This window comes from Coloeus monedula, assembly GCF_965178545.1.
Source record: "Coloeus monedula genome assembly, chromosome: 14".
In the NCBI taxonomy this organism is placed as follows: domain Eukaryota; kingdom Metazoa; phylum Chordata; class Aves; order Passeriformes; family Corvidae; genus Coloeus; species Coloeus monedula.
The window spans coordinates 10,365,497-10,509,173 of NC_138794.1; the positions used below are offsets into that span (position 1 = coordinate 10,365,497).

The window sequence follows — 143,677 nt, forward strand, 5'->3', positions numbered from 1 at the left end:
AGGTCCCAATTTACAGAATCCCAGCCATGAAGACGGCACTGGAAACGGTAGGAAACAATCTTTTGTTCATAAGGAAATTCTAATTCAAGTCAGATTTCCACTGATCGGTCAGATAACTCTTAAACAATTCTTTTTTTCTTTTTTTTTTTGTTTGAAGGCAAATACTGATCACAGTTTTGTTCAAAACCAAAAACACAACAACAAAAAAACCCAAGGGCCTTGTTCTTCTCAAAACGAGCGCTTTGTAAGAAAACAACGATGATTTCTAAAATATATCCTGTGTGGTCTTTTAAAAGTGAATTATCAAAAAACATTTTCCCAAAAATAAATTAGATAATTAAAAAAAAGTCTTTTCCAGCATAGCTGGACATTAGGCTGTCCTCACTGAGCCATTAGTATTGCTGCTTTTCCCAAAATTTGGGTCGTTTTTTTCAAACCATATTTCAGCCAGCTGTTGTGTGGACCCATAAGTTGAAGCTTTGGACCCCAAGCACATTTTATATTGTTTTGGATCAAGATTAGGGTCACAAAAAACAGGGTGATGCACATGGACTACTCCAATTTCTTGGCTTCGGAAAGTTTTTAAGCCAGCTTGAATGACTTTGTTAAATAGATCTACATCTTCAAGGCCCCAACCTTGGATGGAGACATCAAAGCCACCTGCTCGAAGAAGGTCACCTTTGTAAATACAGGTGATACCAAAGCCATAGTTCCTCCAGAAACCTGTTTTCTGAGTGAAGGCAAAATGATTGTCACTAGGAACCTTTCCACTATAAACAATCTTTGGATCATACTGGCTAAAAATGATGGGAAAATATACTTGCTGACCCAAAACTGTATTGGCTCTACACCGCTGGAGGAATTCTGTGGTAAACACTAAGTCAACATCACAGAAGAAAAGTAAAGACTCATTCTGGAACTGAGAAGATCCAACTTCCAGAGCCAGTGCCCTCGAGAACTCCCCCGACACCGGCAGAACCTGCATGTCCGCCTTGGGGTATTTGGAGCGGTAATCTCTCATCAGCTCGATTTGCTTCGCTTTGTCAGGGTTGGAGTTGGAATTGAAAAGCAGGACAACCAGCTTGACGTTCTGGTTTGGAATGAGGCACGTCTTTTCAAAATTCCCCATGAACCTTGCAAACATGTCAAAACGTCCGGAGAGAGGGATCAGGATGTTGATCTTCTTGTCTTTGAGCTCCTTCCTTTCTGCTTTGGACTTGCTGAGTTGGAAGGGGACAAACATCTTCAGCGAGTTGGAGAGGAAGGACAAGGACCCAGAATCCTGGTTGATTTTGCTGGCCAGCTCTTTGGCATCCATTTCTTCATGCTCCATGAACTGGATCTTGCTGAAGGTCTGCTGCAGGTACGCGTGCCTTCGCACAGGGACCGTCATCTTCTTCCCCTTGTGCTTCTTGTAGAGAAGCAGCAGGTCCAGCACATACTCTGCTCCGTACATGGGGTTCACCCTGCGGTATCCATACTGTATTTCCTTGAAATCAATGATCCTCCCCCGGGTCTTGGCGTTGGCGTTGATCATTTCCATGACCTGCATAACGATGTCATCCAACGCTTCGCGCTGCGACGAATCCATTCCTCTCCGAGGCGGTTGCCCGTCGGCGCCCGAATACAAATATTTTCCTGTAAGAAACTCCCACTCCAGTATCTCTTCACGGTGGCGAGGCTGGAACCGCATAAAGGAGGGCGGCATCCCCAGCTGCAGGTCCTCCTTGTGGATTTCGGTGTTGCTGTACTTGCTCATGAGCACAATCTCACGGTGCAGCTGCACGGTGCGGTGGCGCAGCTCCGCGATCTTGCGGCTCAGCATGTAGCTGTGCAGCCTGTACTGGTATGGGGGGTTCTTGTTGGGGTGCAGTGTTATGGCTCGGTGTATTTTGCTGTTCCTCAGGTCTCGGATGTAGCCTTTTTTGTTCTTCTCGTAATTCTCGTAGAACAGCTGCTGCATCTAGAAGAGAGAGAGAGAGAGAGGGAGGAGAAGTCAGAGTCTCGGCAGTGCTGACCCTGTGAAAGTTTGCCCACGCAACCCCGCTGGGAGAGAATTCCCCCTTGCTCACAGAAGGCTTTCTGAATAAGCTGTTCTTGGGTTTAGACACAGGTTGTAGCAATACCAGCTGCTATTCAAGGAAATTAAGAGGATTATTCATTGTAAACTGGTGAAAGAAACATCTATCATGGATTTGGGATTACTACAGCCCATTCTAGAGATATCACCAGCAGCCAAACAATTCAGCAGTAAGTCGATTGTAAGCTCATTTCTTCACAACAACACACCATCACCAGGAAAATAACACCGTGAAGTGTTCACTACAAAACTCTTACTATTCATCTGTTTCCCATTGTTTTAATATTAATAATAAAGAACAATAAAAAGGGATGCCATGTACATACTAAGCAAATCTGACAACACCTTTTCCATTATACCCAAATACCATTTAGGCTTTAAAAATCCAGATTTAGGCATTAAAAATGCAAGTTGCTGAATGTTTTGACCAAGATGCCAAATATGTTACCTCAAGTGCTGCAATGCAAAGCTACAGCTGTCATTTTAAAATGTCAATGGACAGTAAAGTGCACCTGAGATTCCTAGAGTTCCAGAAGTCAGGTAATACAGGATGCATATGTACACCAGAATAAAAACATCCTTAACATGGCATTTGCTATTTCAAAACAAGACGATAGTGAGCTGAGATTAGATTCACAAGTCTCAGGAAAGCAGACAAACCAGAAAGATAATGTGGAAAATAAACTGATAAAAAAACCTTGGGGCCAAAGGTATATACCAGCTTAGATAATGGAACTTTAGAAAGACCATGGGCAGATTCTATGTCACAGCACAAACGTCATCAACCTGCCAAAGCTGACACAGCACCTTCATTCAATATGGGATCCAATCCCTGTTACTGGCAGTGGAATCTGCCACAGGTAACACAGTCAATAAAGCTTGTGTAAAAGGGGCTGTACAGATCAGCAAAGAGCCAAACCCAAAAAAGAACCAGGGAGAATGTCTCAAATATGATAGCAATTAAACAGAGCACTAAAAGGAAAATCACCAGCACAGAAACCTTCCCTTTACCAGCTGCTCAGAGCCAGCACAAGTCCTGTTTTATTAGGCCTTCGGTTGCATTCTTCCCATTATTGTGGACAGACACTGAATCTTAGGGATAAACTTACACCTGGATTTAATTGCTGCTATCTTAACGAGCTGACTGTGTGCATGCTGAAACCTGACATTCGGCGTATCGCTGCCGACAGCACGGAGCAAGCTGAGCTTACTGGGAGCATGGATTTTAATCTGAGTAAATGTAAATCACTGCAAAGGAGGGAGGGAGGAATTTCAGCTGGACTGAGAAAGGAAGGACATTTATTTCGTGGGTCACCACCAGTCCCCCGCCCCCTCTCCTTCAAGTTCACCTTCTTCCCACTCTCCCCAAGTGATCCCTGCTGCGTGCACGCTGTCTGGGAGCAATCCAGGCCAGAGGATGGATGGATCCGTGCAGCAATGCAGCCAAAGGAGAACATCTTGGCCATGGCCCCTTGGCAGGCCTCAGATGAGCTGCCTGTCGAGATGTATAATATCCCTTTAGAAGTCATGCAAGATTTAAAAGAGTGCTACGGGCAGAGGTTAGCTGGTCTAATCCCACGTCCAGCAGAGTTATCCAAACTGAATGAACCTCAAGCTTTCCCAAGAAACACATTTTTTCCAGTCACCCAAAAGACTGTTCTTCATTTGTATCCCTGTATTGTTTCCTCTACTAATAACACTTTATTTTTTTGGTCACTTTGAACCTCACTGTTGCTGTGAAGGGCTCTAGGAGACCTCAAATCACACCCACTTAGGGTCAGTCCTGTGAGCACAGTCTATTACAGTGGAGAACTCACAAGGGAAGAACAGGATCAGTCCAACACTGCAGGACCCACTTATTTTACTGACCACACTGATCTATTCTCTAACACTATGTATATCTGGAACTAGAAGTATTAAATGCATATGATAACCAATTTCACTGACATTTTAACTACAACTCCAGGCAGAGGCTTTTCCAGAAGTACTGTGACATTAGATAAAAATTCTTAAATCACATCAGTAGGCTGCTGCTATTTAAAGGAAACCTGACAATAGGATTTAATTTCAAGTCTTGTTTTGAATTTATAAGAACAAAATCAAGACCATGCAGCCTGAATGCATTTACTCTAAAATTGCTACCTAGGGCATTCTGAAGAGGAAACCATGAGAAGCAGAAAGGCTTTCAGATTACACAACAAAGTTTTAATAGAATACCGATGGGTAGGAAAATGTTATGAAACTTCCCAATGGAAGTAAAGATAGGAACCCCTAGCAAATGGCACAAATTAAAATTAAGAAGCATATTTTAAAGCTCTGGCTTGCCACTCTGGAGCAACCTCTTAGGGTAGACTTCTAGTAGTCCTTCTTGCCCCTCCCCAAAACTAGCTTGCTTCAAAAACTGAACTGAATATATAACGTATCTCAGCAAGACTTTACTGGGGCTTCAACACAAAGCAATTTACAACTGAAACATCTAGTAACAGCCACTTTGCTCCAGCCAAAAAGGTGACAACTGCCCGAGCCCTGCACTCCAGCCAACCCTGCAGTGCAGCTAATGAGAAGCACCACAGTAGCCAGGCTTTTATATAATCCTATTTTTCAGAAGAATGCCTTGCAAGGCTGGCACGTTCAATGTTTTTCCTATGAAGTCTCCCCCTCTCCTACTCCAGCATCCCCCTTGTCCCCTTGCATTCAGCAGGCTGCAGCAGGCACGGGGTGTGCCAGGATCCTGCAGCTCTGATCCCTCTCTGGGTGCCAAGGTACACCTCACACCAGCAGCAAACACAAAAAAGGGTACTGGAAGGGGTTAATTAATTCCCTACAGAGAGTACAAGGAGTTACAAACTATTTTTTCACAACTACACCAAGCGCTGTACATGAAGTCCAAGTGGCCAGTGGCCAATGGAGCAATTTAACCCTTCCTGGGCCAAGGTGCTGGCAGACACTTGACCCAGTCCCACAGAAGAGCTGCAAGGCCCAAGAGCTTTCCCCTAGAAACCAGCCCCACATCGATTGTGTTTGCTCACCCACATCTACAAACTTGATGGAACTGAGCAGTTCCCTCCATGCTGTTTGACAGCTCCACCAACATTCATTTGCTCAAATTGTTAAGGGTTCCCAGCACTGGGTTCAATCACTAATAAGGGCAATACCCAACTATCACAAATCACTGCTAACATTAATTTCTTACCATATTTGGGTCCAAAACACTATACTAAATATTACCAGTTAGCACACACTGGCTTTCGACTCCATGCGATACCAAAAAGCCATAAGGAAGACACAAAATCATAAGTAACTCTTGTGTACACCATCAATAGGAGGGGGGAAGAAGGCCATAGAGAAGGGAATACTGTGATTTATTTGCTCCTCCCAGTCACTAAACACAAACGTGGGGAGCGACACAAGCCCAGGACATGCACGTCTCCCACAGACATTACGTGCAAACTTCCCCATGCCCGTTACCAGAGTCTTGAGAACTGAACTCTTGTGAACTCTTCTTCTAGTGAAACAGGTTTCTCTATGATTCTTTTTTTTTAAAAAAGAACCTTTCATGGATATTAATTTTGCAATGATTATATTCTAAGCATGCTTTATTCTAGTGCAGAGCACTGAGAGCGTAGGGATACAAAGAAGAGCTACTCTTTATTGACCACTATTTACTCTAGACCTGTTGAAGCCTTAAAAACCCTAATGTTCCCCAAACCATTAGAGACTGAATGTTTAAACTGTGGTACAGCTGTTGTGGGCACTGCTGGCTCATGTCCAAAAGACCAACTGAAAGGAGAGAGTGTTATGTTCCTAGTTTTAAATGAAGAAGTCTTTTGCAGGCCAAAAAAAAGTGTACTGGAGAAAATGGACTTTAAAAATAAGACCAGTTTATGCAGAAGCTGGCCCGCAGCCATGGATTAGCCCCCAAGGGCTTTCTCTCACAGCTCCAGATTGTGCTACCAGAGCCCAGAAAACGCAGCACCACAAGTCTCATGAAAAGCAATTGTGGATAAGACACGCTGCATGGCAGGTTTCAAAATGCCCAAGATGGGCTTTAAATACAAAGCCCAGCTAATTAAAAGCCCAAATGATGGTTAATGTCACCTAGCTCTGAGCACTGCCATTGGGAGGAGATGAGGATGTGGGTCACAGTGTGGAGCTGTTCTCCTGTGGGAGCAACTCAGGTGCTGGGACAACCCCAGCCTGCCCCTCAGCTCTGCAGCCAAATCCAGACAGGATGCTCATGTCCATCTCCTCCTTGCTCCTCCTTCCAGAGATGTGCCAGAGCTGGTGCAAGGAAGGAGGCAGCTCCTGTTGGCTGGTTGAAGTGAAATGAAACACTTTCTGCACCCACATCCCAAGGAACTGCACTAAATAATTGTAGCTGCACTAGCACAATTTTGCCACTTTGCACTGATTAACCACAACAGATAACCAGTTGTCTGGCTTTTACATCACCAGTATAGCTCACCTGATGAAGAATTTTGCCAAGGGAAAGGAGCAGTGGAGCTTTGTTTACTGCTGACTTCCCTCCGCTAGAGGGAAAGACTGCAGGGGCCTCCTGGATACAACTCTATTCAGGTTTCTTTCTGTTTAAATCCTGATGCTTTATATCCCACAGCTAAACATTGACATGACTGAAGCCACTCCTTCAGACAGAGTTATTATGGTGGAAACAAACACAGGGAAGTAATGGATAAACACTCATTTCCAGTGAACTTGGCCACTCGTTCACGGCTTTAACCTCCCCAGTTGCCACTACAGGAAAGGATGCAGGAAACACCACTCGGCGCTGGGAGATCAGACTTCCCTCTCAGCTGACAAGTGAAGCCCTGAGCTCTGGAGCACGATTAAATGATGTGATTCTTCAGACAAGTTACTTCTCACACAAATTTCATCATGTACTGCTGGTTCACGTTTGCTTTGTTTCATAAAGAGAGGCAAGAAAATCATCCTGAGCAGCCAGTACTCAAAATTTCCATGGCAGACTGGTGGGGAAGCAGAGGCAGATCCAGCTGTGACCTCTGGGTGCAGTAAGGCATGCTCTGAAGCAAGAAGTTTATTTTGTACAACACAAATGCCTCTTCTTATATGATCCTAAGTGAAACAGTGCTGGTCTCACTCAAGAGCCTCGCAGTGCCTTCTGCACCGCTCTCCTCTCCAAAAGTATTCCAGAAAGGAAGCCAAGTACTAAGGCAAGTCTCAAGCACAGCAAACTCAAGGTCATTGAATTCCCAAGGAATCTGTGAATTAGGAGAGTTACTGCTGGAGTTCAAGCTTTTGTGAAACATACCAAGTAGCTTTTAATTAAACAACTGTTTTTCTCCCAATCCTTTCTTGTTTAAGCAAGTAGAAGAGCTTAAAAATAACTTATTCATTTACAGTTTCTCAAACCAAGTAGCCTTTAAAGTATTTCCAGCTTGGCAAAGGAAAGAAGAAAACCTGCAAAAATGAATGGGTCTTCAAAACTGGCATCGTGTACCTCACCTCTGACCCTGAGCTTGACGATCTCATTACCCAAAACCTACATGTGGGAGCAGTCCAAGGCACTTGGGAACTGAGATCCTCCAGCTAGGAAGCGGAGAACTTCCCTCCTCCTGGCCCTGCATTAAGCTGAGCTTCATCTTCCTGGTCTAAATAAGGATATAGAAACCAGATAAAACAGAACGTGCCAGTTTAGGATATTTAGAGTTAACTGTGCAAACCTTAGGAGAGCTGGATGTGATTGCAAGGTTTTCATCCAAAGGGTTCTGATTCGACAGAAACAAAAACAAAATACCACTAAACATTAACAAATATTCTATGCTACAGCTATTAAAGAAGCAGAACATCGTAGGTGCAAATGACTAATTGGTATTGGGATTGCCTGAGAAAGTGTAATCAAAAGTTGCTTCTAGCATAATTTCCAAATTACAAGTCCTGGTGCAAATTGCTGCTCTGCACAAGGCTCGCCCTTGCTCATGGTAAGGCTCTGACCCATGGGGCAAATGATTCAGCTCTCCCTCTCCAGCCTCTGTCCCAGATCCAAACAAAACCAGGGATACAGTGACTTGCTGCTGATTGCTCATTTAAAGGCCACACTGAGGGATGATGCCAAATTACTTGCACACCAAATCTACTGTGTCTCAGGATTTCTTTTCCTTGTTGTCAGCTCCACACTTCTACTCCACAGTGCAGGCAGAGCACAAGAAAACTTGTTTTTCATTATGAATTTCAACAGGCCCATGAAAGACAGAGCTGCATCCTTCGAAGTCTGTATCTGCTCTTTCTCATGTGAAGTGTTAAGATTCCAGAGGAGCAGCACATGACCCTTGGAGAGGAGTTTCTTGGAGATGATGAGCAGAAAGCTTCTGAAACCCTGGCCAATAATTTTTGGATGCTAAAAACAGAGTTAGAGGGATGCAGTTTCCTCTGAACACAGACTACAGAAGAGAAGACCTCTTCTGGACTGCTGTGTGATTTTCCACCATGTGTTTTCAAGAAGCAGTAATGTAATCATTTAGAAATACTTCTGTTCATGGAATTCAAAGATTCCTATTTGGGAGCTACTTTCTACATCCAGTGGTTTTGTAGCAGTTGCGAGCCATGATGGATGATGAGCCTTTTTGGTCCACTTGGCAAGGCTACCAAAAGCTGCTTCTTACAGGGGGGTGAAGAAACCCTCTGCTTGGAGAAATTTCAGCTGCAGCCCAGGTATCTACCCATCTCAGCATCAGTCCAACATCAGAAATCCAAGCTGGAGCAGTGCAGCCTCTCTGCCAGACTGGACGGGGATAGCAGTGATCCTGCATCACACACCACCCCAGGTCCCCAGATCTGTGCCAACACCAGATTCTGCAAGAAGCCTGGGGGAAGCACTGGCTCCAGTGGGTCTGTCTGCAGGATCCCTCCCTGTCAGTCTTGCCCCCATGTGCCCACCAGCACAGCTTTCTGTTGCTGCAGAATGTTTCAGGAACCTCCACCCCTGAGTAGGCAGACAGAGCCCTACACGGAGACAATGTCACAGTAACAGCACTGAAGGACAGGGCTGAGGCAGTCACATCAGCACAAAGCTCTGCATCTCTCTTGAGCCTTCACAGGAGATTACTGTGAATTTATTATGCAAAGATTCAGCCTCACAATAGTGACTGCTGCAGTTCTTCCCTGCATGTAAAAAGGTGGGGGTGTATTTTAAAAAACAGTTCATTTGCAAGACATTCATCACTTCCAGCTTAAGCAGAACCATTTTGGATGAGGAGGGCCACAGCCCCTTTTTCACAGCAACAGACTATGCTTGCTGTTTCTGATCCCTTGAGAAGATTTGTGTCAGGAACACATACACCTTTTGGAAAGGGGCAAGAAGGGAGCTGGGAATGCTGAATTAAATCCCCAAGACAAGGCCAACTGCGCAACTGCCTGTCTTAAAGCTGCAGCCCATCAGACCTGCAATGCCAGAACAGCCTTGAAGTGAGACATCATCTTCCATAACTGCATTTATAAATCCATCTGCGTTATGCTTTCCTAACAAGTGATGGTAAAATCACCTCTCTGCCAGCCACATCAGTATCAGCTGATGAAAACTGACAGAAAACTGGAAATACGTAACATTTCTAACTCCTCTGCTGGTGAACCCTCCTCCCAGGTGCCAAAACAGCCACTCTGTGGGTGCTGCTGCATTGTGCCTCTGCCAGAAGAGCAGCTGGAAGAAAGGATGTTGTTATGAAGGCACTCTTGAAACTGTAGCCCCTTCCAAATTGCTGATGGCCTGTCCCTAGGAGGTGGCAGCTGCACACCACTTCATGCTGCTGGGGTTATCTGAAACACAGAACCAGCCAGCACTCAAGTAACACTCTGAGAGGGCTCATTCTGTCCACTTGGTCCCGCTGGATCAACGCAGCTCCGCTTGCGTTTCACCGGCGTCGCCTGGTTTGCAACAGCACAAAGGAAAAGATGATGATGAATCACTGTGTTAACTGCATGGCACAGCCATCTCTCTTCCAGGCTTGGATTTCTGTGAGTGTTCCAACATGGTGCTCTCTAGCTGCTTTTTCCAGGGTCATGCTGAGATATCCGTGGTTGGCCGCTGCTGAAGTCTGGTCTGCTGCAAGTGGGGCGGGAGCTGGCAGCACGAGGCAGTACTGGGTTTCCTGCTCAGGTCTGTGGTCAGCAGTAATCACCGTCACAGAAATCACAGAATATTCTGCGTTGGAAGGGACCCAAAGGGATCACTGAGTCCAACTCTTAAGTGAATGGCCCATACTGCGAAAAAACCCATGACCCTGGTGTTCAACCAACTGAGCTCATCTCAGTACATCCCTCCATGGCATCCAGCAATGAAGCAGGAACTCACTCAAATTAACCTGGATTCAAAAGAACATCTCCTTTTACTCCTGTTGGTAGAAAAAAAGCTATGGAGTTCCTTACAGACCCCCACAGAACCGGTGCCCAGTACAGACACAACATTTGTGACGCAGGCAGAGGATTTCACTCCTCTTTCACCCGCCTGAGAGCTCAGAGCAGTTCTTCATCTCCAATCTGTTTTTTCAGCCAGAGCCACCATTTCTGGAGCTGGTTTTAAGACTGACTACAAGGGCCTGGACTCAATCACCAGCTTGTTTCACATGGGGAGCAGCACAGGGTGACGGCTTCCAGGGCTTACCAAAGCTGCACAGCATTGTTCTCAAGTGTCTGTATGAAACGTGTGCACTTTTTTTTTTTTTTTTGCACAAAGAATTGTTTAGCAATTGCTCAGAGGAGGGGAGGGAAATAAAGTCACAAACCCTTGTTTTATGTGGAGAAGCCACATATTTCAGTCAGCCCACGAGGATCCACAGCTGAGCCCTGGCCCGCGGATAGCAGAGCTTTAGAAGGTTGTGATGGTAACGAGCACTGTGCGGTAAAGCTGCTGCTGCAGACAGAATTTCCACAGTGACATGATGATTGCACAAGAGTTTCTCTAGTGCTTGTACCATTACCACGCACGACTTAAAGCCTTCCTGCTCTTCTGTTCTGAGTTTAAAAACAAAATCTGCCTTTTGTCTCATCACTGGAAAACATATGTACATCATCCAGCGTAGACATGGCACTGCCAAAACCATTCCATGACAGGGTCTCTGCCATCTAAAGTAAGTGCAGTACAAGTAGCTTGGTTATAAAAAATACAGCTCTTTGATCAATAGGGGATCAGCAGACGAGGTCTGCCCATTCAGGCGGCTGATAAATCTCCCAAGAATTTGCCTTTCATGCCCTGTAACCCAAAAGCGCCATAAATTGTGAATTAATAGCTCTAACTACAAAGATTACCTATTTTTATTGCTTGCTTTGCTGAAGCACAAGGGATAATATATTTAAAATAAGTCACTTTTTAGGGGAAAGCAATGATTTACTAATTACTCATCTGGATAGGGTTGGCAGGGTGGGTGCAGATTCAACACCCTGGAAAGAAAAATGGTGAAAGAAGGGAAAAGGGGTGAAAGAAGGGAAAAGGGATGAAAGAAGGGAGAAGCACTGCTGCACATGCACAGATCTGGGACCAACCCGTTCCTCTGCAGTTTCACATATGCTCAGAAGTAGAAGAAAGGCAACATCTTTCTAGGCAGCCACAGTTTTATTGTCTTCCTGTCAGTGGAACAACTTTCTCATTATTAAAACGAGCTGTCAGGCAGACTGGCATTTCCCTCCTTGCCGTGTCCAAGTTAGCCCGTTCGTTCAAATATGGTTAAAAATTTCACATAGTGTTGCTGGCTAACTGTATATGGTCTGAGGTTTTCTGGAAGTTTGCTGTCTGGCACAGCCTGGACAAGGAACAAGCAGCGTTACTCTGCAGAGCACTGTAACCAAGTGCCTCTTGCATTACACACGGTCTGTCAGAGCCAGGGGTTCACCTCCACGTGGGTGTTTAAGCCTCGCTGATGTTCACCATCCATCATCCAGCTCTGACAAAAAGAATATTCAACTGCTCCTTTTGTAATGCTCTAAATTAAAACAGGAGATGTGGATGCCGATAAATGCAATTATGCTGAATGTAAATGCCTAAGAAATGGAAAGGAAAAGAAACACTGTCTCAAATACTCCCCAGCTTGGGGAGGGATTTGCTACTCACACAACACAAGTGAACTCTCTTTTGAATATTAGCCACACATACAAAGAGTTTTTGGGACCCTTTCTAGGGTTTTCTTTGCTTCCAATCTGGAGGACACTCTTCTGCTGGCTGCAACCAAGCTGCCACAGGTGCAGTTTTGGCAGAGCAGACCTGCCTCCAAAACCTGTGCCCATTGCCTGCAGCCACCATGGCTTGGTCCCTTCATCCCTCCAGCTGCCAGCCTGCAGCCTACAAACCTCAGCTTGCACCCAGCTGGTGTTTCCCTTCCCTCTCCCTTGGCCACTGCAGCCTTTCCAGATTTGGAAACCAGGCAGCTTGGAGGAATTTATCATTTTCATTAGTGACTTTCCCATACTCCACTGACATTTTTCCACTCATCTGAGAGATAGGGGCAATAGGAGATCATCTGGGTGGGTTCGCCTGTTGGGTCAAGGTCCCACTGCTTCAGGAAACCTCATGTGTGCTTGCTCAACAGAGAAAGGCAGAGAGGGAGGAAAAGCCATGGCTGAGAATGTAGAAGGAGCTTCAGCCAACAGATGGAGAAGGCCAGTGGAGTTTGCAGCTTCCTTCAGCAGACAGCAATGCCTTGTCTTCTTATGACCCATTTTTAGCTGCTGATCCAGGACATTTCAGGGATTTGACTCATGAATAGCAAATGACTTGTGCTGGGTTTGCCAAAAAGCCTTCTCCTTGCTGCAGGAAGCCTGGGCTGCTTTGAAGTAGCTCCTGAACCAGGACAATTTACAGCCTGACAGCTTAAAGCTGCATTGAAATGGGCCCTGGTGTCCTCAGGGTGTTATAAATTGCCGCGGTTCAGAGGCAGGCAGGCCTGGGAGGGCAGGGTGCATGGATGGGGACTGTGTTCTTCTGCTGTCCCACAAAGGCATGGCCACGAGGGAGCCAGAGCCCTTCAATGGGGCTTTCAGAGGGACACACAGGACTACTTTCTGCTGCCCTTTCCTCAGCACTCTTCTGAGATATACTTGTATCATCTGAACTGCAGGTTGTTCCCGAGTTCAGTGCGGTTTTGCGCTGAGCTAATCCGGGCTCTGACGTGCACCCGATGAGCAAATAGGTGCTCCCAGCTCCCAGCCTACAGCAGGCTTGGAAACCTCTATCGAGAGCAAGTGTTGGGGAACAGGATCAGCTGGTGGCACAGGGATCCACTGCTGACTCAGCCCTGGGGGCTGCACCTTGTGCCAGAAGGCAAAGTGGGCACTGACACACTATTTGAATCTTAAAATAGCAGCACTGTTCAACACAGCTCATCTGGCAGGGCCCAGAGGCACCCCCACAGCTCTGGGTGGGAGGACAGCTCTCACTCTGCTCAAGGACATCTGTCAGGGATGTCTTTGATAGCCACAACCCGATTTGGGATGCCCAATCCAGCAGTACTTTTCTCTAAAGCCTACAGAAAGAGCTTTGCATGTACCCCAGGATTCTCACCCTCGTTTCATGGCTGTTTTGCCCATCCCCGTTTGGGGTTTTCCCATCCCAGAGCCAGGGAATGTCATGTAGGCTGTGGGACCGTGTTCTTCATCAAGCCCTGCCTTTGCCTCGTCTTGATGTGAATGCCAAAGTCAAATATAATCCACCCACCCAAAACAGATGTTAGAAACCTGTCTGTCTCTCTTCAGCTGTCCTCTGAGGTCTGGCCTCCTGTCAAATGCCCGAGGCGAGAGTTTTCTTTTTTATTTTTAAGGCAATGATAATATGTTCAAAGGCTCTTTCTTCTGTTTGGAGAGAGCAAATATACACCTGGTCCAGAAGTGCTTCAATACACACCAGCAACTAACAAATCTCTGTCTCTGAGAGAAGTTTGACTTCTTGACTTTCAAAATAGTTGTTTTCTCCTTTCACATAAATTTTAACAGCTAATTCAGTAGTGCCACAGGAACAGAGGTGACAAATCTGTTCAGTGTGCCACCTTTTTATTCAGCAAACTGTAAAAAGAACTTTTGTTTTCCCCTCTGGAACGGCATTTGTTTCTACAAATCTTTAAGCCAGAAGAATACGGAGATGATCTCCTGAGCAATTGTTTTCCATGGAAACAGTGCATCGTTGGATATTTCCCACAGATAAAAAAGGAGAGGAGCAAAGACAGAGGGAGAGTAGAAGGGAGAAGGCACAAGGACAGATCAGACCAGAAGAGGCAAGTTTGCAGCACCGTTGTGCTGTCTCATAGTGCTTCTTAAGCAAGAACCTCCTTTTGGGTACTTTATGTCCTAAAAAAACCTCAGCACGTAACAGGAGTCTGTGTTGCGCAAAGATGAGAGATGGAAAGCATTATGCTAACCTTAAAATGTAGCTCAGGGGCCTGGTGCATCACAGACTGTTCAGTATTAGCATTATTCAGAAAAGCACCAAAAAATGCATTGCAGGATATTGAAGAAATCTATATCCGGATATTAAAACTAGTATTGAGCAAACTGTGAGGAGTGACTATGACAATATGGTCAGACCACAAGCTTAACAAAGCCTAGGAAATAAAGCACCGTGACTAATCTGAAGCACATTAAAAGAAATCACATACAAACCCCACTAAATCCATCAACTCCCAATGACACTTCTTCGCCTCCCTTCAGAAGGGGCGAGGACACAAACACATGTGATTTACACAATATGTTGTACTGCTCACTGCTTTGTGCTGATTTCCAACCAAAGTACTGCCTGTTCTTGAGGACTGGGATTTCACACTTGGAAGATTTCTAAGAAAGAGGATTTATGGCTGGGACTGAAGTGACATGGCCAGAACCTGAGGACCTGGCAGGCGATGCCTTCCCACTACAGCAGGCAGCAGGGATGAGTGTCCAGGTTCTGTGACCCACTAGCAGAGTAACAATATCATCTTAGCAGATGTACAGTGTTACTTGCAATGAGTCAAGAATTTGGTCGAAGAAAACCTTCCTCTCCCTGGAAGTCCAGCTTCCTGGGCTCCTTGCATGTTTGATTTCTCCTGCAGTGTAGCCCTCCTGTCCACTCTGAATGGGAGAGAAACCAACCAACCCATGAAATGTCAGCCTCTCTGTTTTGTCAAGGGGCTAAAGCAAAGGGAAAGTAAAACAACCCCACAACATCAAAAAATCCACAACATCCTTCTCATCTTCATCCCTCAGACAACTCACGCTGGTACTGAGCCTGGAACTGTCTTGAAAGGACATTTATCTTCTCTGCTCTGGGTTTGCTTTGTGTTCCATAGGAGAGCAACTAGACAGGGATCAGATGGCTCATGGCCACAAGAAGTGTGTGGTGACAAGAGTTGATGGCTCGCTCAAGGCAGCAGCAGGAGCTGAGCAGTTCTGCACAGACACCGTGCAGATACGAAGAAGTGTAATAAATGCCAGCCTTAAAATTTTCTTATAGTAAAAGAGATACACCAAAGACTGGAAAACAGCAGATGACAGCAAAAGGTTGTGTAGTTCATGAGAGGAGTTGAGATCACTGCTAATAATTTGTGCCCTGAATGCTGCAAAATGCCAGGAGGAGTGAACTGCGTGAACCGTGATGCAGGTTTGTAAGAGATGCACTAATTCACATCACTACTGAATGATATCAAATCCAAATGTCAAATCCACTCCAAACCCAGTGGTGACTTAGCCAACTCTAGATTCAGTTTCTTTCTTCACTTCCAAGTTACAGAAACCATTACCCTGACATAATGGTTTGGGGTTTAATAGCATGAATCTTTTGGCCATAACCATGAAGAAAAAACAAAACAATAATAAATCTGTAAGCCTCAGTGGCAAGCAAAAGAATGTAATCTTGATTCTCTTGCCCACTAAATAATTATGCTTACATCATGCTAAAATAAAATCTACGTTGTGCTTTCTGTTATTAAAAATACAAGGAAGAGATCAAACTGTCCATATATATGGAATTATAAAACCAAGCCATGTATCACCCGGACCAAAGTATGTAATCAGGACATAACAAATGGAATTTAATAGTCAGCAGAAACCACAGCTCTGGAAGACATTTAAAGGAATATTTCCATTTTCCTAGGTACTATATCAGGTTCTTGGCCAGACATTTTTGATCGCACTGTACTAAAAATACAGTCCTAGTTTCACAAGACAAAAATTTTCAAAGCATGACGAAATGTGAAAGGTAATTGCAATGCACCGCTGAGCTATTTTATTACATTATCTAACATCTTTAAAGAGTAGATTAGCTCACAGTGCAAACATTCTGGTTTCCCTGATGTTTGAGTCCTGGCAGCGACACAAGCAGCAGGGAGAGCCTTGCCTGAAGATGGGGGAGTGGTGCTAGCGAGCTTCTGGAGCAGCTTTCCTCAGGAGAACGGGCAGTACTTTCCATCCAAGAACGACATGGAAGAGGCTGCAGCCCCTTCGCTAAGGCACTCTGAGAAGATTCTGGGAGAGGTGTGTGATCTCCTGCCAAGCCCTCCTCAGCAAAACTGAGATAGCCAAAGGTTTATCAGCACCATCTGGGTCTCACTGCTGACATAAACCAGGGGGAGCTGATCTGAGAAGATGCCAGAGCCCACAGCCCCACCGAGCTGCCGGCGGTGGTCAAGAGCTGCCTCCCCCCTAGCTGCCTTCATTTAACCCTAACTTCCTACCTGCCCAGAAGGAACAGCCCAGTGCTAACATGATAATACCTTAAGAACTAAGGCTGCCCCAAATCAGAGATGCTCGACTCTTAGGAAAAGGACAAAAGCCTGGTGAGAAACAGCAGCTGTGGAGAGAGCAGAAGGGACTCGCTACACCTACAACAAATAACTCACTGCCGTGGCTAAGATCTGTTCTCCACAAATCCCTGTTTACCTAGGAAATCTGTATGTATAACGGCTGTGGTTATGTTTTACTTCTACTCCCTCTGCCCTCCCACCTGTTACAACCAGGAGCAGGGGGAGCCCTCCTGCAGCCGCTCCATTATTCCCAGAGATTTTCCCTTCCTCTTCACTCTCTGGCTAGTTTGTCCAAGAAACAGTTCTGGTTACGCAACAAAAAGCAGTGAGAAAGAATACTCACTAACCAAACTTCTGATTCCTTTGTGCAGCCAGGCTCAAAAACTAACTGCTCCTCAAGCACAGGCTAAACCTCTAGAAAACCAGCATGTCGGTGGGTCCAGCATGCCATGGGATGCAGGGAATAAGCAAATGTCTCTCAAGAAGGCAAAATGGAGAAGAAATTTTTAGGTCCCTAGTCAAAAGTAGGCAGTAGCTGTATGTTGCCATCACCTAGTATATGATATTGCAGTTTATTGCTCCATAAAATTCAGTTTTAAGATCAGTTTGAATCCTGAAGGCTGTCTGCAAGCAGCAATTTAAATGTAGGGTTTCAAACATGACGTTACAAAACTGAAGACTCATTTTAGACAAGATTGAATGAATTGTATTTTGAATGTTGTTTTTTCTAAAACATGTACAGTCTGCCATAAAAACTAGTGAGAGAAACTACAGCCAGAATACGAGGTGCCAATGGTCAAGTATATCCTCATTAGAGGGTGGCCAAGTGATATTTATTTAAAGTGCTACGCACTATGAATTAAACATTTATTTAGTGTCACCCAGTAAAATATCTGAACCTCATTTTGGCAGCTGTGCAAATTCTACCCTGGCTGCACTGATGACTGACTGTGCTTCTTTTGACTTTCATGGAGTCTCTCTTCTCGTTTTAAGAGAAAAACCTAAAAATCAAGAACACCAAAAATGCAAACATTTGTATATCAGCCCATGGTATGCAAAAGGAGGATGAAAGCAGATCACCACTCACGACATCATCTTTATTAAGGTCACAGATGGAATTACAGCGTGATAATTAAAGTCTTGGAAGACTTGGCAACCTTATCCTGTAAGAGTGACTCTTCTAAAAGACCTGGGAATACGGACTTTCTGTTCCTGGATCAATGGCTTAAACAGGGACCATATTAAACATCATTTGGAGATCTGACCATCGAACAGTTCCTTTCCCCACTGAGGAGAGAAAGAGCTTCACAGATTTTGGCTCAGAAAGCCCTCACAGTTCCTCCTGCCCAAGGTGGCTAGAGATGACAGTCTGCAAGAAACTCATGTCACTCTGCTATTGATACTTACACACTCTGAAAAGCGTTTTGGCATGGTTTTAACAGGATTGCAGGATTTATTCTATTTGAAATGCTCTCTGGACCACACAGCAGAGCAATGCTGCTGTGTGTCACTGTTCCATTGACTCACCAGTTGAAATGTGCTACCTTTTCTACCTCAGAACAGGCCTGGAGAGCAGAATCAGCCTGTGCTATGCGAGGGACAGCAGTGGCAGATGGCAAAACAGTCAATACAAAAACTCTAACAAGAACTGAAATAGGAGCTGTTGACACCTACTTCTCTTGGGCAAAGCACATTCAAAAAGCACGTTTTGACAGACCAACATTTACTTCAGTGCCTGGCACACAAAGAATTGCCACCACATGCACTGGCCATTGGAGGGCTTATGATAAAGCAGAAATAACAAGGTGGGAAAGGCACTTACAAAGTCCCAATTTGAGTGTGGGTAGCGACTATCTGACAATATGGAAATGGGCTCCCATTATTGATTAAAAGGAGTACGAAGATCCAGCTGCTGAAAACAGGGACACCACACTGTCAAAGCAGCCAAACCTTTGAACAGCTTCACCAAAATGAAAAAAGTGGGAAAGATTATATATTACTGCCCAAGTGCTCTGACCTAAAAATCAGATTAAACCCTTTTCTTTTTTTAAATACATATTTTAAATAAAGTGTCTGGAAGCTGCTGCGCAGAGCATCCCACTTGCTTTACATGCGACTGACCATCCTGTCTAGACCAGAACCCCTAAATTTTCCATATAGCTCATTACCTTACACAGTTGTCTTTATCTTTCTCCACTTGTCCCTACCACTCATGGCCCTGTGCTAATGAACTTTTATTTCAGAGCTTCAGAAGATTCCACCAGTAACAGGGAAGGTCTGGTGTTAAATGTATTTGTTGTAGCAAAAGATATGAGTGTAGAAGGTCAGGGGATACAGGGGCCTTGCTCTGAGAAGTTGCTGAGCATCTCCCACCAGACCAAGTCCCAACTAAGATACAGACCTTTTTTCTAAGAGGTTTGGCTAGTTATCCATGCTGAAGGTCACTGCAGGTCACCAGAGCTGGTGTCAGGAACAATTCCTATTCCAGGACAGATGGGAAACTAAATCCTTCCCCCAGAGCCTCTCCTACCGCAATGTGGGATATGCCTCTCTCTTAGGACCACTTAAGCATCTCTCCCCTAATCAATCATCTGTCTGTGGAGACGATCAGGAATTAACCTCCCTCTTGTCCCTCCAGAGCAAAATAGGATTAGGCTGAAATTCTTGAGTTAATACGGACACACCTGGGTGAAACTGAACAGCCTGTGATGCACGCAAGATCAAACGAGCAAAGTCCAGGGGGGGACACGACCAAGTGCTCTACAACCTACTGCTCCAAATGCAAACATCACCTGCTTTTCCAATTGCCTTTCTGGGCAGGAAAAGCGGACTCAGAGCCGTGGTGGATCCGCACCAGCCGCAGTGCTACTGCCTCTGCCAACCACAGCATCCAATTTCCTAACGAGGAACGGCCGGACGGCAGCCGGCTCCGGGCACTGCCGTGTGCTGCACCTCGTGGAAAATCCATTGTCAAGCCCTGTGCTAAGCCAGCCCCAGAACGCTGCCAGGAATCAGCCGAGAGCAGCTGCAGCCTCCCCCATCAACGTGGATGGGGGACGCTCTGGACCTGGAGGGACACAAGATTCCTCCAGACACCAGCAACTCCAGTTACACATTTAATGCTGCTTTGGTAATGACACTGATTTGGAGCCATGCAAGCCTCAGCCCTGAAGGATAAGTACTGGAGAGCAGGAAGTCTGAGTTAAGCTGTGGGCACAAAAAGTGACTTGGGATTAAGCAGCATTTTGCTTTGCTTAGACTATTACCCTGGGTGGAGCACAGCAGCTGGGCCAGATATCCCTGAGAGGCACTTTGCTGTGCAGTACAGCTGGATCCTCTGAGTTTTGTAAGTGCTGGAGACCAAAAAACTTCTAGTCTGAGTCTAAAAGAGCAGCAGAGAGGGAATGCTGACTCAGAATTTTATCTTTTTCCCCATGCCCCACCACATGCCAGCAGTGCTAGAAAGGTGCTATGTTCCCACACCCACAGCAAGAGGATAAGGAACAAGTAGTTTTCTGGGCTCACTGAGACATTCAGTGAGAAAATGTATCAGTGCAACGCACCAAAACTCAGCAAATTGTCATTAAAATGCAGCCTGATTTGTGTCCAGAGAAAACCAGCATTCTGTACCAACTTTTTCCCCTGTCAGAAGAGCTGCCAGGAGCACATAATGCCTCAGCTGTGCTGAGATGTGGGGAAGCTCAGCAGACAACAGGATGAGCCTCCCTAAATGAGAAGCAGCAGGTTTGGAATTGGGGGGAAGGGGAGGGAAGGGATGAGAGAAGGAAGCAGATTACTGGCTGTGGCCAAAGCTATACTCATTATATAGAAAGGACATGAAAGGCTTTACTTAAAGTGCCAACGTCAGTTCAATGCATTTATAAGGATTCAAACAAGTCCCACTGGGCAGAACAGCCTGAAGGAGCTTTGCGTTTGTGTAATTTAATGGCTCTTTGTTCACTGAAGTCAGAAAGCAGTGCTGGATTCGGGGGAGTCCCCGGCCAGGCCCCGCACGGCTCCCAGGACTAAAACAGACAGTGCTGGAGAGTGCACTGAACTCTGGTGGGGCAGCCTGAATTAAAGGGCTGTTGTAAAATAAATCCTCTGATAAGAGCAATTAATGCTATCCTAATTATGTCTTTTCCCATACTCGCCACTGTTCCCGCTGGCTGCCACGAAGGCAGCTCTTCCTCCAGGGAGAAACTACAAGTGAGGTGGGGACTTTAAAAATACACTGTTGCCAATTTCTTTTCAATCCAGCATACTCAATACAAGATATAAAAAACCACTCTGCAGCCTTTTGTTCTGGGATGTATTTTTATTATTGGCAAACCCATTAGGCTTGAGGTTTTTCTTATTTTATCTCTGCTTTCAGTTTTTTGGGGTGGCTTTTTTTTTCTTTTTTGGTAATCAAAATGGCAGTAGTTTATTATATGCTCTGAGGTTTCCTGCACACAAAAAGAAAAAAAGGTTGTGCTACTATTCCTGTCTCTAATTCATCCCTTTTGCTTGCTCTGCTGTGGGCAAGACTTCAAATCATAACCAGCAATTTTGTCTGCCTCCTACTTACCAAAAATTACTGCTGCACCCACTGGTGATTCACAGACACACACATTTGGTATCAGGACATCCATCTGAACCAGCAGATGCCTGGCAGCTCTATCTTTTGGTCTTTAAACCTGAAAGCAAACCAGTCTCCCTGATAAACTAGTAGAAAATACATATATGCTTTCAAAGGGGTTTTAGGCTGATTAGTTGGAATAACATTTTCAAGCCAAGAGGATGATACTGGAGCATTATACATCCTTGAGATACGTTATCTGAGATGTACCATTCTTTGTCAAAATGGATGTCTACAAAAGCTACAGCTGATTATTTCTAAGAAAGACAGGGAAAGGGAGAGAAACCTCTCCTGCATCAGTGGATCCAAACAGAACTCCAGCTCCAGGCAGCCAGGATGTCCCTCAACCTGTCTGGAAGATCACCCTCCACTAAGGCACGGCTCAGCAACCGCCTCAAACACACAGAAGGGCTGCCCAATACCGAGCTGTGTCTCCATCTTCCATACGGTATCTGCAGAAGAGCACACTCATTTGCATCCCCAGAACAATAGAGAAATTAATGAAGATGACTGCAATTCATAGAGCCACTTGTGTCTGCAGCAGTGGAAAGGTCAAACAAATTAAGGCTCTGAATTCTGGGCAGAGATTTCAAGCTGGCTCTCTAACATTTGCAACACAAGGGAATAATTAGAAAACATCCATCAGCTCCATTTCCGTTCACAAGCCCGTTACTGTGAACATGGTGATGAGCTGTCCTCTGCATAGCTAGATCTGCTCTCAGATTATGGTCAATTACTTCTCCTCAAGTATTTCAACTCCCAAACACAAACTTCACTTCCTTCAGCTCTCAGCTCTCAGACCCGCCGACCACACACAACACCCCTCACAGAAGGAGCTCTGAAAGGAGCCAGAGGACAGGCTGAGCCCCTGCAGGGAACCACTGCAGCTCCCAGGGACATCAAGGACAGGAAATGTTACCTGCATTAAAAAAAAAATCTCTAGGTACTATAAAAAATACTAAAAAGATCACAGGAGCTGAACAGACAAAGCCCACATCACCTCCCTCCCCGTAGCTGTGAAGTCACATTCAAACGCTCAGTAGTCTTTTACAAGGAAGCATCCTGCTGAGCCCAGAGGATGTTTTTGGATTGGGGGACAGGAGAAATGCAGGACGCTGCAGTTTAAAAAGCACATTTTGTATGAGCTGTTCCATGTGAGAGCTTGCACACCCAGACGTTTCACTCCCTACAGAGCTGGCACAAACTCATTTTTAGCAGACTAAACCAACCTGTCCCCTCTGAGATGCAGACGGCTGCTCAGAAGAGATCTGCTGGTTTGGCTCTGCCTCCCAACTCCAGGTTTTTTTACCTCACAGCTGAGGAGAAGACTACCAGTATCTGGAAATCTGTGTAGGGATCCATAAACCTGAGCTACGTCTCCCGCTACACTGCAAGGAAGGTGCCAGGAAAGATTCGATGCAGGAGCCTCAGCAGCATGACTGAAAGGAGAGAAAATCCCATGCCAGACATCCTGGTGTGCTGGTTTGGGCTGGGATAGAGTTAGTTTTCTTCGTAATAGCTGGTATGGGACTGTTTTGGATCAGTGCTGATAACACAGGGATGTTTCAGTTACTGAGAAGTGCTTTTAAGAGAGTCAAGGACCATTCTGATCCTCATCCCACCAGCAAGGGGGCTGGGGGGGCACAAGGAGCTAGGAGGGGACACAGCTGTGACAGCTGACCTCAACTGACCCAAGGGATATTCCAGACCATATGGAATCATGCTGAGCACACAGAGCTGGGGGAAGGAGGGGATGCTCGGAGCAATGGCATTTGTTTCCCAAGTCACTGTTTGGCATGATGGAGCCTGACTTTCCTGGGGATGTCTGAACACCTGCCTGCAATGGGAAGTGGGGAATGAATCCTTTGTTTCACTTTGTTTGCATTCATGGCTTTTGCTCTACCTATTGAATTGTCTTTATCTCAACCCTCAAGTTTTCTCACTTTTATTCTTCCAGTTCTCCCTCCATCCCAGCAGGGGAGTGGGCCAGTGGCTGTGTGGGTCTGGGGCTAAACCACAATACCTGGGAAGGAGAAAAGACATGACCTGAAGAGCTCATTTAATATCAAAGTCTCTTGTGACCTAGGAGATCTCTCGGAGAGAAATCAAGGGGGAGGAATGAGGAGGAACCCATGAGAAGGATTTTCCCCCCACACTGCTGCCATGGAGGCAGTAACAGGACAGGCACCTCATTCCTCAGCTCAACTCTGCTTTCTGTGGGATCTCTGTGTCCAACGTGAGCTCACACTGAACCAGCACCTCCAGTGATGCCCCTTTATTCCCCCATTTGAGCAACCTGGTCCAGCAGAGGGTGTCCCTGCCCATGGCAGCAGGGTTGGAACTACATGGTCATTACAGACCCCTCCAACCCAAACCATCCTATGATTCTGTGTACTAAACTTGCTTCCCATCTCTTGACACTGAGATCAGCAGCACAGTCCCATCTGCAGCATTGAGAAGATCTGCTTGGATCCAGGATTCCCAAGAATGGTCACTTCCACTCTGCATCATCCCTGTGCTGGAATGGTCACTCCTAAGCCCATTTAACTCACTGCCTGGCCCAGGAAAGCTCACAACTGATGCACACTTTATGTTGTAGTACGGCTGCCAAGGCCAATATTGATATTTGGCCATAATCCTTCCTAACCCTGTGGAGGGCTGTGGGAGATCAGCATGTTGCAGCAACAAGGTTTAGGGGTTATTAGGTGCTCCATTAAAAGCTTGCCCTTGGAAGCTTTAAAACATGTTTTACCTCAAACATTATGAGGACATCCCCCACCATGTCATGTCCTTTCCATGCTGTCCATCTGAGCAGCCAGCTGCAGCACTGCCCTTGTCCCACTTTCCCAGTCTGCATTTGTGTCCCTTCCCCCCTCAGTTTTTCTTTTTAATTTAATTTAAAATGTTGGTAAGTGCTGGGTTAGCTAAAGCTCCACTACCTAGAAGTGGCACCAAAAGAAAAAAAACCCAGACTTTTCTGGTTTTGGAAATAAAAATGTTTTGGCTGCCAAAGAAAAGAAAGAGTTACACCCATGTAAAGCTTTCACTTAGGGAGAATTAATACAGCCAACTGTTTTTGGATGGGCTGCTGGCTAACTACAGTATAAAAGAACAGAAAAAGAAATAAGCAAAAAGAGTCCCAAGCCCTGTCCTCTCCCATTAGACTCACTCCAGCTTCCAGCTTCTCCTGGGTTCCTGTTCGGAGGCAAATCCTCCATCACTTCTGTCTAGACTACTCACCTGAGTGAGTTTTTACTGGAAGAAGCGCAGAGATGCAGCTTCCAGGACCACAAACCTTCCAAAGCACACATGCTAGAACACACATACAAGCTGTATTTTACACACTTGCAATATTTTATACATGTGACTCTAGCATCACTCTAGTGACGTTCCCTGCTATGTTAGTTCCTTGCTGACCACCAATTCAAAGATTTCCATCCTCAAAATGCATCACAAAGTGCCCCTTTAAAACAGAAGCTGCATGTGCAATTCCTAGCATGACTTATTCTGCATACTATAGGATTCTGGCCTGATTCCTGTCACCTCCCACAGAGCCAGTTAAGCTAAAGATCTGCCCAGAAGGACACGTAATCTTAAATGTAACACTGCTGAATACACAGCCATACTACCACCGCTGAGCTCCCAGCCTGGGTAATTAAGAGATTTCATTCCTCTATTGTCCAACTGCTGATTTCATTACAGACTCTGTGAAATTCTCTCATTTAAATTCCCTGATACTCATTAGCAATAATTAAGCAGGGCTGATGCAGGAGACAGAAATAAGAGGTTAAGGAGAAGGGAGTGACTTTTTTTTCTGCTTTTAGCAAGTCCAGTGCTAGTGGCTGATTTCATCACTCAGTTCACAAACCCTCCTTCCTGCAGCACTGACATCCCTCACCCCAGCACCGCAAAGACTCTCACTGCTGCTCTCACATCGTTCTGGGATTTCTTATGCCTGGCTGCTCCCCAGAAACACAGCAAAGGGATTTTAACAGGAACTAGATCAGCCACTCAACCCTTTCTTCTGGACAAAGTGGTGAGAAATAGAGGATTCTCTGCATGGGCATAACTCTCTCCAGAAACACGAGCTGATGGAAACACATTAAAATGCATCATGTGCAATTAAAAGCATGCCAACTTGAATTTTTCCACTTTAAAATAATAAAAAATTCAGCTCCTCAGTATGCATCCTTCCCTTCCTCCCTGATTTGCAAGTTTCAAATTCTGAATAATCATTATTCTGAATAACTTGCCCACAGGCACAACCCTGAGAAGACTCCTCACAAACTAGGACATCTCAATCCTATTCAAAATTCCCAAGTACTGCTCCAACTTGCTTATCAAATGTCTGATTCTGGCGGCGGTGGAGACAATCAGTCTGTGCACCGGTGGCTCAAGTATCGCACACTGTTGCTCAATTTTGTCCTGGGATTTTTTTTTAATTTTTTTTTTCTGGTTTCCTTCAAAAAATAAGCCAGCAGCTGTTCCAGCAGACAGCTCCCGGATTTCCCTGGATGTGCGTCAGTGGGATGATGCTACTCCTCAATCTGGCGGCCATCCTTCAGACAGAAGGAAGGAAGATCGTGGTCATATCTAAGCTACTGAAAATCTTGGACATAATCAGCAAAGTAAGCCAGGCAGACAGCTTTCCATGCTTGCACTTTCTAAAAATGCATCATAAAAAGCCACGACAGTGGATAGGACAGTTTAAGCCAACCAGTCAAAAATAAGCCAAAGCAGAACAGCACTGCCAACGTTGCTCCACTGTGTCATTTCACATTCAGGAAGGTCTTACAAGCATTTGCAGAGCCTTAAATTAAGCCATCAGTGCCAAACTGGACAGCATGTGGATATTCACCACCACTGCTCAGTGAAGCAGTGTGGCGAGCCTCCAAGCTCTGCCTTCCTACAGTCAAAGTGCCTCTGAATAGCGTATTTTCAAGCACAACTTCACCTTTAATTAATGCAAGATGTACACCAACTCTACATCCTCTTGCCTCCCCAGAAATATTCAGTTTAAAGTCAGCTTATCAGTTTCATATTGAAAACCCAAGACACGGCCAGGAGTCCAAGATGACATGGCTGGGGCCACAGCAAGCAGTGGAAATGCTACAAAAGAGATTTACACATCTTTGCTGGAAAATCTTAAGAGAAGCAGTATCTGTTCTGGGCCCACTGCTTTCCACAGAGTATGACAAAATCACACAGAGTCAATGTAAATTTGTCATATCCTGTGAGGGAAGAGTTTACCCCACAAGCCAAAAGGGGAGAAGGAGCTGTCAGTCTATCCTAACGAGGTGCAGCTGATCCAGGAAAGAACCCAGACCCCAGATATCTTGACATCAGCTGATATACCCTAAATGAAACTATTTTGCCTCAAGCAATATTGTGACAGGGCAAAACCACATCCTTAGCAGACACTTTCTTGACCACATGGATTGCTGTGTGCTGAGAAATGTGCATGGGAGTCAACTTAAAAACCTGCCAGGTGTTAACCTGACACACACAGGAGTCTTTGCTCAGTAGCAGTACAGAGGGTCGAACTGGATATCACTCATGAGGCAGGAATTCTTGCCAGGACTGCAATTGAGTGTCTATGCTGCATGTGACAACAAGATCTGTTTCACTTCCTCGCCACCTCCTGCCTAAAAATTCAACCCAGATAACAACGTCCTAAAGTTGTCCCCATTGCAGACAAGCCCAGAAAATGTGTCTTGCTTCAGCATCTTACACAATGGCTCCTGCATGACATTCTTCCAGATCAGAATGAAAAAATCCAGCCTACCTACCCTAGAAGGCTCACCCCAATACAGTCTTTAACAAAATGCAACAGTAGATCCCCCACAACGAGAGCCACATTAAGGAGGTGCAAGTGACCAAACCGAATGCTGGAGTTGTAGGCGATTTGGCCACGAAGTGACAACCCAGATGTTCCCCGTCCGTGCCTCCCTCCCTCCCACCTCCTCACGGTATTAGTCACTCAGAAGACATCAGAACAAAGCCACATTCAAGGCTTGCCAGATCAGGTTTTGTTTGCTTCAAGACCACAGTGGAAGACAGCTGCTGCACATTCTGCCCTGAGGTCTGAGTGAGCTCCTCACAGGATTAACGAAGCTCTGATCACAAAGCACCTTCAGCCCAACCTCCTGCTGCAAGTGGGGCTACTGGCACAGCCTGGAACCCCATAAGCTTCATTACGTGGCCCAAACTCTCAGAGAGTTTGGTTCCAATCACATTCACATCTGCCCCTCAAAGAGCTGTAGGTGGCTCTTACGATGACTCTGCAGCTCCTTCACCAGAGGAAGCAAGGCTAGCTCCCTCACTTTGTCCTTGGAGGGCATTTGTGACTCATGGGTCTCTGGCCGTCTTCTGCTAAACCCCCTGCAGTTTCTCCATGACCTTTCTGAGCTGAGGGGATACTATTTTAGATGCATCTCATCAGTATCAAGCAGAGGTTGTATGAACTTCCCTCATCCTGCTGGCCAGGCTTCCAGTGTTACACACATATATTAAACCCATAGTGATATCTGTGACACCAGACTGAAGTATTTCTCCTGCCATCTGCTCCCCTTATTTAAAAAGTGATAGATATGAACACAGATACATGCATAAAAATCTGGGTAACAGCATTTTCCTACCTTGAAGGTGTAGGTGATGTTAAGTTTATTGGTGGGCAGCCACTAAAGATGCAAAAGTAACACAAGAACATTACCAGGTGCCTTGCCCTGAACCACTGCTTTTTCTTGCTTAAAACTAACTGTAAGGATATTAAATATATCTAAAGCTTAAGGGTTATAAACAATTCAGTTGGGAACATTTTTACTTTTAGACTATACACATATTGGCCTTTATGTAATCAGAGAAAAAGCAGGGCAGTTTAATCCATAATGGCTTTTCTTCTCCCCCTATAAATAGGCATTTAATCAACAGAAGACAAAGCATGGCATCCTGGAAAACCACTGAAATGATCAGATTTGGCAAGCGAAGCCTGGTCTTCCTTATTTTCTGCATTAATTTAGGAAAAGAAAGAAGTGGACTTCTTTCAGAACAGCTGTTCACCTTCAGGGGATGTTAAGAGCTGCTGTTCCACCTTACACCTTCTTTCTATGGCTGCTGAAAGGCTTCACACTCAGGAACACATCCAGGACCAGGCACCACCTCAGCCCCTTTGCTCTCGTGGGCTACTTCACCTGCTAAGAAATGTGTAACTAAACTGAACTAAAAAAGGGAAGGGCTGTGGGGCTCTGGGTTTGCCTTCTAAATGATTAATAATTCATGTTTCAAGTCAAGCTGCAGGGGGAGAAAGAGGAGTCAAAGTTACTGCACCCATTACCAGTTCATCCTACACCACATCCCAGCTCAACCCTTTCAGCCAACATCCTACAAGCCCAGAGACAGGCATGGATCAGCCCTCCCAAAACAGCTGGAGAGGAAGGACTGAAGAAGGGGTGGAGGTGGGGGCACACCTCTCCACCTCCTCCACCAAGCAGAGATGCCCGTCTGTTCTTCCCTGCAGCTTCTCCTACGCTCTCAGAGCAGGCTCAGTTCCGAGTCAGGCTGTGCTGGGAGCTGCAGGTCTGTAGCCCTGGCACCCATCCTGCCTTCCAGGGAAGGGACACTGCTGGGAATGCTTGAGCACTGAGGGCAAAATCCCAGTGCCAGCCCAGCACAGTTGCAGCTCCCCACAGGGCCAGTGAGTGTGCTGCTCCATGATGTGCTGGATGTGTGCCCCAAAGGGATGTGTTTTCACTTCCAGCTCACCCCAGGGCCCTCAGGACGTCACTCTGAGGGCTCCCATGTACCAGGTCCGGGCACCACCACATCTCCATGCAAGTGCTTTGTTCTCATTTATGGCTCCTTGGACCAACAGTTGTTTAAAGTTCTTTTTACCCCCTTTTTTTATAAAAGAAAAGGAAGATGCTGACAGTGCAAGTGGCCACCCAGGCTTTCAAAGCACTGCAGGAGGAAAGTCACCCATCAAGTTGTTTACTATCCTTATGTCTCCTTAGAAGAAAGGCAGTTCCCACAATCAGCCCTATTTACTGCAGGCTGTAATTTTGCCTGGATGGCAGGATGGCCTCCTGGATACTGCTGTAGCTGCATATGAATGCATTTGAGGCAACAGTTAAAATTAATGAAGGCAGGTTTGGGGTCTCCCCCCTGCAAACCTTCAGTGTCCTTGTGCTGACATGGATGAGGTGTGTCAGTGCAGAACATGCAAATGCTCGGCCTGATGGAAAAATTGTGTCATGGGGCTAGAAGAGTGACAGACCTGTAACTTTTAACACCTCAGCCTCCATCTCAAGACCACAAGCCCCAAAAACAAGAGCAGTTCTACTTGGCAAGAGCAGGGATGCCTGAGCAAGAGGATATGTACAAGGAAGGCAAAGGTTTCAATCTCTTCTGAAAATCTCTGCCCTAGTAAGCCAATGGCAGGGAACATATGGCTCTCAGCCATATTATTTGTTCTAGTTTATTATGCATAGCACAATACAGACAGTAACAAGTGCGTGTCAAGATGTGGCCTGTTAAAAGTGCTGAAAACATTTACGGGGCCAGTAGCAATTAAAAGGTTCCCTACCCTTGTATTACACAGATAGAGGTTTACCACACACAACCCCAATTTGAATGCATTGCCCAACTTGCAGCCAACAGCCCCAAGTCTCAAATGTTTTATGAGCAAGCAGCTTGGACTCCTTCTCTTTGATACATGTGAGTAATTGCAACTGGAATTGCATTGGCACATCCAACAGGCAGCCACCAATTGCACAAGGATTGCAAAAGGGTTGCATTTTCCACCGGTTTACCCAACGGTAAACTCCAGTCCAAAAGCCATTTAGAGGCTTCAGTAAGAGTAACAGAACGAGTCAGGCCAGGAGGAACCTCTAGAGATCATCAGGTCCCTCCACTTGGCTCAAAGGAGAGCAGCTTACATAGGTTCATCACTCAAGACCCTGCACAGATGGGTCTGACCGTCCCCAAGGATGGAGACTCCACAGCCTCTCTGGATACTTGGTTGCCATGACTGACCACCCTTGCAGTAACGAAGTTCTATCCTGTGTTTAAATTGTAATTTCCCGTATCCCAGTTTGGACCCACTACCTCTCCCCCAGTCCCTGAGGACCACTGAGAAGAGGCTGGATCCATCTCCTTTACCACTCCACCAGGTATTTACATGTGTTGATGAGATTCTCCTGAGCCTCCTTACTCTGGGCTGAGCAGCCCCACCTCTCTCCACCTCTCCCAAAACAGCAGACGCTCCAGTCCTCTCACACCTTTCTCAAGGTGTGTCACTGGACACCAGTATATCTGTGTCTTCACTTGTACTGGGGAGCCCAGCTCTGGACCCAACACTCCAGATGTGCCTCACCAGAGCTGAGCAGAGAGAAAGGTCACCTCCCTCAGACCTGCTGGCAGTGCTCTACCCAAAGCATCCCAGGATGCTGCTTCCCATCTTTGCAAGGACATAGTGACATCTCACATGAACTCTTTGCCCACCAGAACCTCACATCCCTGTCTGCTGCCAGCCAGTCAGTCCCCACTGACTGTGGGGACTGTCAGTAATGACCTGTGTGAAGTCAGTAAAGTTACAAGACCTCTTTCACATCAATTTCCCCCATCCCCGTGCGTATTTGCACTCCCACAGCCAGAAAATCCACATGCAAGCAGCTGACTCACCAAGCCCGTGGCAAACCCCCAAGTCTGCCCAGAGCCTCACAGCATTGAGCTGTCACAAAATGCCACCAGTGTGACACCTGAAAGGTCCTTTTCTTGGGGTGAGACAAGTACAAAGTTCAGATCACATATGGATCAAAAAATCAGCCTAACGTTGTAATTGGCGTAATTAAATGCGCTTTGAACCACTGAAGGAAGAGCACAAGAGGAAGTAACACTGTAAAACAACACGTAATGACAGTGTTAGCACAGCAATTACTGTTAGCAGGCTTAAAAGGCAACTGGAAGGTAACAAAGAGTGGGCCAGTCAAATCAAAGCTAGAGACAGCACATTAAAAAACCCTCAAACAGCCTTAAAATTGTCTCACTCCAAATTTGCATTCTCTCTCCCAGAGAATATGATTACAACCTTTTGATCTCTGCAAGCAAGACAAATTATATTATTGTGATTAAAAATTCAAGTCCTTCTGTTTCTCCAGTAAGTAGGACACACAGGGCATAGCACTGTGCCAGCCCCTGTGACAAAGGTGCCAAAAATACACAGAACAGCACAGCAGCATTTCTTTCCTGAGACATCTCAGCTTCTGGGCACAAAAGAGTTAAAGTCATAAACTGCCACGACTTTAAGGGATGCTCATCTCCTTTACCCAGAGTGCAGAGCACTGGCTGACCAATACAGCAAAGCCAAAAGCTGCTCTCACAAAGGTGAAACTGAATTGCACACACCCGTTATTTGACTTCTCGCTGCACGCGTGACAAAATTAAAAGGGCAGGGGGAAAATCAAGTTAATTTTACCAAAACCTAATTGGGAAGGGAAGCCAAACATCTCTCCTTTTCCTTTCAATAAAAGCTGCCTCTGTCAAAGCCTTAACATCTTGTAAGTGCTTGCCAGCAAATCCATTTAAAGCTCAAACAGAATTTTATTCTTCTGTGACCACACAGCAAAAGAGATCATTCCTCCTTTGTCATGCTGGAATGATTTGGGCTGAAAACTGGCAAGAACCAAATTTTAAAGCTGGGTCACTCCTTCCCCCCCACACTTTTCATCCTGGTAGGGTCTCGGTAGCAACCTTCAGTCTGAGTCAAAGGGGATTAGGGAGAGGTTCAGGAGCAGCAGAGTGAGAAAACTAGAAGTGTTACCTTTAGTAATTACCAAGGAAGACTTTCATGGTGTTACCATAGGAATTAATCCTTATATTAATATTTAAAGCATGAACAAAGCAAGGGTTCTGGAAGACATGATGGGGGGAAAGTAGCAGTCTGCTTTTGCAATGCACTAATTCTAACTTGAGGAAAAGAAAAGAAAAAGAAAGTGTGAGACCCCTAAGGAAATTGTGCTGTATGGGTGAGAGGGTGAGCTCAACACCAGAACCGCTTCCTTCCCCATGACATCTTCTCAGGTGAGTAGCCAAGCCTACCTAGATTTCACAAGTGTCCAGAACTGAACTCCTTTCTATACAGCTTCTTGGAAATACACACCAGCAACACAACAAAACATGGCTTTCTTAACCAAACTATGCAAATTACGAGGTAATGAGATGGGACGAAAAGAGTTCTTTCCAAATTCTGCAGCACTGCTCTTAGTAAAGACAAAGTTCAGCACCATAGACATGAAAAAGGAGGATGGTGTCAGACCAGATGTTAAACTGCATCTTAAAGATCAAAAAATATCAGACATCCCCTCCAGATCATTGCTTCACAGCAAGCCTGAGCAGCACCTTCTGAAACAAAAGCTGGGCAAAACTCAAGCAGCCCCAGAAGAAGATGGGATATTGAGAAGGAATTCTTGACTGTGAGGGTGGTGAGGCCCTGGCACAGGTTCCCAGAGTAGCTGTGGTTGCCCCATCCCGGGAAGTGTCCAAGGCCAGGTTGGACGGGGCTTCCACCACAGGATAGTTCAAGGTGTCCCTGCCCATGGCAGGGAGTTGGAATGAGATGATCTTTGAAGTCCCTTCCAACCCAACCCAGTCCACGATTCTATGACTGCTTTCAATAGAACAAAATCCTGTGTAAGTGCTGTGACATGGCAAATGTAGTAAAAATACAGGTCATGCAAGATGCACAGAGAAGTGGGGGTCTAGTATATGTCTCTCTTAAAAACTCATTATTTCAAGACAGCCTGCAGATTTCAACACCACTCTATGCAGGAACTGTGATCTTCAGTCTCCTTTTCCCTGCCGATTTTCCTCCGTCTTTTGTGTTGTTTTTATATAAAAAAAACCCACAGTGCACCAAATGCTGCATTTCTAAACATCACACACTTATTCCCTGCTCTAGTGGTCTGTTACAAGGCTTCTTCTAGATTCATTCTCAAACCGTTTTAAACATTTGGAATATCTCCCATGGGGGGAAGAGCACAGAGCTCCTGGTGCCTGCACAGACACCTCAGAAGTGGAAAAATCCTTTTAGCAGCCATTTGGATAATAAAGACCAAGCCAGGGAGCAGAAGACCTTATTCACTTCAATTTACAACAGAAGGTGAATGTTTCATTTTTCCTGGCATGCTTAAAACAATCTGAATTCTGGAGTCGCATGGTGTCTTTGAGATGTGAAAGCAGCTTGCTCAGAGAAGGAAATTAGATTTTCAGCTCTTATGGAGCAAAGTGCATGTAAATCAGTTGCTGTGGTTAAAGTGAATAATCAAATTCTTCAAAGCCTCATGTTGCAGAATACTGCAAAGAAGTTTAGGGGAGCATGCATGGAAAGGACAGGAAGAGTAATAGCTAATAAGAGAGTTCTCCAGTTCCAATTTCCTAAAGCTGATGTCCTGAGTACATCTATGACAGCAAAAATAACAAGCCTCTCTTTTTTTTTTTTTTTTTTTGCCCTTTCCCTGTTAGCAACAGCTATAAATGTCATCAACAGCACCAGCAGGAAACCTCCACAGAGGGTAGGATGTGCAGAAACAAGATGCTTGCTAGTTTTAGAAACCATTAAATTTGCCATTTCCACTGAACTCCTACAGTCACTCCTTCCTGCGAAGTTCAGGGACTCAAAAAATAAAAAAGCCATCCAAGCAGAAACTGCCTCTGCAGCAGCGAACTGCCACCAGCCTCCTGTGGTGACATCCCAGCCTGATGCCATCATGACTGGTCACTGCAGGCAGTGGGAGAGGCCAAATTCCTCTGGGTCAAGAGGTTCAGAAAGGGAAGACTAAGTCCTCTGTTCTCTCCCAAAAAATACAAGATGATTTCAGAGGAAAGACCGCACGGTCCAAAGGACCCTGCTCTCACATTCCCATGAAAAATCTCCCTGCTCTGTCTTAGATGCCAAAGAGGAAGGAGCACCTTTTTGGAGAGCTGTTATTTTCTACCTTTAAACAGATATTCAGCACCACTGAATTCAGTCTACTAACCTTCTGTTTTCCTCACAGATACTGGCTAAGTTTATAAACCTTATATACTTGCAAGCTTGTGTGGAATGGGAAGTCAATGGGACAGAGATGCTGAGCAACAGAAATGTTCCTGACAGTTTAAAGAGTGCTCCTTTAGGGTTTGGGGATTGAAAAATCAGCTGAGTACTGAAGAATTACAGCTAAACCCAACTCTTGCAAAAATGTCTTTTCAAGGACAAACCTACTGCTGGAAACCTCTAAAGAGGCCTGTATGAGCAGCACGAGAAAAATCAGATGCCTTCAGGTTCTTCAAATACTGCAACTTGCTGCAGTCATAGGGTCTTTTTGCCTTATGGTGGGATAGCAACACCCAGACTGACTTGAAATGCCTCGGCTCAGGTCCCAGGTACAGCTTTACTCCAGGAAGAAAGCTTCCAGCAAGTGTTTCTCACACCTTCCCACTCAGGCCCTGCTTTCACACCGCCCTGCACCACAGACACCCACAGGAACCATTATCTATGAGCCTGGAACTACCCACTTTAAGGAAAAAAGTGAGATCTGTCAATGGGCTGCCAAAGACCCAAAATAATTTTAAAAGGCAGTAATGGCAGCAATGCCACTGAAAAGAAGAGCACTGTGTGCTTGAAAAGCTGGATCTTCACAAGCACCAGGTAGCCTGACCCCAGCTAATACAGGTCTTCATTCCCGTTAATGAAGGTTAAAAGAATGTAATTTAAAATAACAAATCAGCTGAGCTGCCTCATGCACCACAGATTCTGGTACACTGTCACTTCAACAAAGATTACTTGTTAAAAAAGCAGTGCAGCAGGAGCAAGAACCAGCTCCTCAGAGTGCCCCTAATTCTCCTGCGGCACAGTTATGGAAGAGAACAAACGCAGGGCTGCACTAACCTTTCCATGTTCCTCCTTCCCTGAATGTTGTGAGTATGACCAAATGCTTTTTGTTTTAAAGGTCAGAATTTCAAACAAGAATGTTAATGGTTTCATGATCCTTAAAGTAGCACTTCTAGGTTCACCTGCAGAAAGTATTTGAGAAACAGTGATCAAAAATAAGTTTTCCTAGGTAACACTAAAAATCCAATAGCCCAGAATCTGAACATTTCACATTCTGAAGGAGGGGATGCTCTCCCCAGCACAGCACAGTCCTTCACCCCACAGACAACAGAGCCAGAGCAGCCCCAGGCCGGGTGCAGGCTGGACTCCCATCCCTTGCAGTATGTCCCTGGTATTCTGGGAGCCGTTTTATCGAGGTGTCTGCTCTGGAGCTATTAGCAAGTCTGCTGGCAGCAAATGCTCATCAGCGTACATCACCTCGTAAAGCAGGAGAGTAACTCTGGCTACAGTACCTCAGGAACTGCTGGCTAAGGACACATTTCAGTGCTTCCCAAAGACAGAAGATGTGTTTTCTAGTGAAAAATAAAAAATTTGATGAGTTCACTTGACAACAGCACTAAATAAAGCAAAGATTCATGCAGAAATGCATAACAAGAGTAAATGCAGGTAAATGAGATGATGCTGCAGCAGAGGCTCCAGGAACCAAAAAGCCTGGCTGGATTAGCAGGGAGAAAAGCAAAGCAAACATCTGCTGCAGGACTAGTGTTTAAATAGACACTACTTAGACTTCAAACTGAGAAATTTTCAATAACAGAAACATTAAGGGCCTCTGTACTGTCCATACTACTTTACCACCCACTTAAAAAAAAGTTGGATAGCATTCCCAAAATCCATCTTCATGATTTAAAGGCCATTCAGGAGTGTTATGGAAACCTGCCTAATTCGTCCAGACAGTTTTGACAAATCCAAACCAATGTGTTTAAATGTTTAGCGAGGAAACATTTTTCAAGAGATGTAATACCTTTTATTAGACCAACAGATACGAACAAGGAGTTTGAGGGGCTGGGAAAGCAAAGAGACTGACAAACTTTCAACATCTCAGTCTTCTTTTCCAGTCTGAAGACGGGCTGTTGGCCTGAAAAACTTCCTGCACAGACTAAATAATATTTTAAAAAATTAGAAAACTTGGTCGTCCTCTAAATTCCCTTCACTTGTACACTTAAACTGTCAAGGCTTCACCACTAAATTGTTAAATGATGAATGTACCTTTGGATGGCGTGCCTGAACACAGCAAAAAGTTTGCAAATCCTTTCTTTAAAGGAGAAAACCTAAATCCACCTAAGGAAGGTGTACAGCGTCATCCCTTGCCAACCTCTACTTCCCTGTCCCACAATGTATGGCAGCCTAATGTCCCTCACCAGCACATCCTGGACCAGAAGTGTCCCAAGTCTCAAGCTGTGAAGGTACTGGTCTGCCCAGCACTGCTCAGTCTAGCACCCAGGGAACACCAGGAGGATGCCTATTCCTCCAGACTTTAAAGGCTTTCTTAGGAATGATATAACTTTTCTAATTTTTTAATGGCTTTATTACACTTTCTAATTAATCATTTTAATTAACGATAAGCAGCCGTGTTAAAGTCTTAAATCACTTTTAGCCAGCATTTAGCAAATTGTGTCATTATGTCATAAGCTGCTATTGGGGGAACACAGATTGGGAAAATTACTGAAATTTAAAATTTTGATAAACTAACTCTGATACGCTTCAATTAACAAAGCCTGGGAGAGGACATTTTAGAGAAACCAGAAGATGAAGATAATAACAAAGACTCAGTATATGTCTTTGAAAGTCCATACCAGAGCAAAAAAGATACTAAAAAGACTAAAACCATGGACTAATTAACATAAACAGCAATAAATCAATAACCAATAGAGGATGGAATACTAATTAATAAGAATTGTGTAATTCAGAATAAATAAATATTAATTTCTTTGTTTGGTAACGAAGTATAAATAGGTGAAAAAGTTTTATATCCATGTCTGTGTAGAGGCCAGAATTTTGTCAGCCACACACACACACCCCTCCTGGCCAAGAATAAAGCAGTGCCTTACTTGCTAACATTACAAGAGAGTGTTAGAGGGTTTTATTTATCCTGACAATTCTGGAGGATTTTGGTAACAGCTTCACAGGAAAAGTCTTTTTTCTGTTGCCTCGTAGCGAGATTGGGCTGGGGGAAGCAGTGCTTACAAAGGTTGTCACCATACACATGACACACTGGAAATGCTGTCATCCCAAAGAGCATGGAAGAGGGAATGCAGAAAAAGTCACTCTGGAGTTGTGTTGGGAGAAACACAACCTCAGTGGAATGTGCCTCTGGAATTCTCATGCTGCCCCTGGGGACTGCAGGAGCACAAGGGGTGGCTCCAGGATGGGAACATGTCAGCTGCCCCTCCGGCTTTCTGAATGAGCCATTCTGTACGTATTGCACAGCCTTTTAAAGGAGATACCTGTCACTGGAGACATTTGAATTTCTGTAATCTAATCGCCATCTAAGACAGCCAGGAGCTGTTCTGTGAGTTGCACCAAGGATGCTGCTGGATATGAGAAGCTCACAAGGATCTTCACCAGAGGTCACTTTTAATAGAAGCAGAGAATCCCAGAATGGTTTGGGTTGGAAGGGACCTTAAAGATCATCTCATTCCGTAGGCAGTGACACCTTCCACTATCCCAGAGTGCTCCAAGCCCCATCCAACCTGGCCTTGGACACTTCAGGGACGGGGCAGCCACAGCTGCTCTGGGCAACCTGTGCCAGGACCTCCCCACCCTCACAGTAACAGATTTCTTTTGAATATCTAACCTAACTCTGCCCTCGTTCAGCTTAAAGTCATTCCCCCATGTCCTATCACTGCATGTCCTTGTCACAAGTCCCTCTCCAGCTTTCTTGTAGCCCCTTTAGGCACTGGAAGGCTTCCAAAAGGTGCCACCAGATGTGTCTCTTCCATGGTTTGATATATTCTGGGAGGATTTCACATTACAGACACCACCACCGAAGACGTGCTCAACAGGCAGGAATACAGATATACCCTGCTGGCCTATTACTCTTCAAATTTGGCCACCCTACCCAAAAAAAGCAAATGATGCTGCTGCCAGGGGATCCTCTCCAACAGTGAGGCATGGCTGGACAGCTCAAGCAGCAGGAAAACATCAGCTCTGTGACAAGTGGCTCCTCGATTTCCTTGCTGAAGGAGCGGAGACCACAGTGAGGGACAGGGAAGAAAACCCAGAGCTGTGCCCATCCTGTGTCTCGCCTCACACCCATGCAGTTCTCAGAAGGGTTTGATGTCCCTGCCAAGCAGCCAGTTGTGATTCCTAGCCAGGACCTGGAGAGGCTGCCCAGTGTTAGGCGGTGGTTGGGCACTCAGCCTGTGCCACAAAGGTCAGCTCGGAGCACAGAGCTCAGTCCAGCCCTGCAAAAGGCAAAGCTGCAGCACGTGGAGCTCTGGGAGCACCTCTGAGGCTCCTCTCCACTGCACTTACCCTTCAGGAGGGGCTGGAGCAGCACTGGGAGGAACCCTTCCAGCAGCACTGGAAACCTGTGCCAGGTAAAGACAATCTGCACTGAGACTCAGCACTGTCAAAAGCTTGGAAGACAGGCATGAATTAAAGAGACTGAGGTATTTTAAACATCAGCTGCCTCCATCCCTCCCTTAACAAATATGAACCAAAACCAAGACCAAACAGGAGGACTTACAGGCTAAGTAACACAGTACCTTAAATAAGAAAGGTCAATTTTGCATGTGACTTGCATTTTAATACTGTATTAAATTATATATATTTTTCACTGCACCCCTTAGTAAAAAAAGCCTTAAATAGATGCCTGAGGCCTTTTGGGCTGTTATTAACAGCACAGACAAGAGAGTTTGAAACACACACCCTGCAGGGATCTCTGTGCACGTATCCAATTACACACATTTCTGTTTCCAGAGTCTCCTCCTGATAAAGCGTCTCGAATAAACTGAAATTTCTTCAGCACGCAAAACTTCTGGGATGAATTTAAATTAGCGTCTTCAGCATTTTATGAACAATCCCTTACAAAGAGGGAAACTAAAAGACAAGATTCATTGTCCAAAACAGGCTCTAGGTAAGGTTTTGTCATAAAATTCCTGTATGACTTATGGGAAATGTCCATTCCATGGAATGGAAATTGGAAAGGGAAACTGGACAGGTATAAGAAGCTGCTTTCCCATGCATTTAATAAGCCAGATGACAGCCTGTTTAAGTGGTATTACAGATTGGGCAGAGAAGTCTCTAACCAAGCACAGCATCCCGGCCCTGGGAGAGCAGGAGATTTGGGGAGAAGTCAGAAACGTCCACTGCCAGAAAGAAAAGCCCTATTTCATTGTCATGGAGGCAGGACCTGAAACCATGTCAGGAAAGGGTGAAATAAAAATAATTTTATTTAAAAAAATTAAAAGGAAAGGAAAAAAAGAAAAATAACTTGTCAAAAGATACTTTATTACCATGGAACCCAATCCAACTGTACAAGAAGCCTTTGCAGCAAGCAAACAGCTCTGCCAGACAGCTGTGAGAACTTCACACTCAACTGACAACCAACCTCAGCTCTAATCACCACCTCCAGTGCTATTCCAAGAAAGATTTGCTCAGAATCTGCAAGTTAAAGATAATTCTGTTTATAATTTATAGTCTTGAGATGGCCAAAGGCGCTCTCTTACCCCAGAGGAGAAGCCATGAGGCTTGGTAACAATATGAGAAGAAAAAAAAAGCAGCCAAGAAAACACAAACAACAACAAAATCCAACACAAAACCCCAACCTCTCTCTGACCTCCAAACTTAACACGCCACAAGCAAGGTGACACACAACAGGCAAGTACAGGCAGAGCAGAGAGCACAAGCCAAAATGTGAGGCACAAACACATCCAACTGGAAGGGACACACAGAGGAAATGGGGCTACAGACTGACAAAAACCAGATGAAATCAAATCAAGGACATACAGGTCCTTCCATCACACCTTATCCTTTAATGTGGTGGTCCTGCAGACTGAATCTGTTAAGCACAGACCCCTTCAGTATGGAGTCAAGGTAGGGAATAAGTGATTCCCCTAAGCTTGACCCTACAGAGACACAGCATCCAGGCTCTGTTGCCCCAGGCTTTGCATTCCAGCTGCAGCAAAAGTTAAGGACAGAGGAAAGACACCACCTCACGTGGATGCACATACTAGGACAGTTTTGTATGCTGATGCTTTAGCAATCCTGCCATTTTTAAACACCACTGTGGTGAAAGGTAATGTCTTTGCCCATTATGGCTTACAACTGGGAAATATTTATGGAATGAGTAGCACGTTAACATGTCTTTATTTCCAGCAGTTAAACGAGGCTTCTGAGAGTCCTCCCTAATATTGTGGACATTTGTTTCATTGCATGAGACTCTGTGCTCAGTTTAGGATTAAACTGTCATAGGGGGATTTACTTATTTAACTGAATACTTGCTTTCTGAGAGAGAAATTCCAGTTGTCTGCTTCTCAGCTCTATCTAGCCATCAATACAAGTCAATTTCAATTTCAGGTTTCCTGAATGCCTGGATTGAAAGAAAAAGAGATGAAAATAAAAACCTATTTTTTTCACAGGAAAAAAAAATATCAGCCAAGACAGACAACAACAAAACCAACAAAATAATCAAGCAGCATTAAAAAAACCACACATGGTTCTTCTTCCTAAAGGTATTGAAAAGCCTCTTCTGCTCAGCCTTTATTACTTTCAGCTTCTTTAAACACACAAACTCGTGAAAGTCTGACATGCAGAAGGGACTCTTGCAGGCCTGTCTTTTGTCTGCTGTCCAAACTTGTTGGATGCTCTGAGTGGCTGCAGAGTGGAAATGAAGCAGCAGCTCTTGCGGCACAGCCCTCACCGCCCCAGGCAGATGAACACCCAGAAAGCACAGGAAGGCAAACTCCCTCTCAATGGAGTTAATCAGATCAACAATTATTTTCCATAGTGTCGTCATGTTCAAGCATAAACATGCTTATCTTCGTGCTTAAGATACAGCAAAGGCAAAGCCCTGCTGCAAAATCCCTTTTTCATGTCTGATTCTGTTGTGAGAGCCATAATCCTGAGTAGAAAAAAGGATTAAGGACAAGGAATAACTTCATTCTGTCCTTAAAACTCCAGCATTTTGAAAAGTGTATGGAATTGCAAATATTAGTAAAATTTAGGTGGGCTTTTGCTATTTAAGTTTCCATAATTAATGTAATACTACTTCTTTTAAAGGTTGCAGGCAAAGGAAAAAGGAGAATATTATCAAGGTAATACTATAAAATACCATGTTCCAACTACAAAAATCATTATTAACAACAAGTTTTTAGGAAACAACTCCTAAGCTGTTCACTTTTCAAAACTGTTTCTCACCTACAAAATCCTTCCATTTCAATATTCACTTCCATGACCCCAATTTAACAGCTATGATGAGCTACCAAATCCCCCCCTTTTTATACAGAAGAAAAACCCACAACACAAACAGAATGAGCAGTGCAGGGTTGGAATGAACACCAGCCTAACTTCAACCTTCAAAGCTTCAAAGGCAAGATGATTTGAATATCAGAGGTAAAAACGACTCCACAAAGACACACTCCTCACCTTCTGAAATAAGTGACATCCAAGTGCCTACAAAACTCTTGGAAAGTTAATAAACTATCACAGGAGTGCCTTTGTCTGGTCAAAAGCCTAATTAAAGCTGCTGGCTTAAAACTAAATACTGATACAGACTCATACCCATGAAATCACTTTTTGAACAAATGAGAAGTTCAGGGAGCCTGGGTGAAAGTGCCAGGCTGCAAGTGCTCTACTCTCTTGGCCATGCCAGTGCTTAAGGAGTATCTAGATTTTCATGAGGCACCATTTAAGGTTAGATTGATTCGGCAGGTCAGGTCCATCACCACTTTGGGGTAAGTGGAAAGGCCTTCTCAGATTCAGGAGCAGCCCAAGCCTCAGTGCTGAGGCCAGCTGGGGTTTTCCAACCAAACACACAGGTCAAAACCCAGGACTGTAGTTAGGCACAAATTAACCAGTCAAAACCATCAATGCAGTTAAGGCACAGATGAACCAGTCCAAAACCCAGCACGGTAGTTAGGCACAAATTAACCAGCCCTGTGACTATTCAAAGCATGGAAAGTTTTCCTTCAGGAAGGAAGAGAAACACAAATCTGACAAAAACTCCGAGAGCCAGAAACCCCAATCCATCACTATTATTGATCACCAGAAGAACAAACAACCCCACAACTGCCCTTAAACCTTTAGACATCAGTAGAAAAAGCAGACGTGTCTTTCCACCTTTCCCACCTGCACACGCCTAGCCCCAGGCCAAATCTCTTTAAGAAAGCATATTAACTCAAACATAAAAGCTCTTGGCTTCATGTTGCATTGTTCAGCAGTTCCCTTTCTGCTGCAGTGCCCTTTGGAGTGCTGTAAAGGACAAAGCAGAATTAAAGAGAGGGAAGAGGAGAGAAACAAGATGAGGCATTGTCATTAAAAGCAACCCAGCCCCATGTATACGCTGAAAGTTCAGCTGACAAAAATATTTAACATGTCAGTCTGATCAGGGAAGTTTTCCACTGAACAGTTCATGTTTCCAGGACGTGGAAGAGGAGGAGGAGGAGGAGGAGGAGGAAAGCACAAGATCTGCTGGTGAAAACCAGGAGACAGCACCTGGGTACCAGGTTTGGGCAATATCTGAACACTGCTTGAGAAACCTGCCAAAGTCCAGTGGCCAGGTAAGAACCAAAGCCACTGACCTGGCCTTTCTGAGAATTTCCTAATGCAGAAGGGTCCCTTTGGTCTGTTGTCTCCAAGGAATGTTTTCTCTCAAACCAAACAGAAAATCACCAGCATCTCAGAAGTACTTGAATAAGCTTAAGCCTGATATTACTGAAATACACACAGTCAGATGCCCATTTCTTTTCCTGATACCAAAAATAATCCAATGACATGAAGCTTCACTAATCACTACATCAAGAACAAAGCACTAACCTTTCTTAAAGTGCTTTCACATACAGCAGGAAGGGCAATACTTGAACCTGCATTAGCAAAGGGAAAGGAAACACTACAGATATTACCCTCTCCTGCCAGCAATTAAAGAGGCTCTTCATGGAAAAGCTGCTCTTTACAATGTTTGCCCTACTTAGCATTAGCTCTCAATTAGTAAGAGGCAATGCTCCAGAGGATGGTAGGAATCCAAAGAAAAATATTAACAGGTAGAGTAGAGGTTGAAGGCTGTTAAATGAGCTCACAAGATCCTCTGGGTGGCAATAAGAGGAAGAAAATAGGTTGAAGCAAACTAAATGCTGCTTCTCAGTGCAAAGCACAGCGGTGAAGCAGCACAAATCCACTACAACAAAAAAGAAAATGGTCCACAAGTCATCTGGTTGCAGGGAAAGACCAAAAAGCACCAGAAATTAAAGTCTGCGGAGGAGATGACCCCAACAAACTAAATACACATCAGACTGTGCACAGGAAAGAGTAATGCCACTTGTTTGAAAGGAGCCAAGGTATGACCCACAAAAATATTATGAAGATTTGTAAAACAGTAACCTAAATGCGAAGGGACCAGTTAACAGTGTAACTAAGGTATTCTTCTCTGACCCTAAGGCAAGATGCCATTTGGTTATAACTTAAAGGGGAAAAATCAGGACTCCCAAGGGACTAATAAAAAAGTCACTGAAAAGTGGTTGAGAAATGTCTAGAACATAACTACAGGACAAGCAAGGAGGAAGTCCTAGGCTCTCCCTTGGGATTTCAAAGGAGGGGAAAAGTAAAGTTTACAGATGTCATCTCAAGTCCAATTACTCTTTTCTATTATAAAAACACCCTGCCCCATTCCATTTAGGAAATTTCAGGTTTACTGTGCATTTTTTCTGTTTCTTTTCCCATCCGTAGGTCAAAGCCTTTACCAGCTGCCCAACACTCTACCAGCCCTTCAGCATGAAGGGATGTCAGAAATTTGTGCATCATTAATGCATATTTACAGCTCTGGCATTTTAGATCTCGATTTATGTCCCAATGTGCACGAGATAATTTAATCACCTGTGTAAGTACCACACCATTCAGTAGGGCAGGACTGCCTGAACCACAGCTGTGTTTTCATTTACCTTATAACCTCTGATAAACCTAACCAAACAAAAATGCTCAAAACTAATCAGATTTATATTTGCTCTGCTCAATTACTACATAAATCATGGGAAAGTGATCAATAGACTGCAGTTCTCAGACTGTTAATGTTTACTGAAAAACAAACACAAAAAATAATTAACATTCAGTAGAAGGTTTTTGACTGGAGACAGTTTAACCAGTGAAAAAGGATTTTCAAAGCATAGATTCATGCTCAGTACAGTGATAATACCATTTGGGGTTGCTTGTTTTTCAGAAAGTACTTCCTGCACTATGGAAACCAGGTTCTTCAGTCATAATTTGCATGTCTGAATTAATACATGGCAAACGATGCAGAAAACCTCAATGTCTTTATCTAGGGGTTGCAGGAAAGTGTTTATTCAAGTCACAGGCATCTTGGAAAAGTTAGTGTTATATGTGCATTTTACAAGAAATGTCACTTATTAATGTATGGAATAACTTCAGTGGTTTTACCTATGTAGGAGCATTTTTCACATTTGTAATTTCTCATTTCTTTCCTCCACTTAATGTAACTTTCAAATATCAAACCTAATATTGCCACTACAGTGCTAATCCCTCCCTCTGCCAATGGAGACAGCAGGCATAACAGATAACACATAATGAAATTGTTTCTCCTACCTCTCCAAACACACAAGTTTTTTCCCTAAATTCCCACTTTCCCCCTAAGACACAGTATGTGCAAGGCTTTATTGGCATTTCCCACCAACAGGAGATCTTGCATGGTTAATAAAAATCAGACATTTTACGGCTTGACACTGAATCCCCAGTATTTATAAAGGATTTTATGCATTTCAAAGGGAGATTCCCAGCTCGATAAGGGAAGAGTCACTACTGGAGCCTTGTCCTGCAAAAGTCCAAGACACTGAGCTTTAATGTCATGCCAATCTTATGTACAGAACAGCTATTTGGGTAATTACAGAAGTTGTAATAATGCCTTTGGAGTCTCACGAAGTTGAACTCACTCAAGACACGTAGTCTTGCAGGCAGAAACCTTTTCAATGGCGATTCAATTTGTTTCAATAAAATCCCCTAGACCTCAGCAATTCATTGTAGTACTTGTATGTAATCACATACAAGATTTCTAATCTTCAGCTGATGTACATCAGCATAACCTTGCTACCCGATCAAGTTACACCCATTTACACCAGAGGAAAATTCAACCTTATGCCAGGTCTTATTTAGCAGTACCTCTTGCAACTTATCTGTATTTCGCTTTCAGTATAAACATATTTTTTACAAAATAATTTTAAACGTCATCTCATACAGCAATTGCTGTTTTGAACTGAGCATTTTACAGCAGAATTAATTTTCAATTGTTTATACATTAAAGACAGTTCAATTCAATTGGGAGTGTCTGTAGAAAGTTTAAAAGAAACATTTGTCAGCATGAGGCTGTTTAAGGACGCCCTTTTTGCTGCAGGACAGGTGAAGGAGGAAGACCTTGGTACATTCCATGAGCACGTGGATTTGAGCTTTTCCTCTCTCCTTGGGAGGGAACCGTCTGTTCTTCAAGCAGGCAAAATGCAGTGAAAGACAGCAAGAAATGAAAAAAAAGTATGATAAAATACTAAAAGCTTGTTAGCTACCGTGCACCTCAGTTTTCACTGACATCTTTGGTGCAGCCTTCATGTTTTCAAGTCCCTTCTGTTAACCAGGCATGATTAATTCCCCTTCAGTTTTCCAAGCCTGCTTCTGCTTAGAAGCCAATTTAGCAATTAAATTAATCGTCAAATATTTCTTGCCAGAGAATAAAAAAGAAATTTCACTCGCCTGGGCAAAACGCAATTCCTGAAGAATCTGAGAATTTAGTGAGTGAACAGTTACAAAAAAATGTAAAAACTGGCAAATCAGACAGCAAAGAAAGAGACAGGAAGTGACAGATTTAAGAAAATACCTCTAAAGTAGAGGAAATGAGTCGTCTTTTAAGAAGAAATCATACATATAAAGCACATAAAACAGAGTATTCTTTGTAGACTTGACTGAAGAAGAAAAAAAAGGAAGAGATTACAAACAAGACACATCCTGAACAGCATTAAAAGCAAGGCAGTTTCAGTGGTCAGCCTCTTTTGGTCAAGATGGAAATTTGCATAACTTTAAAAGCAGCGGCCAAAGTCTATCTGCAAAAAAAAAAAAAAACTGTGAAAAAAGGAGAAAAAAGGCAACTAAATGCATGGAGAGGAGTGACTTGAGCCACTAAGTGGACACACAGCTGCCCATGTGAAGCAAAGGGTCTGCTCCATGCACTGTAAAGTCCTAAGGGTGACAGTCTTGAACGAATAAAAGGAACTTTTTTAAAAAAACAAAATGCACCTCTCCTGGGAGAGATGTGCTGAGAAGAGCCTTGTGTTGAGTTTCTGCCCAGATGAAGTTCTGCCCAACTGAGAGGCCTCTTCAGTGAATTACAAACTGGAGGCCTCGGTGGTACCCAAGGTGTTGGATGCACCTGGGGAGCACAGAAAGATGCACCTTTATAATAGGCTGGACAGACAATTCCCAGACTCACAACAGCAAGAACTGCCCATCTGGACCAATTGAAGTCCTGGATACCCCAGCACCAGGTCAGGGAGGGGACTGGCAGCCATCTGAGGACAGTGTTAAGGGCTTTGTTGAGTGACACTGACATTTTTAAAAGGTAACTCAAGCCTTGCTTTATGTGAAGTTAAGTCTTCATTAAACACGCATTTTTTGAACCTGGTTGCTATAATGCAGGAAACGTCACACATAAAAGAGCTTCACATGACTGCAAAAATCTTACAGGGCAAATTTAACCTCAAGATTGTGTGTTCATCCCTACAAAAGAACATTCATTGTCCAGACGTGCTCGGTGAGGTTTTGCTGGGGAGGAGGGGAAATGGAAGAAAAAAATTATCCTGACTGAATTTTACAACTACAAAAGGCACTTCAAAGACTTTTGTGTGTAACTACAAGATTGTCTTTCATTATAACATTATCTCATTAAATATATATTTACCTGGACTTGATTCTTTATTTTTGGAATGATTTATCTTTCACAAGGTAGAGAAGTGAGACTAATTAATAAATGTGAAAGCCTTCTGCCACAAGGATTTCCCCAGAAAAGGCTTTAACAGCAATTTTAGCACTGAACTGCTTCAAGCAAGCTCTCTGCCTGGTTTTCTCTAGCCATAAAGGCAGCAGCAGTTACATTGAGCAACAAGCCCGGTACTGTAATACATCACTCATCACAGCCTAACTGCCATGATAAAGTGTTTGCTCGTGAGGGGATTGTGTGGCCAGTCCAAACAAAGACCACTTCATCTTGCATTTCCTAGAGATCTTTTTTTCTAGAAGAAAATAGCTCACATCCTGAGCTGTGCTTATGGAAAATGCTGGGAAGCCTGAGCCACTCCCCAGCCCTCCCCTCTCCCCTCAAAGCAGAGCTGCCTGCAAACCCTGTCAAGTAACTGCTCTGCTGCAGATCCCCGATGCATTTCATTCAGTTATAAATGAAATAATATTATAATCACTTGGGGGTTTATTACTGTTACCTGGAGACATTGCCAGCAGCTCCCTCCAGCAGTTTGCTGAGTGGATGAGATTTGCAGCAAACCTAAAGCAATCAAGCCAGCAAGGTCATCTTTATTGCAGAGTGAGAAATAAAGGCTGCATGAGCCCCACAAGGTATTTCATTCCTCTCCCTCCTCATTTCCCTGCTCCTTCCAACAGCTCCAGCTCCTGAAAGCTCATGGGGAAAAGATGTAGAACTGCTGGGAAAGCATCTCCCCATCACTGACTGTGATGCACCTCTCCCTTCAGGGAGCAGGGGTGCACATATGCAGATATATTTAGATATATTTACATGTGCAAATCCCCATTTCTTCCAGCATTTCCCCACAAATAGAAGACAGAGAAACCAACAAACAGAGTGATCTAACATCTCTCCAAACTATTACCCTGTTAAATTTGCTGTGGTTTGGGCAAGCAGGGATTTACCCAGCAGCAGCTCTGGTTTGAAGTGTACAATCCAGAGATGAGCGTGCCTCAGCACTCTCTGAATGCCCTTGTGCTTTAATTCTCCTTCAGATCCTATGAATTTCCTACTTCCACTGACATTACATGGCTGTGAGCTTCCATGGCTACCCTGGCATGAAAAGCAGAGTTCTCAGCTTTGACCTTCAACCAAAATGCTGGGGGCAGGAGGGAAGGTGTGTTTGGCCACCTGACACAGACCTTTCCTCTTGCCCTTTCGGGAGGCTGGTGTGACATTTGCTGTAAGTTACACCTGGGAGATTTTCCATCCCAGCCTGGTTAACCTGTACATCCAAGTCCCTACTCTCAAAGTCCAAAGGACACCTGCCAAAAGCTGCCATGGGATGGGAGGTGCTGACCTTCCCAACACTACGTTGCCTCATTCAAACATCACCTGATGTCCAAGAGCCACAGGACAGCTCACCCCCAGCCTCTGAGAGCCTGCTGGCCTCTTAGCCTGCCTCCTTTGGTGGCCAGTGAGCTCTTGATCCCATGGGAGAACCAGTGTGGCCACTCCAATTGGAGGTGACAAGGAAAACAGGGAAGATGAGAGCTGGCAATGCAGCCAGGAAGCCCTCGTCAAGCACAGACAAGAAGTTCTCTCTTTCCCAAATTGTTTGTGCAAACTGAATTTGCTTCAACTTAAAACATCATTCAAAATACGTGGTTCTGCTCTGGCTCACTTAATGCTGCCCATGGCACTGTGTGGTGCCTGCCACTCACTGCTCCTCTCTCAAATCTCTTGGCACGTGAGCATTGCAAGGCCAGGGCTGGAGCACACAGTCCTCTGCACTTCCTGAGCAACTCCCAAACTCCCAGCAGGGATACAGCACCCCTCGTGGGATTACAGACTCCATGCTGCAGTGGCTCAAACATGGAAGGAACTCTCTCCACGCTGCAGTCTGCCACCTTCAGCCCAGGACCACTCTCAGGGAATGAAAAACAACCCAAACTGGATCATCCACACAACCACAGCACCACAGGCCAACCGGGATACTGCCCTAACAGGATGCAGTGCCAGCAGCTTCCCTGGCAGGACACGCTCAAATCCACTGGGCAACTGGATCTGAGGAGAATGGACAATCCCATGGTCTGTTTGAAACGTTATAGAAGACACAGGTTGAATATTAATCAGAAAGAAAAAAGTACTGATCATCACCATATCAATGGGCTCAGTTTAGCTTTCAGTGCTCATTATTGTCTGGTGTGAGGTGCAGGACTGAGTCTGTGCAGTATTTCCAAGCTGCAAAGTTATAACTATGGTTTTGTCCCCAAAGCCTCTAGAAAGGATTGCAGCAACTCTATCAAACACTTGAAGACTTAAAAATAAATCTAAAAAACCCCAGCCCTGCAACAGCATCATCCAAGTGACAATGCTCAGGAACAGGATCTGGAATATTTTACAGTGATTCTGCTACATTCCAACACACACATTTACTTTAGCTGACCACAGAGTGCATGAGCACACAGCTACATGAAAAGGGGTGCTTTCCAATGTGTGGCAACTGAGGCAGTCTAACCGAATATTAAGAGACAGCCATATTTTACTATTATTTACCATCAAGGCACCACAAGAACCACTGCAGCTCCTTTCTTCTGAATATAATCATCATATTGGTAAAACTGGCAGCATTCCCAAACTGGACACGGCTTTTTTGTCCCACCACACAAAGAGAGGCAGACACAAAGACAACCAGTGACGTTACACTGGCTACCAAAGAAAACAAAATCCAAGCCACTGTTCTTCAGTGCACGCTCTCTGCTTGGACAGGAAGAAAACATACTCTAAGTAGTCACTTTCAGACCTCGTTTTTCGGTAAAGAGTTGACTGTTTTGCATAGTAACTAGGCATGAAATTATGCCAGCTACAATGCAGGCAGCTCAGTGTTTTTTCTATGTTGGCCATCAGTCAGGTGCACGAGCGCTCCCAATTGGGGTTTAACTCAGATGCCACACCAGAACACATCCCATCAGCAATACGCTTGTCACTTCCACACGGGATGGTTTTGCTGGCATGTGGAAGCTGAGGCTCAGAGCATGTTGCTTTCTTGGCAGGTATTCCACCTTGCCTAGGGGAGACAGGCACAGTGGAGTTCTGCGTCTAGGAAAAATAAGATTACTGTAGCCCATCAGATATGATTTCCAGCTTTAAGGATTAGAGCTGTGGCCCAGCAAGAGCTAGGGAAACTTAGCTTGCACCTTGTAACATTTTATTGTTTACCTGCATTTATTTTAGATTAACTTCCTTCCTGAAGGCCTATCTCAGTCCTTCTCTGCCCACCCCCACCACACACCCAGTCTCCCTACTTGCAGAGAAACTGCAACTAAGGTTAAGCACATTTAAGGTTCACATCCTGACACTCCTTAAGGAAACAGCTCCTTCAACATCTGCAAGTGACTGCTTTTCCTCCACCCTCAGCACTGCCCACCTCAAATTTTGTCCCTGTTTCCTCTGCAAAGGTGAGTACCTGTAAAACAGCTCCCTGATTTACCCAGGCAAGAAACTGGTTCACTTGGAGCAGCAGCTACAAAAGGAGCAACATCTGCTCTGTAAGCACTCAGCAGAGCATTGCACAAGAGCACTTACTTTAGCCTGCCTGATATTGCAAATGCCAAAGGAATCTCATTCCCTTGTATCTCTACTCATGAGTTTAGAATATTTGAAACTACTTGGACTCAGCACATTAATAAGACCAAAACCGCACACCCCCCCCCCCCCCCGGGTTTCACTCTGGCTCTCTTGCTTTCACTACCTTTCACCTCCAAGAGGTTTTTTCCCATTGCTCCACTTTGCTCCCTGGTGCCAGTGAAGAGTCTCATCTGCACCCCTGCAAGCTGGGCTCCCTCAAGTTTTATTAGGAAATCAGCTCCAGTGATTGCCCTGGGCCATGGTTCGAAAAGGCTGATGAAGAACTGCAGGTTCGCCTGCAGGGCTCCTCACTCCCAGCTCAATTCATTCCCTCTTTGATGCCTTCTGGGAACTGGAGCACACCATGCTGATTATTTTTGCAATTTCTGCCTGTGACTTTTCTGCCTCTAAACAAGTGGGAAGGTGACATTTCCTGAGCCCACTTCAGGAAAAGGCCCATTCCAGCAGAAAATTCGGTTCTCCCTCTCCTTCCTGAAAACAAGTCTGCTCCTGCCTCACCTCACTTCAGCCCTGACGGTGGAATTTTAATTGCAGTGACTGGTGAAAGAGGGGAGGGAAGGTGTGGTTTGGCTGCAGGACACAGAGTCAGGACCTCTTACACTCTACACCTTGCCCTGACAGTACCTCCTCCTGTGCCCTGGGGATAACCCTGTGCCATGCGGGGAGAGTTGTTGTTCCACAGGGTGGAAGGAGCATGGGAAAGGTTTGCAAAGCCCTTTGATGGTAAAGCACAAAATTCTAGACCCGGGGTAACAGTTCCCTCACTGTACTGGGAAATCAGGTTCCTCCAAGTTTCCCTGAAAGCAAGGTCAAAACCACACTTGAAGTTTGCTCAAGAACGACAGCCAGTCTAAAATTAAGCTGAAAAGTAACTTCTCACCCTCTTGTGAAAGAGGCCACAAAAAGCCTGAATGCATCTTCAAAGCCAAAACAGATCTTCAACAAGAAATGCTCCCCAGAGGGGGGAACAAGCACAGGCGCATGTTCCAAGGCAGAGCTGGGTGTCGACATCAAGGCCTGGGCAGGGCAGAGCTGCTGTCTCAAGGGACAGGGACTCGGTGGTGGTGGTGGTGGTGGTGGTGGTGGTGGTGGTGGTGGTGGTAGAATATGCCACGGACCTGCCCTGAGTCACCTTTTGCCACACTCAGCTACCAGGCCTCGCTATTTATCCATGCTAATGGAGCAGAAGGGAAGATCAATGTCAAAGCAAAAGAGCTTAACATGAAACAGCACATCCCTCTTGTGCTCTTCCTCTATCCCATGAGACCTATCTCATGGTAATTTGATGAAAAGTTGTTTTTCCACCCAAGCTCTACTTTGAGTCAAGAAGCCAGCAGTGACAGCATCAGAAAGCTATTTGGGAATGGAACTGAAGAGCTGTCAGATAGCTTTGTGGGGTTAAAAAAACCAACTCAGAAAACCAAACACAGGAGACAGGAGATGGCAAACCTCAAGATGTCTGAAGACCACAGGAGACGAACTCAGAGACTCCCAAATCACCAGGACCTTGCCAGTTTATAGAGCCTCCTCTCACTCCCTCCCCTTCATTTCAGAAGATGAGTGTGCATTTCTGGGCAAGACTGGTTTCAGGAAAGTGTCTGTGGAACAAGCATGAGGACACGTGCAGGAGAAAAAAAAAATAACAGTGGAGGCGGGGAAAAGATGGGGAAATTAATCCAAAGGCTGCAATAAAGCTCAAAAATTTTAAGAAGTCAGGGGTTTTTTCCATTTAAGTGCCTGGTGAAGAACTGGGGTGCCTCTGTTATGGTGCACACAATGTCTTTCAAGCCAGGGCTCTCTCGGGAGCAGAAATTCAACACACTTTTTCCCAGAGAAAGTTCTATTGTCCTGCAGTCACTGCCAAATTCAGATGTTTAATTTGAAGTGTGAAACAGAAGGATTCCTGTCTGCTTTTAAAGAGAAAATCTCCAGGCTACCTCTCCATCCCATAACTAACACCAGCTTTGTTCAGGGCAGGACACAGCACAGCTCCCTATCCTCAAAAGGAAAGGGAGGCAACATATAAACAACATATCACTGTACATCACAGCCTGGGAGCTGCATACCTCAAACAGTAACCAGTGCTAACAGTCTGAGGCACCTCAACAGATGTATGGCCAAGCTGCTATAAAAGAGCCTTTGTGCTGGCTGAACAGAAACAAGGCATTTTCTGTACAGGAGACGGCCTGACCACCTCGCAGGATAAACGGGGTTACACATTTCACACCTCCCCTGCACCAGGGACTCCAGGGCAGATGACACAAGGCAGACACCACGGGATGGAGGAATGACCCATGTCAGGGATCTGCAGGAGCCACTCTGCAGCCACAAGGAAGATGACTTCGCCCTCACCTTCCATCCTCCGCGCTCGCAGCTCCCATGTCAGGACTGCACGGCCTGGTTTAAAGTAGAGCCAACCTGCCATTCAGTGGAGGTTTGTCCCTGTGGAATAGTCCATGCAAAAGATCATCACAAATACTTGTGATCCACCATCCAGAGCCCCAGACAAAGGCTTTTCATCCTCAGTCTTAAGCACCCAGCTGCTATTTTATATATTTTGAAACACATTTTTCATCTTCACCTTAGTTTCCAGTTCTGAAATTAGGCTAATTCTTCAAGGCTGCAGGAGCTGCAGTGTTATTTTTGGCCTAGGAAAGATAAGAAATCATGTGAATGGTTTTTCCTCAGTACAAACACACACAGCAGCAGCAAACTTCAGGATTCAGCCAAACATGTTATTCCACAGGATCAGAAGCGGCTTCCAGTTGGGCCCAGTAAAACACAGCAAGAAAAAGTGCAACTGCAAAAGGCTCTCACAGTGACAGCAGTGCATGGTTAACTCAACGGAGGCAGAAAGAGGGGGAAAAAAAGAAAATTTGAAAAAGTCAAAGAAAACTTGCTCTGTCCAAAACCTGGAAAAACCACAGTTAGCAAACATTCCCAGGGAAGCAAAAGCCCTGCTGCTTTATGAAGATTAAATCTGCTATTGTCTCACAGTCGTTGGCTGTTTGCTTTTTTTTTAATGTTCCCCTTGGCCAAAGATGTTAGGAAGTATCTTCAGTAAGAAAAGGATATAAAAACAATTATACCAGTTAATAAATCTGTGATAAGGTTAGACAAACAAGGTACGGTAAGGTGAGGGTAAGGTTTCTTGACAAATCATCTGTGATAAGGTTAAGCAAATTTCTCTTTTGTCAGGACAGGAAAGATACACATGCAAGGGCACAATATTTTCACTGATCTGGACAATGAATGTGAGAGGTGTATGTTCTGAGTCACTCACGTTGAGCAAGACTTTTTTTCAAGCATAGGGTCTGAAGACTGTAGGAAACCATTAAAAAGATGGGTCAGGCATTTAACCCACTCTGCCCCCTTACATTGAGGGAGACTGTAGGAAAAAACCTTTATAAAAAATTCAGACCTTAGATAAAGACAGTTCCCCATTGAATATCTATGCAGAATTACACATAATGTTAATTCTCAACAACCCATCTACTAAGAACTTTGTCCTTTTGAGGACAAAGAACATTGCTCTTATGCAGAGATGCTGAGGAGTGAACTCTGCTATCCCTTGGGCAAGTGTTTTCCCTCTCTGTAAGATAGTAACACACAATAAAAAGTATGGTTACAAAGGATTAAGGCAGCACAGTTAATGCAAACTAGCACTCTCTCCTGCATTCCTCACTAATACAGTGGTGACATAACCAGCCAAAACATGCAGCTTTGATTCAAACAAGGTTTCAAGAAGTTACTGCCAGGTAATTACACCCATTGAAGGCCCATGAGCAGAGGAACCTTCATTAATACCCTGCTGCTGTTCTCGAAGCGCTTTTCGAACGAGCTGCACCAATCTGAAGTGGCAACCATGAACAAGAGCAGGCAACAAGTTTTCATGAGCAGACTTGTGCCTGCCTTTCAGAAGACACTCTGACATATGGCTGAGCACAGCCACGAGGACAGCAGGCAAGGACACAGCATCCAAGTGCTGGCTGCTTCCTCTGCAGGGCTGGGGCAGCCCTGAGGTAGAGGAGCTTTCTGGTAATGTCCTCCTTTATTTTTCTGATAACACGCTTTTCTTTGCAGCTGAAAGAAGGTGACAGTGGCACTTCAGGAACTGCAGGCAGCTTTCTGCTTTCTAATGAACTGCTGGCTGAGTACAAACTATGGGTTCCTATTTATTTCATTGCTAATCCTAGCCTCTGTGTAAGAACCTGTGCTTAATCCACAAAGAGTACCGGATGCTTCTGAAGACTGCTTCCAAGAACAAAAATATAGCACTCAGCTGGAGCTCCCTAAAGCCATTCAGTAGGAAGGATTAAACCCAGAGACTTGGATAGAACTTAGATCCAGTGGGCATGACCCTACCTGTGCTCTCTTCATTACACAGGAGCATGTAGTGCCTTTGCCTTTTCCTAAACCTCTTTCTAACCTAATGACTCCAAAGCACTGGCTCCAGGAGCCTCATCTCACAGCTCTGCACAAACATTCAGGGCTCCCATCCATGTGCTCTCAGTATAAACCAGCACAGACTCAAATGAAGCTGTCTGTAGCAATGCTCCCAGGACATCAGATCACCAAGCACAGGAGCTGACCACTGAAGCTTTGCCTGCACAGCAGCCCTGAGAGCAAGTCCCTGCTAGCAGCTCAGGTAAAAATGGCATCACACAGGCTGCAAAGCTCTCTGTGGAAAGGAAAAACTGCTTCCATGCTCACCTGGAAAGGGGAGCTCGCTGTAGTGGCTCTCCTCTTACCACCAATACTTCACATCAGGGCACAACACTGAAGCATGGACAAGAGATAAATGGATAAACAGACATTTCCTGTTCAAAGAGCCTTTAAAAAAATGGTCCCTAGTAGCTTCAGTCCCTAGTAGCAATATAAATTATATGCGGGCATTGATTCTTTTCCTGAAGTCACCATTACCACACAAGCTGCAAGTAAGTGGCATGAAGTTCAATAGGTTCTCAAGAATCCCCCCATAAAAATCTGTCACAATTTTTACTTCTGTTTCATTATTGTAGCAGCACTTTTAACTTGCTCAAGACACAATTGAAAAAAACACTAACTTGCTCTCACTGAGGGTACCAGCAGAAATTTACTTTCATGTAAAAAAACTAACCAGAAACAACCAGAACCCAACTTTCAGTTTTGCAAGGACTCCCAAATACACTTTCAGCTGAAACTAAAATTTAAGAAAACAAAACCAGTTAGATCCCCAAACTTTTCCAATTAAGTTCCCAACTTCTTTGTGACACATAGAGGTCATTTCGGTCTAGGCATGCAGGAAGATAATCCCCACCCTTCAGGCAATCGAGATTTCTGGCAGGATTTTAAGAGGTCTCCAGCTGATAACTATGAAAAGTTCACACCACCAGGAGTCCAGATAAGCTTTTAACACAGGAAATTAGTGAGAAAATGTTTTAAGCATTTTAAAGATCAATTAAGATGGTGTAACAATCCAGCAAAGTAGAATCGAGTTCCCTGCTTCAAATCAGATGGGTTTAGAATACAAAACAGCAGCTCTGGAACTCGGAGGTGTCTGCAGGAAATGAGGTTAGACCAATGCAGGGCAATTAATCTTCTGTGCAGCCAGATTACAGACTCCCCCCATCCCCAGGGCCACGAGACACAGCCAGAGCAGGGCCAAACTGCTGAAGATTGTCATCTTGCCTCTTCGTTGCCCATCCATAGGCCAGTGGTTCTCCCCCACAGCCTAAAAAGCCAATCTCTTTCCTGACATGTGAGGTACACTCAGGGACAGCACACAGGGAGACTCAAGATACGCAGTTCTCATTTGTAACTGCAGATGTAAACTATGAAAAAAGCAGCACCAAATGCCATTTTCTGCCTTGTCAGCACTGGCAGACCGTGAAGTTCATGAAGAACACTGAATTTCAGAGAAGCAAAAGGTGAACTGGGAGTTCCCAGCTAGGGTGAGTCAGCTGGTGTTAAGAGCTCTTTCCAGGATCTTTCCCAGCACAGGCAGCAGACCAGTGACTGCAAACAGGGTCAACTGGGGAAAATGTGGCTGTAGAGATCACGAATGCATCCTCAGACACTGCCCTGGTACACTGTCAGTCCAGGGAGCAAGGGAAGTGTCTCACCACATAGCCTGCTAGGAAATAACTCTCTCCCAAAGCATTAAGAAAACCCTTCATAGCAGGTTAGTGCTACACACCACTGCGGCTACAACCACTGTCTAGAACAACTCTGAATAATTATCTGTGTTCATTCATTGAAAGTTTCAAAAGAAAACGATCTTTTACACTAGATTTGATTGTTGTTGGGGTTTTTTTTAAGTAACAAATAGGTATTACACCAAGACCCATCATATCCATCCATTTACAAAATCCGAGTTTTGTTTCTTCTCTGTAATAATTCAATTGTTTTTATTTTAAAAAATCAAGTATTTCTCAAAACACCATATTCCAAGTATGACAGCACTGAAAGCATTTGAGCTGTGGGCTCCTACCCTCCTGTTGGTGACCTCAGCCAAGTTTATATTAAGCCCCTTCCCCACATCAGCACTTCACTCCTATTTCCCACCACCAAGCAAGACTAGCTTTTCTCTTCCATGCTTACAGGCTCTGACACCTCCATGCTGCTAGTGCTTTAAGCGGCTCACAGAATTTGGCTTTAATAGACTGAGGGGAGAAATGCAAATATTCTCTCCAAATTAACACAATTAACCCTCCCTCCCCCAAGCATCCAGGTCACAATTACCCTCTACATAGAGATCAGCTAAAAACTTCCATACTGAGAGCCCCAGCTGGCAATATTTTTTGTCCCCTTCAGTCAAGAAAGACAAATATTTTATCTAATTTTATCAGTGTCTAGTCACATAGGACACTTACACAGATCCTGGTCTTATACAGAGGTATCCATGAAATGGTTTATTCCCTCACCTTCATCTTTTATACACAGAAATAAGCACTAAAGAAAATGTAAAAGGAAACTTGCCAGCTCAAAGTTTGGACAGATAGCATTGACCCACAGGAGATAACTGACTACAAAGGTATTACTGGGTTTGACATTGATTAGATTTGGAATTTAAAAGTGTCCTTCCAAGATCTCCAGTCAGGTGGGACTCCCATACAAGAGGCAGTGCAGCTCTGATCACAGCACAAGTACCAGAGCCTCATAGCTCCAGCAAGCTGTAAAGATCTTACCCTGCAAAAAAAGTAGGATGACTTTCCCATCAGTTCAAAAGAAAAATATACAATAGTAAGCTTCTAGTCTCAGACTCACCTCCCTCTGCCTATCCTCACTGCTGTTCACAGAATAAACTCAAATCCTCATCTTCTGATTGCCTTAACTAAGAAACTGGAATGATGAGCTATTTTATTAGAGTTCTTTGTCCTGTCATGCTATGAAGGATTAGCCTTTCCTGACTTGTCCTCAAGATAACAACTAATCCCGATGTCTCCCTCAACTCAACAGGCTGCACAGATCCTAATAACAAAAGCACTGCACTTCAAGACAACAATAATGGGGGGAAAGCAATAACTTCTGTTTGCTGGAGTCATAGCCGAAGCTTCCTAAGAGTCTGCACAACACCATCAAAGTTCTCATTTCAGCAACCCTCAGCTTAGGCATTAGGTCAAGTCATCCAGCTAACTAAGGACAGATTAACCATGTGCTCACAAAATCTAGGTCAGTCCCAAACAGGCTCTACAGCCTGGAAAGGCGTCTTTGTGTCAGCACAAATCCCCCAGCCCTCCTCTCTGAAAATGTTCTGCAGAAAGTGAGTGGGATTCAGACTCAAGTTTTGTTACAACACTTGTTCTTCATTCCTAAAACACAGAATAAACCTTGACCAAACTGCATTCAGAAGTCAGTAAGAAATCACTCAGTAATGTCAAGTTCTCCCTCTTTGGAACATCTGGTTCTAAAACGCTCAGTTATTTTCTGAAGTGAAAGAGCCAGGTCAGGACCTGGCTGCAGACCTGAGATGTGTCTCCCATTCCAAACCTTCCAAACCCTCCTAACCCCTAACCCTTGGTTTCACAAACCCAGTCTTCAGCCTTTACTCTCTCCTTTGACCTCTCTGCCCTCCTCCTCAGCAAACACTAAAATTAGACCACAGTGGTTGTATCACGCTGCCTCCCCACTGTAGTCATGGACTCCCTGTCACATCAGTCATGTATTTCAGTCTCACCCTGAGCCCCATGCATCACCTCCCCTGCCCAGATAATGCTCTTCTCTAGTCTTACCTGTCTGTCCTTTGACAAAATGCCATTTCTCATTACCTTCAGGGAGCTCAATCTCCATCCATCCCCCAAATGCATGGCCACCCACTTACATCTTAATCTGAAGCCAAAAAGACATCTCTGCGGTGTTCCAAAAATAAAATTTTGTGCTGGAGGAAAGATGGTTTATAAACATCCACCTTAAAACTCTGGGTATGCTTGTATCCTCCCTCTCTCTCACAGACAATTCACATCAAAGGTTCTTGAAATTAGGTGATGCAGTGGGCTGCACACACGGCGAGATAAGGTGTCCGTGCTGTCAGGGTTTGCCAAGTTCCCTTGCTTTGACTTCAGAAAATGCCCAAGCTTTGAAGCCAGGACAATACACACGTATAATAATGTCTGATTTCAAAAGTGCTGCTGGATGCTCCCAGCACAAAGACAAGTCAAATCTTTCATTTGCTGGCTGGGAGTCCAAGGAGAGGTTCATGGAGCAAGAACAACCAAATGCCACAGTCCAACCCTACTGCCCCCAGGGTCTGCAGAGAACAGAGGTGCTCCAGAACACCCTGCCCCAGGACCTCCTCACAGACCCCATCCTGCCCTGCTCTGACAACATGCTGTGTGCTGGGTGTCACTCATCACCCAGCCACAACAGGATCAATCTCCTTTTTGTTAATGAGAGGTTTTCACAGAGGATAAAGCAAAGGAACTGGAGGTTAGCCATTAATAGCAGCACCTCTTTCCAGTCTTTCAGATCTGATCAATCACTGCAGGACTATAATTTTTCTTTTTTTTACTTCTGGCTGTCTTACAGAAAACCATAAACTTCAGTTTTGCCCATGGGAACATCCATCCCAGAAACGGTACATTCTGGCACTGCCAGTGTACTTGGCAGATATAATGTGCACTTTAAGGGCTTTCTTAACTTCAGTGAATTTCAGAGTAGCAATTATCTTCAATTACTCCAGATGAAAGACCACACAAAATGTTAATTCAAACCCCCCTTCTCCCAGAAGCCCCCCGCTATCCCTAGTCACCACTGCCCTACTTCTTCCCCTCACCAACACCCGAAAGGTTGGACTTGCTCTTCCTTGCTGCTCACATTTCCTGATGTGATTGCTGCCTTTGTCATACCTTCCTTTCCATGTATATTGTAAAAAATCCTGTCTCCTTTCAGGACATTTTAGAGTACTTGCTGCAGTTTGGAGGAAAGCACTGCCTTCTCCACACAGAAACACTTGCTGCATCTCACCTAACTTCTCCCACAACCTCAATAAAACACACAAAACTGGTCATTTATACCAGTTAGAGCTGGGAAAGGCTGCTCTGTTGGATTCAGCTGCTTCTATTGCACTGTAGGACACAGAGGAAGTAAGTGGTATCACCTGAAAGCAGCGTGTCAGAAGGGTTTTATTACTGAAGAAATTAATGGGATATATCAGCACTGCCTTGACTTCTAGCAGCTACAAAGAGCCTGTATTAAAGTTGTGAAGTTATTAACCACAAATTAGAACAATACTCAGCAACAGCTGCAAAACAAGGCTGAAACACCACCAAGTTACACAGCAGTGACTTTGTAATTCAGGTGCATTTAAAGGAAATGTCAGACATAAAACTGAGATCAACAATACTTTGGGATAGTTTAAATCACAAATGAAAAAGCCTGTCATCAAAACCAGACCATGTTCTCAGGCTGAAATCCAAGACCCTGCGTGGCACCACACGGCAGTGTAGGAGAAAACAGAACTTCCATGTCCCAGCAATCCAGGCAAGAACTACTGGTGGGAGGAAAGGGGAGAAGGAAGGAGACTTAAGTACGCAATCTTTTGCTGAGAAAAACACCCAGCAATGTGCCAGAAGTCTAAAGTACCAATATTCACTAGAAATCCAGAACACTTCTGAGCAAGTTCACTTCGAGCCTTTAGTTCTCTTCAGGAAGAAGGACCACACTCCACATTTCTTCGTAAATTTTCAAGCTCTCTTCAGAGATTCAGGCTTCAGAGATTTCACAGTTGCATTCTTTTCATGACTGTTTTCTTACCATTTGCTGCATAAACTCTCTGGCTTTGGCTGCTCCACCCTATAGAGTGCTGAGTTTTACAGTGATTTGTCAAACAGCAGCGACAGTCTGGGTTTTGTTTTTACAATGATGATAATCCTTGCCCTAAAGAACTTTACACATTTACTTTTGCTACATTTAACAGCCATGTCTCACCTGTGACTCACTTGACCTCTGTCAAATAAGGGAACAGCTCTGAGCCTGGTCACAGGAGCTTAAAATCCATAGTGGGCTGCAAACTCCTCCCAAAGCAGCATCCTGGGTGGGTCAGACGAAGCTCCCCAGAGCCCAGAGAGCTGCAGTTGTCCTCAACCTTGCACATGCTGCTGCTGCTGCTTTTCTGGGATGAGATGACACAGGAAGTCCAAAGAATGGTGGTGTCAATTCCTCTACTGTGTCTGCTGAAAAGCTCCTGACGACAGGAAGAGTGTGAACAAATCCTTGCAAATCTTGAAACGGGCAATAACCGGTGCCACTCCAATGAAGTGGTCTGAGAGGCACTGCGGAGAGCAGCGGAGTGACAGAAACACAGGAAGGGGGGAAAAAAGGGGTTTTGAGACAGACTGCTGCGAGCAGAAACGCCACACAGAGCCGGGCCTGGCAATGCATTCGGGCACACCACCAGAGTCAGGGCCAGGGAAGATGAGCAGCACAGTAAAGACATTGTAGGATCCTAAAATCAGAGAAAGGGGGCAGTGACAGTCATGGAGATGAGTAAAACGATTCTGGGCAGGGAGCCCACCACAAGAACAGTGCAGGGAAAAAGCCACCCGCAGCGAGGACCAGCAGGGCACTCCACACCCGAGATGCTGAGAATGAAAACCAGCGAGCTGGGGGGTGACTGCAGAGACCTGAGCTCCTCATTTGTGCTGCCACTTGAGCCTCTTCAGAACAGGAAGTGCAGGCTGCAAAGGAGAAGTGTGAGGTTTGGGATTTCTAAGGCCAACACTGCTGTGTTTGCTGAGCCTTGTGCTGTCACAGCTTTTCTTCCGACAGGAATTGTGAAGGATGCAGTGGCTGTGCCCCAGCAGAGCAGGCACAGATAAACTTTTTGCTCCATCAGAAGCTCAGTGAAACACAACACTTTGCAATTCACTTACAGTGGCCTGTTACTTGATGTTCACGAACGTACAAGACATGGAAAATGTCACTTTTACACCAAGCCTTCCCAACACAGCTGTTGCAACAGCTGTGTCATTTCACACAGCTATTGCTTTATCTGAAATAAAATACCAGGCACATTTCATCTGGGCAATGAAAGGACCAGATCAAAAAAGATGACAGGTATTTAAACTGAAAAGCCACAATTAAATGAGAGTGGACTTACTTCTTGTAGAAGCTGTGTGCTTTCATCATTGAAACTCTTCCTACTCTCCCAAACAGCTGAGCCTTAACATCTCACACTCACGGGTTACTTCTGAACACCCTACAGTTTATACACTTCACACAAACCAGTTTTAAGTAATTCATGGCCCTTAGGAGAACCCAGAATTAGGGACAATAACAGAAGCTGATCAAACAAGACTGGTTTGAGAAAGCCCTATCAATTTCTGTCAGACAGCATTCCCAGTGCAGTTGTGTGCTATCATTGGCTATTTCAATCCAACATTAGGTTATACTGAATTTAGGAGCCCTTTGCCAGTTTCAATAGGACCAAAATGCTGACTTTCAGTAACTTACCAAATGCCAGATGGTACAGGCATTCACAGCAGAAGTTATTTCAACTCTGAATGTCTACAGTAAAAATTTTATGCTGCTAAAAACTGTGGAAAAAGTTACTGACTCTTTATGAATGGCTAAACCACAATGCCGACACGACATAAACTAGATCCAGGTCTGAAAGCAGGGAACTGTGGAGAGGCACTGTTAGCCCGGAAAATCACTAGGCGCAAAAGATACTAATTAACAACTGCAGCTAGAAACCTTCTTCCCCTTCCTCAGAGGCTCTCCCATTGCTGAACTGTGAACTCAAACAAAGCAACAGCTCTTGTGGGCAGAAATTCAGTGTCAAAAGTTAAACACGAGTCTTTGCCAGTGAAAGAGTGGCTCAGCAGCAGTATCTGTCACTGTCTGTGACCACAGCTCCTGTCACGCAGGCAGAAGAACCCTCCTTCACCATATCTCATAAAAGGACAAAGCCATAGTTGCGTCAGGTCGTAAATGTTTGTGTACAAACTGTTCAGCCTCTCTTCTGCTTTCAACTTCTCCCATATTTCTAAGGCAGACCCACCAGCATTTGCTGTGGTGAAACTACAGCTCAAGCCCAGCAGGTGTTTTTAACCAGGCAGTCTGTAAAGACCCAGGACTCGCATCAAGGATCCCAGCACACCCGGGGAGAAGCCCCTGTCACCCCTGGGGAGGAGCCACCAGCTCCCAGCAAAAAGCATCAGGAAACTCTGCCACAAACAGGCTCTAGGTTTTTTTTCCCCCAAAATGCCAAATTTGCAGGCACATCAGTGTGGGCAGACCACGAGTTTCAGTGTAAGAGTGGTGGCTTGTCTCTGCTGACATCAAGGATCTGCTATGCAGGCACCTGCAGGATGGGGCTGCCAGCGAGTGCCCTGAGCAGCAAGGGATTTCGGCTGCTGGGAGGCAGCTCAGCATGCCAGGTGACAGTGCCAGCCACCATGAGACATCTCCAGTTTGGGGAAAAACTGTCACTGTCAGGGCAAACATCTGTCAGCCTCACACATTTCAGCTGCAGTAAGAAACACACAGTAATTGTATCATCCATTTTCCATGCTGACACCATGACATACGCAGCTAAAGAAGATAAAAGAGGCTTGGACAGTCAGGACTGCAGGCACTCGAGGCCATTTTGATTTAAGCTTATTCCCTTTCTGTCTAAACAAACATATCTGTTATGAATGACGAATGCTCCTCCATTTCCCTCCTTACTGCTGCATTTCCAAATTTTTGTAGGTCTTTCCAAGGGTGACACTTGCAGGAAGGGAAAAGCATAGAAACTCTACAGTTGGATGGTCAAGCTGCAGAGGGAGGTGAGGGATGGGGAAACTGCTGTGTACAACAGGAACCCTCCCCTCTACCTCCCACAAAAGACACTTCCCCATTCCCCACGCCCTCGTCCTTACCTCATAGGACCAGACACACTGCACCCCTGCGAACCTCCGCACGCATCTCCCCACTTCCACGTCCTCGTGCGTGGTGTACATCTCCCGCAGGCACTCGCCAATGTGGGGCACCATCCTCCGCAGCACCTCCCGGCTCATGATCACTCCTGGCCCCCCCATGCAGAAGTTCTCGCCCGGTTCCAGTGCCAGCTTCCCCATCTCCTCCGTGGTGCCGAGGCCGGTCTGCCCCAGGAACAGGGGCTCGCTGCTGTTCAGGCTCCTGAGGAAGTTCTCCAGTTTGTCCCCTTTGATGTAAACGTCGTCATCAGCCCTCATAAACCATTCGTATTTGTCCAAGTAGTGGTCATGCATGTATTTGAGCATCATGAAGGATTTCTTCTGGGGTGGGTAGGAGTCATCTACACCTGGAAGCGGCACGATGGGGATGGGGATAGAGGTGTCTGAACCCTCACTGGAGAAGAATTCGACCTTGCCAGGAATGGTTTTGGACCACGTTCTAGATTGAAAAAGACAAGAAGGAATAATTAAACATAGAAACCAGGGCAGGCAGAGAGTGCTACCACAGACTACAGCTCAACTGCTTTACAAATTTTCTTTTTTGAATGCCTTGAAATGTTATTTTTTACCACACAAATGAGGACATTCACATGGCACACACAGTAAGTGGTACAACACACAAAATTCTGATATGACAAGCATCTGAGTATCATTTTTGCACCTCCATATGTTAGAAAAATAATTCAATAGTAGCACTAGTGGCAAGCAGGATTTCTTAAGCACACTCGGTTTTGGACTAACAGCTATTGGTCACAAAATACACAGGTGAGCCAATACGGGCCAACAATTCACATACAACTGAATTTACTGCTTCCAAAGCTTCCCTGCAAGTTATTAAGCATCATAGCCACCTTCTGTTCCCTCTAAGCCTCCCCAAAAGCTCAAATGTGCACTCAGACTTCCAGAGAGTAAATTCACATGAACTTTTAAGGAAATGGCATCCCTTGGGAAACCAACCAAACAGTAACTTCTCCAGATGGTGTGTGGAGAAAGCAAAGAGCAAAGCACAGAGCATGGAGCAGAAGTAACCTCAAGTGGTTTTGTCCATACCAGTAAAATTCTAAGAGATGCCTGTAAAACTCCTAATTCCCACGATAACATGGCGCTACCAACATCTGCACCTCCAGCAGCTTTCCAGACACTACATTCCAGGTTTTAGTGGAGAGGAACAGCACAAAAGAGGAGCCTTTCCTGTGCAGAGCAGCACAGTGACAACATCTGCTCCACACCTTCCGTGCTCCTCTCTGACAAATCCAACCCATCTGCGTGGGCAAACTGGGTCACTGATAGTGCAGGAAGAGCTGTAGGATGATTCCTCAAGGCAGAGCACAGCCTCCTCCAGGGAGGATTTTCAGTCACGTAACTGCTACAGCCTTGCCCTAAAAATTATTAATTTTAAGCCTGCAGTCCCATTTTCTGAGATTCTATCTCAGAAAAGAGCAGAGATCACATACTCCTCACAGAAACTCACAGAAAACTATTTTAGTTGGTACACCAACAGGTTTTGTCCTTTTGTATAGGGAGGAGAATATTTTATAGTTTTATATGGCAACTATCCTCAGAATATAACCTAAAGCTGATGTGAAAACACTCTAAAGGTAAAGGACACAGTATTCCCTCAATGCATCACTGTCACTCTGACTGGTGCCTCCCAGCACAGGCTTCTTGCCAAAACCTGAGCAGATTTTGGGCAGCACAGACCATTTGAAATTTGAAATCTCCACAATTAGCTATCATATAAAGCCCAAAATATAAAAATACTTCAGGAGAATTATTCCTTAAGTTCCATCAGAAAATGCAGAGGTATTTAATGAGACTACCTAAACATCAACTTTGACACCTTAACAGTTTCTCACTAATTCCACTGTGTGTAATGAATACCACCCAATTACTTTAAAAGCTTTGTCTTCTGGATTTCTTACTGCCATGGGTAGTGTTTCATAGCAAAAGTTGAGATCCCAGCTTCCCAGAAGAGCACAGAGTAAAGCAAATGGAAACATTCCCACTGACTTCAGAACAGAGGTGATGAGGCCTTTAATCATCAGTGATGCAATTAATGCACAGTACTAGATGCTATAAATCATGCCTGTTAAGTACTAGATGTTATAAATCATATCTGTTAAAGCACTGAGAACTGCCCGTTTTAAAAGGAGACATGGTCATATCCTGAACTTTCACTATTAAGGAAGTTCTGCTGTTTATTTTCTGACACCCACACTCCACATACAAATCATCCACAGCTCTTCCCATATCAACTTGCAGACTAAGACTCTTCTTCACTAAAGGTACTCAATGTATTTAAATTTTAGTCTCACAGAAAGAAAGGACAGAAGGAGTTACTGAGAAAAGGAGCTCATCTCATCCACTGAGACACAGCTTTGGGTGGACACAGGACACTTTGCAGACAACCACCATCTGAAGTTATTAGCTAAAGTCTTATGGAAATTTCTGTTTGTTTACTTTTTTATTCAAAAGCAAACAGCGAATTTTCAGACTTGCTGTCCATATCCTGAAAGATCTGCTTTTATCATGACTACAGTCTATGGACAACACAGGATGTCTTCTATCACTTCATGCTTTAGCTCCTTTCTGGAAGTTGTCAACCCCTTCTGTTGATTCCCAGTTTAAATTTACTCCCTGCTCTCCAAATAGGTACCCTCACCTCAAGACCCACCTAAGTATTGTCAAGAGAAGAGCTCCCATTCAACAGAAAGGGAACAAAATGCATACCTAAAAAGATACATCCATAAACCCTGGCATGCTTGATTCCCACGGTTCCTATTGCACTAAACCCTCCATCCCAAAACCCAAGTTTGAGCCCATCTTTCCATATGGCCATATTTTGGTTTTACATTAAAACAGGGATAAAACAGAGACATTCCTGCATATGTGAGGAGCCCACTGGAGACCATGCCCTAACAATATCCACATCCCAAGGACCCATGTGTGACCTGGGTCAGCACCACATCATTACTCCAGCCTTGGGATCTCATGTCAACCACATCGACCGTGCACCAGCACAGCTTGACTGAGCCTTTGTTCACCTCCTGCAACAACACAGTTTCTAGGATGAGACAACTCAACGTGTTATTTGTGACCGTGGCTTTGAGCAATTGTTTGAACCCAAAGGGACGAAACACTCCCACATGGAAAAACAGCCCGAGTGTCTGTGTCAACACAAGCACGGCTCGGGCAGAGGCTGAGACAATGGAGTCACCACGGGCTGCTCCTCACGTCGAAGCCACAGTTCGCTGTGGCCCTTTTTGGGGACAGAATACAGGGAGAACAGTTTGCTCAGGAAACACATTGGTGCACTCGGCCAAAGAAGCCAAACCACAGAGGGTGAGATGAACTGTTAAGTACGTTTTTCTGACCCCAGTTATCAGGAGAACTAAGGACTGATAAATGCAGAGATGAATTCTGATCAAAGCTGCTTTTAGCTCTTTTTATCCAATGTTTCAAATAATCAGACCTGTCTCAGTCACCAGTAATTCCGTAGTTTAGGATGTGAAAACTACATTTCTTGCTAGTCCTCCCCCCTCCACTGTAGTTTACCCTGTCTGCTCTCAGGTTATGGGCAGCAACCTGACCCTTCAGCTCCTGAGCATAGAGCTCTTACCTCAACACCTCCCCACCTCTGTGGCCCCACCAACACCCCCTTCCATATCGCTTTCCTGGTCAAGGTTTCTCCAATATAAGACCTGCAGCTTGTACGTACAGAAGAACTGTATGTTTTATAATTTAAAAAAGCAAAGAAAAGTATTTTTATGGAAATTTTACACCCTCCTTCCTCTCCATTGCCCTGTCACCCTCAGCTGTTTAAAGTACACATTGACACATTTCTTCCACCAGACTCCTGTCTCTGCACCACCTGGGCTGCAGTGATCGATCACTGATGGCCTCAGTCAAAGCCATTTCAACTCTGTCCAGAAATATCAGCTTGTGAATACAACCAATAGGGTACTGAACTGGTCATTTATAAACCCTGACAGATCCCAACCTTATCTCCCCCATGTAATCTGAATCTGCTGCTTAAGCAGGAGGATGTGCATGAATCAGGACAGCAAGGCTCTCTATTACCCTCCCCAGGAGGTAAAAAACCTGCACGATGCTGTGTGACCTGGTTTCTCTCAGTGCACAGGGCACAGAACTCCACAAACCAGAATGTTGTGTTGATGAGGAAATCAAAGTGAAAATTAAAGAAACACAAAAAAAATGAGTAATGCTTCCTCAGAAAAAAGCTCTTAGCAGAGGACATGAATCCAGTAATGCTCCAGTTTTGCCTCCCTCACCCAGCTCTTCACACTGGATATCCTACATGTACTCTAGTCTACGCAAGCCATAAGCAAACTGGGTGAAAAGATATTATCCCAGCTGGCTCCCAGGTATCCATGAAATACAGAAAATCTTATACACACCGAGAGTGCTAAAAAACCCCAGTATTTTCTAAAAAGTGACCACAATTGTAGTCATGAAATGTTGTCATAAGTTATTTCTTTGTTTAAAAAGAAGCTTAAAAAGCACAGCTTGCAGCAGGAGCAGCACAGATCTGGAATGTTTTATCTTCAGTTTCCAGTATTTATTATTTATTTGTATTATCTTGCTTTGTTATCAGCTCTGCAGACTCGGCAGAAGCACAGTCAGTGGCATTATGCAGACAGTGCTCCCTTTGTAGAGACCCAGGCTGAAGACTATGACAAAAAATGTATTTGGTTTTCGTCTGCAGCTCAAGAAGTTCCCTTAGAGGAGATCAGAGAAATCGTTTAAAGTTTTGAGAAACAGTCATCTTGTATAATTACCCTGAAGAAAATCATAATTTGTGAAGAATTCAGCAAGACAACAGACATAAAAGACTGATGTCTTGAATGCAGCTGAATTCCACGCTGAATTAGGGCTAGTTTTGCATAACTGTTCTTCAAGGTCCCATTCTTCCAACAACACTTGGTACAGGGGAAGCAATGAACCACAGCTTAGGTAGAACTGAGCATGGAAACCTGCACACTGCTCCTGCACAAGGTACTGGAGATGACCAATATGAGAGGTCACCAAAACAAACTGAGGTTTTAAATTTCCAGATCTCTGTCATTAAGATCTGCATTACAGAATTCGGATTTCGAGGAAAAGTTCCTTTCAAGTTTTTGCAGGATAGCTTTAACGGAGAACCCAAGCAGCTTCCACAGCTTTTTGAGTCCTTTGAGCTAAATTCTTTCAATTTTAAGTGATGCCAGTTTTTTGTCCATGCACGTCCATCCACCTTCCTTGTGGACACAGGGACAGAAATGGATCCATCACCCACAGAGACACTGACAGTCAGTGCGTTAGGCTAAGATCAAAGCCCAAGTGTCTCAGAGGTTTGGGCCATATGGTTATTTTGGGGGGTGTAGGTGACTTTGTTTTACTTATTCCCCCTGTGTCGATGACAGTTGCTCTCACTGTGTTTCCTTCATACTGTTCCTTAAACATTCTCACAAATTTTAGGTTACTGCTCAGAAATCCCAAGTACATCATGTTTCTGGTGGAGGGTACCTGAGCAGGACACCAGGTCCTCACTACTGCAATACTGTGGTACGATTCATACATGAAGCAGAACATGGATTGTGTTGGCATGACATTCAAAGTCACTTCACAGGGACCACTCCCAAGAGGCAGGAGCTCCACAATCAATCACATCCCCTCACCAGCAACCAGAATAGGCCAAACCACCCAACAGATTCAGATCTACACTCTGAACTTAGGAGCAGCACAACAACATTTAAGTGCAGGCTTAGATAGATAGCACAGACTCCCTTACACCCCAAATCCTTCTGGCTGCCTTTCACTTAAGCTCTTCCGAGCACTCAGGTATTTGGATTCCAGTGCACACAGCTTCCTGTAAGCAACCACCAACACAGGCAGCACGTTCGAAATGGAGCCTCTGAAAGGCATCCTTCAGCCTCGAGATAGGGATGGCTTAGCACCAGCCCCGGGCATCACTCATGGCCCTCGTGGCACTTGACGATGCCGCGGGGACTGTCCCAAACCGAGAAGTGCTGCGGCTGTGTTCCTGTAGAGATGCTGCCAAAGGCCAGCCGCTGACATCTCGCCATTAACTGCATTCACACCACTCTCTGCCACGTTTCCCAGGAAATCTAGTTGCTATACAAACAGGGGAAAAAAAAAAAAGGGTTAACTGTCTGATATTTCAGTTCCTGAGACAGCAGACTTAAATCTTCTGGGAGACTGCTTATTCCCATCCTCTCCTTCCTGCAGCTCTTCTAGGACAACTCCCCTCAACTGCAAAATCATTAGCACATATTGTTGCACTTTCCCTGAACCCCAGCCATCCCTTTAACTCCTTCCTGCCCAGCATTCTTCCTGACTATTCCTTGTCCTTTCAAGTGGTACCGTGGTTCCTGCTGCTGCACTTCACCGGCCTCCTGGAAGGGAAGCCCTGGTAACCTGGCTGTCAGATGCAATAACTGCTGAGGCTGCAGATCCAAAAACCTGTGGATCTAAAGCTTATTCTCTGCCTCATAGACTACAAAAGCACGACTGTTACAACGAGCCAGCGGCTCCCGAAAATCCAGCAGGCCTGTTTTGCCTTGCAGTGGTCATTTTGCTCATGATTGATGTTCAGGAAGTGGATTGCTTCCCCTCTTGTTAGACCCTATCTGGATTCACAGCAGCCAGGATCAGCAAATGCTTTCCGCTCCGGTCCCTTTTAGCTGTGTCTGTAAATGGCCTTTGAGCCACAGCAATTTGGAGGTATTCAGCCTCTGAATCCCTAATTCCTTTCAGCGTGGTATCAAGGCTCTGCACACGCTGCCACCCCGGGAATGCCTTGCTAGCAGCTTCCCATTTCACTGGCTGTGCCAGCGATTCAGCTCACCAGGATGCTTTGTCAATGTAGTAATCCCAGCAATTGTCTGCTTGAGTACTTCACGGCAATCAAAAGCCATTTAAGATTTCAGGTTTGTCTTCCTCTTCCCCCCTCCCCATCTTCCCCCAAAGATGTCTTCCTGTCACCAGGACATTAGCTCATTTCTTTCACCGACGGAGGTGAGAAAAACGCATTTAGTCCTACTAAGAGTCTCTTTATCTGTCTCTTCCAAGAACAGACATCATCTCTAGAGGTTAAACCAAAATAGCAGTGCAGTAAAAAGCGATACTCGGATCTCCATCTAAGGGCTGAAGGAGCCTAATTCCATTAGCTGGATTTGTTAAATTGCATCTTTAGCCATTGTTTTGTGCAAGCAGATGTTGCAGATCTTGTTCTCTAAACCCAGCTCCGTCACAGCACGAGACTGTTCAGCAAGCGCAGGCAAAACCAGGGATGAGAATCCTTCCCACACCAGCAAAGTGAATCCCTCCCCAAATAACACTCTGGACAACACGGTGATAAATTTCCCTTTTCTGAATTCTTGATGTAAAATCTGAAGGATGCTAGACAAACTATTCTGCCATAAAACCTGTTATGTGAAGTCCCAACATGACTCCAACCTCTCTGTATGAAAATCTAAATTACACAGCCCGTGAGATTTGCAATCCAAAATGCTCCATCCCACATGGTGCAAGAGAACGTAACCCTGAAGAAATAGATTCCTTCACCCATTTCAAAGCATCAATCATGCACTCTCTGTAACTTAATTACAGGTCTACTGCTGGAAGAAGGAATTAAGTTTCCCTTAAAACCATCGCTGGTGGACAGCATGCCTCAGATTGCCCAAATAAAGCAATTTTACTGCATTTGATGCTGATATGAAGACAGATTTCCTGAAACCAGAGCTGAGCTGGGAACGATGGTATGATGGTCCATCCTACATAGTTTTGCCATCCCACTCTCACTGGCCAGTAGGGCCAAGCACTTTTCAGCCAGGGCAGGCAGGACATGGAGAAGGGTTTGTTCTAGCACAAGATTAAAGGGAATGTTCTATTAAAGATCTGTCCCAGAGTTCCTGGCTGCTCCTCCAGGGGTGCTGGCTCAGCCAGAGCTGGGGTATACCCGAGCTGACATTTTAGCTCTTAACTCTTTCAGACTTCCTGAGCAGGCTTCCCGTGCAGCCTCCCAGCACTGCCTGGTGGCGCACACGCCGGAGCAATGAGCATATTCCAGCAGAGCGGAGAGTTTCACCAAAGCCACAGACACATCTCTCACAAAAGAGATGATTATCCTGATGCTGCTGAGACTTTGGATAGAATTCCCGTTAGCCCATGGCCATACCCAGCTACACCTGGGGCCCACAGTTAGCAGCACACAGTGCAAAGCACCAAGATTGTCCCTGCTCCAAAATAAGGTGTGCTCAGGTAACCAACACGCGGCTCTGAGACCCTGGTTTCTGCATTAGCTCAACCAGCCTGAAGCACGGAGCGTTTCATGCAGGCTGACTCTCCTCATCCAAGCTGTCTCACTACCTGGTCCAGCCTCAGCAGTGGCTGTGGCGAGCAGAGGTGGGTTTTACTCTTTGTTCCCAGATGCCTCTTCTGGGTCTCACTCCCAAGCACACGCTTTTGGCTTGGCACAGTGGTCTTTGCTTCCCTACCCAGGGGATTACAGCGGTCTCCAAAGTTTATTTCTGTTATCATCATGCTGTCAGCTCTCTCCATAAGCAGCAGCCAAGGACCATACCAGCGTGGCGCAGCTGCGCCCAAGGCAGAGACACTGAGGGACACACTTTGATGCCCGTGCCCCGCCGGTGACCGGCAGTCAGTGTCCCCTCGCATCGGCGGGGCTGCCTGGCCCTCAGGCAAGGCCACTGGGGCCACCTGCCAGGTGGTACCTGGCTGAGCCAGACCCGGCGGGAGCGGCAACGCGACTCAATCGACGCCTCGCGTCTCCGCCGAGCTGCCCGGGCAGCGGAGCAGCGTTCGGGGCACCACTCCTCCCGCAGCCTGCCCGGAGAGCGCCCCAGGGCTCCCTCAGTGAGCCCGGGTCGGAGCGAGGAGCGTCGGGGCTGAGCGTGTCCCGAGACTCACTCGCACCTGCCCCGGGGAAGGGCAAGCGGTCCCCGGGGCCGGCGGGGCATCCCGGCTGCAAGGGCATCCCGAGCGGGGCGTTCCTACCCCGGGGGGACCGGCCGACCGGGCCGATTCCAGCTGAATGGGACAGAACCGAGCCAAGTCCAGCTCAGCTGAATGGGACCGAATCGAGCCAAGCCCAGCCCAGCTGAACGGGGCCGAACCGAGCTGAGACGAGTCGAGCCCACCAGAACCGACCCCGAGCCCATCCCAGACCCCAGCCCAACGCAGCCCACCGGACCCGCACCCCGCCGAGTGCAGCCCACGGGACTCCCATCCCCGCCGGGCGCCGCCGGCCCCCGCCCGCTCACCGGTGCGCGGCCACGGCGCGGCTCCGCAGGTACTTCTGCGCCGTCATGACCCCCACGAAGAGGAAGCTCTGTGCCGGCGGGCCGGGGCGGCGCGGCGGGGCGGCGGCGGCGGCGGGCGGCGAGCGGCAGCCCTGCGGGCGGGCTCGGTGGGGCCGCGCCGCCGCCGCCAGCTCGGAGGCGCGGGGCAGGACGAGGCGCGATGCGAGCACGAAGCCCAGCACCAGCCCCAGCAGGACGCTGAGCCAGGCGCGGCGGCCGCGGCCCGCCATGCCCGCCCGGCCCGCTATGCCCGCCCGGCCCGCTGCTCACAGCGCCGCCGCCGCCGCCAGCCGCGCCGAGGCGCCCAGCGCCGCCATGGGGGAAGGGGCAGGGACGGGAAGCGGAGGGAGGGGAGCGGGGGGCCGCCCGCCTCCCCGGCCCTGCCCCTCGGCACAGGCGCCGTGTGCGGCCCCGCCGCGCTGCCCCTGACTCCGCCCGGCCGCCGCGGAGCCGCCGTTCTGCAGCCCCCGGTGCGGCCCCCGCCCCGCGCGGGGTTCCGGCACACGGCCGTGGGGAGGGGGCACCGAGAACCGGGATGTGACCCTGGGACGGGAGCCAGATCCCGAAGCACCACCCTGGAGCGGCCCTGCGGGACGTCCCGCCCCATCTTTGGCAGTGTTCCAGGCCAGGTTGGACGGGGCTTGGAGCAGCCTGGTCTGCGGGAAGGTGTCCCTGCCCATGGCAGGGGTTGGAATGGGATGAGTGTTAAGGGCCCTTCCAACCCAAACCGATCGGTGGTTCTATGACATGGACCGGCACCTTAACCAAACATCCCACATAGGGGACAGGGAACCTGGCCCAGCATCCCACACTGGGACCTCGGAACTGGAACACCAGAACCAAAACCCAGCCGCCCAAATCAAGAGGGGAAGGAGGCCAAGAGAATATAGACGCTTAGCTCTGGGGGTAGGGACTGATACCCTGGACATAACCCCAGGATAGGCATCCCAGCACCCTGCCCCAAGACCCCAGGGCAGAACCCTGGCTCAGGGGCCAGATCTGGGATCCCAGCCCTAGGATGGGAAGACACTGGGACACAGATCCAGGATAGGCACCAGGTCGGGTCCCTGCTGCCCAAGCTCCAGCTCTGCCCCATGACACACACAGAGACCGAGGGGATCCAAGCAGCGAGGAGCAGCCTTCCATCCCTGTTTGCCTGGTGCTGATGCATTTGTGCAGCACAAGCTGTGGTGCCAGGGAGCGAAGGCACAGGCACTCTCTGTTTTTTCCCACCTTGTTAATTAAACCAACCAGAAATAGGTCGGTCTGTTTCCATCTGCAGGTTATAATGACTGCTCAACAGAGTGAAAACTTTTTCTGTATTGGGTGAAGATTTCTTTTTCCTTTGTCCACACTGACTCTCCACGTGCATTTCATCTACAGAGTGCTTCAGCTTCAAATGCTACAGCCACAATCCCCTCACGTTTCACAGGAAGAAAACCCTCCAGTCTCAACAGAAGAAACTTATCAAGTACAACCCACTGACCTCCTGCTTATCATTGTGGTTTCTTCCATTTCCTGCCCACTTCAGCATTTCCAATTGCCAGTCTTTTCCATTTTAAATTTTATTTATATCATGATGTCATCCACAATGAGCTGGGAAGAAGAAAGTCTCGGTGTAACAGCAGCAACCTCTTGAGCAAGAACCATTGCAAAAGAGGATGTCGCACCACATTAATATTCTTCAGCAATAGGCCAAAGAGAGACATCCATGACAGATTTTTTATGATCACAAGTAACTGTCTCACTTCTGGGACTGAGCAGGTAATGACACAATCTGCTTATCTAATGAGCTCAATGGTATGTCTTGAAAAAATGCTTTTTGTGGGGGGTTTATTGCTCTTGTGATGGTGCAATCCTCGTACCGAGGTCAGCACAGATGAACTCATGATGTCAGGAGCACAAATAACACAAGGAAGGTGTCACCACAATTCATGGTATTAAATAACAATAAAATTGAATACAAATAGAAACTAGATAAGAAATACAAGCAGTGAACAAGAAAGAAGAGCAGGAGGCCTCCTTTCAGTCGCCCATGGGCAAAACACAGATGTATTGAGTGAGATGTGTTTGTGTGAACAGAAGAACTAAATGGTGAAAGAGAGAGAAAGGAAGAACAGTCTGAACTGGAATACACATGAGGCAGGTAAAGCCAGGAAGGGCAGGAGCACCATTGCTTGGAAAAGGCCAGCTGGACTGTCCTTTCCATCCCCTCCTTACCCACCACTGTAATTCCTTTCTACTTCCCAGGGTTTGCAATGCTTCACAATTATTTCTAACTACTGGTGCACTGATCCCTTTCCATGAAGTCTGGGGTTATCCTCAGCCTGTGACACTCTGCACACATGTACCTTTTACTGCACTTCCAAAATCTTCTTCATTAAACTCTGCTTCTCTCCTCTCCCCCCAAGCCTGATCATCAGGTCCTGAAATAACAGGACACCAAGACACATTCAAGCTACAAAAAAACCCAAGGCCACTCCTTTCCAAGAGAGGCACATGTGGCAAGTCCATGAGCAGGAATGGGATTACTCTCTGCCTGCTCCAAATCAGTTGTAAAAATCTCCTGATTCAAGGGAAAGCCACTGTGGCCCATGAATTACAGGAAAGGCAGAGCTAGCGTGGTTAAAAGGCAATAAAAAAGAGAAAGGTTGGGGCTGGGGCTGAGGAGCTGTCAGTTGGCTTCTTCCCACAAAGAAAAGAAGTTAGTCATCAGAACTGAGAACTCCATGTGACTTCAGCACACATGGAAATGATGAAGCAGAGCAGCACATTCCCCTGTTAGATCTCCTCAGCCCAGAGCTCTCCTGGGTATGTTCCCACCTTGCTGCACCTCCAGAGCAATTATGGAGGGGGTGAGCAGAAAGCACTTGGGGAAGGGGCAGGAGAAGGAAGGGGAGCTTTCCTGGTGCCTGGTGCCATTTGACCTGGAGAGGAGGCACGGTGAGACTTCACACTGCTGCCACCACATGAGATCACAGCCTGGACTGTAAGGCTGAGATGTCCAGCTGTGAAGAGGGGGTGGCACATGGATGCAATGCTCACACAACTCCCACAGCACATCCAAGTGCCTCCCTTTATGTCATTTATCCGAAGTGCTAGGCGGGCACATGCCCCTTTTATGCTTCTGCCCCCTCCCCTGTTCTTGCATAGAGCAGCAGCTGCTGGAAAAAAAGGAAAAAAAGCAGATTTAGGGAAAGCTTGAAAAGCATGGCTTAGTTCTTCCAGTGGAATTATAATGCTGTTACCTACCTAGAGTGTATTTTTAATCTGGATGGCAGGGAAAGGTCATACTGCATAATCACATTTAAGTGCCATTCCCTATTAATACAGCTCTTGGTCTCAATTGCTGTCACTATATATCATGGTTACTGTATATTCAAAGACGTGATATTTTTCTTCTATAATACAGTCTACAAGCATAAACACATTTTTATGCAGTATGTTTTCAATTCCTTGTGGGACGGCTGGAGGAAGTATTCCAAGGGCTCTCCAAAATCTGCAGAGGATGCACATTGTGTGTGCTCATCTCCACGCTCCCATCCCACTCCCTCCAGCAAGATTAGCACCCGGCCCAGCCGGTGAGAGCCCACTTGACAGGCCCACATGGTTTAGATTCATAATCAGATTAACAAAACAGTAATCCTATTTTTAAACAATGAAAAAGCCAAGTCCTTGAGCTGAGCCGGTGTGTGTGTGCATATACAATAAATGTCATCCTTTTGGAATAAAGAACCTGAATACCAAATGAAAAAAGTTTCTTCCACATAGGAGACTTTGCCCTGGAGAGGAAAGAAGGACTATCTTGCATTATAACCACTTCTTTTTCCCACTGAGTTTGATCTCCAATGAGCCCCCTCCAAAACTTGCAGGACATATCTTCTACAACAAATAGCCTTTAAAATAATAGTTACAGAAGTGAACTACTCACAAATGCTCCAGAAACTTTTAATTATGAATGTTCCAGTACTCAAACTTATACTTTAAAAACTGCCCAGGCACTGGAAAATGGGCATACTTCATTTATTCAATGTAACAGACTCATGGTGGAAAAAATCTCACTGGGCAACCAGTAGCATTTGTCTCTGTCACAGTATTTCCAGCACCATTGCATTTTCCCAAATGATACAGAAACTCCTTTCTCAGCTCCAGCACCTACTTTTTCTCCCCTCCCCAACCTATTCTGGTCTTGCCACGGCCCAGTCCCAACCCTTCCTCAGCTGAATGACTCAGAAGTGCCCGTTCGAGGGACTGAAGGAGAACTGTCCCCGCTGGCTCGCTCCGAAAGCCAGCCCGACATTGCCATCGCCCGGCCCGGCCCCGTAGTGCAGCGGCCTCGCCTTCCCGGCTGGGAGCCGCATTCAGGGCTCGGGAGACGTGGGAATGCCATGCAAAACCCTCCTGCTCCTCAGGTTCGTGCTCAGCCTCCAGGTCTCATCGGCCTGGTGACAGGAGCAGCACTGCGGGGCGTAACAAAGCACTCGAGCTTCGCACCGCGGGGCGGAATGATGCTTTTTCAACGTGGCCCCGCCAGACCTGAGTCAACAAAGCACTAGAAAAGCCCACAGTGTGTATTTAAAAAGCAATCATCAATATGACATAGCCTAAAAAGCAGAACAGCTAAAGAAGTGGTAATCACATGACCCAGGAAATGGAATTCACATAGAGTGTTGCCCCCTCCAGTATTTGATAAAGTAAAGCTTTACAACCCAGGTTTGGCTTTTTTTTTTTCCAAAGTGCATCTTTTAGGCCAACCTAACAGTAACTCCCCATTTTAATACAGAGTACTAGAACTAGATTTAAATGCCAGGTATTTCAGAGTATCCATTTCCCTTCCATTCTCTTTAAATAAAATTTTCTAGGTTCTTTTCCCTGCCTCCTTCCATGACTGTTACCCACAGAACCAGCTTGGAAGCTCAGCTTGGTAACACACAAAGAATCTATAATAGACACAGAGGGAGCAGTGAAATTGTAAATTTACCAGGGGAAGTCTTGCTCTGTGCTGAAAGTGCTTTTTAGCAGGTGTGCACTTCAGAACAAAACTACAGCAATAAATACACAAGAACAGCCCCTGCCTCCCTGCCAGCACCTTGCCACAGAAACCTGCAGCAAAAAATGCGTATTTCCCCACCAAAGCTGAGCTGAGGGGACCTATTCCATTGAAGACATCGGATTCTCATAAAAAAAACAACAGAAGTTTTTGAAGTCGCTGGCTCTGGAGCTGGGAATATGGGCAGGGTGTGTGTCAGGCATGGAACAGCTGGCCTGGAAGCTCTCACAAAATCAGCTACAACGGTGCAGCCAGGCCAGGACACCACCCAGCCAGCAGCCGTATGCTTTTCCTTTGTGGTTGCAGAGCTGTTCCAAAAACCAAGCTTTCATTCCACAAAGGAGGGAGGAAAAAAAAGAGAAAAACCCAAGGCTTCAGCCCATCCAAGTCTAGACCAGCTTATTTTATAGCTGGAAATTACATAGTTTCACTGTTCAGCTATAGCAGGGACAGAAACATGCCAAGCCCCTCCCATGGCTAAACTGATCCCTGAAAAGCTGGCAAAATTCCTCCAGAAGGTGGATCTGATGCGGAGATGTGTGCTGATGTGCAGTCAAGCTTGCAAGGACCCAACTGATCAAGAAGGGAGCGGCCTGTTTCAGCAGGAGGCAGAAAGAACAGCATTAGAGGGGTTTAAATGCAGCCAGCAACAACAGCGCTGCTGACAAAATGTCCAGGAGACTGTCAGGCTGGATGCCATCCCCCTTCCCAGAGCTCTGGAATGCAAAGTCATCGTCTAGGGAGGGGAATAAGACACCCCTCCCCCCCCAAAAAAAACCCCAAACAAACCAACCTAAACACCTGAGCTGAGTATCAGCAGAGTCTGAGCACAGAGCCACTGCAGAACAGCCCAGCTCCTTGAGTTTTGAGTCAAAATAGTACAGAACTGCAAAAAACACAGCAGATGAGATTTCTTAGTACTGGCATTTCACACCTGCACTCAAATTTTGCAAGGACAGCAGTTCCTTGCAGATACAGGTGCAATTATAATTTTCATTCACATTGATCTTTGAGATAGATAACTCTGGAACACCTGGGAACAGCTCTGCTGACAGATTTCCCCATTGCCCTCACTCCCCTAACTCCCTCTTCTGTTTGTTATTAAAAATTTCCAGCATAAGAAACTAATTTTTAAAACGCCCAGCTATGCAATATCGCTCTTAAAATCTTTCCCCCGTTTCACAACGTTTTTGAAAGGCATAAATAAAGCCAAATAATTTTTATGAGCCTGACAACATGGGTTGTTTTGTTCAGTTTTAACTCCAGTGCTCAGTATCTCCTGATGAATAGTTAAGAGAACTATGGACAAAACAGATCTCATCTGCAATTTAAAGAAAACAAAAAACTCTGCTCCTCCAGCATACAAATCATCTAAAAGCAACAAAAACCACTTAGCTGCATTTCTCAAGCAACTAACATTTTCAGAATTTTTTGTTCCTCTGAACACTTGCTTGATTTTTGGATTTTTCAATACCCAAACCAGATTATTCTTCAGTGGTTAAACACCATTTTACGGCAGTTAAATAGTTTATTACCCAGCTTCTTCCAGACAGAGGTATTTCCAGAACATCTGCATGAGTAAAGCAAGAGGCTTCTTGCATAACTGCTCTAGTGGGGGGAAAAAAAAAATCTCCTGAAGGCTTTTTAATATGATCTTTCATAATTCAAGTTCTTGGGAATTCATACCAAACCAGGAACAATGGATTCATTAAATAGTTCACTTTCACCTAATGCTTTCTGCATGCTTCACTCCTGAGCTATAAAGCAGCAAGCAACCACCTTTCCATAATGCTTGTGGTCAGGGGAGAGCTTTCCATTTGAAGTCAGAGGAAAAACCCTTCCATCTTGTGCAGGTTGTGAGCCAAAAGAAAAGTTTTATGAACTGAGGTTCATCCTCCCAACCTGTTCAATAGCTTAGAAGTGTCTGACCAAGAAAAATTAATGCACTTGATGATTAAAATAAAGAAAAAAATTAAAAATTGAGAAATAAGGTTGAAGCTTCCAGAAATACATACATCATTTCGTTTTCACTGGATACGTCTTACTAAACCTTAGAATTAGGCAAAAAGCCATATCCCTAGTCCTAGCCAGAAGCAACTCTTGAGACACAGAGAAAGATTAGCATATGCTCAGTTAAGACCTGCTTATTTATTTTGCAAGTGTTTTTACTGAATTAAATAAACCCATCCCTGACCATTTTATCAACACAAGGATTTCTGCTTCTTTAAGACAACAGCCTCCCCCACTTGTTTTTCTGAAGACAACACCTCAGTCTGTTGCCTGTTTCCCCAACATGAGGGGGAAGATGTTCCCTAAGGCATTCCAACTTTGTCCTCTTTCCTGAGGAAGACTCTTCAGATCTTGAAAATATCCATCCCCACCGCTATTTTTTTTTTCCTTGGTAAAGATTAAAACCTGAAGTTACATACACTGGCCTCTGTTACAATGGAAATTTAAGTTTACATACCAAAATGGACAGAAGCCAGGGAATGAAAATTAATTTCCATAAGAACATCAACAGCTTCACTTCACCTTCTACACACACTTAACCAAGCACTTTGTTGTGTCTAAAACAAAAGATTCTTGGCCTTTCGATTTCATTACCAACTTTAAAACTCACTAGTAACACGCTCCTGTTGCATTTCTAGTCAAGAGAAATATCTATATGCGTATAAACAGTGTGTTCAAAGTTGGCACTCATATCTATTGATGAGCACAAGTATTCCAAGGGTAAATATTCAGAAACAAGTGCTCAAGCAGCCCTAAGCTCTAAGGAACCACTGCTCCCTACCCCAGTGCCCACAGACCAGCTCAGTAACAGCAACTGGACACAGGGACACTTGTCCTAGGCAGACAGGAATTATTTCACTCTTTTCCAAAGACAACCTGGATTTTTTTGTCTGTTGCATTTTAGAGAGAAAATCAAGGGGAAGGGATGCTTGAAAAGTTTGGTTATGATTATCAGTTCTGTTTTCTGTCCTCAGTGCTGGATATACACCAGAAGGATGAAGACCACACACCTATTCCTTGCAGCCCCTTATTTGCCAGTGTGACACTTTCTCTGGCCAGAGCTCTCAGCACACACCAGCCTCACCTTTGGTGCTGCACAAGCTGCAGGAGGAGGGTCACTTCATCTCCCACCTTGCTTTATACACATTTATTGCACTAGAACAAATGACTTCTATAAAAAGATGCTGTAGAAAACCACAAAATTGTGAATACTAATTTATGATTTGTTTGCAATTATATTTAATATTAATAGTGTCTTGTTTTTACAAAGCAGTTGAAATTAAAAAGAAAAAAAAAAGAAAAAAAGAAAAGGAATAGCAAGAACCCCCCTGTCTGCTGTCTAGCATCAGTAATCCTCACTGGTTTGTTTACCATTTATAAGGAAAACATCATTCAAGCTGGCTTGTCACAGAGACTCATCTGCAATAACTGGCCTTTGGTGCAAATCTGTGGCATTTGTCATAGTGCTTTTTCTGGAAGTCCCTCTGCCTAAATTCAAGGTGTCTGCCAATGATAATATCCTTCCTCTTTAAGTTACCTTCCAGCCAAAGACAGTCAATCTGGTAACACATCTGAGGATGGTAAATATCCTCATCTTAAAGAGGTAAAGTGAGCACAGATAACTAAATTTGCCAGAGAGCCCAGATCTCACAATCCCAGGTGATTCACCTTGGTTGGAGACTATGGTCCCTCTCTAGAGAGGAGTGAAAATTAACTGATTATACTGAAATTGCTTCTCTCTTCACCCTCTCTTAACAGGATCAGGTATTTTTCTGGCGGAGGATCAGCCAATGTGTTGCAATTTGGAAACAGTGTAAATCTAACAAACAAAAAACTGTTTTAAGTTAACAAGTGCACAAAACCAGCCCCAAAGCAGTCCCTGTGACAGGCCAGCTGCAGGCAGTTAGACAAGGGGTAAGATCAAGCCTGCTAGTGCCAGGGGACACTAGGGAGGTTAGCCTCATCCACCTGCTGTCGGGCCTCGCCGGCCAGGTCTCCAGGAGCACGTCCCACCTCCTTCTCCAGACAGTGGGTTATAGCCTAGAACACAGAGGAGAAATCCACTGTATTAATATTCATCCTCCACAGCCCTTCACCAATGCACAGGAACACCAAAAACAGATCTCACAATTATTTACATCTTGTTCATACTTTACACAGGCAGCATTTTAAGGAAAATGAAAGCAGAGAAAATATCCAGACTTGAGAGGGTTTCTTTTTCTAGTGCTAACAGTGAAAGCCATTGCAAAACACTTGTGTTTTAATTTGATCAATTTGGATTAAATGAAATTGAAATGAATTGCCATTTAATTATTCTAAGTCTGCACTAAACCTGCAGTGCTGCTCTGCAGGATCAACAGAGCAGCAACAGCAGCTCTTACAGTAAACTCTGTAAGAGTGTATCTGTTCTCCAAGAGCCCTAACAGTCAGGGACTTAAAATAATCCCTTATTCCAGTCCTGTAAGGAATACTCTGAAGGTCAAAAGGTAAATCCATTCATTAATACTGCAAAGTATTTTTTTAGAGCATTTCAAAAGGCAAGCACAGGCACTAAGGCAAATACACTTTAGTTGAACATCCTAATGCTGTAACCATAGGAAACTTCATGTCAGGAGAACACACTCAGAAAGTTACAATTTGGCAAACATCTTCAATTTGTTCTGCACAAACCAAAGAACCCTAATCCTAGCAGTACTGCTAACTGGGGGGGGAGTGGGAAGGGTTCAAAGCAATCTGTTACACTGAAACTTCCAGCATCACCTTCATCTTTGAAATTTGTTTTTCTCACACCAGCCAAGTTTTGCTTTCTAGCTTAATTGAGCAGCTGAGCAGCACAGATGGTTCTTTCACTTCATGCTGATGTACCTCATGAGAAGATCCAAGACCTCTAATTCTCTAACTGGTTACTTAACTGACTGACTTTGCTGAGGATTAAACTAGGACAGGTAGCAGCTGGAAAGGTGTCCCAACCCAGCTGCCCTGATCCTGGTTCTCAGCACAGCTGACCCCTGCATTTCTCATCCCCCAGGGAGGTCAATATCCTATGACACAGCTTTCAAAGGTACCTGACAGCATCAGACATCACACTGCCCTCGTATTAAACAACCTAAGATGAATCAGTCACTTGATTCCTTCAAATGTCAGGAAAAATACTCAAAGCAGAACTCCAGCACTGCACTGTTACTGAGGTTTAATATGTTTAATCAAGAATCCACAGGTTTCATACATTTAATCAAGTGACTTACTCAGCACTGCACCCTAAGTGGACCCCCCTTTCAGCCTCATATGATTGAGGCTGTCTAGATGATCCACTCCACTACAGAAAATTGTCATTAAAATATACCCAAATTAGCACTTCCAGGTATGGCAAGGGCTGATGGACTGAGAAGAGAAGCAGCAGACTGGCTGCAAGGCTAATATGCAGCAGTGAGCCTGACGTGAGCAATGTGAGACCATAGAAAGCACTGCATGCATCAAGATGATTCCAGCAGGTGACAGTGAGTTAATGGTGAGACCTTCTGGTGCTTTGTGAGAGTTGATAAGAGTTTATACATCTACAGGATTTATATATTCAATAGGTCAGCATTGTGATATATGATAAATAAGGTCACATTTTACATAATGATGTCTTTCATCTTCTTCATCTACATAATACAAAGTAAAATACCCTCTTCCTGCATTTAGTACTACAGGTGCTTTAAAGGCAGATCAGATATTAAATTATTGAATTTATACAATAACAGGGGACAGATCCCAGAAATATTGTAAGAATCTGTAATTTTGAGTGACAAAAATCTCAGTAAATTATGCCAAAGCATAGTCACAAAAAACCTGACACATTCTTTTTCCCAGGGAAAAGCACTCCCAAAACTTCCTGCCAGCTTTTGCCCAAAGGGCAGAGCACACCAGCTGATCGGAGATACAGAGCTTGTTTGTAAGGAACATTTTGTTTCCTCCTTGAAAAAGACAAAAAGTATGTACAGAGACTACAGATACAGCTGGATAAATAACCTGTTCCAAGCTCAGAGTGTCTGAAGGATTCCATACTCACCACCTCCTCTCAAAGGCTTTTTGTTTGGTTTAGATTTTGGGACTGTTGAGGCAGAGGCACCAGGTTCTACTTCTTGCTGTTCAGAAAAGCAAAAAGTTACTCAATATGAATTTCAGCTCCCTTAATCACACAAACACAACTGTGACCTGATTAACATGGTTGTTACCTGATTCAGTTTCAGGTTTCCTTTGTAGCTTTTTCCTTCTTGCATACTCTCCCACATTGCGATCTTCTGCCTTCGCTTCTCTTCTTCGAGCTACAGAGCAAATCCAGGATAGAGACTTGGTCTTAAAACTAAGATTTCAGAACTAACAGAATCCCCAGAAACAGCTACAGCAGACTCATCAAACTATCTTTATCTGATGCAGTATCTCTGAGATTATAGAAAAATTTCTTCTTTTTCTACATCCACATCTCCTCCCCTCCTCAGGATGTACAGACTGAGTCTGCAGCTTCTTTTGGCCACTTGATGGTTTAAAACATTTTTAAATTAAAACAGAACCAAGTGGCAAGTTTAAACCCTGAGTCTATAAAAAGTACTAAGTAAAGAATATTCCATATGACAGTAATTTAATGTACAACGTGGGGTTATATAGAAGAAAGGACTTCTCCTTTGTTTTTAACTGCCAATATTACTTGAGGCATCAGCTATAAACTGAGGTCTGAGTGTCTGACTGCAAAAGCAAAACCAGAGGCGGGATGATGATCAGTGTTACTTCTATGCTAATCACACCCATTTTCTGCACTGCCCCTCACAGCAATTTGCTATTCCTTGTTATCTCAAGCTGTAATTCAGGCCCTTAAATTGCAGCAATGCTAAGCTACATTTTTAACACTTTTATTTGCCATTAAGAGCAGAAAACACACATATGCACTGGTACAGTTAACTTAAATGCCAGCAAAAGCCCTCCAGCCATTCACTGCACACAAAACCAAGCTCCTGCAGGTACAGATTTACCTGTGAAAAAATGAACACCAGGCCCACAGTGACCCTGGCACACAATTGCAATTTCCTGCTCTCTTTTACAGCAGCAAAGTGCTTGATGACAAATGTATGAGTTAAAGTAAGAAATGCTCTCTGGTTACCTGTCTTTGCTTTTCTTTGTATCTTTCTGCTTGTGCATTCAACTCCTCTTGCATCCTGAGGCGAGCTGCTGCCAAAGCTTCCTGCCTTCTTACCACCACATCAGGTTCTAGGAAATCGGGAAAGAGTTTGCAAAGCTACTCAAAGTAAATTCTAGATGGTCTCCTCAAAGAACTGTAATAAAGAAAGGCTCACATCTCTCCCCACAGCGGCTTTGCGGAAAATCACATTTCAAGTTCAGTTTCCAGCTAATCTTTTATAGAAATTTATATGCTGAATTAAACTTCATCATGTTTTAATATTTTGGAGCAATTAACAGGATTTTAATAAGGACACAAGTGTAACTAACCATAAAATTTAAACCTCACACTTCAAGGACACTTCCTTCTATTTCTGAAGAAGTTACTTGATACAAAAAAATTCAGAAATACCACCCAGGCTTCGTAGGGACCGTTTTTACCCAGAGCACTGCTTTTACGCAGAAGGATGAGGCAAGCAGCCCACATTCACTCCTACTCCTTCTGGCAATGGGTCCTGCTGGTGTCAGTGCAGCAGTGGATTTAACACCCTCCATCAGCAGAGAAACCACTTACAAACATGACACACATCTCAAGAGACACCTGCAGGTCTCAGAAAATCCACACTGAGTCACCACTGCTCTTCATGAGTGGCCTTTGAAGGTCAAAAGAAAAATTATACTCCAAAAAAAAGCAAATGTTGCTCTGTTTCCTTCCAGAAGCTGAAGCATCTCCATATTTGTTTGCCACCATGCAATGATGAATATGAAAAAGAAATGTCAGTACTTTCAGTAACATCATTTTACAGGCAATTTGGGCAAATAAATTGCCATTTAATTATCATCACAAAAGAACAGCAGAAGGATAAGGGTAGGCAAAAAAGATTTTTCTGGGGCCCCACATCCTGTCATTCCAATGTGCCCAAGGGATCAGTGCCAAGCACTCATGGATTTGGCAGATCCATGAGCACAGCCTGTGCTTTTCAGCAGGATCATGACTGTGTGCAATTTACAACCTGTGCCACACTCCCAAAGATAACACAGACTGTCACACCCCAAATGCACACAGTCCTGCCAGAGCAGGAACCGGGAAGGAATAACTGGAAGAAGATGATGAATATTAATTTTAAAAAAGATTATTTAAAGAAGTATTTCCCCCAGGATTTAGATTTGGGCGTTTTGGTTTTCTTTGATAAGTCTAAAAGTTATTTGGTAACTGACCACAAGTGATTTTAGCCTCCATCCCCTCAGCTCCTGCACCACCAAAGAGCAGCTATTCCCTTGTTCTGTGATGTCCCGCTCCTTCATTCCCAAACATGTTCCTTTGGGACGAAGCTCTTCCTTCAGAACCTTTCAAAAACACTTCCCCTGGTCCAGCCTTTCCCGGTGATCTCTTCAGTCTCAGGATCTGAGGGCTGAACAGGTATCCCGAGCATCACTCTCCATTAAAACCCCTCAGAACCGGATCTCTTTTGGGCCGTTACCAACTCCAAACCCCTCTGCAGACACGAGCGGCTCTCAGCCATCCCGCCAGACCCGCGGAGCGCCAGCGGGAACCCGGAGGGACACAAGCACCGGCTCTGGAGAGGGCGCGGGGCTTCCTGTACTCACCCTCCGCCGCCTCAGCTGCTCCGGGCCGGCCGCTCGGCCGCGCCGCCAGGCCGCGGGACACCTTCTGCACGAGGACATACACGGCGACGGCGGCCAGGAGGATGTACCAGCCATAGCTGGACAGCACCGAGCCCACTGCGACGGGGACAGGCCGGAGGTGAGCGCGGGCCGCACGACAAGGGGCCCACCCGGGCAGGGGAGCGGCCCCGGCTCCGCGCCTCGGCCCCGCCGCCCTCCGCCCTCGCCCCCGGCCCCTCACCCGTGTGCTGCAGGGCCTCCAGGCCGCCCCGGCCCAGCGCCGGCCCAGGCCCCGCCGCGGGACCGCCGCCCCCGATCTCCATCGCCCGCCGCGGCCTCACGTCCGGGCCCGCCCCGCTCCACCAATCACCGCCCCGTCCGCCGCCGCCAGGAAGCACCGCGCCGCCGTCGGCAGAGCGCCCGGGGTGACGCGCGGCTGCGCCGGCCAATGAGAGAAGAGGGGCAGGCGCAAGGCAGCCAATCAGGGCAGAAGGAGCCCTTCCAGTCCCGCCCCCCGCCCCGCTGCCGGCCGGGAAGGGGACGCGGCAGCACCGGGAAAAAAAGGGATCGCTCGTTTATTGAACAACGAAATGCACGAGGACGGGGGCCACGGGGCCCCGCCGGGAACACCGGCACGGCACGGGACAGGAAAGGGCTCCTGAGCAGGACTGGAGCGTGACAGGGCCCGGGCTACGATCCGTTTGGCACTGTGTCCTCTTCCATTTCTTCTTCGCCGTCCTCCGATGGGCCTGAAAGGACACGTCAGTTTTAGGGCAGCTGCTGCTGACGTTACTCTTCTTTTCCCACCCCTCTGCAGAGGAGTAGTAATTATAATAAAACTCTACAGAAAGGAAAATCCAGGTAACCCCGATGTACAGAAAACTGGTGCTATGGCCAGCCTGCAGCTGAGACTCATCTCTGCAGAGCTCCCACACTCACTGCTGTACCCACACCCGAGGCACTGATGCTCAGCACCAGTCCAGAGGGACTCTGTAATTCATCTCATTTCTTTAAATAACTGGGATGACGTTTGGAGTCATCCAATACTGCAAAGCACCTTGTTTGGCACCTTGCTCTGGAGGGAGTGTAGGTGAAAGCCCTGAGCTGCGCCCAAGGCTAGGCAGATCATACAGAGCCAGGGATGTGTTCCACACATGACAAAGTCACACTTTTTCTACATAACTCTCTATGGAGATCACATAAAGCATCAGGAAGCAAGGGAGAGAGGTGGATTCTGTTTGGGAAAGAAGAGTAATACAAGTGGAGAGTGACCTGATTTCCGCTCTCTGCCGGGGATCTGTCCAGCCTGCAGCAAACCCTTCAGCCGCTCCACCTCAGCCAAGGTTGTGGCGTTTGCTATGGCAGTCTGAGAAACAGAGAACTCAGTGAATCCTCACATACCCTCTATCAGTCTGCTTAGAATAAACACAAAACCCAGATTTCTTCCACTTACGTGACACCAAACACCTATGAAAGTTCTACTAAATTCTAGTTCTAGAAAATTCTACAAATGACAAATGATTACTTCCCTCCTTATTACACAATCCTGGGAGAACTCTAAGCTCAGGTTAACATTTCACTTAAGTTTTCAAAATACAGGTAGGTCTGAAGAAAAATTACAGAAAAACAACCTAAGCCAAAGTCAGGACACACTGATCTATTTGTCTGAACAGCACAAAGGAAACATTTGTTCAATTTGGATCCATGACAGCTTTTCTCCACCACTTTTCCCCTGACATACTTACCTTAATTGCCTCCACGTCCCCTGGGGAGGGCCCAGTTTTCTTTTTGTCAGTTGGCAGACCAGCCCCTGGATTGAAGCTTCAAAGGAAAAATAAAGACCTGTTACACCTTTGAAGAGCAGCTGCTTCTCTTAACTTGAAATGCTTCCAAACTAGGTTTGAAAGCATTTCATTCCATCAAGTGTAGTATCTTATCTTTGTTAACAAACTGATACAGTGAAGAATTGCCTCCTTCAGAAACACCAGCAACTTGTCCTCACTGTCCCATTTCCCCCCACCTTTTCATCTGCTCAGAGGCAGAACTTAACTTTATTAATCAGGCAGTTGACAAAAGCTCTTCCATTTGGATGTTGTTGAACACTCAGCTGATCTGTTGCCATTACAAAAGCAGGGTGGACAAATAAAGAGTAACTGACAATGGGTTTCTGTTCCCATCTGTCTAATATGAGATTACAACAGCCTAAATTAAAGTCTACACTCAACTGGAATTCATCTCAACAGTCAAAAAAAAAAAAAAAACACCAACCCGGTATCTGCTGCTGCTAAGGAAAATCACCTGCTTATTCTAAAACTGTCACAGACCTGAGTCCCTTTCCACTCACAAACTAGAGCTCAAATCCATCTATTATAGCTTTAAATAAGTTCAAGACATTTTTCTATTTAACCATGAATTTGGAAATGCTGCTACCATACATGATCTGATTTCTTATTTCCAAATAGTGATCAAAGACTAAACAAAACAAATGATATACCAGTTAAGAATTACACTAAATAAACTAATAGAATGTAATAGCTTAACTAAAGATTTTCATCTGCATTTCATCTTCCAATTACAGCAGATTTCAGTTTATATTCCCTGGCAAAACAGAAAAAAATAGTTGCCAATCATCTAGGAAAAAAAAATCACCAAACAAATTATACAATGGCCACTTCTCTGCAGTTAAATAACAAAAAAAAATTTTAGGTTTCCAGCTTATTGACTTCAATGCATCCACCCTGACCAAGTTATCTCTTTCAGAAATATTTCTGAGATGTATTCACCACCATCCAAAATTTGGGGTGCTTGGACAAGGCACTTCTGGCTCCCAAAGCTTTTGAGGCATCCTGCCAGCAGCTGACATTTCAGTTTTCTGCCTGATACTGCACACAAAGAAAGTGGTGTTTCTGAAGGAGGATGCCAGTGTAAATTTGTTTTATCTTACGTTTTTGCTCTCCTGGCAATATCCTTTGCAAGCTGTGCACCCCGTTTGCCCTTGAACATTTTCTCTGCCTCCTGTCGCTCCTACAGCGATACCACACACACACAAAGTTAATTTGAGAACATCACAGTTTGCAAAGCTTCTGTCTTGCCCAAGAAAGACACTTTGGCTCATCTTCATCAGTGAAATTGATACATGGAGACCAGATGTAAGAACAAGCAGAACTGCCCAAACACTCAAAGATTTATCAACCTCATGCTCTTAAAATTAAGAGCTGTTCCCATACTCATCTCCACCCAGAGCTGAGAGCTGTGGTGTTTGCTTATTTCTTTCTCTAGAGGTCTGTCTCCTACCAACACCAGAGGGACAGAAAAGAGTAACACTACACAAAGGCAGTAAAACTCAATTAAACATAATTAAACAGATTATATCCTTAAGAGAATGAAACCATGAAAGAAAACAATGAGAGGTTGTAGAGCCACTTACAGAGTCCCAATAAAATTTACAGCTATGGCAACAAGATCACTGTTAGTGATGAATTTTCAGGAATGAAAAAAGAAAAAAAAGCTACATCAAAAGCAAGCAGACTTACTTTGAGCTTCACTTTTTGAAAATCCAGCACTCTGACCTGGGGAACTTTATGAATTAGATATAATCTGTAATGTTTCTTATTTGTTACAGGATTCCTTAGAACACTGTGAAGTAAATAAAGGTTATAAAGAGGCTCTTAATACAAAATGTTTCAAAATACACTTGTATTGAAATATATTAATATACTTGAAATGCATTCATGTACTTTCTGCTGTAACAGACAACAAACACCAAGAAGTAAGCCTAGTGACAGTTCTTTGATATTATGGAAACTACAGTAAAAACTTGCACTTTAGCAATTAAGCAGATTTAACTGAAGGATGACATAAAAAACAACCTCAAAACAATCCCAATAATCCCACAAAAAATAACTGAACCATCGCTTTTCCTACCTGGACACAGATCAACTGAAAAATCACACAACAAACTGCGTTTCTTTCTGTCCCTCACACCAAATGCAGTATTATTGAAAAGTCCTTGTTTACACATATTTTAAACTACTTTTTATCAACAGATTAAACCTTTTGGTTTTGGGTTTTTAAAGGTTAAGTTCACTTCAGCACTTGTGTATTAGTTTACGTCTCATTGCCCCAACACTCTGCCACTGATGTAAAGCCTCAGATATTAAATACCTGATGTTTTGAAGCGTAGTGGAAACATTGTTTATCAATTCAATTTTTAGACATAAAGGATCTGTCACAGCTCATAAAAAGCAGAGCATTCCAGAGCAAAGCGAAGGGCCAGGCCAGCAGCAGAGGTCAAACACCACAGAAAGAGCAGCTTTTCTTTTTAGGGTTACATACCTCAGGTAAGTCAAAGATTTAATAGTTGATAACGGATCCAGTTCACCCTGGGTAAAGGGAGCACAGCAAGAAATTTTAAGTTCATTTAGTGAAAAAATCAAATATTTGAAAACAAAGTTCCTGAACTTGTATCTATTTTAGAAATTAATTAGAATTACTGTAATTAGTTTAATAGGAAAACCACTAAGCTTTGTGATTGCTGCTTCACTGCATGATGCAAATGTTCATTAAAGCATGTACACCATTAACTACTGCCGAAACTTTATGTTATTACTCTGAAGAAAAAGAACCAACTATTACCAAAAGGATATGGCACTACTGTAAGGAAAATGGTTAATTACAGAGATGAAAACCACAAATTTTAAGCTTGTTTAGCTTTATCCTGCATCACAACTTACCAGTTCAGCAATGTTGTTGTTGGTAAGAATGAGCTCCGTGAGGCTGGGCAGAGCCTGCTCCAAGTTCTCACCAATCCGACTAAAGACCAACAAAAAACGAAGGTTTAATTTAGGGCAGGAATTAGTAATGGTGGAAATACAGAGAAACACAGTAACACAGAGGATCTCCCTGTGAACAACCCAGTCTGACACAAAAAACTTTTCTAATAAAGCTGACTAAAATCACTGCAAGAATGTTAGATGCAATATGAGATTTAAATCCATTGCCTTGCAGGTATCTCTGTTTTCTTGTCTTTATGGGGCTGATTATTGAAATCCAAAATTCTGGCCAAATCCCAAACTCTGCACCTCATTGTCCTGGCTGAGAAACTGAATGAGGAAGGAAACTGAAAGAGGGCCCATACAATACTCACTGCTGATTTTATTGCCTAAAACAAACACCTCTGCACCTACCCAGCACTGAAAGACACACACCCCTCTCCCAAGAGCATTTTCCTCTGCCCCTTACCAAATCCTGTTGTTATTCATCAGGAGAGTTTTCAGCCTCCGCAGCAGCGGGAATCCATCCAGTTTGCGGATCTCATTGTCAGAGAAATCAATTGCATCAAACTGGTCCAGAGTGGCACCCAAGTTCTCAATAACAGGGATTTTATAACCTGGAGAGAGAGTACAAGGCAGGGATTAGATAGTGCCCACAGCAGAGCAGAACAAAGCAAAGCAGTGTGAGTGGGGGCAAATCTGGATGGACTGAGGATGCTGATAAGTCTCAGACAAAACATCTCTGGCCCGACTCTCCTCCACACCACTCCCAGACCAAACTCTCCCCCTTAAACCCAACAACCCCACTGCGGTTTTTCCAATCCTTCTTCCTCCCCCTCAGCAAAACCCCAAGCCCCTGCTTGTATGTGTCCTCCTAGCCAAACCCACCTTTCTGGGACATCCCTCGTGCTGGGGGCACATCCCGCCTCCACCACAGCACATTCCTCCCACATTTCCCCCTATTTCCCCTTCGTGTTAGTTCGAACGAGATGGTCTTAAGGTTCCTTTCCAACCCAAACCATTCTCCGACGCTGTAATTCACGCCCTCACATCCCCCTGCACGCTCCGCAGCCACTGGAGCCTGTTCAACCACCCGCAATCCCCAACCCCCGGCCACTGCACCCCCTCCAACAACCTCCCCGCGGCTTTCCCCGTTCTGATTCGGCACCTCCGGCCACCGCAAGATCCATCACGGACCCTCCGAGCGCCATAGTCCTCCCCCAGGCCCCATCACTGACGACCCCCAGGCCTCATCACAGGCCCCCACGCCCCACCACACACAGAGGCCTCAGCCCTCTGCGCTCGCCCGCCCCTTCCCAGCACAGCCCCCCTCGCCCCGCGGGGCCCGCGCACCGCGCAGGTCGAGCTCCCGGTCGCGGATGGCATTGGTGTACTGTGCCGCCTGCTCGATCAGCTCCGCCGTGAGCTTCACCATCGCGACACACCGCGACACACCGCAACAAACGGCGATAAACGGCGACACACCGCGCTACGCCGCACAACACCGCGGCACGCCGCACAACGCCGCACAACGCCGCGCCAGGCCCCGCCAGGCCGCGCCGCACCGCCGCAGGACACCGCGCCGAGCGCCGAGCATGCCCAGGCCGGGCAGCCGAGCACCGAGACAGCGAGCGGCTGGGACCACCCCGCCGCGTCCCATCCCGGGCATTCCCGTCCTCCCGGGCTGATACAGCGCCCAACACCCCATCCCGGGCATTCCCCTCCTCCCGGGCTGATACAGCGCCCAACACCCCATCCCGGACATTCCCCTCCTCCCGGGCTGATACAGCGCCCAACACCCCATCCCGGGCATTCCCCTCCTCCCGGGTTGATACAGCGCCCAACACCCCATCCCGGGCATTCCCCTCCTCCCGGGCTGATACAGCGCCCAACACCCCATCCCGGGCATTCCTATCGTCCTGGGTTGATAGAGCCCCCCCAGCACCCCATCCCCGGCATTCCCGTCCTCTCCGGGGCCAGCTGGGTGAGCCATGGATCACAAGCTCCGTAGGGACTTGGCTTGGCCGTCAGCAGTGCCCTAAAGCAGCACAGATGCCCCCAGAGGCTGCCTCCCACCTTTTGGTGTTTCCAGGTACAGATTTATCTGCAGAAATCCGGGCAGAGCAGGCCGGGACCACACTTCACGCCATGACTGGTGCTTCCCTTTGGACAGTGCTGTGTTCAGGCACTTGCTGCTCATCTCCTGCTCCACAGTCAGGGCACCTTCCACAACAACCACAGCTCTTGCTGCTTTCCCTCCTCCAGCAGCAGCTCAGCCTTTGCTCCTGGACATTGTGTTGCCCATAAGCGCCTTCCCCCTGCAGCATTTGGGGCAGTTTCTCTGTCACTTCCATGTGCATTCCTGGTCTCAGAGGTGCTGTGATGGGCTGGGAACACCTCACAGGCTGTGGCACGACACACACCCTTTATCTGTGAAATAAAACGTGTTTCCAAATGTCACTACATCCCCCTAACCAGCTTTAGGAGTTTGGGGAGCAGCAAGGAGGAGATGGGAGTAGCACTGGGGGAGCTGAGGTGGCTCTGGCTGCTGTGTCTGGCTAGGAACTCCCCTCCCAGGTTCCTGGGTCTGAGGCTGGGGCACTGCCTGGCACCACCAGGGAGGGCTCAGTTGGGTGAACCACACTGAAGACCACTGGACTGAGGGGAACACGTAAAGGGACACAGTTGACTACCCCCAAACCCTAAAACCTGCTGAATGTTACCAAGCCATGTCTTCTGGGGAAATCCTTCTCCAGCCTTCAAGGCCCGCAGAGTGAGATGAGGAAGGATGAATTCTGTCTCCACTGCTATCGAGGGAAGGATATTTATTGTGAGCCATGACATTTCTGTGAACCCAGAGGATGTGATAGTAGGCTAAACACTGCAGCCACACTTGGCACTGCACAGGGATGGCTCATGCTTTTCTTTTGGGAGCTTCTAAGGGCATCACCCTGGGCGTGACGCCTGGCTCAGTCCCCAGGACTGCAGCATCAGAGCTGGCCCTGCGAAGGGTCAGCTGGGCCCAGGCAGCTCCTGTGCTCCCTGCTGTGAAAACTCCCTCACCAAAGCTGTATGGGAAAGCACAGAGTCAGGTTTTTATAACAGCTGCGTTTGTTTTATAACATAGGAGGGAACAAGAACAAGAGGGAGCTGTCATAAGAAAAAGCCCAAGAATTAGCAGCACTGTTGTACGTGACTCAGGCATCATGCAGTGTTAAGCACAACAGAGACTTTAGGTCATTTCAGGCAGTTGTTAAAAGGAGACTCTTTTCAGCCTCCTGGAAAGCAGGTCCTGCCTCTGACAAGGCCAAATAAAACGTGGGCCCGTCTCCCTTAGCACAATACATCTGTTTGCCTCAGCTCTACAGCCACAATAGAATTGTAATTGTGAGCAGACGGATTCCGGGTGTCAGACGCTGCACACAAGCTCTCGACAGCCCTTTCCTTGCAATGGAAACACAAAGCAATGATTTTTAAGATCTGTGTTCCCCACCTGCCAACTACACAATGGCAGATGGTTGTGGCTGCAACCCCACGGCCAAACTGCAAACAAGGAGTCAGGCTGCGCTAAGATTTTCCAGAAAAGAGCTATTATAGATTTGGCTTTGGTGCCAAGAGACAACAGAGAAATGAGCTTTAATAAATTGCCTAAATATGCATTTATCTTGAAGACACAGCCACTTCGATCCTCTGAGCATACCAGAGTCAGACTTTAATAGCTCCAAGCAAGTATTGCAGCAGCTTGGAGAAATAATCTGAATTTTATTACTTTACAAGAATGATTTCTGAGGGAAACGCTGGAAGCTGATGTTGTTGCATGAATTCAATGTGCAGAATTTGTTTTTCTCTCCCTGGCAGTCTGGAAGGCAGCAGAAAGCAGAATAGAGCTGGGACTGCTGGGGACTGGTCATCTTAAATTGCATTGCTTTTCCCAGTGTGTATTTTAAGTTATGTCAAGATGTAAGAGTAAGCATTTTCCCTTTTTTGTAGCATTTCAGTACATCTAAATATACCAGGGAGCAGTATTTACAGGCAGGCTGCTGTGATCCAGAGAACTGGAATGCTGGCACAGTACTCCTGATCTGCAGCTCCTGTTTTTTGACTAACACAGCAGGAGAAATGAAGTTTGGTATTTTCCAACCAAAGGGGTAGAAGCCAGGAGTGTATCACCCCAGTTCTGACCTCTGGTTTGGCCTGAGACTGAAAGGGAAATCCTGTAGCAAGAGAAGAAATCTCAGTATGTGATTAATTCACATTTATCATCTGATGAATGTGAAGACCAACAAAATGGAGAAGCCCACAGCAGCACATCTCTGAGACAGCATCTTCCCTTGTGGGAGGACTGCATTATTTTGTTTTTCCCCACTTAAAAAGCTCAGGCACTACCCTGGGCACTTGGCCCATGGTTATTGCAAAACCAACACAACAAACAAAGGGCTCCACAGCTCCCTCCATTCCCTAACCACACCAGCAGCTCCTCTCCTTCCCAGACAGCCAACAGGGAACAGTGGCCCTGTGGTTCCCAGCTACTGGGAACTGCAGTGGGGAAACTGGGGGGGCTCAGGATGCTCCTTGTATGAGCAGGAAAGGGGAGCAAGCCCTTCTGCCAGCTCATCCAGGATCCCCCACACTGGAGAATACACGCAGTCATGCCCAAGCACAACCCCAAACCCCAGACAGATGGCCCTGGGTGCACCAGAGATGCCAGCCCAGGCTGGCACAGGGCAGGTATTCAGGATCTGAGTTTCTTCTGGAGATAAAAGACCTTTTTGACAATAGTGAGGTTTTTGCAGATGTAGCTCATCTGTTCCTGAGCATTTCTCCCACGGGTGCTCTGGGCTGATCAGGAGGTCCAGCCAGGGGAGCTGCTTTGTCCAGCAAAGTAAGGACGTGCACTGCCTCCAGTCAAGGCTGCATGAATTTGGAAAAAGCACAGATTCATTTGTCAGGGGAGATCAATAGTTTATTAACTTAAAGATCAGTTCACCAAAGCTCCATCTTTCCTTGGATTTGGTCCAGGCAGGTGAAGGCTGGAGATGGTGTGGCTTTCCCATCCTCTCCTGGCTGAGGTGAGCTCTTGTGGGCAAGCCCAGGCAGGGCAGGTGTCATTGCAGCCAAAACCAAGCCGGGATTATCCCAGCTCCATGTGGAACTGGTGACAGTTCATACTGGGAATTTCACTGGCGAAGGGTTTAACTCGTTAAAACTATTAACAATGAAAATCAGAACATGCAGCATAGGAAAGGCTGTTTACATACATCTGGTGCAAAGAGTGGCTTTGCAGGGTCAGAGAGGAGAAAAGGAGAAGGAATAAGACACAAAAAGATACCCCACTCCCATATAAAAAAATAGTCCACAGAGAAAAAAAACAAGGATTGTATAAGTTATTTTTTAAAAATCTGTAAAACAACATAGCCAAGGATATTTTAAACACAATTATATAAACACCACATGACTTACTATTAAGAGAGAGCATGAAAAGGTTTGTTTCAGGGAAGGGTTTTGTAGAATTAAGTTTCCTGGCCAGATCCCTGGAATGTCTCATTTGGGAAGGATATGCCCAAGAAAAATCACTGCCGTGAACAGGAGGATTTTCTGAGAGAGAGGGGTGTACCCAGCGAAACAGGGGAAGGATCGTAACGTAAAATGCCAAGAAAGATTAATTGGGAGAACATCTCATTTAGAGGAAGGATTTAGCTTATTCCAGAACTGAATTAATCATCAATGTACAAGCGGTTCCAGGAGGGAAATACATTTCTTGTTAAGGTTGGTCGGTGTGGACAACCGCCCCCAAAACCCTATGACTCCTTGTAGGCACACGGGTTTTGCCTGGCTGCAGTTACTTGCAGGGCAAAGCCCTGCTGGGCTGACACACCTGCAGAGCCACGTGGGGCAGCTCTGGCTTTGGTCCTCAAACCTCCAGTTATTGCCATGGCCAGAGGGAAGCAGTGACTGACTGAATCCGAACAGGAGAGCCAGAGTGGGCTGTGGGGCCCCGCTCCGGAGCCGCCTGGTTCATCGTTTTACCTATGTACAGAGCACGGCGCTGGCAATGCAGGTTTAGATCAGCTGTCACCTGGCACAAAAGGGTACCAAAAATGGAGCCAGAAATGGCTCTTTCCTTGCAGGTGTGTGAAGTCCTGCATCCCTTGTGGCAAGGGCTCCCACCAGCTGCTCAGAGCGGGCAGATCAGTAGGATTTCTGCGAAGAACCAAGCATGTGTACATGGATCATGCATTGGTCCCTGCTCACCAGGAGTGTTTGAGAGTGTTAATATCACCACTTGTCTGCTGCTTCCAGGCCTTGACCACTCAGGGTCCACTCCAATCTCTGCTTAACATATTGCTATAGAAACACGCTGACAGTGATATTAAAGCTATCAAACTTACGAGCGAATGCTTGACAGCACCATGTAAACTCTCCCAAAGCTGAAAAAATAAACTTTTGTCCTAAACATTTGGCAAAACTGGACTGGCAGTCGGTGGAAGTCCTGGATGGATGCAGCCGCTGAACTTTACCCGGCCATAAGACACGTCTGACAGCAGAACTGCACAAACAGCTTCTTTTCACAGAGCTTGTTTGATTTCACCATCTCACAGAAAGTCTTGTCAGCTGGGAGGCCAGGGCGAGGAACAAGAGAAAATGAGAGCAGATTAACATTTTAAATAAACAAACATTGCACGTAACAGGCGCTGCAATTGTGCCAGTGTTGGGGGAGACAGAATTGAAAAGGAGTTGCTTTTTAAGGGCATTTTTCACATGGTTTTAATGAAGGAATAAAGGAGCTTTGCATTGAGTGGGAGAATTAGCCCCAAGACTAAGCTATAACAAAATACAAATGCTTGGATATGTTTGAGCAACAGGCAGATATCCAGAAGCAATGCCAGGTGAGCCACCTGCCCCCCGCAATCAGAGCCCAGCCCACTGCAGCCATGCCCCAGCAAGCCCAGGAGCTCCAGCATGTTCAGCTTTATATGGTGAAGGGAATCCCCCAAACCTCTCATTTTTGCTACTAGGGGAGCAGTACCGTGCCAGCAGTTCTGCCACTTACCATTGGTACAGGTTTCATTTGTCACACAGGAGCCACCGAGGAGGCTGTAACCTTCCTTACACCTGAGGCAGTTTCCACTGGAGCCCTCACAGGCTGAGCAGTGGTCATCACACCTGGGGACAGAGACCCTGCTGTGGCCAGCACCAGCACCAACACCTCAGGCCAGCCACCCAAAATGAGCTGTTAGCCAGATGACATCTGCTGGCACTCTTAACAGCCAGACCAACCAGAGGATGTGGAAAATAGCAAATTTGAAGCTTGAAAAGTTATTGAAACCCTGGGAAAATGGGGTCAGTGGTGCCAGCTCAATGCCCAGTGACAGCTAGAGACATCGCAAAAGCTCTTGACTGCTGGGAAGATTCGCTGGGACGTGTGCCTCTCCTCCCAGCCATCCCAACTAGAAAAAGGGCTGCAAAGGGAACCTGTGCTGCTCCCATCCATTTGCTTAGTGTAAAGAGCCCAGCAGCTGTGCCTCCTGCCTGGGGACAGTGGCTTGTGGAGACTGTGCCTGAAGTCCCTAGGAAGGGATGCTGGTCTCTTGTTCCTCCCTGCTGAAGAACGAGTGCAGGTGAGTGAAACTCCAGCAGGCAGGGAAGGCGTTGTGTGTTCCCAAGTCACCTTTAATCCCTGCTTTTGGTGTTTGCTTTCATGAGGGTGAATCCACTCCCACTCCCCACTTAAAGCGCAGAGCTCCGGAGAGAGTGGGAGCAAATTTTTGCCTCCCAGCACCTCCTTGTCTCCCACACTCAGCCCCGTGCTGGGCCAAGGAATGGAGAACACTCCTCCAACATGGCCACGGGGCGAACGGAGCAGGTTTAATTGAAAGCTGGAATATTTACCTAAACATTGCTGTTCCTCCCACACCTCCTCCAGAGAGCCCGGGGCCGGGGCTGAACCCCTTTCACCGTAGCCCTAAGACACCTTGGCTGGCTCTGGCAGGGGAGCATGCAGCTCCACTGCTCTGAAATCCACAGGGCCAGGGTGTGTGGGGTCCAGCCCCACAGCTGCCCTGGCTCCCTCGTCCCTATTTTCATTTCCATTAAGCTGTGAGCTGTTTCCAGCATTATTCTATCATGGCTGGCAGTGGTCCCCATTGGCCCTGGCTTTGATCTGCTGGTTCCATACCTCTTGCAGACTTTGTTGGGCAGCCCATGGCTGTCAGCGGGGTAGAAACCCTCACGGCAGGCGGGGACACAGCGCCAGTGTGGTGCAGGGCCCTCAGGGGTGCAAGAGGTGCAGTCCTCCTCACCGGGCCCTGTGAGGACAGGGAAAAGGGCAAAATGGCATCTAGGTGATTTTGGAGACAGTGCAAGCGTGGCCATAGCCCCACATGTGATGGGGGGGCATAAGCTTGGCTCTGTCTTGCTCACAAACAAGATGCGTGTTCTGCCATGCAGTCCCGCCCATGTGCTTGGCTCCCACCCCAAAAAACTCAGCCTCCATCCCAAAAAGCCAGGACTGAGTGTCTGTCCCTCTGCAAAGCCAGGAGCTGGCTACTAGGGCTCGGTGAGGAACAGCACATCAAAATCCCTTCCAGGCCATCAGCCACCAGTCCCAAGCATGCACCGGTTTGGGTTTCCCCAGGGTGGAAAAGGAGATGCTAAACTGGGCCGTGGGGGAGCTGGAGGAGGAAAGGGCTCCAGAGAGGAGCTGGGAAAGCAGAGGGCCCCACTCTGATGACTCTGTGTTGTGGCTGGACAGCAAAACTCAAGTGATGGAGGTGGTATCATTAAAGGGCTTCCATGCACCAAGCTTGAGAAATGGTTATGCAGGAAAAGGAGACGAGAAAAGGCTGGAAAAATAATTGTGGGGGAGAATGTTCACACTGACTGGAATAAGAATTAGAAGGGAAATAATTTTCTTCAGGGATTAAGAGCCCATTCCCTTCCAGGCTTGCCAACAAGATCAATAAATATTTTGGATTTAGTCTAAGGCAATTGCCCATGTATGATACAAGAGGTTCATGACACTGAACATGGATTGTCTAGAGATCATGTTATCATCAGATCTATGATGATTTTGAGGGTAGACGCAAACATTAACAATGGAAAATAATTGGACTTACAGGAATAGAGAGCAGCAGGCTTTAAAAGGAACTCTGAGCAACTTGAGGCATCTGGGGGAAGCCAGGAGCAGCTAGCCCGGCACTGTGGGGCGGCCGGGATAACACAGGATAACACACTTCAGCTGCCTGACATTTTTATCAGCTGCAAAGCCACCTTCCATCACTCCGAGAGGGTTTTACAGCCTCCCCCGCAACCTTATTAAACCAAAGCACCTGGCTTTGGGGAGATGGAGAAATAAAAAATGGCTCTAATAAAAATGTAAAAAATCCCCTAAAAGCCTTTCCAGCATGAGCATATACCTCATGGGATGTGCTGGAGAGTTGGGATTACTTTCCCTCCAGCACGCTCTGCCTCGGCTCAGGGTGGGTACAGTGGGGATTGGCTCCTGATGCACGAGGGTTTTGGAGTTTTGTGTGGGATGCTGTGGGGCCAAGGACATACCTGTGCTGGCAGGGCAGGTCTCGCACTTTCGGGGCTCCCGGCTGAGGTACATGGCAGGCTGGCACTCCGGCACACAGCTGTCCCCTGCCAGGCTGCCAGGAAAGCAGAGAACATTTGCACCCAAAGATACAGGATATGGGGACACAACACAGCCCATTCCCATCTCCACATTCCCCAGTGTCCTACGGCATCCTCAGCCCGCAGTGCAGGAGGTGTCGGAAAGCCAGCCGGCATTTTAGGAGAAGTTAAAATCCTGTCTGGACCAAAGGGACAGCTGCGAGTTCCTTAATTAAGTATCCAGGAGGAAATAAAATTACTTTTTTCCCATGGGCAGCCAGCCAGGCTCTCCCAAAGACCTTTTGCACCATTGAGGCTCCCCAGAATAAAAGGAAATTGGTTCACTGCCGTGGCTGGGCCGGTGCTGCTGCGCCGTGGCAGGGATGATTTGAAGTCCCAGCTTAAAAGGATATTGGACAATAAAAAACAAGTGCCACGTGGATTATGTCTGACAAGTGCCTCCACTTGTGCTTTTCCAAGGGAGTAGATAATCTTTTGGCAGCGGGAATTTCTTTGTCTGAGTGAGTCCCGCTGCTACACCACGGCTCTGATTCACTTATAGTGCCTGAACACTGCAGACTGCTATGGGGTTGTACTTCCATGAGCAATTGGGGATGGAAAACAGCTTCTCCCTAGCACTGACACTGGGCTCTGCATCTCCCCACAGGTGCTGTGGGGCCAGCAGCAGTGGCACCCATTGCTCCTTGCAGGTTCAGGGCTGCCCTGCCTGCACCTGCAGTGCTGGAAAATCACTGTTCTGTACTAGCCCCACTCAACAGGTACATCAGATAAAATTTTCAGCATGAATGAGTCTGAGGGAAGGGTTTCTGCATTTGCAGGGAGGATTCTCAGCCTGCCTAGAGCAGCTCAGCCTGGTACCAGCTCTACACAGCACTTACCCACCACCCTGGAAAGAGCTGGGGAAAATGAAATTAAATTTAAATCAGAGTTTTCAGCTAAGAAAGGGACACTAATCACCACCTTTAAATTCCCAGACCTCCAGCACACTGCACCACAGCTGCAGCACCATGGAAGCAGGATCTCTAGTCTTTAACTTAATTCACTCTCTAATTTCCCATTGGTTTTCCCAAATTTAAACCACAGGTATGAATGCTGCAGGTATAAACTCCTCCTGTACTGGTGTTTTACCTGAATCCCTCTTTGCATGCAGTACATTTGTCTGCTTCGCTGACACATTTTTTACAGCTTTGATGACATTTCAGACAGCGTTTCTGACCTTTCAAAAAACAAAGCAAAGCAGGGAGAATAAAATCCGGACAGTGATTTGCAAGCAGCAGTCGGAGCCGCAAAGCCACACTGCACCCCAGCACCAGCTCCCCAGGGTAGAAAGGCACAGCCCTCCCCAACAGATCCTTGCTTTTGCAGGTGACCTTATCTGTCATTGCTTGCTAAAAAGAAATGTGCTTTGCAAGCAGCCAGGATCGTTAATTACAGTTTCTAATTAAGAGCTTTGAGTTGAGCACCTCTACTTTGCACCACCCTCCGAACACTCAGAGGTTTCCCTCCTCCCTTCACCATGCAAAGTGTGTCAAGGGGGAAATTCAAAGCCGATACTCAAAAATCAAGGTGTGTTCTCCACCCATAGCACTTAAAATAGAAGCAACCCCTGCATATCTTCATGCTGCAACTCTCAAGTGATAAACATCCTTACGTTCCTCGGCGTAGAACCCAGGCGGACACAGCACCACGCAGGTGCCCATCTCGGGGTGGTGGTAGAGGTTCCTCTTGCAGGCTGTGCACTGGCTCGGTCCCCTCCCAACGCAGCGCTCGCAGCCCTTGTGGCACCGCCGGCACCTCCGGGCGCTGTTGTCACCGAAAAACCCAGCGGGGCATGAGCTCACGCACATCCTGGGGAAGGAATCGGCAGCGCCCGGGCTTTGGTGCCAGCAGCAGTCACCTCCCACTCCCAGCACCCACCACTGTCCCCTTGCCCACAGCGCTTGGGGCGTCCCCCGGCCTTGGCAGCAATTCGAGCTCATTTACTTCTTATTCTTGTGATTTACAGTGTCTTCAAAGTCACAGCTCTAATACAGAGACTGGGACTCTCTTGTCCCAGCTGTAGGTAGTTTCCCTATGCCATCCCAAGAGACTGAGGAGTGGAAACCCTAGTAGTTCCTGAAGTGATTTGGCACCTCAGCTGGCTGTCCCTTGGGTGTGGGTGACCCCAGCCAGTGAAGCCAAAGCTTATTGCCCAGCATGATTATATGGCCAAGATCCTCCAGGACTCTCCAGCTCCATGTCCTCCACCCCACTGTATCCTAATTCAGGACAGGGATTCTCACACCTCCTCCGCCATCCATTTAATTTCTCATATGCTTCTTTCTCTGTGCAAACATCTATCACCCACACTAAGGTGTGAGACCTGAGGAAAGGTGCTGCTGCCGCCCAGGGGCTCCACGGGGACCCCCATCACCCCTCACCTGCCAGTTTTCACGCTGCCCAGGCTGTAGTGGATGCAGTTCAAGCACTGGTCAGCGTTGGGACCATCGCAGCCCTGGTCACCACACTCAGGGTGGCACGGACCTGAGGAGGGAGAGACCAGCTCAGTGTGGGAAAAGCTGAGCACCCTCCAGGCACCACTGCCAGGATGCTCTGAGCACACCCTCCCTGGACCAATGGACACCTGGACCCTTCACCTATCTTATTCTATATCCTGTATCTATTATATTTTAAATTTTATCCTATCTATCCTATGGAGCTGCATGGCTTTAGGTGCTTGTCTTTCCTGTAGCTCATCCTTCCCAGAATGAATCCCACCCAGCCATCCTCTGGCTGAATACTGGTGCAGGAGCAACTTTGAAAGAGGGACCTGCTCCTCAGGGAGCAGCAGAGACTCCCGCCCCTGCCCATGCTGGAGGAGGGAAGGTGGGCAGAGGAACTTTTTTTACCACTCAAGACAGCTGCACCACCAATTTGTGGCAGGAATGCTAGGACGGGGCATTTTCCTACCTTCTAATTTCACCATCCTGCTGCCCCATGCTGGCCACAGGCACTGCTCCTCCCGGCTCGCCCCAGCCCCAGGCAGGATCAGACCTCCCCCAGTTTTTATCTGGGTTTTCGTTTTCCTGGGTACTCTGGGGGGAACAATGTGGCAACTCAGCCAGCACTAACCTGCATACTCCTCCTCCTCCTCTGCCACCTCCACCTGGCTCTGCAGGAAGGCGACTCTCGATGACTCCATCTCCAATGTTGGCACTTCCAGTGACCTCCCCCGGGACTGGGTCCCACTCAGCGCAGTGTAGGGATGCTCGCCTGTCCCATAGAAGATGAGGCTCCACTCTTTCAGCTTCCCTGTGGGGCAGGTGCAACATCACTCATCCCGCTCCCCATTTTGCCCATCTCTGGGGGACCCAGTTTTGGGGGAAGCAGGAGGAGGATGGACTGGACCATCAGGGTGTCACCAGTGGCACAGCAATGCAGAAGCAAACAGTGAACACCCAGAAATGTTCTTGAGCCCCTGAGCTTCCAGCCCACATAAATGCAGCTGTTTAAGGCACTTACAAGGGATTTTTAGTTCCACAACTCATCTGGGGAACCACAGCATCACACAGTCTCTGTGTCCAACACTGGAGAGTACCAGTAATTTTAAAGGCTCCACAATAGAGGATTATTTCTGTCTGACAAAAGCCACCCAGCACACACTGGATTATTTCTTGCTGCTGTTGCTCCAGCCATCTCTTTGCTCAACACAACAGAGGTCTGAGCTTGGCATCCCCCAAAACACTGTGGTGCACCTGGTGAGACCCCGCCCAAGGCTTTACACCCACACCAAGACCCTCCATGAGCAACATGGCTTTGGGGAGAGTCCAAAAATGCTGCTGCTCCCTTCCAGTGCTGGTTTTTTTCCAATTCCCCATCAATGCGAGTCACTTCATGCCCACAGTGTGCTCAGCTTTAACTCCTAATCTGTGTGTTTCCAGGAAGTGCTTAAAATTTCCAATACCCAAATCCCTTGGCTCTCCCAAAGGCATGAGAAGACACACCTGCTGCACCAAGCAGTGCTGGTGTGGAGCCTGCGAAGGGTCAAGCTCTGGCAGCATCAGCTGGGGAAGCACCTTTGCCAAAAGAATTGAATTTGCTTTAAATCTAAAATATCCTCTGTGAGGAAAGCCCAGGCTGCAGAGGGCCGATGTGGGGGTGCAGCAGTACCAGTAACATGACACTCATAGTATTTAATTGATATTAAATTAACCAATTTAGTGGTATTAAATTAACATTTAATACCGATTTCTGCTACGAGCTGGGAGCATTGTCCCTCTTTTTCCTCTTCCTGTGCCCTCTCTGCTTCAAACCCAGTGCAGACTTTTTGAGGAGATGACTTAATGTACTTGTTTTCATTATGTTTTGCCAAGACCCAATGCCTGTGAGGGGGTCAGAAACACCCGCCACAAACTGTAAATACTGGGGGAAAAGCAGCTCTGTGGGTGCTTTGCTGCTGCTCTCCAAGTTCAAAAGATTTTGGGTGAAGGCAGCAAACAGAAACACTTTCTGTGCAACGCACCCCCACGTGCACCTTCCGCCAGAAAGTAGCGTGGGAGAAATTTTTAATATACTTCTGGCTTCCTATCAATGATTTTGTGGATTCAACACCCCCATAACACACTCCAGCCCCAGGCAGGATGCTTCATGTCCTGCTGCCCCCAGCCAGCAAGGCGGCTGCCGCTTCCCAGCGGGGCCAGATCCTGCCCACACGGCTCCTCTGCTGGGAAGGGGTCAGGGAGCAGGCAGTCAAGCTGGGAACAGGGGGATACAGCAGGGTTGGGGACATGCAGGGGGCCAGGCTGAGCCCCGCCACCCCCTCTTGGTGGCAGTCCAAGGAGGATGTCCATCCCTCTGCAGCCCAAGGGGCATCATCCCCTTGCGCTGTTGCACAACCAGCCCACATGCCAGATGTCCCAGCAGTGAAGCAAAACAAACAAACAACAATTACAGCTCTTGGGTTTCCTCATTTTGACTCATTACAGTTTAATTTTGGAAACCTGGCTCTCGGGTGCAGCCAGTTTACTGCTGCTGCTGCTGCTGCTGCTGCTGCGAGAAAACCGGCTTCCAGCTCAGCCAGACCTGCAGCCTCCTGCATTCAGAGCTGACATGTCATGCCCATTTTTGAAAATCTGGGCAATACAGAGAGCATAAAATTCACGGCAAAATTTATAGCCAAATGAAGCAGCCTACAAAGGGTTTTGGGAGCTAGAGGGACTGGTGGGCACTGGGGGATCCTTACCTTGCACGGCAGGGTTGCGCACTTGGGATGGCGTGTCGTGGATCTCCAGGGTCCACTCCCCTGCTGCCCGCTCCCCCCAGCAGTGGACAGTCATGAACTCCCAGCCCTTGAAGCCCTCATTGGAGTGGTCAAACACCCTGCAATAGTAATGCCATGCACCAAGAAATGTGACTTTGAATGTCATATTTTATCAGAAAAGGTAGATAGGTAATTGAGGATTTTAGGAATCTTTGCACACACACACCCTTGCACCAAGCTCTCCTGCAGCTGAAACCTGGGCATGCTCCCCACCTTCCCAAAAACCCAAGGAAACTCGCAGCAACCCCCTAAAGGATGATGCTGCTCAGCTCAGACACACCCTGGCTCTGGCTGCTCTCACCTCCGGGCGAGGAGCTGTGACCGTGTCCCGGCTGGAGAGATGAGGCTGATCTGGAGGTCCCCCCGGCGTGGGTGGGCGATACTGAGCCGCACCACAACGTGCTCCAGGTACAGCACGTGCTGGTCCCGGTGCTCTGCGCAGGCGCTGCTCAGGGTGCTGGCACGCAGCACGTGGTCAGCTCGGATGTACCTACCAGGGACAGGGCATGGCATCAGGATGGGGACAGAGTGCCCCTGGCTCCCAGGCGTGGACGCCCTGTTATATTTGAACCTGATGTCCTCCTGCTTCACAGCAAAAATTATCTTATCTGCCACTGCAATTCCCAGTGTCCTAGCACAGGAATTTGCTGAATTGCTGGATGGTAACGAGATGAGTTTGAAGTGCTTCAAAGATCTATGCCTTATGGGCTGCAAGGGCGCTGCTTTATTATAATTACGAGTGCAGTGCTCCTCTTTGGGCTGTAATTAGCGTCTGTATCAGATAAATAGCTTCATGAACACACTTGGCTCCTCACTCATTCCTGTTTTGCATATGCAAGTCTCTAAAAGACTTTTCTGATGAACAACTCTCTCTCTCTACAGCCAGGCATTGGTAAATGAGGAGTGTCCACTTGGTCAGATCCCTGATCCCACTCTTTAACCTAGGAGGGACTGACCTACCAAGGATGAGATGTGAACCTGAGCTAGCTTGAACCCGAAGCCGAATTCAAAGAGAACCCAGACACTGGAAATTTGGGAATCTTTGCAACAAATCACCAGTTTTTGGTGTCTTCCATCAAGACAAACTGTTTGGTGTAAGAGGGCGGAGAGACCAACACATCACTGCTCACATAGGACCCAGCAGGAAAGGTGGGTTTGGTCTCTCACTGTCAGCCCTCAAAAATTCCCTGCTGATCACTGGTCTGGGAAGTGAAATCTTGCAAAAGGGAAAAAAATCACCCACTGTCAAAGCTGGCCCTGGAGAGCCCTCATGGGACCTGCACTTCACCAAGCCATAGGCACAGACCCCACAACACTCACTTGGGCACCCTGTCCAGGCTTCCCACGCAGACGTGCTGGGGAGGAACCATCTTCCACTTCTTGGCTTCCACCACAATAGCATCAGCATCCACCAGCCCAAAGCCATATAGATGGCTAACTGGAAAGAGAGAAGACTCAGAAACCCCCAGCCTTCCCAGCAGGGATCAGGAGCTCCTCCTCAGTGCTCGGTGGAGCATCCTCCAACCATCAGGGAAGGTGTGGAGTTGACCCCATTGGGGTATGAGGTGCTTCAACACATGGAGCTCATCATCCTGGCCAAGCTACACCCCGAATCCACATTGGCACCATGGAAAACCCATTGTTGGGAGCAGCCCAAGGAAAGCATTAAGAAACTCTGCAGCTCAGGAGAGTCTCCACCAAACAAGTTTTCCAAACCTCTACCAAGCAAGAGTCCCAAGCATCCACTCCATGACTTATTGCCCTCTCCTCCTTTCACTTAACAGCATGAAGGTAGGAACCCCCAAGGAACCTGACAGTGACCACCCACGGTGAACTGTCCCCATGAGCAAAGATCTGGAGACCTTTATCTTCCCTTGGCTGGCTGTTCTTGCCCTGCCACCTCCATCCCCACGGCCTCTCACCTTTATGCCCCGCTCCATTGGTTTTCCAGTCGGGCGCTCGCAGGTGCCCCGGCCGCGAGGTTTTGACCAGCAGATGCTGGACGTCCCTCCAGGTGAGCAGGGGGCTGCAATGACACGTGGCTCATGGGGTGGCTCTGCTGTTCCCAGTCCTCCCAGCAGCAGCAGGTACCCCACTGAGTTAAAAATAAAACCAAAAAACACACCAGGCACCCCTCTTTCCTGCTTGGAAAAAAGCAAGAATTGATGGTTTAAATGCTGACACCCTGTCCACCACTGGAGGTGCCCCAGCAGAGTAGTGTGCCCGAGGAAGGGATGCCACGTGCCCATGGGAATTCCAGGATTTACTCCTGGATAAGGCTATTTAGCTCTCATGCTCTAGGGTAGAAATCAAGCAGATCAGGAAGGTTTTCCCCATTTTTTTGTAGGAGATAGGGAGCAAAGCACATCCTGAGACAGGATAGTGGGCTCAGCAGCTCGCTGATACACAATGCTGAGCAAACCTTCCCTTTGTAGAAATAACAGCAAAAAATTGCTGAAAATAAAACCTGGATTGTTCATTAAACAGAAAAATTAAACCCAAATTGCCTCTACCTCCCCAGACTGGGTTTGTGTCAGAGTGCTGGACACTGAGTGCTCTGTGCTTCTGAGCCCCCTCACAACCCCGGCTCAGGGATATTGGTGGGGAATTTTCCCCGCTTTACTTACAGTCAGTTGTTCAGCATCTCGAGCTGGGATTTATATTGCTCTCGAGCAACATTTAAAGAACGAAATTCAATTCATTCTCTCTTGTCATGATGGAATGCCTGAGCACCAAGCTCTGCTAGTTAATGTTGCCGTTTATGCCTCAGCTAAACAATTCAAAAATTACATCTAAAGCTTTTAATATATTTGTAATGAAAACGGCATCTCCGGAAATGCTCTCACCCGACCTGGGTGTTGGGATTAAATCAGAGGAGGAGGAATGGAGCCACAATCACCATCCCTGGATGAGAGTGCAGCACTGCCCTGAGGCTTATTCTTATTCCCAGCCTTAATTTTATTTCCGCTCCATAAAAATAATAATAAGCTCATGAGAAGACACTCCATGAAGCAACACAGGAATGCCCAAGGGCTGTTCCTGGGCTGGGGGACCATGATGGAACCAGGATGGGACTAAGATGGGGACAAGAGGAAAAGAGCAGCTTGTTTGAACCAGGGATGTGTTGCTGACAATTAAGTCCTGTGAGTCTTTGACATTATGAAAAAGCAGTCCTTTTCCCCCAGAAATGCAACACTTGCTGAAAACCATCACTTCTGCTGACATTTCCCAATGTCTGTGATGTTTTCTGACATTTTTTTTTTCCAGGAAGTATTTATAAAACTCCCATTGGAGCCGGCTGTCAGCGTTTTCAAATCACCTACTGAAAGGCCTGACTGATGTCACCAACCCCAAAAGTTTCAACAGATGGCAACAGGTGAAGAATTAGATCAATAAAACACCTGTGGGAAGATCAGATTCAAAACAACAATTCTGTATAAAACCTTGCCAGAAAGGAGTGATTTAAAATTACTTTGTCCCATTTTGAATCACTCCAGAGGAAACAAAACCACCTTGTTTCTTTCAGGTTTTGCTCACCAGGTGCTAAATGAGGGAACATTTCTCCTGAGGAGGTTACACTTACTTTGCCTCCAAAGCCAAGGCAATGATGCCTGCGACCATCGGGGCGGACACGGAGGTGCCAGTGTGGCCATCGGTGCAGCGGTGCCGGAGATCCGTGGTGACCTGTGGAGAGAGGAGATGCAGCTGCCAAAATGCTCCCAGCATGGGCACTACCCCATCCAGCACCCCAGATTTGTTTGGGATGCTGCCAGAGAGGAGCTGAGCCTGCTGGTGTCCAATCCCTGCCACAACTCCAGTGCCACTGGGGTGCACAGAGCCCCAAAAATGGGCTGCAGATACATTTGGTGTATGAGAAAACACCCTTGTGCTTCCATTTTCCACTGCTCAAAGGTGCAAAAACTATTTGAAAGGGGAAAAAATCCATTTGGCTGTGGATCAGCTGCAGGAAAAGATGATGGAGCAGTGTCAGCAGGGCAGAGCTGGTGCGGGTACACGTCCAGGGGTGCATGTTGATCTGGGCCATATTAAACACTTCCCTTAAAACCTCCAGCTCCTGGTCTTGGACAAGAATTTCCGTTTGCATAGGGAAAGGAAAAAAAAGCCATTTCCTGCTTTCTTGTTCTAACACAGAGCATGATGTTTGGGTACCAAAAATTTGGAGAGGAGGTGAGGGGCCAAGAGATGCTTCTTCTCATTTTAAAAGGCTCCTAAGTTTTGATTTAATCTGGTGATTTCTGGATGGGAAGCTGGTTTGGATTTTTTCCCAACAATGCTCCTGTAGCACTGGACTGGGGCTGGCCTCAGCCGTGCAAACACTCCTGGGGTACCATGAAAATGGCACTTGCAATCTGTTTTCTGGCTGGAAATTCATCTTTTGAGGGCCAAAGAAATCACTCCTTAATACAAAAAAAAAAATTATTTACTTGTTAAAAAACACAACCGACATAAATTTTGGTCAGAACACCTCACTTGGGTGGAAAACTCCCTTCCCAGGCTGGGTAAGGTGCTGTGTTGTTGGGAGACGTTTTACTTCCCAAGGTTCAGATGATGCACAGGGATGAAAGTAGCTATCAGCCTTGGTGAGACCAGGCCACAGGAGCTTTTGGGACAGGGCAAATATAGCCTGGGTGGCAGGGAAAACTGCACTGATCCACATGTGCTCACACTTTCAGGAAGTTTCTTGGCTCCAGAAAGCCTCAGCTCCCAGTTTGGGGCTGCCACACCCCCATTAAATGCCTCCATCCTCCCTCTTTTTTCTCTCTCAGGCTAAAAATCCTCAAAATTCACTTTTTAAAAAAAAAAAAACAAGATACAATGAGAAGTACTTTGGGGAACAGGTAAATATTTACATGGGTATTTTTGAAAACCTCCAGCCCTTTCACCCAGTTACCAGGGAAAACATGACATCCCTGAGCTCTTGATGACCAGTGTAAAACCCACTGCAGAGCTAAGGACAAAGCCTGGCTCTTACAACTGAGCCATCACTCAGCCCAGCCATGCAGAAAATGCCCAGGGGATGCTGCCCCACTCGATGTTGGGGTAAAACTCACAATTTTCCGCTCATAAAACGCCCCACTGCTGTAGGTGGTGGCGAGGGTGGAAGCACATTCCTCCAGGTACCAGGGCTTGTAGCCGTTCTCGGTGGTGCTGCTGATGGAGATGGTGTAGATGCTGTTGGTGTAGCCATCACAGGAGCAGTAATCGCCCTCTCTGCCGCCGTTCCCTGATGCCCAGACGAAAATGGACCCCAGTCCCCTGCGACCCTGTGGGCACAGAGGGGATGGAGGGTTAGAGGAGGTGTTTGCCCAGGATGAGAGGCCATCTTGGCATGGCGAGGAAGGAAGGGGTAAGTCTGATTTTTGAGGGTTTGGTTAGGGTGGAAGGATGGGTCCCATCCTGCCCAGTGCTCACCCCCCTGCATCAGTCCCCACACACATCCCTCGCCTCAGCCAGTCCCAGTTTACCGGCAGTGATTCCCCACAAGGATGGGAGATCCTCCAGCAACAGGATTTTGACATTCCCCATGGGGAAAAATATCTTAGGTACTCAGAGTCCCTGGACCAGGTGCTAACACCCAGCATGGTGCTTTTTGGGATGGCTGTGCAGGAGGAACTGTGGCAGGGAATCCCTCAAATCGCCCACGCCCACAAAACCCCTTGTGAACCACCCAAACCACCAGAAACCTTTTCCCAGCCTATCCTTTAGATTCCTTTTGTTTGTTTTTTATTGTTTAAATCCCAGCCTTTTCTCCCTTCCCCATCACTTAGCTGTAACATCTGATGGAGCCATCCCTACTGGGTACGGCTGTGGGACCCCACTGGGAATTGGGGGGCTGGGAGGGGTGTGCCTGCTGCCCACACCTCCCTGGAGCAGGGGGAAAATCCAACCTGGCAGCAGCAGCCATAGTGCCAATGAGGGGCCCCTAACGAAGCCAACACCATGGGTATGAGCCCCATTCACCCCTCCATCCAACCCAACGCCAGGACACCCAGGAATAACCCAGCCCTGCGGAGGTTCACAAGCAAGGTACTGATATCCCAAAAAGGAGGATTTTTGATGATCCAAAAGGGTTAGGGGCAGGAAATGAAGTGGCTGGTTCTCTTCTGTGTCCCGTAAGGCAGGGCTCTCCAGGGAGGATGGAGTACTGCCGGGCTTGGCAGGCGATGGAAGCAGTGGAGCAGCCCCATCCTCCCCGCGGCTGCTCCTGCCACTGAGAGATTTCAGCACTCGCCTGGGCAGATCTGGTGTTTACCTCCCTCCCACTGCTCTGCAGCAGCTTTCTCCACAAAAAATAATAATAACAACAATAATAATAATAGTAATAAAGCAACTTTGCTCTGGAGGAATTCACCGGGATTTATTGTAGGCTTTAGGTGCCAGGGGGAGTGGGATGGTTTATTACCTGTCTCGCCCCCCTCCTGGGGCAGAGGCTCTCTGAGCTGACCCTGCCTCTGGATACACAGTCTAAGTCAGGCTCTTTCCTTACTTTATGAAAGTTTTCATTATCTGGGCTGCCTCCCAGCCAAACTGGGTGGGTATTTCCCTAGCAAAGATTAATAGAGCTGTCTGGAGCTCTGCAAGAAAAAGTGCAATTGCCAAGGGAATTACTGCCCTGCTCCATGTCACAGAGAGCTCAACCCAGCTTGCCAGCCCACCGAGCCTGCTGCTGGCATCTCCCGTCACACTTTCCAGGGTTTCCTGGATCTCCAAGGTGGCAGCATCCCAGCCCACATGCTCGGCGCAGACAGTGACCCTCCAGCTCACCCACACCAAAGTCATCTCCGAGGATGGGTCCCACTGCATGCAACCCAAGCGTTCCCAAATCACTAATCAGAGGAATAAAACCAGGCACAACTGGCCAAGCATGTGGAAATGTAGCAATGATTTTGATTGGGATCAGAAGACTGGGAGCCCAGACCTCCCTTTCATCCCTCACCCTAAGTGTCGCACCCATGGGACCCAAGAAAGGCTCAGACCTGCTCCAAACCCACATCCCCATGATGCCCAGGCAGGGCTGTGCTCAGGAAAAGTGGGTTTGGAGCCAGCACGGTCACATGAGGACATGAACAGGCACATGAATGACACTACAACAATGCACAGCTAACACCTGACAGTGAGAGCTCACCATGTAGTGCAGCTCCCTCAGATTGGAAAAATCCACTTTTTCCCTTTGCTCTCAAACAAGGAACAATCAAGATTTCTGTAAGCAGACCCCAAACATCTAGCTTCTTAATTTGCCATCCTCCTAAGCCAATACAATGCCAGTGAGGGGCTCCTGGCTGCTCTAAAACCTGGATCTGGCTGTCATTTAAACCAGGGAATCCCTCCCTGGCCAGGCTGGGGCTGATCCAGCTCACCCCAGCAGCTCATGGGTTGGCCGTGGGATGCACAGCATCTCCTGCTCCCTCAGCACTGCAGGGCCTGGGTGTTTGCCCAACAGCACTCCATGAATGACCAGGATAAATATCCCCTCGTTAGCTCGGGAACTAATAAAGTGTGGCTGGAGGAACAAGAAACAAGATGATAAATTACCCCAGCGCAGTCCTATCGCTAATAGATAAAGGTTATTTTAATGTTTCCATTAAAAACTCAATTTTAAGGATTTATAACTCGGTTACAGCTGTTTGCTCAGGCTAAAGGTGGTGGTTAACTATCTGCTTGCAGCTTTCCTCGTTATTTAAGGAGATGGAGTTGGCAATTATGAGCTGTGCATGCGGGATGGTGGGTGCTACAAACACAGGGGGGCAGTGGGGGGACCAGGGTGTCTCCTGAAAGGCAAAAACAAGCATCCCAAGACAGTGGGGCTGTGCTAGGCAAGTACCCTGCTGCTGCCCGTTTGCTCCTGCATGGAAAAATAAGGTCTAAAAAGCAGCTTGTTCCCCCATATTTACACGGCGTGAACTCCCCGGCACTTCAATGGATTCCTCGGCAGGCTCACCGCCCCAGCAGGAAATCAAGTAAACAGTGGGAAAAACACTCCACCCTATTTTTAGATAAGAGGCCACCCTGACTCCCGGCACACTGTGGGAAGAGGCAGCAGAGGAAGGAGTGGAGGCAGAGGTTGAAGTGGGGGCTTCACAGCCCAGCCTGGGGCTGCTGGCAATGGAACCCCAACCCCAGATTCTCTAGAGCACCCAGGGAATATCCACTGCGGAGCCCTGAGCCACTTACCCACAGCACCAAGCTGCCAAGAAAGGCCTTTTTCCCAATGCTTTTAGCCAATATTGGGCATTTTTTAAAAGTACTCAAACAGCGAGCGGGCACAGAAAGGCCAGGGCATCCCCAGCAGGGATTGACAGCTGTCAATCACATGTGATGTTGGCTGAACTTTCTTACTGGAGGATCTCAAGGACAACAATCCACTGTCAGATCCTGTGGCAACACCCATGTCCCTTCCCAGCCATGACACAGCCACTCGTTCCAGGTGGAAAACCAAGGGAATGCTTAACATGACAGAGACCCCTGGGAGAGGATACCAGGAGCCCAAGGAGAGTGGAGGAGGGGGTTGGACACACTGGGGTTTGGGATACTGCTGCTTCCATCCACGCCAGCATCCAGGAGGGACATTTTGGGGTGCAAACCTCCCCAAGACCCACTTTGGGTTTCTCATCCCGGCCTGGGGCCTCCCTGCTCTGCCAGGGCTCTGCCGGCCATGCTGAGGGGTCCCACCATCACCAGGAACCTCCCGCCGTCACCACCCTTGGCTGCCAAATCCAGCGGAGCTCTTAGGGATGCCGGGGAAAACTAGGAAAAATTAGAGATGATTGGCTCCCCCCCGCCCCAGCCCTAGTGCTGGCATTGCCTCAGGGGGCCGAGCTGCCCATCCCCACGCCAGACCCCGGGCCAGCCACGGCCCTTCCCATGGGACAGGAGGAGGAGGGCAAGCGCGTCTGGGCGCTGTGGGATCCACACCTTTTTAATGCCTTGCTCAAAAGCCTGTTTGGCCAATAGACCAGGTCCATCAACTGTCTTCCCATCATCATCTGGCCCCCAGCTCGCGCTGTAAATGTCAATGTAATCGGGTCTGATGCCAAGCGACTTCGCTTCAACAACATCTGTTACATCTCCATCTAACATACGAATGCCTAAAAGCACAAAAACATCAGACATTAGGGCTTCATGGCGTGGATGACAGTGTGAGGATTGCAATCAAAGGGCTTTGTTAACAGCGGCAGAAAGCACACGGCTCAGGCGTGCCTGGAATAGCTTCAGCCCGCGGCCCCGCATGCCAACAAGCCTGGCAGCAGGATGCTGGGAAGGTATTAGGGAAGTTTTCTGTGTTGCTGGCTTCATGGCAAGTGATGGAGAAGGGGGAGTTAAAATTCACTTCCCCTCCATTGCTGGGGAATGGGTGGTGGTAGTGGTACTGCACTCCCCAGCAACAAAATCCCCCCACTAAAATCCTTTTTTCTCCCCTTTTAGTTCCTTAGCTAGCATATTTCTCCACCTAGAAGATATTGGTGTTTCCTGAACACTCATGCCCCCCACCTTCAGGCACACTGGTGGGAGGAAGCCCCGCCCCTTGAGTGGGGATGACTGTGACTGTCCCCAAACCCCATCACTGCCCAGCTGATGCCAGTGGTTCCCTGGAGAGGGAGAAGCCCCAGGAAAAAACCCAGGCTGTGGTTTGTATGGCCAAAATCAGAGCCAGGACCCCAACACATAGTGGGATAACAGTGCCACCTGGGAAAACTCTCACTTCCAGCTGGGATTGCCAGCAGGTACCAGCCAGGATGCTCACAGGCTGAGCCCACCAGCCATGGTGGGCTGGGCTGGGGGGATTGCTGCCCACCCCCAGCCTCCGACTACTGCAATATGAGAGCACAACCCCCTCTGCTCTCCATCACTCTTTCCCTGCTGGATTTCCTCTCCACACAGTGGGTAGAGGGTGCCAGGCACCCCCACAGGCTGCCCAGAAACAGCCTTTGCAGGAAAAGTGATGCTGGAGATTTCAGCATCATATTTTGTCAGCCAGGGAGAGTCTGGTTTATAAAAATGCATTAACCCTTCCACATGTATTTTGTCTTAAAGCAAACAAATGCAGGCAGATGTCATTCCAGCTGCAGCTGCACTCTGGACACCAGTCAACTCAAATATCTCCTTCTGACACTGTCCCCGACCAGCCAAAACCAAGCTTAGAAATGTAAAACCAGGGAGCAGAGCTGTTCCCAAAAAATTCCTCTTTGTCAACAAGAAAACACAAGGACAAGGGACAAAAAGCCAAGCCCAGTGTCTGAGCTGCACAGAGCAAGGAAAACCAGCTGAGGGATGGGGTTTGTGCTTGCTGAATGTGGCTGTTTTCATCAGCAAGCCCAAAATCAGCCTAAAGTCAATGCAAAGCCAACCCAAAGCCTGCCCAGAGAGAGCCACCCACAATGAGGGACTCCCTAGTCAGATAATGGGGAGCAGGAGGGAGCAGGGGTGGGTGCTGCAAAATAAATGAGCTTTGTGTCACACAGGGAGCAACACTGACCTCCAAAGTCAGTGTTCGAGGAGAGGGAAGAGGAGGAGGAATGGCAGGAGCCCTTTCCTTGAGCAGTGATGTGTTTTGCCCAGGGCATATGAAAAGCAATGCAAGAGCACTGAAGAGCAACCAGTAAAATTAGATGGGAGCTCTCCGAGTGTGACAAATAGGCTTCCCCAACAAGTTGTGCTCATTAATCGCTGCTTTATTTGTGTAATCCATCTAAAATCACTCTCACTGCAGCTATAGCATATTTTCCTCCATGATCCCAAACTTGATATGGCTCAGACTCTATTTTTCCCCTTTGCCTGCTCATGTTGTGGGAAGCCCCCAGCCCCTAGCCCTCTGCCAGGTGCCTTGTCTCATTCAACACCTCCCCAGCACACCCCTGAGGCAAGGCACTCGTTTAAGGGAGCAAATTAAAATGAGACCCAGAGGTCGTCATAAAGTCAACAAGGAACGCTCGTCTCCACAGCTGCTGTGGAGAAAGGAGCATGAAGGAGAATGGCCTGATCCTACAGGATCCAATAAATCCCACCATGAGCTTTGCCTTGCTCTGCTGCAGCTTGGTGTGTGCTCGGAGATGGGTTTTCAGAGGCAAGAAGCCTCTAAGAAGCAAGAAGCCGTCACATATGTAGGGGGCACAGGAGATAGGACGGGATGATGTGCCATAGCCTTTACAGCCCCTCCCAGTCCACTCTTCACTGTCCCCAGGGTTATTTTTCCCTCTGGGGATTTTCCCAGCACAGACAACCACTGGAGGTGCTTGACCAGGAGCAAGATCCCTGTGGACACTGCTCCCATGCAGACACAATCCTAACAAAAGCTGTTTCCTGCACAGCCAGGATGAATAAGCCAAAAGAAGGAATTAAGCCCTGAATCCGCCCATGGGCGCTTGGGTCCATGCTCCTGATGGTCACTTCTCCCAGCACTGGGGTGGTAAGAGGGGCTGCAGGAAAAGCCCCTCTCCTGTTCCAACCATGCCAGGGATGGGGCTGAAAACTCAAAGAACCCAGCTCCAGGCATTTGTCCCCTACATGGTTCCACCAGCCATGTAGGTGGGACACCACACTCCCATCCCCACTAAGACCCTCATCTCCCTAGGATTGACTGGGTTGGCCAGAACTGCCCCAGCTCAAACCAGCTTGGCTAATGCAAATGAACTCAGCAACTCTAATTAGCACCAGGATACAATGTGATGATAGAGATTCATTTGCTTACCACACATCATGTTATTTGAGGGACTGTGAAGAAGACCCCTCTAATATGCATCTCTGACCCCCCACCTTCTTGGTGTTTTTTCCCCTGAGGGTATTTTGGGGGTCTCCCCACCCCCCCTGTTCTGAGTGGCTCCTCTACAGCCCTTGACCCCACAAACAAGTGACATCAGCTCTAAACCTCAGCCAGCACCACTGACCATAGCAAACACAGCCACCCCAAAGACAGACCGCCCCCAGAGCAGTTATGGACTTTTGGGGTGAAAACACCACAGCCTCAATCCATGTGCACCCTCATGGCAAGGATGCAGCCCAAGCAGAAAGTTTCCACCCCAAACACATGGAGCCAGAGCCCCCTGCATGCCATATCACCCATCCTCCCCCAACACCCTGGGGGTTCCCTACAGCTGAGGCACCAAGGAGGAGACTCTCTCCTGGGGGAGCAGCATCACCACCTGCCCCAGGAGCCCACTGGCGTGACCAGGGTGGGCATGGTCCCTCAGGGGGATGGTGAAGGGCAGGGGAGCTACGGAGGCACCAGCCTCACCTCCGATGCGGGCGTTGTAGGCAATGCCCACGATGCAGTAGGAGTTGTTTGCCGCCGCCGCCACCTCCCCCGCGCAGCGAGTGCCGTGCCTGCAAGGAGAAACCCCCCATTAGCTGATGGCCATGGCAAAGGATCCCTCCAGCCACACCCCACCCAGCACCCAAAACTGGCCCCAAGGCTGGAGCAGAGGAAGAAACTGCCCAGAGAGATGAAAAGCCCTTACTCAAAACCCACAGCAAGCGGGTGGAGGAAACTAATGCTGAAAGCAATTTGCTGTTTGCATTTTGCACCTAAATCCAATTTGCTGTTTGCATTTTACACCTTAATGCAACTTCCTCTTTGCATTTTGCACCTAAATGCAACTTCCTCTTTGCATCTTGCACCTCTATGCAGGCTGCTCTTTGCATTCCTGTTTCCTTTCCACACGTATCCATCCCACTTTAATTGAAGCCCAAAAAATGCATCCAGGCTTTGCCATCTCGGCCAGCCATTCTGACTCATGTGGTTCAATCCCCAACCAGGGCAAGGAACCCCCTGGTGCTGTCTTGGATGGCTGGAGGGTTCCTCAATTAGTGCGGTTGGATTTGCATTAAACACCAGGACTCCGTGCAAAACCCTTAACACAGCCTCCTCTGCAGCACTGGGAATGGGGAAAGGGACCTGGAAGATACCCCAGAGGGACACCCAGCCTCAGGGACCCCCCCAGATCACTTGCTCCATGGCAATTACCATCACATACTTGTTCTCATTGCTGGCATCGTAGCGTGGAGTTGGGTCGTGGTCATTCCCATTGACATCGTAGCTTGCAAGAGGGTCCTGAAAATATGTGGTCACCATTAGAGTCAACTTACCAGGTGGTTGTGGTGGCCAGTAGCTGGAGTGATGGCCAGTGCAGGCAAGCAGGGCAGAATATTACATTTTCCCCTTAGTTTCTGACAGTTTGCTCAGAATAAATAGTTTTAGGCTGCAGTCCTTTGTGTTTCCCAGGGAAAATATCCTGCTACCTCAGGGACTACTTCTCTGAACCCCAAATCCTGCTGGGTCCAGCACCCCCCTCCCTTCTACTGTGGCCATGTGGGGTTTGAGCTGGGGCTGAGTGGATTCATGCAGGTTTTTGGCTCGGCCCTGGTGAGCAGAGGGAGGAGGCTGCTTCCCAGGCAGCTGCAAAGGGAGTTTCCCCCAAACCTTCTTATCTAAAAACCTCATTTCCTTCTTAAAAACATCTCAAGCTTTGGTTTTTTTAAAAAAACCTTTTCCTCTATATATGCCAATGCACAGACTTCAGCTGTGTTTACACACTGAAATTCTCCATAAATCAATTCATGGCGAGGATCAGCCCCAGTCCATCCCATCCATCCCCCAGCTCACATAGTTTTGCAGGAGGTCAGGGTGGTTCCTCTCTATGCCGTCATCGAGGATGGTGACCACCACGTTCTTGCCCGTGTAGCCCCTCTGCCAGGCTGCCAGGATGTTCATCTCCGACCTGCACCGACTGTTTTTATCACCACAGTGCTACGGGGACAAACACAGCTGCAAAAGGGTTGCAACCCCATTCCAGCCCATCTAAGCAAACAGCCAGGCTGGGAGCCCATTTAATCAACCAGAAAATATATTTACAACCCACCCCCTGCCATATAACTTGCAGATTTGTTATAACTTTACTCCACAGATCAAACCCATCCAGCAGCAGTTAATCCAGGCAATGCTATCTCCCTATTATTCTTTTCCATTTCAAGTACTATGGGCTCTTGGGTTTTGAAGTACTCACTTCCTTTCCGCCCTTAATTTTCAATGAATTTCCCTGTCAAATACAGATCAATGAAGCAGGCAGAAGAAAAATTATATTACAAATAGATGACTGCAGCTCTGGGATGGGTAAAATACAGCAGTGCTGCTCCCAAGCCTTTGCTGCGCAGACCATGATGAGGGGCTGCTAACAAGGGTGAAACACTTCAAACCAGATCCTCAGGTGTATTAATTCACAATTTTAAAATCCTGCTGCCAAGCACTTTTGCTGCTATTATTTCATTACTGGCTGGGCTCAGAAAAGATTGATGATGCATTTGCTTAGAAATAAATGACTCCCCATAAAGCAGTGACAATGACACACCCACCAGGTACCACATGTTGGGCCATACTGGGTCATTGAAGGGGAGGGCATGTGGCTCCCCTCGGACCTGCCTCTTCACCCTCCTCTTCACCTCCTGCTGCTGCAGCCAGTCCACCTGCAATCAGAGACCTGGGTCAGCATCACCCATGGGCACTGAGCCTGGCATTGCCCACTGAAATGGGACGTGGGATGCAGAAGCAATGCCAACCCCAGCTCGAACCCATCCCATCATCACCCCGTGCTCTGGCAAACCCCCATTTCTGTGGCCAGCGCTGCTGTGGAGACAGCAGCTACATTTGGAAGGAGACAGGACGGATGGACAGACAAACAGGGTGAGCTCAGCTCTTTGTGTTGTCTAAGCCAGACAGCAGATTCCTCTGCCGGTGCAGCAAAACCCTGGAGCACAAATAACGTCACCTCTGAGTGTGTGCCTAAAGCCCCCAGCTTAGCAAAGCACAGAAGCACGCGCTGGAGTCCCACTGGAGACAGATCACATATTTCAGTGTTTAGTCAAAGTTTTGGAAAAGACTCAGGTGCTTGGCTTAGTTTTTGGGCTGATCCTTCCTGCCGGCTGGGAGGCAGCAGCTCAGCCCTGAGACTGTCCCACCTGGCGCCGGGGCTGCTCATCCTTTGAGCTCCTTCCTCCTTATAAAATAATAAAAACTGGGGGCTTTACCCAAGCACAACATGCATTTCCCAAAAATATGTGATGGCCACACATGGCTGTGCAGATCTCAGGGGATGTGGCCAGCTCCACAGAAGTATTTTTGGCAGTGGCTGCATATGAGGTGGCCTTGGAGCTGACCACTCTGACATTTGTTTGCTTTCCAGCAGGGCATGACACGCAAAGACATCAAACGGGAAATGATCTGGAAAAGGTCATGATTGGGAAATGCTGGTGTTTGCCCACAGTGCTGTGGTGGGAGCTGCCTAAGGTGCTGCTTTGGAAGCAGTCACATCCCATCCCTGTCAAGCATTAACCACCCCCCAGACCCTTTATTGCCACACGAAGGGCTTTCCTGGCTTCAGCATGGAGGTGAGACAAAAGTTTAGTGAAAAAGGTTATAAAAGTAACATATAGACCAAATCTTTACAGGTGCTCATGCTGGGGGAGAAAGGAGGCACCAGCCAATGAACTGGGAGGGCTGTGTGGCACATCCCTCCTTGCTGGACACTTTCTTCCTGATGGCTCCAGATCTTTTGAGAGCTGCTCATGGGGATGTTTCTATTGTTGTGACTAAGGTTTTGTAACAAAAGGAATAAAAATACAAAGTGCAACTTTTGTTGAGCTCATTTATGTAAAACTGTCAGCTGAACTGAGTTCTTACACAGTTTATAGCTTTGTGCCTCGGATGGAGGTGGATGTCACAAACCCGACAGCTTCCAGCCTAGAGCTTGGGTTTTAAACACATATATATTATAAAGAAAAAAACACTGTTGAAAGGGGGGAAAAAAAAATGTGTTTCATAGAAAAATGATTTTCCACGCTGCCTTGGCTGCCAACAGTGCACCACTTTGCTTACACAGTGATGGATTTAAACACTGGAAGCAAAAATATAACTTCATGGTCTAGTTAAAAAAAAAAATAAAAATACATTAAATAGAGGTTATGGCCCAAATAACGGGCTTTTTTCCTTAGAGCACCACTCCCTGGCTGCACTTCCATGGGTCTCACTGCCAGAGCCACAGCTACCACCCTGCCCTGCTGCTTTGCTGGATGCAGCAATGTTAAGGTGTGGGATTTTGGGGGTTTTGCCAGGAGCTGCCTCACAGGGATGTCTTCATCTCAAACAGGCTCCTGATCGACCCCAGCGCTGCCAGCCAGGAGTCGATGGAGATGTCATGTGTGGACACAGAGAAATCAGCAGTTTAAGGACATTGATTTCAAGAAGGAGTTGATAAATCAATGTGGCTGGCATGGGAAAATAGGCAAGCAGGAAGGAGTCTGGGGCATCCCTGCAACAGCTCCTGCAGCTCATGAAACTCAGATCAACTGCCATTGCTGATCCAGGGTGGGGGAAAAGCTTCTTTGAAACGCAAAAAAACTAAAAGAAAGGCTTTTTACCTACTGGAAATGGCCCAAACTGTTATAGTCCTGACACCCAGGGTCCGTGCTCTACCCTGCAAACCCTAATTATTGCAGAATCACAAACTGGTTTGGGTTGGGAGGGATCTTAAAGCTCATCTCATTCCAAATCTTCTGTTATGGGCAGGGACACCTTCCACCAGACCAGGTTGCTCCAAGCCCCATCCAACCTGGCCTTGAACACTTCCAGGGATGGGGCAGCCACAGCTTCTCTGGGTAACCTGTGCCAGGGCCTCACAACCTTTGCAGCCAAGAATTTCTTCCTAGTATCTCATCTAACCCTGCCCTCTGTCAGTGTGAAGCCAGTCCCCCCCTTGTCCTGTCACTCCAGGCCCTCATTCAAAGTTGCTCTCCAGCTCTCCTGGAGCTCCTTTAGGTAAGGCAGCAATTAGCAATAAGGAGGTGACTGTGAGTGGCACCAAAGGACCCCATGAGGAAGTAAAAGCAAAGGACCCTTCACCCTTGATGGAAACGGAGCGGGAGCTTTTTATGCCCCCCCTCACTTTGAGATTTCAGTGGATGAGGCCTGGATCTGGCCAGCCTGGGAGGCTCCACCAAACACAATAACCAGCACATGTGAGGGTGCAATTCCCTTTGCAGCTTCAGGCTTATCCCAGTGGGTGTGCAGGAGTCAAAGTGGAGATCCAGGATAAACAAGATGGTTCCAACACGTTTGCCATAAAGCACACCAAATAATTCAGATGGGGTTGATTTTGGAGTGGTGCATGGCCAGAGGCACAGGGACTAAGGCCATGGCATCCCCTGATGAGAATTAAGAGACTGGAGCAGTGAGGATGGAGGCTCAGGCACTACATGGACCAACACGAGCATCCCAGCGAGCCAGGAAAGTTTATGGCAGTAAGCGATGCAAGTGGAGCTCTACGAGGTGTCGCACAGCATGACGTGACCCCACTCTGCATCCCACTGTCCCTCCCCGCCTCCCACCACCACAACCTGTCCCCAGAATTGCTGGATTTGCCACATCCTTCCTCCCTTTCCATCACCTGCCACCTACCTCCCTTTCCATCTCTTGGCTCATATCAGCCCCAGGAGCAGCCAGCTGCAGGGTCTCTTGGGGCAACAGGGCAGCTCAGCAGCACCGTGGTCACACAAGAATCAGGACCCTGGCTGCTTCCCTGTGTGTCCTGGAGTCTCCCCTTTCCCAGACTCTTCCTGAGGACAGAGAGCTTGGCCGTGGTCCTCCTGCCCAGCTCATGCCACCGACCCCCACAGCAAACAAATAACAGCACTGGAAACAATAGCCCCTGGAAGGCATGAACCACCCAACATCTGCAAACAACCGGATTGGCTGGTTCTTCAGGATTTCTGCAAGATTTGTTTCCATCTTCTCTATTCCAGCTCCTGTCCTCGTGCCTCGAGGTGATGTTTTCTCGCATGCATGCTAAGCTGGTGCCATCCAAATGCATCACTTAAACGATTTGCTAATGTACATGGGAGAGGGGGAGAAACAAGACATGCCAACAGGTTTTGAACTGATAAGGAAGGATTAAGAGAACAGGAATTAATTGCTCCAGCTTGGAGCCCATAGAGCAAAGCAAGGTAAATGTTAATATGACTAAAAGCCAATTGATTTAGTTTGCATTATAACCAGACTCATTTAAAAGGGGGTATTTCAAATGCAGAGAATTCATCGTTTGCTGGGATGCCTATGCACCCCCCCTGAGGGCAAACAGCTTTAATTACAGCCCAGCACACTTCCAGGGCACCAGGCTCCCCTCACTGAGGTTTCCCCGCTGGCAACGCAGCCACGGGTGTGAGCAGCCACGCGTGTACTCGTATGCCTCCTCCTCAAAAATGTGCTACAGACCTCGTCCAAATATTTCACAGCAAATCTTTCCGGAAAGCCTGGGGAGGGCAGGGCTGCTGTGTGTGTCTGGAGAGATGTGGATAGGACATGTGGTGCTGAGTGGGTTGGAGATGTCTTGGGAAAGAGCATCCCAAGGGTGTCTGGGAACATCCCAGGGTGACCAGGCATTGCTGCAGGCACCAGCAGCTTGCTACAGCTTGCTACCTTCACCAAAATGGCTTTTTCTGCTTTTATGTCCCCCTCTCCCCAAAAAAACCTCCTCACCATTAACCCTTCCCCTGCTCTGCACAAGTCACATCTCACAGTGCTCAGGGGGAGCTGGGGGAGGAGGACAAACCCTTCCCCACCACCCCAAACCCATCTCACCCAGGTCCCTCCTTGTCTTATTCCCCCCCTCCCCATTACTTTTGTCAATTCAGCTGCACTGAAAATCCCTTTGGATGCTTGCTCTAGGAAAAAAGCAATGCAGAGCTATTGCCAAGGATTTCACACATAGCAACCATTGAGGCAGCAAGTGTTGTGGCAACTGGATCAACACCCTGAGCATGCAACAGCCTTTCTGTCCTGGAAAGCTTTTCCCCCTTTTCTTCCTCCCGGCTTTCAGGCAGATGTTAATGTTTAGTCACTTTTACGTATTTTTCACCACCACTCTCCATACCCATGTCCAGTGAGTCACTCGTGTGTGCACAGGGCTGTGGCTCAAGGGTAACATGTCACCCCAAGATGCTCCAGCTCATGCTTGACCCAGATCAAGCCAACAGCCTCCTCCAGGTGCAGGTGGAGAGCCCCATCTCACCACTCCGCAGTGGCTGGGGGACTCCAGGCTGCTCAGTCCTGTACCTTGGGGTCCATGCGGAGGAAGTTGTGTGGTCCCCGGCTGCTCAGCGTGGAGCGCTTAAATGTCTTGCTGTGGTGAAAGTGGTAGTAGTTTTCCAAGCTTCCAATCTGCAAAAAAAGAGGTTATTTGGAGATTTTTTAAAGTATGTTTTCCCATGGCTGCCCCCCATTTTGTACTGGCAGCATCAGTACAGCCATGCCCTGCACCCCAAATCCCTCACTCACACAGAGCTCCCGGAGCTTGGGAGGATGCAGGATGCTGGCACGAGCCCCGGTGCCGCTGCTGTGACAAACAGCGTTGGTGGTCGGACGCTGCACTGGCACAACAGAGCCCGGAAAACATTTTTATGAATTTTCACCCATTAAATGCATCTTTGAAAACTGCCTTTCATCAGCTCCCAAGCAGAAATAATGAGCTAAAAATGAGCTCAGCAGCTGCGGCGCAGCCAGGGGAGCTGTGCCTCATCCTCCTGCCTTCTCCGCCCGATGCTCTAGCTTCGCCCCGGTTGCACATAAGGAGAGGTGATGCGATCCCGATCCCTGCTCACCCTGGGATGCTCCTGGGAAGCGTGGGATATAAATGTGCATAGCCTGGAGTGAGGGATGGCAGCATTTGGAGGAAAACACGGTGCCAGCCACACCACCCTGCCAAGCCCCGGGGTGGCTATGCTGCCTCCAGCCCTCTCATCCTGGCATCTGGAGACACCACAACTCCTCTTTTTTCATCCCAAAAGCACGGATAAAGTCCCGGGGCAATGCAATGAATCGAGGGACCTCAGCCAGACACCACATTTGAAACACCCCACGGGGATTCACAGCCAGAGGGACAGGAATGACCCAAAAGCTGCACTCACTGGTATGTGGCTCCCAGATCACACAATTTGGGTACAAATTGGGATTTTGCTATAAATTCACTTTTGCCTGAGGTTGGTTTTCTTTTTTTTTTTTTTCCCTCCCCAAAAAACCCACATTCCATGTCAGGAGCTGGATGCCGGGAGCCAGTGACATTCCCTGTGTCTTGCTCACAGGACCAGAAAGAGCCATGCTACAAGCACCCGTCTGCAACCCATGAGGCAACATCTTTAAGACCATGTGTGACCCAGGGGCCAGGGTGACATTCCTGAGGCCAGACCAGGGCTGGTTGCAATGGAACAGTGGGGAACGAACAGGTTTGTCTGGATCAGACGCTAAAGCAGATGACAACTACTTACATCTTTATCACACTGGATACCTTGAGATCTGCCAGTGTCTCTTATGAGCATTAAATATTTAATTACTCTTGTTCTGACTTTTATGCCAGAATGTCATTTCACCAACTTTACTGCTGTTAGTGTGATTTTTGTAATTTATTTCCACTCAAATTCATTTAAACCCTCCCTCTTCCCCCTTCACATTACAGCATAGCTGGGCATTTTCTTTAACATTCACATAAAGAGGTTGCTCATTGCAATCTGCATTTGCCTTTTAAAACCCATTCTTCAAATTCATTTGCACTTAAAAAAGGGAAGGAGGATGCTTCAACCTCTCCATATTTTAGGGAAACCTTGGCAAGGCCACCCTACCTCTTGCTCACTCTGCCTGGAAATTGGAGTACAGAGCTTACCATAAAATCCTGCAATGATTTGGGTTGGAAGGGATCTTAAAGACATCCAGTTCCAACCCCCTGCCATGGGCAGGGCCACCTTCTACTAGACCAGCTTGCTCCAACCTTCATCCAGCCTGGCCTGAAAATAGCAGTGGGGCATCCACAGCTTCTCTGGGCAACCTGTGCCAGTGCCTCACCATGCCCACAGTAAACAATCCTCTCCTAAGTAAATAATTTCTTCCTTCCTTTTCACAAATAAATGCAAAATTTCCACGTGATGCAAAACAGCAAGAGCACTGGGAAGGTAATGACCTCATCATGGGCTCTCCAGATACATAGCCACAGCAGCAGGAAAAGAACTCTGTGCCCCACTTCTTTATCCTCCTGGGATTTATGGGCAGAAAAACAAGAAAAACCTTCCCATGCTGGGAATACCTTGAAAAATCTGAGCAGAGTTTGGTCCCAGTGGACCAACCTGGTAGACCTCCAGAAGTCCTGTTACTCCTAAGATATTCTAAGGAGAAGAACTTGTAAATGTGTTTTTTTTTTTTTTAATGAAAAAGGATTTTTTGTCCTCCTTGTGGTCAGTCATCTCAGTAAGGCTCTGCAATGCAACCCCTCCAGCATCTCACCCAAACTGTTTCATCTCTGCAAAGTACAGCTACACCAGCACTGGTGTCTTCCAGAAGAGTGGATTCAACTGGGAAGGCAGTGAGCACTCTCCTCCTGGGGACACCACCCATTCCCGTCAGGAACAAGGGGCCCAGTCACCAAGCTCTTGACTTCAGGAATGTCATTCTCAAATGATCACAGATGTATTCAGACCAGTAAGGATCAAGCCAAGAGCTGCAAGATGACAGGAATCCAGGAAAGCTCCAAATACAATCCAAAATGAATCCATCCATCTCCTGCACTGCAGATGAGACCAATAAGGATGTGCCAGCCCTTCCAAAACTTACTGTTGGACACCACACATGGAAAAATTCATATAAACCCTGCAACCAGGATAGGAAAGGGCTCACCATCACCCCCGGGCCAGTGGCACTGCCTGGGGTTCCGGCACCGCTCCATACCCACAGCACCCTTGGCCAGGGCCTGTCCCGGCTTGCCCCAGCACAGCTGGGGAACAAAGGCCGGCAGGGAGGAATGAGCAGTCGTTTGAGGGTGTAAAAGCTGTTTCTTTTGTTTAGCTGTTTGCTTCACTTAAATAGAAGTTGACGCAAGTGATTCCCCAAGGGAAATGTCACTCTGCCATGACCCAGAAGGGTTTAAGAGTGTCCCAGCTCTTGATTTGGGCACGGGAAAATGTGAGGAGAGCTCAAAGCTGTGTGTGCCAACCCCAGCAATGCCTTTCCTGGGCAGTATAATGCCAGGAGCCTCTAGGATTGCATCGCAGAGAAAAGGAGGTCACCAGCCACCAAGGCAGGGCTGAGCCTCCTTGCACCCAGCTGAGCCTTCCAGTGACCATCACCTCTCCTCCTCCCTCACCACTTTGGAGTCCACTCAAACATCTTCCCAGGGTGATAACAACCTTGGGAAGAGTTTTCCAGCAGGTTTTGTCCAGAATCAGGCCCCCAAGGAGGGTACATCTCACTGGGGACACTGCCATCACCAGCAGGTCCACAAGCTGATGATGCAGGAGGAGAAGAGGGGGACACCCAGGTCCTTACGAGGCTCTAAACACCATGAACCCTGAGCACAACACTGCAAATGTGTGCTCACAACACATGAGCACACGTGCAGAGAAAGCAGTTCCTCAAGGTTTGGCCCTGGACAGGACCCAGTGGAAAAAGCCCAAAACCCAGTGGGAAAAGCTTGGAGACATGGAGAGCTGAAGGCAGGGCGTTGAGAGCAGCTGGGGAAGCCCCAGTGGTGCACGAGCTCCCAGTATCCACAGGAAAGCCGGGAGCCAGGAACACCCTGATGCAACCACAGAAATATTTCCCTCCCTCTCCAGCCTGCACAGGGCTGCCCCGGGGAAAGGGCTCGGCAAAGGATGGATGCTCCAGTGGAGCCACATTGTGCCCATGGGCGAAATGCCTCCAGCATCATAGGGATGAGCTCAGGCAACCGGGATGATGGGGAAGGAGGAAGGGGTGACAGATGCTCCAGCAGGGAAGGGACACAGCAAAACCCCAAACCAGGAGCTGACGTTAGGCTGATGCAACTAGGGAGAGTGGGAAGTTCAATCAAGATATTCTCTGGCTGAAGAGGGATAAACACTGAAAAGCTCTTTGGGTTGCACAACCACCTTCGCCCAGCCCTGTGATAGAGGCAATTGAATAATAGGTGATTTTCTCCTTGGTGGGACTAGAGCTGAGCACGTAGGTAGGAGACTGAGGGTGGGATGTGAGGGGTTATCCCCCACGGGAGGTGACAGACACGGGTGCATGAGACAATGTGCCCAATTCAGCCTCCCCCCCAAAAAAATGTTTACGCAGCACCCCGTGACTTTAATTATAGTTAAAAGCAGGGTTGCGATATAAAGCAAGGTTATAATTTGTAGTCCGGGAGACACCTTGGGCAGGAGGACAACCTGAAGTGTCACCCAGTCAAAAAAGCGCCGGGCAGCGCCATGGCAATAAACTCTGGAACAAACTCCGAGGACACCAGCCTGCATCTGGGATTGCAGAGGATGAAGGAATTGAGAGGAAAACGAGCTGCTGTGCTGAAATTCGCCTTTAAGACACCCGTGTTCTGCGGGGGTTTGAAAGCAAAAGTTCTCTCTGTTCCCAAGATCTCTGATAAACCCGGGCCAGAAAGTCCAAAGTTTGTTAAACCCACAAATACAACTTTCCGGGTTGGGAGGAACTTGTGCAACCCCCCGGCGGTGCGGGGCGAGGGCACCCCGAAGAGGGGCATCGACCCTGGAGGAGCCCGCCCCCGGGCCAAAGCGCTCCGACAGCATCCCCGCATCGACCCCATTCTCATCCCGACCACTCCGGGGGGCTCATCTCCCGCTCCTGGGGCCTCCGGCACCGCCTCGGTCCCGGAAGATCAGGCAGCTCGGCGGGACCTCCGGCAGCGGGGAGATCTCGGGGTCCATCTCCCGCTCCTGGGATCCCCGGCACTGCCCCGGTCCCGGGAGTGCCGGCAATTCCGCGGGACCCCCGCCTCCTCCCCGGTCCCGGGACCATCGTCAGCTTCCCGGTACCGGGAGTCCCAGTGCGAGACCCCGGGCAGCTCCCCGGCGCCGAGCTCCCCGCTCCAGGGATCTGCCGCAGGCTCCCAGTGCCGGAATCCCCGGCAGTTTCCCGAGACCGCTCCGCCTTTCCGATCCCGGGACCCCCGGTAGCTTCCCGGAACCCTCGGCTCCTCTCCGGTCGCGGGACCCCCGGCGTGAGACCCCCGGCAGCTCCCCGATGCTCCGAAGGCTCAGGGTGCCAAAACCCCCGGCAGCTCCCCGGTCCACCCGCCAGTCCCAAGGGCGACCCCCCGGCCCCGCATCCCCCGCTCCCGGTGCCCCAGCACCTGCCCGCTCCCGGAGCCCCCCGTCTCCTGCCGCCCCTTACCTGCCCCAGGCTGATGTACCCGTAGGCGGCGGCGAGGCGGGCGGCCTCAGCGGGGCCCCCCCGCACCCGCACGGCCCAGTGGTTGGTGTAGACGGTGCGGGCGGGCTCGGCGGTGGCCCCGCGCACGGGCAGCGCCAGCGGCAGCGCCAGGGCCAGCAGGCAGAGGCGAGCGGGCGGCGGGGCGGCCGCGCTCCCCGCGCCGGGGCCGGCGGCGGGCATGGTGCGGGGCCGGGCCGGGCTGGGCGGAGCGGGGCGCTGCGCCTTTTAACCGGCCCCGCAGCCCGCGGGGGCGGGGGGATGCTCGGGGGGGGGGGCGGGGAGGGCCCGGGAGAGCGGGCGGACGGGGCAGCTCCCGGCACTGCCCCCCCGCGTCCCCCCGCCTGCCGCCGGGCAGCCCCGCTGCGTGCCCGGCGCTGCTCCCCGGAAACCCCCCCGCACACCTCTGCAGCCCCTCTGCCCGCCGCCGGGCAGCTCCCCGGACCTCTCCGTGCATGGCTCTGTGTCCCTTCCCCGCGTATCTCCGGACAACTCCCTGTGCCCCTCGGCATCCCCCCTACGCCTCCAAGCGCTGGTCCCCGAACAGACCCCTGCATTCCCCCCGCGTGCCGCGGTGCTGCTCCCCGGAACCCCCCCTGCCTCCCCCTGTATGTGACCGGACAATCCCCTGTACCCGCTGCATCCTCCCTGCGCGCCCCGGTGCTTCTCCGTGAGCAACCACCTGCATCCCCCCGCATCCGCCCGCATCCCTCTGCATGCCCCAGCACTGCCCAGCGGGTTTCCTCCTGCACCCCACTTCATCGTCCTTTGTACCCCCGCTTCCTCGGGGTACCTCCCCTGCATTCCCCCTAGACAGCCCCCATGCATCATCCCAGCTCTGCTCGTCAGGTAACCCATGGCACCCTTCAGAGAGAGCCCCCGCATCGCCCCCACATCCCCCTACGTGCCCCAGCACTGCTCTCCAGGTTTTCCCCTGCACTTCCCTGCATCTTCCTTTGTGCCTCTGCAACTCTCGGGCATCCCCCCTGGCCAGCACTCCATGCATCCTCCCAAATCTGCTCTCCAGGTATTTCCTGAACCCCGTGGAGAGACTCCCCACATTCCCCCTGCATTCCCTCAGCCAGCTCATCATGCATTCCCTGGTTCTACTCCCCACGTAGCCCCTGCATCCCCCTAGACAGCCAGTCTGAGCCCCCCTCCCCCTCTGTCTCCCTGGAATGCATTGACACTGCCCACATCTCCCCCACCCCATTCCTCCTGCATCCCCCTAGGCATCTCCCTCACCCCCATCCCTCTGTACCACCCCCACAAGCACATCCCCCTGAACCTTCCCCCTGCATCCCTCCAGCACTGCCCCCACATTCCCTGGGCATCTCCCCTTCACCCCCAGCACCCCCTGCCCCCCATACCCCTGGCGCCCCCCTACACCCCCAGGTGAACCCCAGCCAGCTCCTTACGGATTTGGGAAAGGCCAGAAGGAACTGGCTGGTGGGAAGGGCTTTGGGAGAGGACTCAGGGGAAAAACCTGGCCATGGACACCCAAGGGGCACCACCATAAGCCATGGGCTGGGGCAGACAGGCTGGAGTGCTGACTCTGCCTCCCACGCATGCCATTCAGGGAACAGCAGAGACGTCGTGGGATATTAGAAACTGGGCTTTGTTTGGAGAAGGTGGTAGCGCATTCAAAGGCCGGGCTCAGGAGTGGGCCAGGGATGCTCTGTTCCACAGCCCTCCCTGTCAATGCGGGCCGAGGCTGGCAAGGAACTGATGACTGCCTGAAATGAAAGGATGTTTCAGTGGCATTGCATTCACTCACATCACACCAGAGCTTCACCTGAATCACATCCGAGCTTCAGAAATGTGCCCAGGGCTCCCAGGGCCCTGGCAATGAGAAGCTGCATCCACAGGCTCCAGTCAGGATGGTCTCAGGGGTGGCTGTGATTCCCAGAGTGCATGCCGTCTGTTTTCCAGACCCTGACCAAAACTGAGTGGTATTTGGGGCACAAGCCCCACACCCCATCCCTCTGAATACAAACACCTTCCTGAGCCCCAAACAGATTTGCAAAACCCAGCTGGGTGTGGGAGGGGAAGGGGGTGTCCAAGGAGTGATAAGTACAACCCACCACTGGAGCTGGAGGGGGAAATCACGGTCTGGTGCCACCCATTTGTACCAGCCCTGCCACAGGGCAGGTGAGCTAGTGACAGCCTGAGGAAGGCTGGAGGGAAGTACTCCCAGCTCAGCCATGAGATTAATCCAAGTGAAATTTATAGGGAGCCTGTTCTGCCTCAGACAGGGCCAAAATTCTCTGGCAGCTCCTGCGCTGGGCTGGTTTTGACCCATTTGCAGGCAGCAAATACATGGAGGGACCAGACGGAGGTGAGTCCCTGTGCCACAGGCAGGCTTGTCCTGTGAACTTACAAATATCAGCAAAATGGGGATTTGGAGGGTTTCTGTGTGCAAACAGTGTTGTGCTGGCATTAGGGATGTGACAATTTGCTGCCACATTTTGCAGGCAATGGGGAGTTTGGTGACTCTGCACCCACCATAAGCTGTTGCTCATGGAAATCACTGTGGGTTATCACTGCAGGGACACTGGAGCCTCCAGGGCTCATCACCCCACATGTCCTCACAGGGCTGCCCTGTGAAAACCCTGGGCAGAAATGATGGGTTGTGTGTGGCCATTCCTCCTGATTATGCAGTGAAGGATGGTTTCCATTAGTACCAGCACATAGCAAATCCAATCCTCACTTCCCATCTGGTTTACGGGCTTTTCCTCAAGTTTCCCATTGATTAAGGTGTGTGAGATGGATGAGCAGGGCTGGCGGGTGCTGGGTGTGCTACGTGTGCGATGCACGTCCAGAGAGATGCAGCAAGGCAGAGCCAGAGGAGAGGTGGGAATAGATGAAAGAAAACCCTTTGGTTTCACAACATCCACCTTGCTCTGCTGGGGAAGGTCTGAGGGGGCCGCTGCTGTCAGCAGGGGATGCAAAGGAAGGGAAAAGTATCTCCACAGGGAGCAGAGAAAGGTGAATGAGCTCTGGAAGCAGCAGGGAGGGTTTAGGGTATGGCAGTGAGAAAAGCTTTCTGAAGCTTTTCAGAAGAAAGTGAAGATGGGAAAGGGGTTGCCTTCATGGGGGTGTGTGTGCAAAACCTCATTGTGTCTGTGTTAGGTGACAAAAAATGGATGAATCCCAGGAGAATCAGGCTGAATCCCTGTCTGGAAGTGCTCTGCATCCCACTGCAATAGTCATCAATGATCATCATGGCCATCAAAACCTAGCTACAAGCTGCGTCACAGACCTTCCATCCCAAGGCCATTCACCACGATGTATCTGCCTGGGGAATAGTTACTCGTACCAATAAAACCTTGTGCCCTGTTGTGGGTCCAGTGATGTCCAGCTCATCCTGGAACACCATGTGAGCTGGGTGAGAGCCTTGTCCAAATGCTAACTGCAACATTGGGACCCAGGTTTTGGTGCTCCCTGGTCCCTGCACTGCAACTGACCCATTTCCCACTGACATAATTTTGAAATTCAGAGTGGCAATTTTCCCGGATGAACCCAAGGGACTTACCAGGGGTGTCAGGAAAGACAAACTTTGGTCCCACATGCTTTGCAGTGGATGTAGACTAAGGCAGAGGCTTCAGTTAACCCTTTTCCTGGGATTATTTGAAAACCTGGAGAATTACAGCGAGCCACCAACAATACAATAAATTTTGTGAGCTGAGAGGTTAAACAGAAGCTGCTGCAAAGGAAGCATGGAAAGAGGCACTTCTGAACCAGTAACATTTAAACTCTCCTGAATAAAATTCATAATAACCCTGGCATTTTATATCTGTCCATGAATTACAGTTAAAATCCCACCACGTCCCACGCACGCTCGTTGCTCCGTACAGCAATAAGATTACAGCAAAGAGCTGGACGAGCAGGGAAGAATGTAATTTAAATGCTGCTTCTTTGAAAACTAAGCCCTTCTTTTTAAGGCACATTCAGAAAAGGAAAGTACAAATAACGCACCCGAAAGGTGCTATTTTTTCCAGGGGTGGGATGGCAGGGCTGGCACTGAGCTGCCTGCCCTGGGCAGCAGGATTGTAACCCTGTCCCTGCCTGTGGAGGAGGGACAAGACGGTGGGAGCTGTGCCTCTGCCTGTTCCAGTGCAAGGAGTTAAGCAAACAAAAGCCATTTTGCAAACATCCATGGTCCAGAGGTGTCCCTGGAATGCCAGGACAGGGAAGCCACTTGGCTTGTAGTCATCGGCTGGCCTTGCTGGCAGGAGCTGCCCTGTGAAACCCCACAGGGCCCCGGCCACAGGAGCTGGGGTTTTATCCTGTGCGTGATGAGAGCCTGTCGACATGGAGATTACAGTACAAATCAGGTTAAAACCCATTTATCTGACCCAAGCAGCCCGTGTGCTAGGATGTGCAGAGGCGTGAGGAGGACCATCACCGTGCTGATGGCTGCACAGCTGCCGGAGAGCCCGACAAACCCCAGCCATGCAGCTGTGCACGGTGGGTAATCCAGGGCATGCAATAATTAAACCAGCACACCTGGAAATAGCTCTTTCTGTAGCTCCAAGGCTTAACCAAATGAATGAAATTTGTGCTGGCATAATTAAAGTGATGCAGTTCAGGATCTTGTCTGCACCGGGGAGTTACTGCAGCTTGACTCTTTACTCTCTGGTGACAGCCCACGTGGAAGAAACCCCAACTACAGCCCCTGCACAGCTCCAGTGCAGACTTCTCGCCATCAGGGTGCCCATTAACACCAGCCCATTAACACCAGTTCATTAACACCAGCATTCAAACCTGTCCGGCAGCACAATGACTCCAGCATCCTCCAGCAGCTGCCCCCTCTCATTCCAGCCCACAGCAGCGATGGCAAAGCACCGGGCTCTCGGCCGCTGTCCCTGCTCCACTCCAGGGACTTGTAAATCTGCAGGAAAAATCAGTATTCTTCCATTTATATTCACTCAGCTCAAACAATCTCTTTTTTTTCTCTGCTTGCCCTTTTAGGCATTAAAATAACCCCAGACTCACTAGTGGCCAGATGGTTTTGGGGGATATCAATGGTAAAATCCTGCACACAAGTGAGCTGCCAGTGAAACTTGCCAGTGGAAAATAAGGCGTGGAGCTTCCGTGGAGCTTCATTTCCACAGCTGATGTGTCACAGCAGCACACAGGCTCTGGCAATGCCACCACTGCTGTCACCATGCAGCAGCCACCAGCTTTGCAGCTGGGAAAGTCCTGGGTAAATTCCCAGGAGATTTGTGCTCACTGAAACAATCCTGTCCCTGCATTTTTCCTTCCCTTTCTAAATCTGGATTAAGCTTTCAGTCTGAAGAGGTGACATCAAATGTGATGGAGAGGAAGGAGGGGATGAGGTGGAGCAAGGCCCAAGGAGGTGGGGATAAGCAGCAGCTCTGTGTTGGTGCCCAGCCCTGGTCACAACACCGCAGGTACAGAGAAATTAATTTCCAAATTCTTGAAACACACATTTTATAAATCTCTGATCCCTGGCAGCTCTCAGTGAGAAACAGGGAAAATTACAGGGGAAATAGTGCTCCTGCTAGGATGGAAGAGCTCAGAACCGCAGGGATGACCAAGGAGGATGTGCCAATGGTTTTCTGCCATCCAGCACCTCTTCCAAGCACTGAAGGCAGCAGCCAAAGGGATTTAAACTGGGGATTAGAGAGGCTGCCTGGCTGCAATGATACACTTGGGTTACAGGGAGCAGAGCATCCCCAGCACCAGAGGTTTTAGCTGTAATTAGACCAACATCTGTCCGGCGATGGTTGGGGCTTGCGCAGTTGCTGTGCTGCTTCAGGCTGGGCTGGAGATTTCCCACAGGCTCCTCCTGCTCGGCTTTTCTGCAATTTCACAGATATCTGAATTTTTTTTTTTTTTTTTTTTCACATCTGATGCGTTCTTCCTCTCCAGAAAGATTAAATCTTGATTGTCAGGTACTGGTGTAGCAGGCAAGAAGATTTCCCTGCCTAGTCCAAATGTCATCCTGGTAAAAATGCTAGTAATAAAAAAGAAAAGAGAAAGGGTCCATTATGGACTCAGGCCTGAAAAAATATCCAAAAGATGGATTCCAAAGTTTCGAAACAATTGAAGCTTGGTGGCCGAAGGGCACTCTGGGGACTGCTGGGCCCAGTATACACATCCATAGGGTGGGAAAATCAATCAAAGATAATTGCCTGTGTGCTGGTCTTGAACTAAAAAGGAACAAACCCAAGCCTTTTCATTCATCCTGAATAGGTTTGGGGTTTATTGTTATTTTGGAAATTAGGGCAACAAAGGAAATGCCCATGTCAGGGGTGGTAGAATGGGCAGATGCCTTACCCGGAGAGGGTGCTGGGACTGGAACTGCAGGGATGTGTCCTGGTGGCACCCATCCCACATGTGAAGTAGGAATCCTTCTTCCTCCTCTCCTGGTTGTTGCCACTATCCCACTTCATCTGAGAGCAACGTACCAGGGAGAAACACTGGAGTCGAGAGGGTGCTGGTAATAAACCGAGCCAACCCAACCCCACCCCTGGAAGAGCAGGTCTTGGAAAAGCCGGTTACACTGGTGCCACGTGGGGGATGTGTTGTCACCACGCAGGGGGAAGCTATTTCAAGTTCCCCCAAAGGAAAGATGTCTGTTGGTGTTTGGATGATGGCTCCAGGGCTGGACTTGGGATCGAAAGCTGGACTCCTAGAAGGGGCAGGGGGACACCAGGAAGAGACAGCTGCTGTCTGCTCTCTGTGGCAGCTCTTCTATTCACCCCCAGGTGGGGTGATGTACCAAGGACCCGGCTGTGACTGGCACAGAATGAGCCCCCCTCCCCACATTTTCACTTCCCAGCAAATCCCACTGCACTGGAGCAAGCACCAGGAGCAGAAACACGAGAGGAGAGAGATGAGCCTGGGGGTGGAGAGATGCAAAGATCAAACCAGAAGCGATTTCAAAATAAAATCCAACAGCCCAGGGAAAACATGGTGTGTCCTTGCCGAGGCTATCTTTTATGCCAATTAAAAAAAAAAAATTGGCATGGCACGAAGGAGAGATGCATGGTATTTCCTGAAAAGGGTGTGGGGAGCATCCTTGGAAAGCCTGCCCTGCACAATGTGCTTGCTGTTTCCAGAAAAATAAAGTTTGCTGTGACCCACCTGTCCCTAAAAAGCAGCTATTTAGGGCTGGAACATGGTCAGCCCAGAGTCAGTGGCTGGGTCTGTCCTGACTGCAGAGCAGCTGGCACCTTTGCCAGGATTTGGGGTTTGGCACTTACCTGCAGCTCTTTAATTGCTGCAAAATGTCTTAGAAAAAAAGGTAGGAGAGCTGCCCAAGCACCAAGTGCTCACAACTAAAGGTCTTTCCCCTATAGCTTTTGGCTGGTGTCCTCAACCCCCCAGCAGCCCCCAGAGCTGTGACAGAATAGGACAGGAGGGGTTTTCTCCTTTGCCACTTGTAGATTTTGGGAGTATTTTGACTCAGCTGGGAATCTGGGGGGTTTAGAGCAGCAGCTTTGGGGTTTGCCAGACAGACAGCTGTGGGAGTGATGGGTGAGAGCAGTCCTGTGGGACTGTGGAGGGGCTCTGCTGGTAAAGGACAGGAGGGCTGCCCTTGGGAAGGGACAGTTTTTGGTGGAGAAGGGGGTGTGCCATGTTTGTGTCCCCTCATCCCCTGGCAAGCTGGGACCGGGACTCACTCCTCATCCCAGTGGCAGATCATGCTTCGGGCTCACCAAGGGCATTTCTGGAGGTTTCAGCAGCATAGCAAGACTTGCCAAATCTCCAAGCGACTTACCTTTGACATGGAATTTCAACGGGGGAGCGTGGAAAACAAACACAAACCCACAGTATGGATAGGTTTTCTTTTTTCTGAGCTCTGCTCAGAAGCTGCAGGCAGGCGGTATTTGGGTGACCAGACTGGATCCAATGTTTTCTGGGCGGCCACGATGCTGAAAGAGAAGCAGCTCCACCTTAGGGCAGGCGCTGGTGCTGGAGCAGGGCCGACCTCGACATCAATCCAACCATCAGCCATCGCCCATCAATGATCATCTGTGCCAGGGACTGGCAACATCTGCTTCAGCCTGCAGCCAGGCTTCGAGCCAACACCAAGGTCTCAAGACTTGGGATCAGTTTGGGGCTGAGAATTTAGAGTTTTCCTTTGTCACACTGAAGAAACCAAACCCTCCAATGTTTATTTCTTTCCGAATGAGTCTGGGAGGTAAAAAAGCCTGTTTTCAGCAAATCACACTTTGCATCCTGCAAAAGCCCCCTGAGACCCACAGCAGGTGGAAATCCCACACAGAACAAAACTCCACAACAATAAAAACTCATTCTAAGTGGAAAAAGACTATCTAAAAAAAAAAAACCAAACCAAAACAAAACAGTCAAAGACAAAGCAGGGTTCTATGGAGCCCTGGACATATCTGGATTAATCCCATAAAAATCAGCTGTTGGAGAATATCAGCTTCCCCGCAGGAGACAGCAGGAGAGATGCTAACCTGGTCTCGATTTGAAAGCTGCTTATTAGTCCTCATCAAGCATAATTATGCTTCAAAGCCAAATGAGATGTCCAACTGAATTGTGAACACATGTTAATGTTTTTAAATGTGAAAAAAACCACAAAACCCCATTTACTGAATCCCAGCCAGGCTCCAAATGTTAAAATAGATGCTGCTAATGGCTCTGGGAAGGGAGGGCTGGAGTGTCACTGCAGCTTTGCCAATTAAATGGTTATTACTGACCAATTAGTCAGGAATCAACCCTGGTTTTAGTGATATCTGATTAAGTGTGTCCTGCAGATCAGCCTCAGTTGTTAACCAGGGGAAAGAAACACCTCTCCATCAGCCCCCCCAGATACTCAGACTGGGCAGGGTTTGTGCCCATCCTGCTCATGAAAAATCTCTTTTTCTTCCAGCACTACAACTCTCCTGGGGGAAACACATCTCAAGGACCTATCTAGGCACGGCAAAACCTTTCAGAGCTGGGAAGGAAATGGGAAGGAAATGAGGGAAAAGGGGAAAATTAACCACACGCAGAGGGTGGCTTCTCCCCCCGCAGCTCACAGGTTGCTGCTGCCCGGCACATGCTGGGCCATGCCCATTCACAGGCTTTTCCAAATATTATCCCAATATTTTCTTTCAGTTCCCAGATAAATGGGCCTCTTCAGCAGGCTTTAAGCTCACTCTGTTCCAACGTTTTCTTTAAAGCAGCAGAGGAAACGTTTGAGTTGAGCCAAGCTGCTGAATCCCACTTTCAGGGCTGAGCTGCAAGGGGTTTTCTGAGAAAAAATAGGGGCAGTGTTGGGCTTTTTCCTTGTTTCATCAGGAAATACGAAGGAGGCCACATCACCCCTTAATCTTCCTTTCTTCCTGCCTCCTCTCCAACCTGTGGTCTGTCTTTCCCATGCTTTCCTGTGGTCTTCAGAAATTTCTGAGCATATCCCCAGCTTTCCATAGTACCCCATGGGCAAGCAGGAGCATCCTCCTGCAGAGCATCCTGCCTCTGAATACCCCTGAGACATGGGGAAACTCCAGGGGACCTTGATATCTCCTGTGGGGCTGGGACAGCAAGGCCACAGCACCCAAGTGAGCTGAGGAAAGTGCCTATGCAACAGCCAGGGAGGGTGATGCCAGACAAAAGGTAGGAAAGCACAAAAAAGAGCAGAATTTCAGAAAATGTCAGTGCAAAGAGCCACTTCCTTCCAAGGACTGGGTGCAGCAACTTGTAGAGGGTCCATCCAACCAAAATTATAGTGGATGAAGGATGTTGCAAGCCCAGGGAAGCTGGTGTGGTTGAGCAGAGGATTACTGCTCACCTCTTTGTTCCACGTGAGAAGATACCTCTGGATGCCCTGGCTAGCTTGGACAGCATCTGGGCAGAGAGAATAGCCCTTGGACACAGGGACAGGGCAGGTAAGAAGCTGTATGTGGATCTGAGGTGCAACACGGTGAAGGAGGGGAAGAAAAATTTAAAGACATTGTGGCTCTGGGAGTCTCTGATAGGCTGGAGGGAGACAAGAACAGACCTGATACAGGGGGGCACTGCTCAAGGCATTTCCTGGCTTCTTACTCTGCCCTAGACACCTACAACTGGTGCTTACAGGGTCTGGAGGGGGGTGAGGGAGGTGATGCTCCCCAGGCACTGAGACATGTGGGGTCCATGGGGATGTGTCCTTGGGAAATGCCACTAAGAACTCCAAACCTGTGATGTGCAGGAGCATCCCCAAAGTGATACCCAAAGGGGTCCAGCCCTGGTGATGGGACAAGCCCGGTGACTGGGGACAGGATGTGGCCCTTTCCCTCCTTCTCATCTGGGTTACCCGTCCTGGAAAGGGGGGAATCCCGTTTTCCCGGGCCGCAGGATGGGGCATGAAGAGGCCAACAGCCTCAGCAGATGTGGGATCTGTGGTGGTCCCTGCCTGCCCCCGTCTTCTGGAGCAGTGCAAAGGCTGCATCAGCTCATTTCCTCCCACCTTTCCTTTACCCCCGAGCATCCCTCAGGGCCAGGGCACGGAAATCCCCTGCAGGGCCGTGCCACGGTTGTCCGGGTGCAGCCGGGGGCGTGGAGGAGATGCCACGGTCCCCGGAGCCCGGGGAGTCCGGGGAGCCCCAAGGCTGCCCGCGGCCGGTGCGCCGGGCCGGCACTAGGTGGGGATGGCACCACGCCGCGGGGAGGAGGAAGGGCGGGAGGAAGGGCAGCGCCGGGGCTCGGGCTGGGCTGCTGCTGCTGCTGCCCGGGGAGCAGCGGGGGCTCGGGCTGCGGTAGATTGACAGGATGGGCTGAGAGGGGCTAAAGGGAAAGGCTGAGGGGAGGCATGGAACAAGGATGCGGGCGGTATGGCCGGGATGCTGGAGACAGAGTGGCAGGGATGTTGGTGGCAGCAAGGACCCGGTACCACGTCAGGCTGCCGAATCAGGCATTACTGCAAAGGCTGTGGCTGTCAGACAATCTGAGTCCTCTCCTTGCCCCACTCAGGCTCGTAACGGTCATTACTGACATTAATTACATTTTTAAATTTTAGAAGGGAAGTATTTCCTACATGTTCTCAGTCAGTTTTTCTTCTGGATCCCACAGCTTGTTTCATCCATGGGTCTGTGCTAAAGTGGGACACTGGCATGGCTGAGAGCTGGGCAGTTGGTCCCCAAGCTCTTGGCCTCATTGGAAAGGCTGAGAGGAGGCCACAGTGCTGGGAGAGGGATGCAAAGTGCTTGTGGTCCCAGTACCACCTCACTGCAGGGCTAAAGGGGGATGAACCCCTGTCAGGGAGAAAACTGTCACAGCAGAGGGTTTCACACTGGCTGCTTGGCCAATGGCAGTACGTGCAGAACCTGTCTCGCACACAACAGGCCAATGCAATAAGCCCTGCACGTGAAAGGGTTTACTTGCTGTAAATCTTTGCGGAATTCACTTGATCCAATCCTACCTCATGAGTCACCAGCAAAACCAGGGCACAGCTGTAAATTTCACCCCCTCCCTGCTCACACCAAGACTCAGCTCATTTCCACAGCCACTGCACAAGGCATCTTCAGGGAAAGCATCACCCTGAAGTCCTGATCCAGGAGACAGGATTTTTCCAGCCTCCTCCTGCAGGGACCCAAGCACTGGCAGCAGGAATTTGGCCATCAGCATCTGCAGGGTAACCCAGAGGTGCAACAACTGCTGATACGCCTTTTTACACCCAGTTTTGGGGAGCCAATCTCACCAGTGGGTTAGGTGCACAGATCACAGCCATGGTCAAGTTGTTTAATTTTTGCTTCCCCTCTTCTCAACAAAAAACCAACAAGCCAGCCCAATCCTGCAGCATGTCTGCCAAAATGCATGTTTACCACAGAAATGGTAGCTCAGAATGAACCACTGAGGTCTGCACCCTCAAACCAGGGGGCAAAGGAAGTCAGCATCACTGGAACAGGAGCATGAATCAGAATATTGATTTAAATGTAACTATTGATTTTACCCCTTCTGCTGCTTCCCTGGGTTCTCTACATGCTCATCCATGTCATAAAGAACATAATTTCAGACAACTCCATGGTTGCTCACTGTGCAAGACATCGATCCACAAAAC

At 47.7% G+C, this 143,677-nt stretch overlaps 4 protein-coding genes across 4 annotated transcripts; all 4 read right to left on the reverse strand.

Annotated features, from left to right (window-relative positions):
- Nucleotides 1-288: 288 nt before the first annotated feature.
- On the reverse strand, nucleotides 289-74,097 carry CHSY1 (chondroitin sulfate synthase 1; the record flags this gene model as incomplete). The annotated part of the gene is made up of 3 exons (XM_082290613.1): nucleotides 289-1,963; nucleotides 64,467-64,962; nucleotides 73,829-74,097. 3 exons carry the CDS (start codon nucleotides 74,095-74,097, stop codon nucleotides 371-373), a joined length of 2,358 nt encoding a protein of 785 aa, XP_082146739.1. The 3' UTR covers nucleotides 289-370.
- An 8,045-nt stretch (nucleotides 74,098-82,142) lies between these two features.
- Nucleotides 82,143-88,075, reverse strand: SELENOS (selenoprotein S). Its single transcript, XM_082290440.1, has 6 exons — nucleotides 87,949-88,075; nucleotides 87,690-87,824; nucleotides 86,065-86,171; nucleotides 85,145-85,234; nucleotides 84,979-85,054; nucleotides 82,143-82,967 (listed from the first exon to the last, which is right to left on the reverse strand). Exons 1-6 carry the CDS (start codon nucleotides 88,028-88,030, stop codon nucleotides 82,888-82,890), a joined length of 570 nt encoding a protein of 189 aa, XP_082146566.1. The 5' UTR covers nucleotides 88,031-88,075; the 3' UTR covers nucleotides 82,143-82,887.
- Nucleotides 88,076-88,262: 187 nt separating this feature from the next.
- SNRPA1 (small nuclear ribonucleoprotein polypeptide A') lies at nucleotides 88,263-94,034 on the reverse strand. The gene is made up of 9 exons (XM_082291100.1): nucleotides 93,833-94,034; nucleotides 92,949-93,096; nucleotides 92,441-92,519; nucleotides 92,043-92,089; nucleotides 91,241-91,343; nucleotides 90,652-90,731; nucleotides 89,453-89,528; nucleotides 88,980-89,073; nucleotides 88,263-88,456 (listed from the first exon to the last, which is right to left on the reverse strand). Exons 1-9 carry the CDS (start codon nucleotides 93,912-93,914, stop codon nucleotides 88,398-88,400), a joined length of 768 nt encoding a protein of 255 aa, XP_082147226.1. The 5' UTR covers nucleotides 93,915-94,034; the 3' UTR covers nucleotides 88,263-88,397.
- A 4,550-nt stretch (nucleotides 94,035-98,584) lies between these two features.
- PCSK6 (proprotein convertase subtilisin/kexin type 6) lies at nucleotides 98,585-131,841 on the reverse strand (the record flags this gene model as incomplete). Its single annotated transcript, XM_082290433.1, has 21 exons — nucleotides 98,585-99,091; nucleotides 99,531-99,643; nucleotides 100,656-100,785; nucleotides 102,038-102,129; nucleotides 103,244-103,331; nucleotides 103,767-103,963; nucleotides 104,536-104,638; nucleotides 105,227-105,406; nucleotides 107,337-107,473; nucleotides 107,716-107,904; nucleotides 108,735-108,852; nucleotides 109,337-109,440; nucleotides 110,998-111,098; nucleotides 112,487-112,699; nucleotides 116,349-116,521; nucleotides 119,665-119,753; nucleotides 120,404-120,480; nucleotides 121,033-121,176; nucleotides 121,779-121,889; nucleotides 126,529-126,633; nucleotides 131,623-131,841. 21 exons carry the CDS (start codon nucleotides 131,839-131,841, stop codon nucleotides 98,994-98,996), a joined length of 2,781 nt encoding a protein of 926 aa, XP_082146559.1. The 3' UTR covers nucleotides 98,585-98,993.
- Between the last annotated feature and the right edge of the window lie 11,836 nt (nucleotides 131,842-143,677).

Bases quoted from the DNA above. Each gene is read 5' to 3' on its own strand.
- SELENOS (XM_082290440.1), bottom strand. From the start codon at position 88,030: ATGGAGATCGGGGGCGGCGGTCCCGCGGCGGGGCCTGGGCCGGCGCTG. The intron at 87,825-87,948 runs GTGAGGGGCCGG...TCCCCGTCGCAG, and splicing joins GGAGGCCCTGCAGCACACGG to TGGGCTCGGTGCTGTCCAGC. The intron at 86,172-87,689 runs GTGAGTACAGGA...CCGATTTCCTAG, and splicing joins AGCAGCTGAGGCGGCGGAGG to AACCTGATGTGGTGGTAAGA.
- SNRPA1 (XM_082291100.1), bottom strand. From the start codon at position 93,914: ATGGTGAAGCTCACGGCGGAGCTGATCGAGCAGGCGGCACAGTACACC. The intron at 93,097-93,832 runs GTGCGCGGGCCC...CTCTCTCTCCAG, and splicing joins CCGGGAGCTCGACCTGCGCG to GTTATAAAATCCCTGTTATT. The intron at 89,529-90,651 runs GTAAGATAAAAC...TTTCCTTTGAAG, and splicing joins ATTGCCAGGAGAGCAAAAAC to CTTCAATCCAGGGGCTGGTC.